Below are 144179 nucleotides of genomic sequence, written 5' to 3'. Positions count from 1 at the left end.
GTAAAGAATTTATTTGTAAATCAGGGTGGAAAATAAGTATTTGGTCACCTCAAACAAGGAAAATCTCTGGCTCTCACAGACCTGTAACGTCTTCTGTAAGAAGCTTTTCTGTCCCCCACTCGTTACCTGTATGAATGGCACCTGTTTGAACTCATCATCTGTATAAAAGACACCTGTCCACAGCCTCAAACAGTCAGACTCCAAACTCCGCCATGGCCAAGACCAAAGAGCTTTCGAAGGACACCAGGAAAAGTATTGTAGACCTGCACCAGACTGGGAAGAGTGAATCTACAATAGGCAAGCAGCTTGGTGTGAAAAAATCAACTGTGGGAGCAATCATCAGAAAATGGAAGACATACAAGACCACTGATAATCTCCCTCAATCTGGGGCTCCACGCAAGATCTCATCCCGTGGGGTCAAAATGATCATGAGAACGGTGAGCAAAGATCCCAGAACCACACGGGGGGACCTGGTGAATGACCTGCAGAGAGCTGGGACCAAAGTAACAAAGGTCACCATCAGTAACACACTACAACGGCAGGGAATCAAATCCCGCAGTGCCAGACGTGTTCCGTTGCTGAAGCCAGTGCATGTCCAGGCCCGTCTGAAGTTTGCCAGAGAGCACATGGATGATACAGCAGAGGATTGGGAGAATGTCATGTGGTCAGATGAAACCAAAGTAGAACTTTTTGGTATAAACTCAACTCATCGTGTTTGGAGGAAGAAGAATACTGAGTTGCATCCCAAGAACACCATACCTACTGTGAAGCATGGGGGTGGAAACATCATGCTATGGGGCTGTTTTTCTGCCAAGGGGACAGGACGACTGATCCGTGTTAAGGACAGAATGAATGGGGCCATGTATCGTGAGATTTTGAGCCAAAACCTCCTTCCATCAGTGAGAACTTTGAAGATGAAACGAGGCTGGGTCTTCCAACATGACAATGATCCAAAACACACCGCCCAGGCAACAAAGGCGTGGCTCCGTAAGAAGCATTTGAAAGTCCTGGAGTGGCCTAGCCAGTCTCCAGACCTCAACCCCATAGAAAATCTGTGGCGGGAGTTGAAAGTCTGTGTTGCTCGGCGACAGCCCCAAAACATCACTGCTCTCGAGAAGATCTGCATGGAGGAATGGGCCAAAATACCAGCTACTGTGTGTGCAAACCTGGTAAAGACCTATAGTAAACGTTTGACCTCTGTTATTGCCAACAAAGGTTATGTTACAAAGTATTGAGTTGTATTTTTGTTATTGACCAAATACTTATTTTCCACCCTGATTTACGAATAAATTCTTTACAAATCCTACCATGTGGATTCATGGATTTTTTTTTCCACATTCTGTCTCTCACAGTTGAAGTGTACCTCTGGTGCAAATTACTGACCTCTGTCATCATTTTAGGTGGGGGAACTTGCACAATCGGTGGCTGACTAAATACTTTTTTGCCCCACTGTATGTCATTAAACACTTTGGTCAGAGCGGTTTCAGTGCTGTGGTTCTGTCTAAAACCTGACTGGAAGGCATCATAGCAGTTATTCTGTGTTAAGAAGTAATTGAGCTGTTGAGAAACTGCTTTTTCAATGATTGTTAGGTTTTGTATTTTTGATTGTCATTTATGCTTAGAAATATTTAACCATATATGCTTAGAGGTATATAATCAATTGTGTAGTGATAGTCTGCAAACTTTGTGTGTATTAGAGAGCACTCTGGGAGCACGAGAGAGGTCGTACCTTGTTTTATTGTTTTATGGTAGGATTAACGTAGCTACGTCTGTTCTAGTCTAAGTGCTTTAACTGCTGGACTTCCTCACCGTGTTATCTAGGGTGAACCATCTAGGGTGAGGGGGAGGCTACCCTCTTCCTGACCAAGGATGTTTGCGTTTGTGCTTTTATGTTATATGACCCTTTGATCAGCAGCACACACACACACACACACACACACACACACACACACACACACACGGTACTCTTTGTTTGCATGTGGACGTCATATGTTAATGAACCTATGCATATTCATGTAACCTCAATAAAAGAACAGTGTTACGGGAGAACGAACGAGAGCAACTGGGGTCAAGCGAAGGAACGGCGTCTGTCCGGTTCTCTCCCGTGCACGAGAAACATGAAGAACTTTGCCTACTTCGTGTCTTGCTTGCTGTGTAATTATATTGTCTTCAACGTTCCAGCGAATAGGTTCAAGCTACAAACCTATCAATGATCTTACTTAAAAATGGGAGATTTGAGATCGGCCTTAGTTGTTCATTTGTGTCTTGTCAAGATTGTCCTTTTTCAGTATAGGTTTTATTACAGCAGTTTTTAGTGGTAAATACACCTGATAATAAAGAAAAGTTGACGATCTGTAACAGGTCTGACTCTAAAGTCTTTGAGACCTTTTTGAAAAAACTTGTTGCCAGGACATCTAAACAGCAAGAGGAGGAGTTCAGTTGACCTAAGATGTCCTCCAGGTCTTTGCTGTTACTAGGGTCAAACTGTTTCATGGTGTTTAAACAGTTTTTCGGTGGACACAGTACATAGTCTGGATCTGCTGTTGATGTACCAATTGCTTGTCTAATCTTTTGGATTTTTTCTGTGAAGAATTTGGCAAAGTCATTGCAGGCCATGGTTGAATGAAGTTCAGCTGCCACTGGCACAGGAGGGTCTTCAGTTATACACCGTTTTGTGATCACTGCTGTTGATATATTTGTGTGGGCTGAGATTTTACTTTCAAAGAAAACACAGTAATGATCAGACAGGCCCACATCAGACACAGTAATGTTTGAAATGCTCAGGTCCTTGGAGATCAGTAGGTCAAGAGTGTGTCCTCTATTATGTGTGGCCTCTGTTACATGCTGAGTCAGCCCAAAGTTGCCCAGAGTGTTACTCAGGTCTTTAGTCCCTTTGTCCTGAGGGTTGTCCACATGGATGTTAAAATCCCCAACAATAATTACACAGTCGAAATCAACACAGATCACAGACAGCAGTTCACTGAGGTCATTAAAAAAGTCTGTGCAGTATTTGGGAGGCCTGTAAACATTAAGAAACACAACTTTGGATGGGGCCTTCAGCTGTAAAGCCACATATTCAAAAGACTGAAGAAGCTTCTTGGATTAGAGGTGCAACTCCAGATGCTTTTCTTTTCAAGCTCTTAGAATTTAGTCATATAGTTTTTAATGTAAACATTTGACAATATATTTTAGTACACCTGGCAAAGAGGAAAAAAATGAGTGAAGAAGAGTAATTTAAAAAAATTTAAGTAATCAAGACAAAGGCACTTGCAGAGACACTAAAAGAAATCATTCTCATTCCATTTTCAGAAAACTATGATTGTTTTCTCATTTTTTCTTTTGTTGTACTTTGTCTTTTTCATAGAAACAAAAACAATCTATGTTGTTTACAGAAGGCTAGGGTAATTTCTACTGCCACTATGATTTGACATAAGAGGAAATAATTCTCTGAATTTCGATGCTGTAAAAATCTAAACAAATCCAGTCCTGCTTGCCTTGTTTCTCCTGGCAGAACACCAGTGCTACGTATTTTACGTTTGCCTACTGTGCTGGAGTTGTCACCGCTGCCGGGGTGAGCCATGTGGAAATTATTAAAGGACTCAAGATGCAAGCACTACTGATGTGAGGGAGCTTTATTTAAAGAGTGAACATACAACAAAGGTGAGAGTGGCAAAAACAGAACTGAAAACCTAAACTGGGAAAACAAAACAAAAACAAACCTGAAATCTTGAGATATGAAACATCGCTAAAGGGAGATGTAGAAAGATGCAGGGAAACCACACAGACAAACCAGCAACACACACCAGAAAACACAGGGGTTAAATACACACAGTGCAATCAGGGAATGGGAGACAGGAGGGAGACACAACTGGGGGAAATCAGAGCTGACGAGAGTGAGGGAAGTAAAACAGAATGCAATAACCTGAGACACTGACCTTTAAAATACACCTCTGTGCATTTCGAACACGTGTCACAACAATTAAGAGCAGCGGTCCGCGACCTTTTTTGCGCCACGGACCGGATTATGCCCGACAATATTTTCATGGACCGGCCTTTAAGGTGTCGCGGATAAATACAACAAAATAAAACTTGTACCGGTACCGAAAAAAAGAAAATTTATTCATAACACAAAAGACCAAGGAAAACCGAGTAAACGATAAAAACGATAACAAAATAACGCTCAAAACCGATAAAAACCCTGAAAAATATACATTTCACACCTGAGCCTCAACTCTCGCAGCCCGGTACCAAACGACTCACGGACCGGTACCGGTCCGAGGCCCGGGGGTTGGGGACCGCTGATTAAGAGGACCCGAGGGAAGCTCGGAAAGCTAGCAGAAGTTATTTGGAGAGGAGAGTGACTGCCGTTGGTTGAAAAGAGAGGTAAAAAAAACTTCAGTGGTGTGGAAACATTATGGGTTCGCGGAGTCAGACATGGATCAAGTAGACATAGTGTGTAAACTTTGCTACAGTGTCGTAGCTGCACCACAGAGCAACACTGCAAAGTTTACTAAACATAGATGTTTACATTTTTCATTTATTTTTATATTGCAAACATTTGCACTGTTATCAGTATTTGCACACTATTTTATATTATTTTTTGACAATCTTTAAAGTCATTATTCAATACATTGTTATTGTTAAATAAATATCGTGAAATAATCGAGATCTCAATTTCAGTGAAAATAATCATGATTATCATTTTTGCCATAATCGAGCAGCCCTAAGTAACACTACTACAAATTGCTATTCTAGAGAGATTGAAAAGTAAAGACTACTATTACTACAAATATTGCCATGACCTGGATGACTTAGAACCTACACAGACATACAAATTACTATGTCTGCGTAGGTTAAAATGCAGATAGACATTCAATAAATAAAATGAGGAACATCAAATAAACAAAAAATAAAACAGGCCTTTTTCTTTATGTATTTAAAAAGTAAGCAAATTCTTCCTCTTTACAAAAATGCTTCCTAGAAAGTAGGTAATGATTATTACCTAGTTCAAGTTATACTTTTCCAGCCCAAGTTTAATGATGTCTTTAGAATTAGCATGAATTAACCTTTACTTAGAGTCAACTGGAATAAGTGATTGATAGAGGGAATTTCACTTCAGTGATCAAACAAGGTGGAGGAAAGGAGTTATATTTACCTGCTGGATAGTTATAAGTGTAAGAAAATAACATTTAATTCATAGGCTATGGAGCAGTTATGTTACACTAATCAAATTATTATGGTGACGTATTCACAGGGTGATCTAACAGTGCATTATAATTTGGATGTAAAGTTCACTTCATTAATAGATAGCATTCTGCCAGGAGGAGCCCAAAGTAGCATCTCAAAAAAATGAGCAGATGAGATGAATTAGATGAGGGCGCGAGTAGATTAGAAGAAACTTTATTAATCCCTCAGGTGGTTTCCTCTGAGAAATTCAGTAATGACCTATTTACAAAAATAAGAGTGTAAGCTCAGGTTATAGATGTGTGCATCTCTCAGAAACAGTGAAACAATTTAGATAAACAAAAGGAGAGTGAAGAAGAATTGATCTATTTTGATAGAGCTAAGGATAATAACAATGGATTGGATTTATATAGCGCTTTTCAAGGCACCCAAAGCGCTTTACAATGCCACTATTTATTCACACACTGGTGGAGGTAAGCTACAGTTGTAGCCACAGCTGTCCTGGGGCAGACTGACAGAAGGACAGAAGCGAGGCTGCCATATCGTGCCATCGGCCCTTCTGGCCAACACCAGTAGGCAGTAGGGTAAAGTGTCTTGCCCAAGGACACAACGACCAGGACAGAGAGCCCGGGGATCGAACCGGTGACCTTCTGGTTACAGATACGCTTCCCAAACCCCTGAGCCACGGTCGCCCCAAAAGGTCTCCCCGTCTAATAGAAATTGTTGGTCACTGTGTGTGAAATCCTGAGGACTGTGACTCAGATAGAGCACAGGAGAGCTGCATTATTACAGATAATTCCACCTGAAATCAGTACCTGCATGGTACTGATATACCTAGACAATACATACACACAGAGGATAACCGGCAACTTGTGGGAGGACAGCTGAAACTAATCACAGACTAACAAGACAGGGGAAGCAGAACTGAACCCAAAACACATGAGACAAAAAACTATCAATATATGACAGGAAATGACTGACACTGAAACCACACACACACACACACACACGTTACACACTGAAGGACGACAGGGTTCATTCAGGTGCACATGAAGGTTTATTGCGCTGAAACACAGCAAAACAATTCAGTGTTACTGGCGGCTTCCATTGTAATAACTGGCCTGTGTGACTTTTGTAGCATTACGTGTAATGGCCCTGTATTAATCAGAAAATGACCAGTAAACAATAGACAACATAACATGTACTGGCTGGTCTATTTCCTATAACTTTAACTGAAACCAGCTAACAGTTTCCTTTCACAGTACTGATGGAACAACACGGTTACAGAGATTAATGCAGGAGGCTAACATGACTTAGCTAGCGCACAAACGTTACTAGCATTACCCACAGATAACGTGAAAAAACTCCCTTATTCGCTCACATTAAACACCATATAAACAAGAATTACACTCCAAACATGTTAATTAAGCATCAACTTTACATAAATGTATGTAATGCTCGTATATTGCTCTCACCTGAAACACAGCAAAACAATTCAGTGTTACTGGTGGCTTCCATTGTAATAACTGGCCTGCGTTACTTTTGTGTAGGATTATTTTGCCAGTTACCCGTTTGGCTGAGCCGCCACTGCCACCTACTGGCGAAACTAAATATCGCCCTAACATAACATCAGGTGGGAGCAAATGAGCTTTTCACTCTGTGTTATGATGCAAACTATTGTCACTATGGGCACGAACACATAAGAAACACATCTGAGACTTGTTCTTAATGCTCAAAATACTCCCCCCCCCCCCCCCCCCCCCCCCCCCCCCCCCCCCACACACACACACACACACACACACAAGCTTGACACAGGCAGAAGACCAGGAAAGTGAACTTAGCCTGATAGCCAGAAGGCTAAATAACAATACAGAACCAAAATATAAAATGATTAAAACATACAGCCTACAAAAAGGGCAGCAATGTGAAAGAAGGTCCTGACTTTAATTCCATCACCTGGCTGGGGCCTTTCTGTGTTCAGTGCTCAACTGACTTTGATCAGTGGCTGTTGATCAATGGTCATGACAATTTGCATAATAATGATCAAAAACCTCACAGCCCATTGTTCTCAGTAGTGCTAGTTTTGGTCATTTTGCCGGCGTACTATTTATAAAGCTGGGGAAACCTACTGTCAGCTGAGACTTAAGAAGTCACTTGGATGGGAAACGTTTTTCCCACTAAAAACGCTACGTCCAGATGAACAAAATCAATTTTCTGGGGATCCCAATCTTATATATTTTTCTTTAAATACAAGACAAAGTGATGCATTTCCTTGAAAACTGTTTTCAAAAACATGAACCACACAGGCTAAAGCTACCCAGTCATATGCAAGTGTTAAGGCCAATGTGCTACCCACCTGCCACTGGGACAAAACTTTCAATACAAGATCAGTAAATTTAGGTCTGGGTAATGTGCAATATCACAAACTATGGTACCTTTTGGAACACCTTTTGGATACAGCTAAGACTCAAGTAGCTTAGATTCATAGAGTACAGAGGAAGTCTGATGAAAATAGTGCTACGGGTTCAAATATTGAGGGTGAGCACAAAAAACAACAATTGGTCCAGGAGAGTCGGTCAAACAATGATTTTAATGAACACACACGTGGGGAGATGAACACTGCACACAGACAGCATCGATCTCCGCCCAATAATACACAAGCAGTGTTTTTTATAACATCAGGGTATTATTTATGACGCCCCCTCATGTGTCAAAGCAGATACAATACATGCATAAGTTTCAAAACCACAAATGTTCTGTTGATGACTTTTGACACATTTAATAGGGCATCTTCTTCGTCTCGAGGCCAGGTGCTTCCTATTAATCTTCTAACTCTCGCTTATCTCCTGGAACAAACTGTCCCTTATGTAAACATAATCTTACAGTTACACGGTTTTGCAAACTATTATTTGAACTCTTACCTAAACATGAGTCTAACTACTGTTTGTTTGTGTGTGTGTGTGTGTGTGTGTGTGTGTGTGTGTGTGTGTGTGTGTGTGTGTGTGTGTGTGTGTGTGTGTGTGTGTGTGTGTGTCTCGACCTCAAAATGCACTTGGCCTCACCTCGCCCGTTGACGCTTCTGACCTTTTCCCAGACAGAAGCTCTCTGTGATAGGTGTAATCATCTTAACTAAGAACATGTGTAATCTATTGAATAAATGCTTTGATGAAATGATAATTAATGTGATGGTAATGATAATGGTTATGGATAGTAGCAGTAAAATATTTCCCTGATCTCCACAATAGCTATTGAATAACAAGAATAACCATAATCTCAAATAAAAACATCCTGCATGAAAATCAACCCTCTTTGTTGTCCCTTTATAGATGCACAAAATACACACAACAAGAGCCAACATAAAAAAAACAAAAAAACATGACGTGCATAGGGCAGGGGTGTGTGTGCCTGTGACACACACGCAGACCCGATACAAAGAATATCTTATGTTTGATTTTCAACATGCTATTATTAAGATATAAATGGGTTTTCCCACAATAAGAGAGGGTGCGGCAAAGTCATCAAAAAGCAGAACTGTGCTGTTTGGGAAACAGTCCTGTGTTTCCTATTGTTTAACCTATTACACTAAATACTGTCAAAAATGTTAAGCTTTTATTAGAGTCACAGTTTCATCTGTACTTGGTGATGTGTCAAAGTAACACATTATTAGCAGACTGAACAAATTGCAAAATATACTTTTCAATTTATGAAAAATAAAACAAATGTTTGAGCTAAAATATACTTAACTAGAGCAATCAAGTAAAAGCGCAGTTCCTTCACTGTACAAATGTTAATGTGATACTCAAGGTAAGACTGCTGCCACACCTGCTCCTGCAGCAGTTTAAAGCATCTGTCGATTAACTTCCCTGAACACACCGGTTACCTGGTTTATCAACATTGCAGATTAGCAGGAACAACAAAAGTACAAGTGAGCCAAACTTTTGCAATAAAAAAGTGTGGGTATATCAGTCCTTCATTTTTTTAAGGCGGCCAGCCTTTAAATATAAGGTTTGGCTGTTTGTATCTCAGTCACAGATTTGCATTGATTATGGCTTTAACTACATGTAGACAGAAAAGCTTCAATGGTTAGTGCTTCTTATAGCCAAAACTTTGTTTGCTGTGCTAAGCCTTTAGAAAAGAGCAATGGGGAATAAATGCATCATTTAAAAGATAGATGCAGCAATATCTCCCTAAACTGACAGTGTTTCCAAACTCTAGCTTAAATTGTCAAAAGGTTTTGAGGGGTAATTCATGTAGTGTGAGGTAGGAAATATCTCACCATGACTATTCATTCCATGCTCTCTGCCAGCTTTTATCAACAGGTATTCATGGACTCATCTTAATTTAGCGAATAAAGAAAAGCTAAAGATGTATGTTTAGCAAAAATAGAAAAGGGTCAGTGACGCATCATAGTTTTTCATTTATAATTTGTATAAAAAGCGGTTGCATACCCTTTTTTGTTTAAATGTGCAATTGAACAAGGGTGTGGTAACGTGCACTAGCAGAATGATTTGACAAAAGAGGAGATGAGCGTCTGATGTTCATGCTGTAAAAATATAAACACACCCAATCCTAAGCTCACCTGTTCAGTATATAAAGTGTAGGAGTGCTCCTGAGATTTAGTATCACAGTCCAGGGAAACTAATCTGCAAAACTGAAATGTTCATCACAATGAAGTTGACTACTCTGATTCTCCTCTGGGCACACTCCAGCACAGGTAACTGGACTTTTCTTATTATTTAGGATCTATCAGTAGGAAAATCGATTAATGCATGTGATGACCCCCCCCCCCCCCCCCCCAAAAAAAAAACAAAAAACAAAAAACAAAAAACAACAACAACAACAAAAAAACAATAAAACTACAAAAAGATACACACACGCAAAAAAAACCAGGAGCCTCACAGAAAGAAATGCCATGATTTTCGGAAATCGTATTTCCTTCTTTTAGTTTGCAACTTCTGTTGCTGATTCTGTTTGCAAAACTGATGTGAAAATCGTTTAGTTTGGCCAAATTATTTCACTGAGCGGATTAGGTCTACTTCATGTTAGAAATGAGGAAGAGCAATTAACAAATCTACAGAAAGTGAATTTGAAATGAGCATGCTAATGGATATTAAGATTCATCATTCAATAGAAACTCATATTCACTGTGTGGTGTCATGTGAATGTTGTAACCTGTTATCTTGTAAATTGTTTGGGTGTGCTTTGAAAAAACAGACTTAACCCAGAGATAGCTTGGTGTTAAAGTTTAACCTTAATGTTCCATAAGAGCTGATCTAATCTTGTGGTCAGATTCTTTTCTCGCACTAGGTGGTGTTACACCACTATCCATTTTTTTATTTATACAGAGATACAGAGATTAACAGCATTTCATCAATCGTTGTAACAGTGTAAAAAAATAGAAGAGATGAAGACTTTAATAATGCCAGTATACTGGGGTATTCAAAAACCTGTAATGTTTCATTTTAACTTCAGTCCTTTCAATGTTTCTCTCCTGATTGCAGCTGGAGCCCTTCAGTGTCAAACATGCACAGATCAGACGTGTTCAAGCACAGTACCGATTACATGTTCTTCAGGGAAGATGTGTGTTACAGCTACTATTTTAGGTAATCTTCTCTTCATATTATGTGATACACTTCAGTAAATTGCAAATACTGTGAGGTTATATGTACTTTTCATCAACATTAATGAACCACACTGTGAATTTGCAGCTACCTCATCTGGAAATACAACAACAGAAATCTACAAGGCATGTGCATCTTCCTCCCTGTGTCCAGCTACGGGCTCTCAGACATTTTCAGTCAACCTGGGTGTTCAAAGTGCTCTTGCATCTGCCACGTGCTGCAACACAGATAACTGCAACTCACAAACTCTGGCTGGTAAGCACAAATCAATGTGTTTTATTAAAGACACAATAACAGAAAGAGATAAGAAACAATATTCTGATATCTGCTGAAATGTTCTCTGTTGTGAATTGAAATTATGTTCTTTTCTGTTTCAGCTCCTACTCCTCAGTCAAGTAACGGCCAGCTATGTAACATTTGTTCCAACCCTTTGTGCAACACTCCAATACAATGTCAAGGAGTGGAGGACCAATGCTTTCAATCAACGAGTGAGTCTTCATCATTTTATTTCAAAAAAGATAATCTTAAAATTTTTTTTTCTGCCTAAAATAACTTCAGCGAACATTCTTTTTATAAAAGGAATGTTGGTTGAATTTATTTTAACAGCCAATGGAAGAAATACTGATAAAAAGCATTTTATCAGATAAAAAGCATTTTATCAGTATTTCTAAAAAAGATTATTTTGAAGTTTAAATCTTTAAAGATGACTATCAACATTTGATCTTTAATCACTTTATTAAATTTTACAGATTTAACTGCAACACAGATATATTAGTTAGCAAATAACCCCCAAACTGTTTTAAAAAATATTGTAATATTTCTAGTATGGAAGTATGGATTAATCTGACAGTTATTGTCATGACTAATTATTTGTTTAACACAGCAGCTGAAGAACTAAATAAATGTCCATCAAAACAAGAGCCAAGGAAAGAAAATACACACGAAAATATCAAGAGTAGCACTTTGATTTCTTGTTGATGGAAAAATCAGTTAACTGCTCTTATCAATTATACGTTCTTTTACCATTTGACATGTCTTATCACTTGCCAAGTGGCATTTAACTACAAATAAAACTGAAACGGTATATCAGCAAACAGGTTTTTAAGATGTTTTGAGTAATGCTTTAAAAATAAAGCTATATCATGACATCATAACATAAAAATATCTGTAATTTTTCAAACTGTTTCACCTGCAGTGAACGACGGCACCAAGACTTTTCCAGCTTATGGCTGTGCATCTACAAACTTGTGTGCAGCTGCTTCAGGCCTACATTTTCTACCTTTCATGCAGAATGTTGGTACCATAACAAGTGGAGCAACCTGTACTTCACCCACAACAACTGCAGCACCGACCACAGCAAGAACTGAGGCACCAACAACAACATCTGCTCCAAGCATGACAACAACGTCTCCAACCACAATAACAGCTGCTCCAACCACAATTACAACTGCTCAAATAACAAAAAAAAAACTAATCCAACCACGACCGCAGCGGCATCAACCACAATCACAGCAGCACCAACCACAACAACTGTGTACCCAACAAAAACAACAACAGGTGATGCAACTACGACATTTAAGGCACCCAGTACAACCGCAGTGGCATCAACCACAACAACAATTGTGCCAACCACTATAACAACTACTCAAACAACAACAACAGCTGTTTCAACCACAACCGCAGTGACACCAACAACAACTGCAACAGCACAAACCACAACAACTGTGTCACCAACAACAACAACAAGTGCTGCAACCACGACCGCAGTGGCACCAACAACAACCACAGCAGCACTAACCACTACAACATTTACTCCGACAACGAACACAGCTGCACTACTTACAACTATTACACCACCAAGCACAACTGCAACAGCACAAACCACAACGGCATCTAAGTCACCAGCAACAATGTTGGTCGCATCAACCACATCAAACGTTGCTCCAACCACAATAACAACTGCTCAAACAACAACAGCTGCTCCTACCACAACTGCAGTGGCACAAACCACAACAATTGTGTCACCAACAACAACAACAGGTCCTGCAACTACAACATCTAAGGCACCAAGTACAACTGCCGGGACATCAACCACAACGACAGGTGCTCCAACCACTATAACTACTGCTCAAACAACAACAACAGCTGCTTCAACCACAACCATAACAACACCAACTACAACTGTTGTAGCACAAACCACAACAAGTGTGTCAACAGCGACGACAACAGTTCCTGCAACTACAACATCTAAGGCCCCAACTACAACCACAGCTGCATCAACCACAACAACACCTGCTCCAACTACAACCCCAGCACACACCACAACAACTGTGTCACCAACAACAACAACAGCTGATGCAACCACATCCACAGCGGCACCAACCACGACAGCAGCAGCTCCAACCACAACAACACTTACTCCGACAATGACAACAGCTGCACCACTTACAACTATTACAACACCAAGCACAACTGCAACAGCACAAACAACAACAACTGTGTCACCAACAACAACAAGTGCTGCAAGTACGACATCTAAGACACCAGCAACAACGTTGGTCGCATCAACCACATCAAACGTTGCTCCAACCACAATAACAACTGCTCAAACAACAACAGCTGCTCCTACCACAACTGCAGTGGCACAAACCACAACAACTGTGTCATCAACAACAACAGGTCCTGCAACTACAACATCTAAGGCACCAAGTACAACTGCCGTGACATCAACCACAACGACAGGTGCTCCAACCACTATAACAACTGCTCAAACAACGACAAAGGCTGTTTCAACCACAACCGCAGTGGCACCAACCACAACTGCAGAAGCACAAACCACAACAACTGTGTCACTAACAACGACAACAGGTGCTGCAACTACAACATCTAAGGCACAAACTACAACCACAGTGGCATCGATCACAACAGCAGCTGCTCCAGCTACAATTGCAACAGCACAAACCACAACAACTGTGTCACCAACAACAACAACAGGTCCTGCAACCACGTCCTCAGCGGCACCAAACACAACAAAAGTTAGTCCGACAATGACAACAGCTGCACCACTTACAACTATTACAACACCAAGCACAACTACAACAGCACAAACCACAAAAACTGTGTCACCAACAACAACAGGTGCTGCAACTACGACATCTAAGGCACCAACTACAACTGCCGTAACATCAGCCACAATGACAGGTGCTCCAACCACTATAACAACTGCTCAAACAACAACAACAGCTGTTTCAACCACAACCGTAGTGGCACCAACCACAACTGCAGCAGCACAAACCACAACAACTGTGTCACCAACAACGACAACAAGTGCTGCAAGTACGACATCTAAGACACCAGCAACAATGTTGGTCGCATCAACCACATCAAACGTTGCTCCAACCACAATAACAACTGCTCAAACAACAACAGCTACTCCTACCACAACTGCAGTTGCACAAGCCACAACAACTGTGTCACCAACAACAACAGGTCCTGCAACTACAACATCTAAGGCACCAAGTACAACTGCCGTGACATCAACCACAACGACAGGTGCTCCAACCACTCAAACTACTGCTCAAACAACAACAACAGCTGTTCCAACCACAACCAAAACGACACAAACTACAACTGTTGTAGCACAAACCACAACAAGTGTGTCAACAGGGACGACAACAGTTGCTGCAACTACAACATCTAAGACACCAACTACAACCACAGCTGCATCAACCACAACAATAGTTGCTTCAACTACAACCCCAGCACACACCACAACAACTGTGTCACCACCAACAATGACAGGTGCTGCAACCATGACCACAGCAGCACAAACCACGACTGCAGCAGCACCAACCACTACAACAGTTACTCCAACAGCGACAACAGCTGCACCACTTACAACTATTACACCACCAAGTACAACTGCAACAGCACAAAACACAACAACTGTGACACCAACAACAACAGGTGCTGCAGCTACGACATCTAAGGCACCAACTACAACCGCAGTGGCATCAACCACAACAACAGCTGCGCCAACCACTGTAACAACTGCTCAAACAACAACAAAGGCTGTTGCAACCACAAACGCAGTGGAACCAACCACAACTGTAGACGTACAAACCACAACAACTGTCTCACCAACAACGACAACAGGTGCTGCAACTATGACATCTAAGGCACCAACCACAACAACTGTGTCACCAACAACAAAAACAGGTTCTGCAACCACGACCACAGTGGCACCAACAACAACCACAGCAGCACTAACCACTACAACAGTTACTCCGACAACGACAACAGCTGCACTACTTACAACTATTACACCACCAAGCACAACTGCAACAGCACAAACCACAACAACTGTGTCATCAACAACGACAACAGGTGCTGCAACTATGCCATCTAAGGCACCAACTACAACCGTGATGGCATCAATCACAACAGCAGCTGCTCCAACCACAACAACAACTGCTCCAACAACAACAGGTACTGCAACCACGACCGCAGCGGCACCAACCACGACCGCAGCAGCACCAACCACAACTGCAACAGGACAAACCACAACAACTGTGTCACCAGCAACAACGACAACAGGTGCTGCAAGTACGACATCTAAGGTACCAGCAACAACGTTGGTCGCATCAACCACATCAAACGTTGCTCCAACCACAATAACAACTGCTCAAACAACAACAGCTGCTCCTACCAAAACTGCAGTGGCACAAACCACAACAATTGTGTCACCATCAACAACAACAGGTCCTGCAACTAAAACATCTAAGGCACCAAGTACAACTGCCGGGACATCAACCACAATGATAGGTGCTCCAACCACTATAACTACTGCTCAAACAACAACAACAGCTGCTTCAACCACAACCATAACAACACCAACTACAACTGTTGTAGCACAAACCACAACAAGTGTGTCAACAGCGACGACAACAGTTCCTGCAACTACAACATCTAAGGCCCCAACTACAAACACAGCTGCATCAACCACAACAACACCTGCTCCAACTACAACCCCAGCACACACCACAACAACTGTGTCACCAACAACAACAACAGCTGATGCAACCACATCCACAGCGGCACCAACCACGACAGCAGCAGCTCCAACCACAACAACACTTACTCCGACAATGACAACAGCTGCACCACTTACAACTATTACAACACCAAGCACAACTGCAACAGCACAAACAACAACAACTGTGTCACCAACAACAACAGGTGCTGCAAGTACGACATCTAAGACACCAGCAACAACGTTGGTCGCATCAACCACATCAAACGTTGCTCCAACCACAATAACAACTGCTCAAACAACAACAGCTGCTCCTACCACAACTGCAGTGGCACAAACCACAACAACTGTGTCATCAACAACAACAGGTCCTGCAACTACAACATCTAAGGCACCAAGTACAACTGCCGTGACATCAACCACAACGACAGGTGCTCCAACCACTATAACAACTGCTCAAACAACGACAAAGGCTGTTTCAACCACAACCGCAGTGGCACCAACCACAACTGCAGCAGCACAAACCACAACAACTGTGTCACTAACAACGACAACAGGTGCTGCAACTACAACATCTAAGGCACAAACTACAACCACAGTGGCATCGATCACAACAGCAGCTGCTCCAGCTACAATTGCAACAGCACAAACCACAACAACTGTGTCACCAACAACAACAACAGGTCCTGCAACCACGTCCTCAGCGGCACCAAACACAACAAAAGTTAGTCCGACAATGACAACAGCTGCACCACTTACAACTATTACAACACCAAGCACAACTACAACAGCACAAACCACAAAAACTGTGTCACCAACAACAACAGGTGCTGCAACTACGACATCTAAGGCACCAACTACAACTGCCGTAACATCAGCCACAACGACAGGTGCTCCAACCACTATAACAACTGCTCAAACAACAACAACAGCTGTTTCAACCACAACCGTAGTAGCACCAACCACAACTGCAGCAGCACAAACCACAACAACTGTGTCACCAACAACGACAACAGGTGCTGCAAGTACGACATCTAAGACACCAGCAACAACGTTGGTCGCATCAACCACATCAAACGTTGCTCCAACCACAATAACAACTGCTCAAACAACAACAGCTACTCCTACCACAACTGCAGTTGCACAAGCCACAACAACTGTGTCACCAACAACAACAGGTCCTGAAACTACAACATCTAAGGCACCAAGTACAACTGCCGTAACATCAGCCACAACGACAGGTGCTCCAACCACTCAAACTACTGCTCAAACAACAACAACAGCTGCTCCAACCACAACCAAAACGACACAAACTACAACTGTTGTAGCACAAACCACAACAAGTGTGTCAACAGGGACGACAACAGTTGCTGCAACTACAACATCTAAGACACCAACTACAACCACAGCTGCATCAACCACAACAATAGTTGCTTCAACTACAACCCCAGCACACACCACAACAACTGTGTCACCACCAACAATAACAGGTGCTGCAACCATGACCACAGCAGCACCAACCACTACAACAGTTACTCCAACAGCGACAACAGCTGCACCACTTACAACTATTAAACCACCAAGTACAACTGCAACAGCACAAAACACAACAACTGTGACACCAACAACAACAGGTGCTGCAGCTACGACATCTAAGGCACCAACTACAACCGCAGTGGCATCAACCACAACAACAGCTGCGCCAACCACTGTAACAACTGCTCAAACAACAACAAAGGCTGTTGCAACCACAAACGCAGTGGAACCAACCACAACTGTAGCAGTACAAACCACAACAACTGTCTCACCAACAACGACAACAGGTGCTGCAACTATGACATCTAAGGCACCAACCACAACAACTGTGTCACCAACAACAAAAACAGGTGCTGCAACCACGACCACAGTGGCACCAACAACAACCACAGCAGCACTAACCACTACAACAGTTACTCCGACAACGACAACAGCTGCACTACTTACAACTATTACACCACCAAGCACAACTGCAACAGCACAAACCACAACAACTGTGTCATCAACAACGACAACAGGTGCTGCAACTATGACATCTAAGGCACCAACTACAACCGTGATGGCATCAATCACAACAGCAGCTGCTCCAACCACAACAACAACTGCTCCAACAACAACAGGTACTGCAACCACGACCGCAGCGGCACCAACCACGACCGCAGCAGCACCAACCACAACTGCAACAGGACAAACCACAACAACTGTGTCACCAGCAACAACGACAACAGGTGCTGCAAGTACGACATCTAAGGTACCAGCAACAACGTTGGTCGCATCAACCACATCAAACGTTGCTCCAACCACAATAACAACTGCTCAAACAACAACAGCTGCTCCTACCACAACTGCAGTGGCACAAACCACAACAACTGTGTCACCAACAACAACAGGTCCTGCAACTACAACATTTAAGGCACCAAGTACAACTGCCGTAACATCAGCCACAACAACAGGTGCTCCAACCACTATAACAACTGCTCAAACAACAACAACAGCTGCTGCTACCACAACCAAAACAACACCAACTACAACTGTTGTAGCACAAACCACAACAAGTGTGTCAACAGCGACGACAACAGTTGCTGCAACTACAACATCTAAGGCACCAACTACAACCACAGCTGCATCAACCACAACCATAGCTGCTTCAACTACAACGACAGCACACACCACAACAACTGTGTCACCTCCAACAACAACAGGTGCTGCAACCACGACTGCAGCGGCACCTACTACAACCGCAGCAGCACCAACCACAACAACAGTTACTCAAACAATGACAACACCTGCACTACTTACATCACCAAGCACAACTGCAACAGCACAAACCACAACTGTGTCACCAATAGCAACAACAGGTGTTACAACTCTGACATCTAAAGCACCAACTACAACGGCGGTGGCATCAACCACAACAACAGCTGCGCCAACCACTATAACAACTGCTCAACCAACAACAAAGGCTGTTTCAACCACAACCGCAGTGGAACCAGCCACAACTGCAGCAGCACAAACCACAACAACTGTGTCACCAACAACGAAAACAAGTGCTGCAACCACGACCACAGTGGCACCAACAACAACCACAGCAGCACTGACCATTACAACAGTTACTCCGACAACGACAACAGCTGCACTACTTAAAACTATTACACCACCAAGCACAACTGCAACAACACAAACCACAACAACTGTGTCCCCAACAACAAATACAGGTGCTGCAACTATGACATCTAAGGCACCAACTACAACCGCGGTGGCATCAATCACAACAGCAGCTGCTCCAACAACAACAGGTACTGCAACCACGACCACAGCAGCACCAACCACGACCGCAGCAGCACCAACCACGACCGCAGCACCACCAACCACAACCGCAGCACCACCAACCACAACAACTGTGTCACCAACCACAACAACAGGTGCTGCAAGTACGATATCTAAGACACCAGCAACAACGTTGGTCGCATCAACCACATCAAACGTTGCTCCAACCACAATAACAACTGCTCAAACAACAACAGCTGCTCCTACTACAACTGCAGTGGCACAAACCACAACAACTGTGTCACTAACAACAACAGGTCCTGCAACTACAACATCTAAGGCACCAAGTACAACTGCCGTAACATCAACCACAACAACAGGTGCTCCAACCACTATAATAACTGCTCAAACAACAACAACAGTTGCTTCAACCACAACCAAAACGACACCAACTACAACTGTTGTAGCACAAACCACAACAAGTGTGTCAACAGCGACGACAACAGTTGCTGTAACTACAACATCTAAGGCACCAACTATAACCACAGCTGCATCAACCACAACAATAGCTGCTTCAACTACAACCCCAGCACACACCACAACAACTGTGTCACCACCAACAATAACAGGTGCTGCAACCATGACCACAGCGGCACAAACCACGACTGCAGCAGCACCAACCACTACAACAGTTACTCCGACAGCGACAACAGCTGCACTACTTACAACTATTACACCACCAAGTACAACTGCAACAGCACAAAAGACAACAACTGTCTCACCAACAACGACAACAGGTGCTGCAACAACAACAGGTACTGCAACCACGACCGCAGCAGCACCAACCACAACTGCAACAGGACAAACCACAACAACTGTGTCATCAGCAACAACGACAACAGGTGCTGCAAGTACGACATCTAAGGTACCAACTACAACCGCAGTGGCATCAACCACAACAACAGCTGCACCAACGACTATAACAACTGCTCAAACAACAACAAAGGCTGTTTCAACCACAACCGCAGTGGCACCAACCACAACTGCAACAGTACAAACCACAACAACTGTCTCACCAACAACGACAACAGGTGCTGCAACTATGACATCTAAGGCACCAACTACAACTGCTACAGCACCAACCACAACAACTGTGTCACCAACAACGAAAACAGGTGCTGCAACCACGACCACAGTGGCACCAACAACAACCACAGCAGCACTAACCACTAAAACAGTTACTCCGACAACGACAACAGCTGCACTACTTACAATTATTACACCATCAAGCACAACTGCAACAGCACAAACCACAACAACTGTGTCATCAACAACGACAACAGGTGCTGCAACTATGACATCTAAGGCACCAACGACAACCGCGATGGCATCAATCACAACAGCAGCTGCTCCAACAACAACAACAACTGCTCCAACAACAACAGGTACTGCAACCACGACCGCAGCAGCACCAACCACAACTGCAACAGGACAAACCACAACAACTGTGTCATCAGCAACAACGACAACAGGTGCTGCAAGTACGACATCTAAGGTACCAGCAACAACGTTGGTCGCATCAACCACATCAAAAGTTGCTCCAACCACAATAACAACTGCTCAAACAACAACAACAGCTGCTCCTACCACAACCAAAACGACACCAACTACAACTGTTGTAGCACAAACCACAACAACTGTGTCAATAGCGACAACAACAGTTGCTGCAACTACAACATCTAAGGCACCAACTACAACCACAGCTGCATCAACCACAACACTATCTGCTCCGACTACAACGACAGCACACACCACAACAACTGTGTCACCACCGACAACAACAGGTCCTGCAACCACGACCACAGTGGCACCAACCAAAACAACAGTTACTCCAACAATGACAACAGCTGCACCACTTACAACTATTACATCACCAAGCACAACTACAACAGCACAAACCACAACAAATGTGTCACCAACAACAACAACAGGTCCTGAAACTACGACATCTAAAGCACCAGCTACAACGGCGGTGGCATCAACTACAACGGCGGTGGCATCAATCACAACAGCAGCTGCTCCAACCACAACAACAACTGCTCCAACAACAACAGGTACTGCAACCACGACTGCAGCAGCACCAACCACGACCGCAGCAGCACCAAGCACAACAAAAGTTAGTCCGACGATGACAACAGCTGCACTACTTACAACTATTACACCACCAACCACAACTGCAACAGCACAAACCACAACAACTGTGCCATCAACAACGACAACAGGTGCTGCAACTACAACATCTAAAGCACCAACTACAACGGCGGTGGCATCAACCACAACAACAGCTGCGCCAACCACTATAACAACTGCTCAAACAACAACAAAGACTGTTTCAACCACAACCGCAGTGGAACCAGCCACAACTGCAACAGCACAAACCACAACAAATGTGTCACCAACAACGAAAACAGGTGCTGCAACCACGACCGCAGTGGCACCAACAACAACCACAGCAGCACTGACCACTACAACAGTTACTCCGACAACGACAACAGCTGCACTACTTACAACTATTACACTACCACGCACAATTGCAACAGCACAAACCACAACAACTGTGTCCCCAACAACGACAACAGGTGCTGCAACAACAACAGGTACTGCAACCACGACCGCAGCAGCACCAACCACAACTGCAACAGGACAAACCACAACAACTGTGTCATCAGCAACAACGACAACAGGTGCTGCAAGTACGACATCTAAGGTACCAACTACAACCGCAGTGGCATCAACCACAACAACAGCTGCACCAACGACTATAACAACTGCTCAAACAACAACAAAGGCTGTTTCAACCACAACCGCAGTGGCACCAACCACAACTGCAACAGTACAAACCACAACAACTGTCTCACCAACAACGACAACAGGTGCTGCAACTATGACATCTAAGGCACCAACTACAACTGCTAAAGCACCAACCACAACAACTGTGTCACCAACAACGAAAACAGGTGCTGCAACCACGACCACAGTGGCACCAACAACAACCACAGCAGCACTAACCACTAAAACAGTTACTCCGACAACGACAACAGCTGCACTACTTACAATTATTACACCATCAAGCACAACTGCAACAGCACAAACCACAACAACTGTGTCATCAACAACGACAACAGGTGCTGCAACTATGACATCTAAGGCACCAACGACAACCGCGATGGCATCAATCACAACAGCAGCTGCTCCAACAACAACAGGTACTGCTCCAACAACAACAGGTACTGCAACCACGACCGCAGCAGCACCAACCACAACTGCAACAGGACAAACCACAACAACTGTGTCATCAGCAACAACGACAACAGGTGCTGCAAGTACGACATCTAAGGTACCAGCAACAACGTTGGTCGCATCAACCACATCAAAAGTTGCTCCAACCACAATAACAACTGCTCAAACAACAACAACAGCTGCTCCTACCACAACCAAAACGACACCAACTACAACTGTTGTAGCACAAACCACAACAACTGTGTCAATAGCGACAACAACAGTTGCTGCAACTACAACATCTAAGGCACCAACTACAACCACAGCTGCATCAACCACAACACTATCTGCTCCGACTACAACGACAGCACACACCACAACAACTGTGTCACCACCGACAACAACAGGTCCTGCAACCACGACCACAGTGGCACCAACCAAAACAACAGTTACTCCAACAATGACAACAGCTGCACCACTTACAACTATTACATCACCAAGCACAACTACAACAGCACAAACCACAACAAATGTGTCACCAACAACAACAACAGGTCCTGAAACTACGACATCTAAAGCACCAGCTACAACGGCGGTGGCATCAACTACAACGGCGGTGGCATCAATCACAACAGCAGCTGCTCCAACCACAACAACAACTGCTCCAACAACAACAGGTACTGCAACCACGACTGCAGCAGCACCAACCACGACCGCAGCAGCACCAAGCACAACAAAAGTTAGTCCGACGATGACAACAGCTGCACTACTTACAACTATTACACCACCAACCACAACTGCAACAGCACAAACCACAACAACTGTGCCATCAACAACGACAACAGGTGCTGCAACTACAACATCTAAAGCACCAACTACAACGGCGGTGGCATCAACCACAACAACAGCTGCGCCAACCACTATAACAACTGCTCAAACAACAACAAAGACTGTTTCAACCACAACCGCAGTGGAACCAGCCACAACTGCAACAGCACAAACCACAACAAATGTGTCACCAACAACGAAAACAGGTGCTGCAACCACGACCGCAGTGGCACCAACAACAACCACAGCAGCACTGACCACTACAACAGTTACTCCGACAACGACAACAGCTGCACTACTTACAACTATTACAACACCAAGCACAATTGCAACAGCACAAACCACAACAACTGTGTCCCCAACAACAAATACAGGTGCTGCAACTATGACATCTAAGGCACCAACTACAACCGTGGTGGCATCAATCACAACAGCAGCTGCTCCAACAACAACAGGTACTGCAACCACGACCGCAGCAGCACCAACCACGACCGCAGCACCACCAACCACGACCGCAGCACCACCAACCACAACAACTGTGTTACCAACCACAACAACAGGTGCTGCAAGTACGACATCTAAGACACCAGCAACAACGTTGGTCGCATCAACCACATCAAACGTTGCTCCAACCACAATAACAACTGCTCAAACAACAACAGCTGCTCCTACCACAACTGCAGTGGCACAAACCACAACAACTGTGTCACCAACAACAACAGGTCCTGCAACTACAACATTTAAGGCACCAAGTACAACTGCCGTAACATCAACCACAACAACAGGTGCTCCAACCACTATAACAACTGCTCAAACAACAACAACAGCTGCTCCTACCACAACCAAAACAACACCAACTACAAATGTTGTAGCACAAACCACAACAAGTGTGTCAACAGCTACAACAACAGTTGCTGCAACTACAACATCTAAGGCACCAACTACAACCACAGCTGCATCAACCACAACAATAGCTGCTTCAACTACAACGACAGCACACACCACAACAACTGTGTCACCTTCATCCTTTCTAAGGATTTTACCAAAAGGTTGATTCTGTTCATCTTGTTGAAATCTCCCAATTCTTTGAATCTTTGGGCTGAAGGAAGGACAATACTCGGTGTATAAATGCTCAATCAACAATCATTTATTTCCATACAATTCAACAATAAGAGCATTACAACGTCCGGACGGGAGAGATGCTACCAGAGGGTCAGGCACATGTCTCAAAATGGTGACGGGTTGCTCAGCTTTTTATAGTCTCTAGTGGCCCCCAGCTAGTCGTAAAAGCCAAAACATCACATTTTTTCTCTGTTACAGCGCCTAAGTTATGACCTCGGCAGTTGTTTCTCTGCTTTCTGTAAGGTGGGGGTGTGGAATGTGGTCTATCTATCTCCCCTGTCTTTAGACACAGAGTCTCCTGCTTACAACCTTCTCTTCATGATTCAACAATTAAGCATGTCAAGAAAACAGTGTAACACATTCCCAGCAGATCAAGGATACAGAGTGATGCACATTTATCTAATGAACTAATATGTGAATATGTTCTGTTAACTCAAAAGTATAATGAGAACTAAACTACATACAGCTCACACACTCTATATTAAAGGGTATAATGTGATCTACAGCAGTATTCTAATTCAACTACTTTGATTACATATATAAGGTAACATATAATAACAGAATAATCTAATAATTCCCCCTTTTGATCTCTGAAAGAGATCACTTACAACATGCACTCCAGGGTCGCAAGGTCCAGGTTTTCTTGATCCTGAGGCCCTCTGTCCCCCTTTAACGGGTGGACCATATGTGGGATGACCTCTGTGTTCACGCAGTTCAGATGCAAGCAAAGTTAGATTTACAACCATAACAGCAGTTACAGATGACACTCCCATCACTCCCCAATTCTCCCACAGCTTTATTTTGGTGCTCCAGTTTTCCACTCCCATTTTAATGCCACCTTATACCTTTCAAATGTACTTAGACTAGAACCTCTGTCTAAGGAGCTTTTAACCTTTATTTTTATTGCTGCAGCTACCAGTGTCTTCCAGTTGGGTGATTCTCAGCTTCTTTCTTCGACCTCCGGGGTTAGACCACCCTTTAGTCATTGCACAGTTCTGGGGATTATTCTGCCCCGATTTCAAACAAGGATCTGTGTGTTTTGGGTTCACCGGCGTGTCCCCCTTTTTGCCAAGAGCCTCTTGAACCTCGTTGGTCTGGTGTTCCTGGTTTTCGCCAACCCCTTCATGGTTATTGCTGTGTTTGTGGGATCCATCTTCTCCAGGAGCCCAAACGTCATGACACTTGACCCCAGTTGCTGTCTCGGCAGTCCCTACATCTGTCTCTGCTGTGAAGGGTCCTCACATCTCCGTGTCCCCGTCTGGTGTCTGTTCCTTTCTCTGCAAGAGACAGAAAACCAAAACACCTCTCTCCCTAGCCTTGATAATCTAATATTGTTATCCATTGTTGTTCTAATGATTCAAATTTGGTTTAAAATATTATGTTCAGAACCTATTCTAATCATAATCTATGTGTGTGTAAAAGAAATCAAAAATTAATGAACCATTTCTAAGTCTACCACATTATAAGCTTAAGTTTTACCATAGCTAAATTATTAAACACACAAATAAAGTCATAAAATGTTCATAACACCATTGTTTGATGTTCGGACTCAACTCCCCCTTTTTGACACACTCCCATGTGTCAATTCATTGGAGCTAGACACTTAAAAGAGAAGGTTAGTGACATCATATCTGGTAACTGGTCCATCCAGAGCTGTAACATTTTGAAATGTACATACAACAAGCCAAACCACACCTTGGTCACACCAACCCTTTTCTGCCCCGAAGATGTCCAATGCCATCCTAGTCTGGACTGTCAAAAGTGGCTTTAACGCTGACTATCCTGACAATCCATTTTATAACGTTTCCTGGTCAGATTTGCCAATCTCTGCACCAGGGTTTTAAACTTTTCGCCATTTCCATTAGTTGTTATTTTTATTTAGTTTCGACTCCAGATTTTCAATTTTTACCAGTTGTAATTAGTTTTTACCAATTCTTTGCTAGTTTAGTCTAGTTTTTATTTTCTGAAAATCCTTAGTTTCAATTTAGTTTTATTTGTGTTTTGCAAAAATTAAGTGTAACAAAATCCCAGTTCCATCATATCAGTCATGCTCTTCTGGTTATCCTTGGGTGTTGAGACTAATAACTGTTACAGTTTTTTACAGTCGCTAACAAGCGCCTACCCATACTTCAGATACCTTTTCTAAACTCTTAACACAGACCCACACCTACAAAACACAATTGGCCAAATGGATAATATCCTTCCCAAAAATACACTTTGTTAAATATATACTAACTCCTCATTTCAAAATTAGAACACATCTTTCTCTGCACACACTAACTGTACAAAAACACTATAAATCTGACTCAAAATGAAATTAGTCTGTCAAAGAATAACACTTGTTTTCACTTCACAAGGTACATGCAGTCAATCAAAGTACACCAGGTTTCAAAATACTGGCTATCATTGACATTACAAAAACTGCATAGACATTTATGTTTCAGTTTCACAGGTATTTGCATGCGAAACATGCAATCCACCATATTGACACCAGAAATGTCTTGGTTGGTAACTGTATGTCCACATGTACAGTAATGTTCACATTCAAAAGCATTCCAGTAATAAGCAAACAAGTTTTTGTTTCTTTACTGTTTACCACAGGAGGTACAGTAGAAACACGGTATGATAGGACAGAGAAAGTTTTACAGTATTGCTTACAGTGAACAAAACATCCATGAAACACACAAGAGCATTCTGAACAAAAAAACAACAGCAAAAAGCCAAGATAAAAAGGGGGGGAGGGGGAGGGGGGCTATAAAAAGGCAAAAGATTTGCATCTAATCTCTGCGATCTTCAGGGTTAGGCCACATGTTTTCATCAACATCACATCTGATGTTATCCAAGTCGATGCACCTGGGATAAAACCGCCTGGTATGTCGGATCCACCGACATATCATTGCAGAAGCAGAGGTTTTTATACTGTATCTAAGGTTTGGGATATTGTTTTTGCTATTGTGGGATGTTGTGTGTTAACATTCGTAGATACTACAAAAACAGTTCATGATTTTGCTGGGAGGTATAGCTTGTCTGTTAAGAAAATGTAAGCATTGTGGAAATGTGTTCACTGACTGCATATTGGGTGAACACGACATGAAATGTGTGACTGGTATGGCCACAACAGACCGATGCTGTGCTAATTGTGTTTAGAGTTTTGCAAATGTGACAACTGTTTGGACAAACGCTTGTTAGCGACTGTAAAAAACTGTAACTCTTGCCGCACCGTGTGGTCCTAATTTTGGTTGAAGTGAATTGATAACCTTTTGAAGGCGATTGTTTCACACCTTTATTTAGATGTCCCAGTCCTGTTGTCTCGGGATACATCACGCTGCCTTATCTGGGGTTAGCTGTTTTCTGGGGATGCGGGTTGAGTGGGTGAGCTCTTCAAGGAGGGGGAGTGTGCTCCCCCTGATGAGGTCTTCTAGGTAAGCTAGGTTAACCTTCTTGTGTGGGCTTTTCAAGTGCACTTTAAGGTTAGTGGGACTTTTAGTTTTATAAATGTCCCTCATGACCCCCTAATGACCCAGTATTTCATTTTTGCACACTGTAGTACACATTTTAGTTTTTGCTTGTAGCTCGCATACTCTACTTGCCACTCCTCTAATTCCTGATGTTTCTTAGAGAGGGCAACAGTACCTTTAAAATTATATCACATGTGTGGGGGTGTGGCCTTGCCAATTGTTTTGCCCACCTTTTCAAAATGGCTGGCGTGCCCACAAGCACATTTCATGGAAAAAGAAAGGTAATCTTGATATTTACATTTAAAATGTTTTGTTAAACTCAGATTTTTATTTTATTCTTTTTGCAAGTACCCCTCCTCGGTGGCGAGAAACTGTTGGTGTGGTCAAGTGGGTGCTCTAGAAACAAACGCTCAGGACAGAACAGTTATCAGTCATGTACTTCCTACAAATTTTGCATATGTTTTATTCCATATTGATCCTCTGAGTGTAATGGTACATTTTAATTTGAATTTATCCAAACTAAACACAATATTTTCTTTATTTACTTTGCTCTTGTTCTTTTGCAGTACCACATCCTATCAAATGTCCCTGTCGATTATATTCTACATTTAATAACTTACTATTTCAAGTGAGAACCTAAATCATGTGGACCAATGTTTATTATTGCATATCTCTATTCTGAATGTGGCCAGTCATTCATAGGTATTGTTCAATTTTGGCGATTTTCCTCTATAAAATTTAATTGACTTTTTACAGTGGCCTGCTGTGGTTAATAGTAACATATTCCAGTCATGAGTGGTATCAAAAGTCTTCTCCACTGTAGCATTTGGCATTCCCAATAATATAACATGATACCTTAATCAAAACACAGTTAATATAGCACAGTTTTCTTGATGCAAACATCAGTAACTCAAAATCAGCAACCACAGTGTTAAGTCTGCAGTTCAAACTTATGTGAAGCTAGAGTCTCCTCCTCCAGTCTCTCTTATCCTCCTGCTCCTGAAAAAACAAAACAAAACAAAGCGAAGCATCCACCCTTCTCTTGTTGGCTGGGTGAATTGTTTATGAATTGTTTATTGGCATTTACTAATCCTAAAGTGGGTGCAGTCATTGTCTCAGTATCAAGTCAGTCAAAACTTTTAGTCGTCAGTCCATCACAGTCCATTCGCATGCATACCTCCATACACATTCATACCAGATGTTGCTGATAATGGAGTCTCCCGCGCAACCTATTCGAGCCTCCATCACCAGCAAGATGACGTCATCATTTTAAAGGAAAACAATTCCTTGTTGTTTTTTGGGCCGGATTGACTCGGTGCAATCCTTTTAGATCAGTGTTCCCTATAAGTGAATTTCTCCCAAGCCAATTACAATCATGGAGAAGCACACTTTGCAACTGTTTACAGTAATAATATTTTATAGCGCTTTAAATTTCAATCTTTCAGGCCTTGTTTAAAGAGCTGATTGTTAAATCATGAACTCACAAAATATCAACATATCACCACCGGTGGATCACACCTCTCAGATGTTTTTTCTCCAGTGCACTGTAACAAAAACGAAAACAGACATAACCAACAAAATACTACTAAAATAACACAAACTAGGGCCCGTTGCAGACATGTCCAAGCATAAAACTATCCCTCTCTCGCTTACGAGAAAGAACACAAGCCAAAGCTCACTGATAAAATCAAGCTAGCGCTAAACAAAACCAAACAATCAACCAGAAATTCACAGGAACATTTTGCTTCCTGCCGGGACAATATTGTGTGGGAATGAGAACCTCAGGTGCTGTAACACCTTTTGTTCCTCCTTGAATTAAAACTCAATCACAGAAAATGCCGTACTCCGACCTAAAACTTACACTATTAATTCATCATTTTCACTCTGTGCCACTGTTCCTCATCAGGGCTGTGTGAAGCACAGCAAAGAATTCAGTCAAGGCCTTGAGCCATAAACAGACATCACGCACAGACATTGTTTTCATAACCAAACTTTTTTAGACCTTATTCCTAAAATCTACATAAATGCCCTCTGGGTGACATATAACACATTCTAAGTAATCAATGGAAATCAATGGCTCCTCATAAAAATTATGCATTGGGATGTTTGTGTGCAGCATTTTGCATATCAGCATAAGCAAAGCATTCTTCATTGCATCAGCGTGTATGTGTGTGTGCGTGTGGATCACTCTTCATTGCACAAGCGTGTGCATGTGTATGTGTGCATCACTTCTCAGTGAATCAGCATTCCAATGTGTGTGTGTGTGTGTATGTGTGTGTGTCATTTCTCACTCAACGAGTGCACGTGTTTATGTGTGTATTTCACTTCATTCTGAATCTGTGTGTTTGGAGACGTGTGTGTGTGTGTGTGTGTGTGTGTGTGTGTGTGTGTGTGTGTGTGTGTGTGTGTGTGTGTGTGTGTGTGTGTGTGTGTTTGTTCATCACTTTCCTGTTCTGGTGTTCTGGGTAAACCACTGCCCCCCTCCTTTTCAGTTTGTTTGCGACCATTGCTGCTGCTGCTGCTGCTCAAAATTCAGTCCGTCCTGGTTCTGACCCCAATTAGGGCAGTCCTTTCTCCAGTGTCGATGTTCACCGCAGGTGAAACCTGCATCTTCTTCTGTGTTTTTGTCCATTCTGAGGTGCCTTCTGTCCTCAGTTACTCCTCTTGTCTCGGTCACGCCCTTTTTCGCCACCCGATCATCCGTGTTGGTCCATCACTGTCCTGCACAGTGTGAATGCAAAGTTATCAAGGTCAGCATTCTTTCGCTCGGCCTTACTTTTCATTCGGGCTTGGCGGGCGTCTCTTTACAGCTCTGTCAGCTGACGCAGTCTGGGAATTTTCCCCCGTGTAGTGAAACAGGCCTTAGGTTTAGTGCTCTCCGTCTCGGCTGCATGAGATCACATTCCTGCAGGTCTGTTGACATTCTCAGGTCGTTGTTGTGGGTCCAGCTGTTGCAGCATTTGGTCAGTGTCACGTATGGGGGAGAGCAGGAGTCCAGTCAGCCTCGGCTTTCAGGGCCGGCAAAGCAGCCTGTAATTAAATATGTATAGAAAAAACAAAAACAAAACAAAACAAAAACAAACAAAAAACAAAAACAAACGAACAGGAAAATGTTGTTGTGTTGGCTGTGTTATTCAGAGGGGAGACAATGGGGCCAGGCCCTGTGTCAGCCTTCTCTCCCCCTTTTTTTTGTTTTTTGTCTCCCGATATAATCAACTCCTAACCCACCAAGTTGACAGGACAACACCGGTATATGTTAAAATTCTTAAGATCATGTTTAAAAGCCCAAAAAAGGAACTTTCTTTCATTCAGTAATCACTTTTATTAATCAATCAACAGAAAACATGTCACAATTTGAATCTTTTAACCACTAAATTTGTTGTGTCTTGCCTGGTTGGTTAGACCAGTGTTCCTTTTTTTTTTTTTTTTTTTTTTTAGTTAAATTGTTGTCCTGCAACCCAGAGGGTTTCTTTGTCAGTAATGTATAGACTTCATCATTTAAGTATGTTAATTTTTCTTTAACCTTGCTGGAAAATCTTCACGTGTTCATGAGTGTAAGCTGTTTCTTCATTGCGTGTATGTGCATTTGTATAAAAGCAGGTTAATTTTATCTTTTCTCAAACTAGGCGTTACCTTAAAAGGAGCCTTTCTCTCAGATTTCTCTGCTTGTGTGTGTTTTTGTTTCACCTTTTTGTTGTGATGCTCCGGACGCCTTCCCAACCTCCACAAGTCCGTTGGCCCCAATTTTATGTGTTAAAACTTCTCTTAATTTCTCCTCTAATTCTCTCCTCGCTGCTGTCTTTTTCACAGCTGCTGATTCGTGCTGGGTGTGGTTCCCATTACCTATAATTTTGCTTCGGCCGCTGTGCTTGTGGGGGCAGTTGGTCCAGGTCCGCAGCTTCCTGTATTAACACACTAAGAGATTTATTTTAATTTCATTTTCATCACTTTTAAACCGATAAGCAGGCAACACGCCTACCTTGACAGCGTAAACTGTACGCCAGTCTCCCAACACATTCCTCTCTGTACTCCTCCATAATTCTCCACTGCACACCTCTTACTATCTCTCCTTTTTATTTTTATTACACCACAGAGTAATACACCCAATTATGCCCGTCTATCTCTATGTGGCTCCAAATTCCCTCTTTATTTTAATTTCACACTTGTCAGGGGACAGGCACACAACAATTTCAACCACTGAAACGAGGAATTCAACCTTTTTATATTTCTTTACTAATCTAGACTCAATGTTTGTTCGCAAAATGTGTCTTGTTCTAGTCCGGAATAAATGTGAACCCGTGATTACACGGCCGTTCCAGTGTTATTTCCGTAGCTATGCGGGGGCCCTCACCTCCCCAAGTCACCACCTCGGCACCCAGACGACGCCGGTCCTGGCCACGCGTCCACGGACAGGAGGGTCGCCACTCCTAGGGCAAATGTTCCACAGGTACACTAGGCATCAACCTTTGATCCTAAAATGTGTATTTGCTCTAATGTCCTCCTAATCAAACACATCAACCGTCACTGTCACTGTGTTCACGCTTCACACTCCACACAAAAAACACACTCAGAGCGCGCCTCACTCACACTCTCACTCAGTGCGCGCTTTACCCACAAGACAGCACCCAGAGCGCGCCTCGCAGCTTCACACACACTCTCTCACCCAGAGCGCGCTTTCACACTCACCCACAACACTTTTCCTCAGCGGGAATTTTACACAGAAACCTCTGAGCTCAACTATTAGATCTTCTTAAAGCACACTGCACCATAGACCAAAATACCCCTTTCTCTGCGCCTATGACCGCCACCACGGGGCAAAGTCGCATCATAAAAGTGATGCTTGCATCCCCGAAGTTATACCTGACATCATAAACCAGGTGTTGCTATGTACTAAATTTTTACTTTGTATTATGACCGCAGCCCTTTATACTCGACTGACGCCACAAACCACCGTCAAAACCTCTATCAAATGTACTAAAACTAGCACCAACCACTACTGCACTTCACGGCCGCACCACCGGAACACGCCGTATCATAAACCAAACCTACGGACGTGTTTCGCTCTCGCGTTGCCAGCGTTCAACTGCACCGTGAAGCCAGCATCTGCTTTTCCTTAAATCAACTTCTATTTCATAGCCGGCAAAAGCCAGGACGTCACTGACACCATAAACAAAATAAACAAACCTCGACTTCAATGTACTGGACTAATGGCCGCGTCTTCAGAATAAATTCTAATGTATTATTGCTACAGAAGCCAGTATTAGACAAAATTAAATGTGGAAGGTAAAGTGGCTGCAACTAGTCCAACGTAGTATAGTATGTTATTAGTATCTCGGTAGAAGCAGATTACTGCAACTAGTCCAACGTAGTATGTTATTAGTATCTCGGTAGAAGCAGTTTACTGCAACTAGTCCAACGTAGTATGTTATTAGTATCTCGGTAGAAGCAGTTTATTTAACACACTGGAATTCAGCCTCAACTTATGTTGTTAGTATCTTGCGCCAAAAACCAGACACCGACAAATTTACTGTGAAAATACATGTGACTCAGCGAACAGATTAATTTGGAAAGCCCAATATGCACATTTGGTATTTATAATACAACAGGCTGTGCTTACCTTTTTATTTTTGGACCGGTCCTCTGTTCACTTTGCCCCACGATCTCACCAAAGGCCAAATCTACACCTCCTCAGCACACCAAAGATCCGGGTCACGGCACCAAGTTGTTGAAATCTCCCAATTCTTTGAATCTTTGGGCTGAAGGAAGGACAATACTCGGTGTATAAATACTCAATCAACAATCATTTATTTCCATACAATTCAACAATAAGAGCATTACAACGTCCGGACGGGAGAGATGCTACCAGAGGGTCAGGCACATGTCTCAAAATGGTGACGGGTTGCTCAGCTTTTTATAGTCTCTAGTGGCCCCCAGCTAGTCGTAAAAGCCAAAACATCACATTTTTTCTCTGTTACAGCGCCTAAGTTATGACCTCGGCAGTTGTTTCTCTGCTTTCTGTAAGGTGGGGGTGTGGAATGTGGTCTATCTATCTCCCCTGTCTTTAGACACAGAGTCTCCTGCTTACAACCTTCTCTTCATGATTCAACAATTAAGCATGTCAAGAAAACAGTGTAACACATTCCCAGCAGATCAAGGATACAGAGTGATGCACATTTATCTAATGAACTAATATGTGAATATGTTCTGTTAACTCAAAAGTATAATGAGAACTAAACTACATACAGCTCACACACTCTATATTAAAGGGTATAATGTGATCTACAGCAGTATTCTAATTCAACTACTTTGATTACATATATAAGGTAACATATAATAACAGAATAATCTAATAATCTGAAGTTAGCGTTTTCAATGGGATAAACATTTCATCACTCATCCAAGTGACTTCTTCAGTCTAACCTGACTGCAGCTTTCCCCAATCTTATAAACAATACATTTGCACAATAACTGAAACCAGCCCACTGAATAAACAATGGGCTGTGAGGTCTTGATGCATGCTCAATCATCCAGGTAAGTAAATCACAAAAAGTTGATTCTGCTCATCTGGATGTAGTGTTTTCAGTGGGAGAAACATTTTGTCACTCATTGGGGGTGATCGTGGCTCAAGAGTTGGGCGTTCGTCTTGTAATCGGAAGGTTGCCGGTTCGAGCCCCGGCTCCGGCAGTCTCGGTCGTTGTGTCCTTGGGCAAGACACTTCACCCATAGCCTACTGGTGGTGGTCAGAGGGTGGCGCCAGTGTCCGGCAGCCTCACCTCTGTCAATGCGCCCCAGAGTGGCTGTGGCTGCAATGTAGCTTGCCATCACCAGTGTGTGAATGTGTGTGTGAATGGGTGGATGATTGTGTATAGTGTAAAGCACTTTGGGGTCCTTAGGACCAAGTAAAGCGCTATACAAATACAGACCATTTACCATCCAAGTGACTTCTTCAGGCTACGTCCACACTAATGCGTTTTCGTTTGAAAATGCATTGTTTTCGCTCCTTTTTGGCCTCCCGTCCACACTGAGACGACGTTTTCGCTCATGGAAAATGCAGCATTTTGAAAACGCATACATTTGAAAACGGTGCTTTCGCGTCGCAGTGACAGTGAAAACTGAGTCTTTCTAAAACAATGACGCATGTTAGTCATATGATGCAGACATGTGACCAATTAACTAAGATACCAGAGGGCATTATACAGCAGTTTTTTGTTTGCTCTCAATTTTGACAGCCCTATTAAAGATTAATATCAGTCTGTACATGCTCCAGATAGCTTTTCTTCAAATTCTTTAACTCTCACTCGCTTTTTCAACTTTGTACTTTTGTGTTACTCGCAGCAACAACTCCACCTCATTGTTAGTCCATTTAAAAAACTCGGTGCTTTCCTCAACATTTTTCAGCGACATTTCAAAGAGCCGGAAAGTAAATAAGAAGCAGTCAGAAATGAGGCAGGTCGAATCTTCTTGCATTTCACGCATGCGCAATACTGGAACGTAAGCATTTTCGGCTGTTTCAATGTGGACGCGCAACTCTGTGAAAATGACTTAAAACACTAGTGATAGGTTTGTAGCTTAAACCTATTCGCTGAAACGTTGAAGACGATTTAATTACACAGCAAAGCAAGACACAAGTAGGCAAACTTCTTGGTGTTACTCATGCATGAGGGAGGCCTGCCTGGAGCCAAGTGTCGTTCCACCCACTTGACCTCCGTCAGACTCTCGTCCGCTCCCCAGTAACATTGCTCTTTTATTGAGGTTACATGAATATACATAGGTTCATTAACAAATGATGTCTACATACGCACAAAGACTACCTTGCCTGTGCATTGTGTGTGTGTGTGTGTGTGTGTGTGTGTGTGGGGGGGGGGGGGGGGGGGGGTCAGAGTGTGACCCCATGAAGACTCCCCAAAGCTGGTGCCAGGAGTCAGTCCATCTAAACAAAAGGCTCTTACACTCAAACAGATATACGTGTGTTTGCTATACCATATATCAACAAGAGAAGATACGACCTCTCCTAGGAGGTGTGTGATCTATGCCAGAACAGTCTATAGAGCAGTGAAAGCACCCCCCTCTTCATGCTACACAGAGTTGTTACAGACCTCCTAGGATGAGACATTCTTTCAATCTACAACTGATTATCTACTTCTAAGCATATGTGAGTAAATATTTCTAAGCATAAATGACAATGAACAATACAAATCTAACAGCTAGTGTGGACGCGGAGCGTTTTCCAATGAAAACGCCGTTTTCAAATCTATCCGGGCTAGTGTGGATGTACCCTCAGTCTCAGATGACTGCCGGTTTCCCCAACCTTAGTTCATTTGCATACTGACTGAAACTAGGAAACTAGGACCACTGAATGAACAACGGGCTGGGAGGTCAGTTCCTTGATCATTAGTATGCAAATTATCATGACTATTGATCAACATCCACTGATCAGAGCTCATTGATCAGCAACCACTGATCAATGGCCATGAGTACCATTCACATAGAGTTGGGGAATGGCTGCAATCACAGCAATATAAGATGGTGACCATCGTCCCTGTACCCAAATCCTCCACCATCTCCTCATTGAACGACTGGCGACCTGTAGCCCTGACCCCCATCGTAAGCAAATGCTTCGAGAAGCTGGTCAGGGACTTCATCTGCTCTGCACTACCCGACTCACTGGACCCTCTACAGTTTGCATACCGCCACAACAGGTCCACTGATGATGCCATAGCCCTGACACTACACACTGCCCTGTCACACCTGGAGAAGAGAGACACGTATGTGAGGATGCTGTTTGTAGATTACAGCTCAGCATTCAATACCATCGTTCCCTCGAAGCTGGACAGGAAACTGCAGGATCTAGGACTGAGCAGCTCCCTCTGCAGCTGGATCCTTAGCTTCCTGTCTGACAGACGCCAGGTGGTCAGACTGGGCAGCATCACCTCATCCCCCATCACACTGAACACTGGTGCTCCACAGGGGTGTGTACTGAGCCCTCTCCTGTACTCACTCTACACCTACGACTGCACAGCCACTAACAGCTCCAACATCATTGTGAAGTTTGCGGACGACACTACAGTGGTGGGTCTTATCACCAACGGTGATGAGACGGCTTACAGGGAGGAGGTCAGCGCCCTGACCCACTGGTGTCAAGACAACCATCTCACCCTCAACGTCGCAAAGACAAAGGAGTTGATAGTGGACTTCCGGAGGTGCAGAGAAGTACACACCCCCATCACCATCAACGGCGCTGCTGTGGAGAGAGTGAGCAGCTTCCGGTTCCTTGGCGTACACCTGGCTGAGGATCTTACGTGGTCAGTACACACAAACAAAACAGTGAAGAAGGCGCAGCAGCGCCTCTTCTTTCTCAGGAGACTGAAAAGATTCGGCATGAGCCCCCGCATCCTCAGGACCTTCTATCGCTGTGCCATTGAGAGCATCCTCACTGGATGCATCACCACCTGGTATGGCAACAGCACCGCCTACAACTGCAAAGCTCTCCAGCGAGTAGTGCGGTGCTCTGAACGGATAATTGGAGGTGAGCTTCCCTCCCTCCAAGACATCTACAGGAAGCGGTGCCTGAGGAAAGCGGGGAGGATCATCAAGGACTCCAGTCACCCCAGCCATAAACTGTTCAGACTGCTTCCATCAGGAAGGAGGTTCTGCAGCATCCGGTCCCGTACCAGCAGACTGAGAGACAGCTTTTTCCATCAGGCCATCAGACTGCTGAACACGTCATAGACACCTCAGCTTCACTACTGGAACTTCAACATTATGCACTCCACACTGTATATAAATGCCACTTGTTTTGCACATATTCAACTCTGTATATTTTATATATTTTATTATTATTATTTTATTTTATTTTTTTACTATTTAATTTGTAAAAATGTGTATACACACACACACACACACACACACACACACACACGTAGGAAAATATTTAGTATACACATCCAGAAATGCATACACTATTATATATTGTACATATATTTATTAGTTTCAGGTTGGCCATTCTTGTATTTTGCTCGTTTGTGTTGTTGTGTTTGCACATCTCTGTTGCTTGTGGGGCTCGCACACAAGAATTTCACTCGCATGTGCTGTGCCAGTGTGCCTGCACATGTGATGTGACAATAAAAAGTGATTTGATTTGATTTGGTGAAAGATGTATCCTTAGGCCCCTTCCTCGATTCAAAGATGGTCTTTCCCGTTTCACGAAAATGGCCTCCTTGTCTCCCCGCTCAGACCAGCCGTCAGAACAGTTGAAACATATTTTTTCTAAACACAGCATCTCTGTGGCTTTTAAACCCCAAAACACACTGCGCCGAAAATTGGTCCACCCCAAGGATCGGGTCCCCCAACATAAACAGAGTACTATAGCGTACGCTGTTAAGTGTCAGGAGGATTGCCAGGATTTATACATCGGGAAAACCAAACAACCTCTGGTGAAGGGGATGGCACAACATTGAAGAGCTACCTCGTGAGCTCAGGACTCGGAAGTCTATTCACACCTACAGGCCAGTGGACACTCTTTCAATGATGAGGATGTACACATCCTGGACAGAGAAGCATGCTGGTTTGAGCGGGCAGTCAAGGAGGCCAGACCATCTGGTGCAACACTCCATCACTCTCCTTCTTGGTTCTGTGTGCTTTCACTGTTAAACAAATCCCCCAAAGAAACACCAGCAAAGAGATGTGTGTGCTACTCAAACTGTGGAGACACATTAAAGTTTTAGCAATTTTCCAGTTGTTAAGGCAATGATGGACAGTTATTTCTCTTTACTTAGCTTACTGGTTCTTGCCATAATATGAATTCTAACAGTTGTCAAATAGGGCTGTCAGCTGTGTACCAACCTGACTTTTGCACAACCCAACTGATGGTCCCAACCCCATTAGTGCCTCTGTCAGTGCGCCCCAGGGCAGCTGTGGCTACAATGTAGCTTGCCATCGCCAGTGTGTGAATGTGTGTGTGAATGGGTGAATGACTGAATGTAGTGTGAAGCGCTTTGGGGTCCTTACGGACTAGAAAAGCGCTATACAAATGCAGGCCATTTACCATTTACCATTAAGAAGGCAAGAAATTCAACAAATGGACCCTGACAAGGAACACCTGTGAAGTGAAAACCATTTCAGGTGACTATGCCATGATGCTCACTGAGAAAAGGCCAAAGGTTTACAGTGCTGTCAATCAAACAAAGGGTGGCTACTTTGAGGAATCTAAAATATAAGACATATTTAGAGTTATTTATCCATTTCTTCTTTGCTACACAATTGCATCTATCTTGAGTCAAATATTTGATGTCTTCAGTATTTATCTACAATGTAGAAAGTAGCAAAAATACAGGAAAAGCATTACGTTTGAATGCAATAATAAATCTGGTACTTACACACTTCAACAAAATGAAAAAAGGAACAACCATAGTAATAAAGGACTCATCAGGGAAGCGTTTCCATAAACGGTATAAATAATGTTTTCAGAAAGTTTTATGTGAGCTGATACAAATCTGACCATGTCCCAAATACAGAAGATATTCACAAATTCATCAGTAGTATAGATCCACCTCATTTACTGCAAGAACAAACTAGGATGTTTGATAAGCCGATATCTCCAGAAGATCTATTTTGCGCTCTTTATCAAATCTCAAATAACAGAGCACCTGGGCCAGATGGCCTCCCTGCTGAGTTCTACAAACATTTATAAACAACTATTTCCCCCTTATTTATAAGAAAGGTCGAAGAATTTATGACTAGCTCCAGATTTCCTCCTCTTGTGAATACTCCAATGATCACCCTACTATTAAAACAAAATACAGATCCCACTAACAGCTAATTACAGACTGCTTTCTCTCATAAATACAGACAATAAAATTATAAGCAACATGCTGCATCCCACCTATGTCAGCAGTCATCCACCCTGACCAGGTTTTCTTAAAGGCAGACATACAGCTATCAACATTCGTGAATTATTCAACTTAATGAAGCTTTCGCAATGTCAAAAAAGTAAAACTATAATCATATCACTTAATGCAGAAAAAGCAAGGTATTTTTGTTTGCACTACTCATGTATCTTTCACAAAATATATGAATACATTTGCTATATTTTGTAACTTTCCACCTAATTTTATTATTATATCTAAATATATATTCTCATAACACTAACTGTTATTTTTAATCATAAACTAGCAAAAACGTTTAGTTAATACAAGTATTACAAATACTATCTTCTTATGGCAATAATAGTGTAGGACCAATGACCTACTAAGAACAAGCAATGTAGGTATATGATTTTTGTAAGCGACCTGCTGGATGTTTTTTTGCTTGGAAAAGTCCGCTCTCCATCCGCTCTCCTTGCATAAGCGATGAATAGAGAACTGTAAGTGCCTACATCAATAAGGCATGTACAAATATTTTATAAAAAATCTAAATCGTATATATTTGTACATTTGGCAGGTCAACTGAGCCTTAAATGGATGTAAGATTAGAATGGTGTGGTACAATAACATTTTACAGCAGCACATGTTCTCTATTTGCTTGCAAGTAAACCTAAATTAATATTAACACAAGGGATCTTATTTCAATTTATATTAATTACTCTAATTAACCATTATGATTGTTATTATTATTAAATAATTAATAAAACTCAGAAAGTTGAGTGACTTTGTCTTCAAAAAGAAAAAAAAAGCCCATTTCATTTTTATTTATTGAATTATTTATTGTCATTCATCCATGTCAGTCATGTGAGGTAAGCACTGATGATGAGTACACCAATAAGTTTGTCTTTTATTTGTTGTGCTGAAAGAGCCTGTTTTTTAAATGTAAGGAGGAAAAAGTCAAGTTAGTGTTAAAATGTTGAAAAAAGTACCTGTGCAATCTTTGGAATACAGATAGTGGTTGAAATGACTAAATTATATTTGGTGTATCTAACTTTTTTCCAAATTCGCTCATATAAAATAAGAAAGAACCTTACACTATACAAATTTAGCACAATTTACAGACAATTATATTGTGTATTTCTACTGTGCTGAGAGATTTCCTTCAAATAAAAAGTATAAAGGGCAGTAAAAAGTTATTCATGTAAAACCTGAAAGATCAACACCGGAATGTACCTGAAAATAAATGTCCGTTTTCTTTCTTCAGTTTCATGACATACAATACATTGTGTATTTTGGTTTAATAGCATGTGTGTTTGTATTATTGCTGTAGATTTTATATGTTTTATATATTTTAAAGTTTTAAAGTTGATCTACAGCATTACATCTTATTTTATAATGATGTTATGTGTTAGTATCACACTATTTGTGATTAAACACATGGTGTGAACTAACGCTATGGTTACGTTATATATTGAGCATATGCCCCAATAATACAAAGAAGAAGAAACTGATATATCTATTAAGAATTATGTCACTTTTCCTGGGTCTGTTGACCCAGCGTTTTAAGTCTTAGTTTATTTGGATGTAAATGTTTATGTTTAAGTTCATTAGGTTAGCTAAGTTCATTAGGTTAGCTAAGTTCATTTGTTTATTAGATTCCACTTGTGTTTTCTACCCCTGTATTCAGTGGCGGTCTTAGCCTGTTTGGCGCCCTGGGCGAACACTCCATCTGGCATACCACACATGTCCAAAGGTCATGAGAGAGGTTGTACCTTGTCTTACTGATATATGGTATGGTAAACGCATCTGTATCTGTTTAAGTATAAGAGCCCTTTGCTTAGGTGGACCGCTGGACTCCTAGCACTAGCTTTGGGGAGTCGTTCACAGGGTCACATCTTGACCCACATTCACACACACACACACACATACATACACACACAGAGACTGATACTCTTTGTTCACATGTATGCCTGTGTAAGATGTCATATGTTAATGAACCTATGCATATTCATGTAACCACAATAAAAGGCAGTGCTACAGGGGAGCTGACCGAGAGTGACTGGGGTTCGAGTGGCAGGAACAGCGCTTGTCTCAGTCGTCTCCCTCATGCACGAGATCACACAGAGAGTTCTCCCTGCTTTTGCTAGCTGCAGTAAATTGCCTCGGCTGTTCCAGCAATAGCTTTGTGCCAACATAAACCTAACAGCCATCTCCCTGTACAACTCCTCCATCTAACACACTGTAAACACTACAATAGTTACACCCTTTTTACACACGTTCTTTTCTACTCTGTAATATTCTTGTCAATTTTCTTGATATTTATTTATAATCCCCTCTGTTAATCCTTGATATTTATAATTGAGTGATCTGGATATATTAGTGCTATTTCTTAAATGTGTAAAATCTGTAACATGATGTATTGTTTGGAGTTTAGTCTGTTACTGTTACTATTTTTACCATTTCTTCTTGGAGCAACTGTGACCCACATAATGTCCTGAGGGATTAATAAAGTATTCTGATTATGATTGTGATTGTTTCAGAATACATGACATGCCATTATCCAATGACACATCTGCTTACCTGTATCTTTTGCTCGTTTCTCCTCCTCTTCTTTTCTCTTTTTTCTAAACTGAGCACCTGGCTTTAAACTTTTCTTGTCCATCTTCCATTTTATTTTAATGTTGCACTCCAGTATGAACACCTATGCGCCAAACCACAACATAACCTAAAAAACCTACACCTTAGCTCACAGATTCACTTTGTGTAGGGTTTATTTCTGGGATTTCGGACAACCCAGAATTAAAATCATGAATACATAATGGGCTTGGATTTACAACATTATAAATGAAATGTGCTCTCTTTGGAAGCAGCAGGGCCCCCTCCCCTTTCGACAGGTTGTGTGTGAGACTTTAAATCATCAAACTGTAAATTTTAAATTGTTATTGATCCCTTTACCCCGAGTCCGAAAGTGTATATTTATTTTCTTACTCTTCTTATATTTATTGTTTGTTTACTTGCACTGCTGTAACTGGAGCCTCGTCGTCTCGTCTCTCTGGACTGTATGTAGCGGAGATGACAATAAAGTTTTTTTTTTGTTTTGTTTTGTTTTTTTTTTTGTTTTTTTTTTTGTTTTTTTGCCTGTCCCATTTGGTTCTTTAGCCATCAGAATTGTTGTCTGAAGACCAACAAGGATACCCAATGGATTTACTTTGCCAAATGGATCTTCGTGGCATTGCCGTATTGGTCCATTTGGTCGATCTTTGTTTTTATTATTTATTATATTTTATTTTCAGATGTTACAGATGGGACAGACATGAGTGAGGGATAGGAAAGGGAGAAAGAAAGAGGAAGGAAAGGAAAAACAGAAGGGGAGAGGGACAGTGAGAAAGGGGGGGAGAAAAAAAATAAGAATCTCCTGGATCACCTGTTGAGAGAAGAATAGAAAACAAGCAAAAAAACAAAAAAAAAACAAAGCAACATACTAAACACAACACCATCGCATTAATCTAGCTAAGTGTAAACAGCAGTAAATACTAAATATTCAATGTTGTTGTGCAGTACGCAGGACAGATGTGCTTCGAAGTAGTAGCCAAGAAAGGTGTAATTTAAGTCTACGAGCAGTGAACACCCGTGTGCATACCTGTGTGGATCAGCGTGCTTGTATTCCAAAGGTTTCTCCATGTAACGATCTGCTAGGGAGTGTGGGGGGGGCACAGCCCCGTCCTCCAGGGTATGAAGCAGGTATGGAGGAGATCAAAACTCCAGACATCCAGAGGCCCCCAGAACACAAGAGACCATAGAAGACCAACAGAGGGGCAGCCGCGCCACTGTCCCAGCAAGAGCTGAGGAGAGTCCCAGATGAGGGCTCACTCAGCTGCCGCGAAGCAGAAGCCAGAGGGAGTTGCAGTGACGCGCCCGTGAGCTCCGCCGGCAGCCAGCTGTGCCTGAGTGACCGAGCCCCAGGCCGAGAGGCCGGGGGCACCCCACCTCCGAAGTGGCCCGAGCGAGCCCCAGGTTCCAGGCCCCGATAAGCGGCCGCCAAGGAGTGAGCCGGTGTGTACCTGGACGCCCACCCCCAGACACAAAGAACCACCAACGCACCGACACCTGAGGGAGTCCGCCACCGGCAGGGGAAGTGGTGGAGAGGTGGAGATAGGCCTCCAAACCTTGGAGGGCCTGAGGTGTCCCCAGAGAGGTGGTGTCTGATACCCAACCTGACATATAGACACAGACATACAGGCACACACAGACACAAACATCCATTCCCACCCTCATGCTCTCATATGCACTTACTCCACACTCAACCAACGTGGAGACAGACATAAAGAGACGCTGTACACACGATCACACTCCCCAAGCGTACTCTACAAACCGGGTCTAGGTACCCTTGCCCCTGGAGGGGGGAACTGCACCCAGACCCAGGTGGTGTTACCCTTTTCCCTGCGGTGGGGAGAGGCAGACCGCCCCGACTCCGTAGCAGCAGGGAGGCCCCACACTCCAGACCGCAGTCGGACGGCCAACTCCTCCTAGCCCTCCCGCTCCAGCAGGCCGCAGAGAATGGGGGTGGGAGAAGACTCCAAACCTCCCTCCACCCGCTCATTGTAGTGTTGATGCATGTGTGTTCTAAGGTGCAATTAAAACCCAGGAGGGCATGGAGCTACCTGCCAAGAAGCAGCAGGTAAGCGCATAGTCCCTCCTGATAGCCCTCAATGTCTAAGTGTATTTAAAATTGAGAGGTGGGCAACGACGCCAGGGGTGAGGTGTACACCCTGATGGTAATATGGACTCCGTGATTGTGCCCACCCCCAAGATCCTATATGTATGTGTAATGAGAGTGTGAATAATGTGAATGTCTAAGTTGTGGGATAAAATTGAGGCAGAGGCAGCCGGAAGGGGACAGAGGGGGGGGGGTAGCCTCCTCTGCACCCTGGTGACATACCCCTACTCCAAGGTCCTGCATGTGTGGGTGGTTGTGGTGGAGCGGGAAGAGGGAGGCAGCTGGAGATGGGGAGGGAAGGAAGGGAGGGGCAGGTAACCCCTCCCTGGGGCCAGCTCCCCCGCTGACCCCAGTAGGCACTCCCACACTCCGCGACCCGCCAGGGAAAGAGGGCCCAGGCCCATCCAGACCGGGGCCCAGTGCAGCAGCGCCTCCCGGCCCCACAGAGCCCGGGACAGTTCACCCAACCCCACCACAGAGAAAACTGCACCCACCCCACCATCCACTCATCTTCCAGACTACATAAGACAGTAAACGCCCAGGCTGAGATCTTCCTCCACCTCTCCTGTGTCTCCCCCTCCTGCAGAGAGAGTCCCTGAAGAGAGGAAAGCTCCTGCAGATGTGACCATCTCCCCCACCAGTTGAAGAGCCCCCCAGGCGGCTCGACGCACCGGCGGCACCCTGCTCCAGGGCTGGGCCCCCATGCACCCACCCGCCCACAACCCCGGCAACACACCAACCAGGATCCAAGCCCCCGAGGCCCGGCCCGGGCCCCAGCCCGGAGACGGAGCGCCCCCACAACCTCGCCCATCCCGGACCCACCCAGGGGCAGCCAGGCTACCAGGTCAGTAACCCACGTCCGTCAGCACAGACCCTCCCCTAGCCCCGCTGCACGCAGCCGCGAGGAAACAGTCACCTGAGAGCCAACAGAGCCCCCAACCGGACATGATCGCTACCCCGGGTTGAGCCCCCCAAGGAAGATGCCTCCGGGGAACCCCCCGACGCCCTAAGCCTGTCCCTACCCCCACACCAATCACAACAGTGAAGGCGGGACCAAACTATGACCCCCCACCCCCACTAGGTGATGGAGCTGATAAAAGGAGCCCAGAGCAATTGATCTGATGTGGTGGCAGAGGCTGTATCAAGACTAATGTAATCTAATAGATAATTTCTATATTGGTTAGAATTAAGATTATTTTTTATTTTTCCAGTTCATGAGGACTGTTTTCTTGGCTATGCATAGGGCAGTGAAAACCATATGGGCTATGTTCTTTTCTGAAGTGACATTATCTAAGCTGCCCAACAAACACACTAAGGGGGAAGTTGGAATGTTACATTTCAGACACTTTGATAAGTCTTCACATATCTCGCGCCAAAACTTTTGCACTGGTGGACAGAACCAAAGAGCGTGGATGTAATTGTCTGGTGTATTGCCTTGACAGTGTGAGCAGTTGTTGGAAGATGTAAAGCCCATCTTGAACATCCGATGACCTGTATAGTGCACTCTATGTAGTATTTTGTATTGTATTAATTGCAGACTGGGATTTTTAATTAATTTAAAGGTTTTTAAGCAAATCTGAGACCAGAAGTTTTGGTCTAAGCTGACTGATAAATCTGCTTCCCACTTTGCAATAGGAAGGGATATTGATTCATCTAATTTAGAAAGTGTTCTGTATATTTTAGATAATAATTTGGGGGATTTAAGAGTAAGAAAATGTGCCGCACTTAGTGGTGTTTGTAATTCAACTTGACTGAGGTTAAATTTCTTTTTTACTATGGATTTAATTTGTTGATATTCTAAAAATCTTGTCTTGTTAATCCCATATTGTGCAACTAGTCTGTCAAATGGAATAAATTCTGTTCCCTCTAATATATGTTCTAAGTATTTAATTCCTTTACAACTCCATTCTGGGAAATTAATCATATTATTGTTTTGTAATATGTCAGGGTTATTCCAGATAGGTGTACGTTTGCATGGGATTAATGAAGACTCCGTTATTTTTAGAAACTCCCACCATGCTGTCAGAGAAAAGCTGATGTTGATACTTTTAAAGCATTCATGTCTTTTGATGTTTGAGCTAATAAATGGTAGGTCTGAAATCTCTAGATCCTTGCATAGTGCCTGTTCAACATCTAGCCAGGGCTCAACTAAGAAGGTATGTTTTAACCATTCTGAGATGAACTGAAGCCTGTTGGCTAAGAAGTATTGGTAAAAATTAGGCAGATCTAATCCTCCTCTATCCTTGGTTCTTTGTAGCGTTTTTAAGCTGATACGCGGGGGTTTATCTTTCCAAAGGAATTTGGAAATATATGAATCCAGAGATCTGAACCAATCTTGTGATGGTTTGTTAGGGATCATCAAAAATAAGTAATTTATTTTTGGCAAGATCATCATTTTTATAGTGGCGACCCTTCCCATGAGTGATATGGGTAAAGATTTCCATCTAGTCAGATCGCCTTCTACTTTCTTTAGAAGTGGGATGTGGTTTAATTTAGTTAAGTCTGAAAGCTTAGGAGAGACATTAATACCTAAATATTTAATATTTCCGGATTGCAGTGGGGCAGAGGAAGAATTATGGAAGGAGCAGTTAATGGGGAGAACTGTAGATTTTGGCCAGTTAATTGAATAATCTGAAACTCTTGAAAACCAGTTTATTAAAGTAATTACCTCTGAGAGGTTGGTTTGTGTGTTTTGTAGAAAAAGCAACACATCATCCGCATAGAGACTGATTTTATGTTCTATGTTCTTACATTTTATGCCCTTAATTGTTGTAGCCTGTCTAAATGCTGCTGCTAGAGGTTCGATAAAAATTGCAAAAAGTGAAGGGGAGAGTGGGCATCCCTGTCTGGTGCCCCTCAGGAGACAGAAGCTGGAGGATGTCTGGTCATTTGTTCTGATACGAGCTGTTGGGGAATTGTATAATATTCTTATCCAGTTTATGAAAGAGTTTCCAAAACCAAATTTGTGCAAAGTTGCGAATAAAAATTTCCAGTTAACTCTGTCAAATGCTTTTTCTGCATCTAGAGATAATATTATGGTTTCGATGTTTTTATCGTATGAGTAGTCTATTAAATTAAGTAATCTACGAGTGTTTGTTGAGGAGTGCCGACCTTTTATGAAACCAGTTTGGTCAGGATGAATTAAGAGGGGGGTCATTTTCTCTAATCTCTTTGAGAGAGCTTTGCAGATTATTTTAAGGTCTACATTTAAAAGAGAAATTGGACGATAGCTTGAGGGAAATAAAGGGTCTTTGCCTGGTTTTAGCAGGAGACTAATGTTGGCAGAATTCATATTTGGTGGTAGTCTGCCATTTTCCTCGATTTCCTGCAACATGCCGTGGAATACTGGTGCCAAAATTGTCCAGAATTCTTTGTAGAATTCTGCAGGGAAGCCGTCTGGACCTGGAGCCTTATTATTGGGCATACTTATCAGGGCTTCCTGGAGTTCACTTGGCGTCAGTGGCGAATCCAGTTCCATTGCTTGACTGTCTAGTAATTTTGGAAGAGTTACGTTGTCAAGAAACAGATCAATTTCATTTTTAGATGGGTTTATTTGTGGTGAGTATAAAGTTTCATAGAAATCCCTAAAAATGTTGTTTATTCTTCCAGGATCATATATTGTGTTCCCCGATAAATCTTTAGCAGCACATATAGTGGTTTTTTCTTTATTTATTTTTAGCTGGTTAGCTAGAAATCGACCTGATTTGTTACTGTGTTCAAAATTCTGCAAGCGTAGTCTTTGTATAAGGAATTGTGTTTTTTTTATTAATAATTTCATTTAATTCTAGTTTTGTTTTGCATATTTTGTTCAATGTTTCCTGATCTTGGTTGCACGCGTAGGCTTCTTCTAGTGATTTGATGGTTTTTTCTAATTCCTGAATATTTTTGTTTTCTTCTTTCTTTTTGTGTGATGAGAAAGAAATTATTTTACCTCTCATCACAGCTTTACCTGCTTCCCATAGAACAGAAGCAGATATTCCGGGAGTGTCATTAAAGTCTAAATATGAAGTCCATTCCTTTTTAAAATATTTAATAAAGTCTTCATCTTTAAGTAGTGATATATTAAATCTCCAGTTTTTTCTTGGCGTAGTGTTATTCTTGTGTATTAGTGTTAAGGATACGGGAGCATGATCGCTGACAGCTATAGGATGAATCTCAGTGTCTGAAATGTCACACAGCAGTGAGCTGCTGACCAAAAAATAATCCAAACGAGAGTAAGAGTGATGAACATGCGAGAAAAAAGTATATTCCTTACTGGTGGGGTGAAGAGAGCGCCATGCATCGCAAAGACCAAAGTCGCTCATATACTGATTGATTATATTTGTGGACTGCCAATTGCGCTGAGTTCCTGTTGTGTTGAGCCTATCCATGTCTTCATTTAGTCCAAGGTTGAGGTCACCGCCAAGAATGAGTGTGCAATCAAGGTGTTCAGAGAGTGCACTAAAAAAATCCGTGGAAGAATGAGGGTTCATCAACATTTGGACCATATATACTTACAATACATAGTTTTTTGTTCAATATTGATAGTTTAATAATTAGAAATCTACCCTCTGGATCTATAACTGTATCGAGTACTGTAAAATTAACATTTTTATGTATTAAAATTGCTACTCCCCGTTGTCTAGAATTATAACAGGCTGCAAACACGTTAGGAAACTCAGGTGTTTTAAGTTCGTTTAAACCTGTGACAGGTCTGTGAGTTTCTTGTAATAAAACAACATCTGCCTGTAGTTTTTTAAGCTGGTTAAATATCTTTAACCTCTTTCCTCTGGAGCCAGCTCCATTTACATTCCATGTGACAAACCTCAGCATGCCCATAATTGTGTGTGTATGTCTAATGATGTACGCTGGGTGTTTCGTTTAGACAGATGGAGAGGATGTGGAAACATCACTTGTTTGTAAATAGAAAGAGAAAAAGAAGTGTGGTGAGAGGCTCCATAAGTCTGACTATGTGTGTGAATATTCACTAATATGAACAAGCGTGGCTTGCTTATGTGTCCTGCAAGTCTGTGCGTGCTGTGAGGCTGTTGTGAATGTGCCGCCGTTGAGCTGATGTGTTTGCGTGATCGTGGTGTGAAAATATGGAGAAATAGAGGGTGTTGTTTGTAGGTGAGTGGGGAAGTGGGTGATCACAGCAGTGAAAGACAGGAGAAAGAAAGAAACCACATGAACTGTGAGCAACATCAAAAAAAAAGAAACAAAACGGAAACATTCCAATTAAAGCAATGACGGAGGGTGACGGTGTTATATCTGCTATGACATCATACTGATATTACTAGGTTAAACTCATGTTAAAGGAGAGAGTGTGAATGAATAAGAAAAGAGTGTAGCGGGTTCTTATCTGGAGTGCAGTCAATATAACCACGGTGTGGTGCCGGGGTCGCGGTAGAGCTGTCCGTCCACGTAGAGCCGGTCCACGGCGATGACAGCACGGGAGCCTTTCTGGATAAAGCTACGTCGAACTGGGAACAGGACCTTGCGTCGTTCCAGGATCTCTTTGGGGAACTGGTCGTTCACGCTGAAGTCCGTTCCTTTCAGCTCTCTGCCGCGACTCTTCACCTGTTCCTTTTGTTTGAATTGACCGAATTTGGCCACAATAGGCCGTGGTCTCCCGGTCCGCGACCGCACGCCCCCCAAGCGATGCACTCTATCGAAATCGATGTTCTTTACGATGTCCTCCGGCAGCTTCAGGTGGATTTTAATGAAGCTTTTCACCGTTGCCTCCGCGTCCTCTCCGGCAGATTCTGGAATACCAGAAAACACAAGATTATCTCTCATGCTACGGGCTTGTAGATCGATAACGGACTCTTTTATTTTTTTATTTTCAATGTTTAGCTGGGTCACGTTATCGGTGAGAGATTTAAACGACTCCCGTAGCGTGGCATTTTCAGCGGCAAGCGATTCCACCTGCTGCTGGCTGAATTCCAGGGATTCTCTCAGAGATTTAAATTCCCGGTGTAAAATCTCCACCAGGGCCAGCCTCGCATCGAAACTGGACAATCGCTTGTCGATTGACTCCAGGATGTCTGCGATGTCATTGCCGGCAGGCGATGTTGTACCGGGGGAGTCTGCCGGGCGATATCTCTTCGATGACGGCGTCTCAATTTTGGTCGGGGAGGATGTACTGTGGGCCTTCTTCATTACTAAATCTTGAAAACAGCGGTCGATGTAATCTTGGAGAGCGTCTAAACTCTCCCCGTTGTCATCCAGGGTGTTAAAGGTGATAGGACAGATGATGTTAGTTATATGACAATTGATTAGTATATTTGGTAATACTGAAGCTTGAAAAACCTTTGTTAAACTCTATGCTACCATTTGCTTTTTTTTCTCCGCCAAAATCTCCGGCGTCTGACGTCACCTACAACATGGGTCGCTTACCTTGTCCGTCACTTCCGTCACTTACCTGCGTCCCCTATTCATTCATTTTAGACTTTTGATCCCTTTACCCCGAGTCCGAAAGTGTATATTTATTTTCTTACTCTTCTTATATTTATTGTTTGTTTACTTGCACTGCTGTAACTGGAGCCTCGTCGTCTCGTCTCTCTGGACTGTATGTAGCGGAGATGACAATAAAGTTTACTTTGACTTCAGCAGCGAGCAGGCGTACCGAGGGCTCTCGTGCTCACTTTTCACATATAGAATTTAGAAAAAACATCGGTGCAAATTCTAAGTCTGTATCATAATGTCTGCTGTTTTCGTGTTCGTTGCTTTGCTTTTATTTTGTTTTATTTTGCAAGTTGGTTATTAGATGCCGCTCCTGCCAGCCGAGAATACCCCGCCGCCCTGCCCTCTCCTCCCTGTGCCGCAAACAGCAGGCGCACCTCGCAAATGGAGAGTGCCTTTACTCCCATCAAATGGGTGATAGAAAGCCAATCGGTGCCTATGCCATTCCCAAAATGCGCTGGCATGACATCGGGGCAGCATCAGTACAACCAATTTATGTTTTTGCAGATGCCCGTGATGCCGCTCCCCACCACGATGCCGATTATTATTTATCTAAACACAACAAGTTGCAGATTTTCAACACGTTCTTACGGTGGCCCCTAGAGACAAAGCACTTACAAACTCCAAAACACTTGCAAAATCCAAAACACTTGCAAAATCCAAAACACATGCAAACTCCAAAACACTTGCAAAATCCAAAACACATGCAAACTCCAAAACACTTGCAAACCCCAAAACACATGCAAATTCCAAAACACAACGGAAGTGCTCCAGGACGCTAGGGGCAGCGTTGAGCTTTTGTTACCTAGTAACTACACAAGCCAGGAAGTACCAATGACCGGATTTGGAGTGTATCCCAATTCAGGGTCTGCAGCCTTAAAGGCCGCATTTCAAGGCCGATTACGTCACAGCGAGACAACGAAGGCTGTCCCAATTCAAAGGCTGCTCGAAATGCGGCCCTCAAATGCGTCCTTAATTTCCCTGAATTTTAAGGATGGGTCGGTGTAGCCTTCATGGCCCAACATATCCCAGATTCCATAGCGCGGCGGTGGTGTGGATAATTTTGCCGAAAAAACGGCAGAAGAGTAAACTTTCAGAAGTAAGTACTGAATATTATGTCACTTATTTATGCGCAAATGTTTTTATAATGAAGAACATTAAAACATTACTGTTGGCCACATGTCGGCAAAGTTATGTGACATTAGCGACGTTTGTACTAACTTGGTTTTAAAGCCTTTACTTCAAAGTAGCTATGTTATATTGCTGCCTCTGTTCGGTGGTGTCGAGCCAAACGGACTTTAACGTGTGTTTGAACGAGCTGACGGTTCACTCGTTAAGCTGAAAGAAAGATGCTTTAATCACAGGAGTCACACATGTGTCCACTGAACCATCTGGGAACTCTTCTTGTTTTGTAATAACACAATCCTCCTTCTTTTGTGCTGTTTTGTAGCAGTGTATACACCTGAGACTGTCACCTGTCTGTCTGTCCTGCACTCTCTCTCTTTTTCTTTCTCTCTGATTGTGTAATAAAAGTATGAACATTCATTTAGAAGTTACACTTGTGTTTGAATCTTGCAGCTTATCACACATTTGATTTCCATGTGTGACAACTGCAAGTGGCCAGAGTGAGGACAGACTGAGGGACCCACTGCTGCACGTCATCTGTGAGGCTTTGCACCCCTGATGATCCACCAGGACAAACTCAGCAGTGTGTGAGGAAGAGGAGGAGGAAGAGCCAGCAGCAGCTGACAGATGGAGAGAATAGACTGTTCCCTGTTTGTGAAGGACTGCTAGGAAAGTTTAACATAACTGTCTGTGCTGAATCAGTCTTATTAGGTAATGTTCAAATAATTGTATCATTCCAGTGTTTTCAGTGTGGGAGAAAGTACTCAGGGCCTTCAAGTTACACACTATGAAAGGCAGCAACAAGTTTAATATTCAGAAACCTAAAGTATGTATCAGCAGCAGAATGGAGCTAAAAATAAATGTTTGTTCCAGTTCTATGAAGCTTTGAGTATTTTGGATTAGTAGTACTGCTATGTTTGTTGCATCATATTGCTGTAATTGTTTATATCCTTTATATATTCTGAGGTAAGTTGATCTATAGTGTTACATCATATTCTGTAAGGATGTTATGTGTATGTATACTTTCTGCCCAGTTTGACCCATTTAGCAGAAGTCAGCCTGTTTAAGGCTCTGATATCTATTCTGTATGACTTAAAGCAGTTATGACATGGTCTGATTTTCTCACCCAATAAAGGAATATTTCATATATCAGTCTACTCTTCATTTTATCAGAAACAGTTATCACAGCTTGTACATTTTCTTTTTATAAATATATGTAAGCAATGAGCCAAATTTAGTAATGCCAACACACTGAAGGAACAACATTTGTCTCTTATATATGATACACCTATATATGCACTGTCAAAGATACTTGTCTTTGAGTGAAGATTTAAGGTGAATAAGACATATAAATAACTGCAACTTGAATCTGTACTGAGGCTCAGTATTTGACACAGAGTTCATGTTCACTGCTGTAATAGCTAATAATGATTAATATAATAACTATAATATTGGCCATATTATATTTACATTACCAAAGTGATATGACTTTAGTCTCATGAACAACATCAGCTAATTGTTATTTACTAACTAATCTTAAATGACTGTTCAGTACAGAAATGAAGCCCAAAAATCATGTTTTACTGTCCTGTGGTCTCAGCCTCAGATACTTATCAAATCACACAAAGCTCTTGTAGAAACAAACAAACAAATGAACAAAATATGTTCTCCTTCATTTCTGTCAAACAAAGTTGTATGACAAGTTTCCAGCGGTTCGTATTATGGTTGCTAGGCAACCTGGGAAGCGCGACGGAGACTAGACCGTCCCATACAGACAAACTTGCCGTTTATTTTGCAAATCGAGCTCAACACTGCCCCTAGTGTCCTGGAGCACTTCCGTTGTGTTTTGAATTTTGCAAGTGTTTTGGACTTTGTACGTGTTTTGGATTTTGTACGTGTTTTGGAGTTTGTACGTGTTTTGGATTTTGTACGTGTTTTGGAGTTTGCAAGTGTTTTGGAGTTTGTACGTGCTTTGTCTCTAGGGGCCACCGTACGTTCTCACTCCCTAAGCGTAATATTTTACGCTAGGTGATTTTACACCACACGTTTTGTTTTTGTTTTGTTAAAAGCACTGACTTACCTTAATACAGATGAGTAATATAGACAGCATTGTATATGACCAATATATAAACTACATCATACATCAGATTTTTACATGTTGATTATATGAATATGTTATTTATTGCAATATTGTGAGTGACCACTAAGAGAGACTATTAACAAGGCTATAAAGTTCTACCATTTAAAGCTCAGTGACACAAAAAAAACTGAGCTACACAATGGAATACAAAGGTGTTTGAATATGAGATATGCACCAGTTTTCCTAATAATCTGGGACACTGTGATCTGTGGTATCTATGTCCGCGGGTTGGGAATGCATCCTTTAGGCTGGGGTTGAGTATTCTGTGGAACAAGTTTGCTCTGACACACCTCACTGTACTCCCTGAGATGAGCACTCTGATCATCTACTTTGTTAAAACAATGTTATGACGTCCGGTTAATAGTAATAGTGTAATTAAGTACATTTAGCCAAGTAACTGCACTTTGGTAGTAGTTTCAAACAGGCCTATATGGTATGGCATGTCATTCCATCCATCCATTGTCAATTATCTGTGTCCATATTGCAGGGGCACAAGCCTAAACCATGATGCCAGACCTCCTTCCCCATGACAGAGCGTTCTCACTCCCGAGGCGTAACATGTGGACGTTTTGTCACGTCCCGCGGCGTTCCTGAGGAACGCGAAAGGAGACCTTCGGCGTTCTTATGGTACGCGGCGGGTTATGGCTGGAATCCAGTGCAATGACGCTCCCGCGGTAGTAGACGTTCCAGACCTGTATTCCAGCCCTAAACCTAACCTTATCCCTAGCCCTGACCATAACCTTATTCCTGACCTTAACCAGGACTTTAATGATGTTAAATAGCGTGTTTCTAAGCGATTTGAAGAAAAAGAGCGAACATGTGTAGGTTCAGTCCAGACGGTTCTCATATTTCCTCTTTTTCCGAGGTCGTCATTTAGGAACGTGGTGGGTAGCCGAAAACGTAATATGGTGACGATTTGTCACCTAGCGTAAAATGTTACGCTTTGGGAGTGAGAACGGGTTGCCCATGACCTCCCTCCCCAAAGACACCTCCAGGTCTTCGCTGTGACTACCAAGATATTGTTAAATAAGTTGAGGAATATACAGTGGGGAAATAATTATTTTGGTTTGCTCACTTCCAAAGAAATGAAATGAACAGTCTCTCATTTTTATATATGTTTCATTTTAAAGGAGAGAGAATATGAACCAAAAATCCAGACGAAACACATTACATAAAAGTTATAAACTGATCTGTATGTCACTGAGTGGACCGTAGATGGATTGTGGAACAACTACAGTGATGTGGACACTGAATCTTCTGATTTATTTCTCAATCTACTTCTCTGTGTGTCCCGAGGTACTTGAACTCCTCCACCTGGGAATCATGTGCTCTGAAAAAAAGCATAAATGGGATTTTGAACTAATTACTTTCTTAATTAATTACATGTGGAAGAGTGATAATAATAATAATAATAATAATAATAATACATTTTATTTGAGGGTGCCTTTCAAAAACCTAAGGTCACCTTAGAAAAGAACAAAATTAATAAAAGAAGCAATAGTCATAAAATACATGAAATAAGTTAAAATTGCAAAAACAGAACTTGACAACAGATAAAATCAGCACTAAAGCGAATAAGCCAGTTTGAACAGATGTATTTTGAGCTGTGACTTAAATGCGGGAAGAGCGACTATATTTCTTATGGTTGGAGGAAGAGAGTTCCACAGCCGAGGAGCAGAGCAACTGAAGGCTCTGTTCCCCATAGTTGTAAGGCGTACGGACGGAACAGTAAGATGAATAGCAGATGAGGATCTGAGAGGGTGGGTAATAGTGGTGATATGGAGCAGGTCACACAAAAAGGAAGGAGCAGATTTATGGATACACTTGTACGTGAGAAGTAAGATTTTAAAGGTTATCCTGGCTTCTACAGGCAACCAGTGAAGCTGCTGAAGAACTGGGGTAATATGAGCTCTTGACAGAGTACGAGTTATAACCCGCGCTGCGAAATTTTGAAGAAGTTGGAGTTTATGAAGGGACCTTTTAGAGAGACCAAATAAGAGGGAATTGCAGTAATCAATACGGGACGTAATAAGGCTATGGACAAGGATGGCAGCAGCATGGGGAGTAAGGAAGGGACGGAGTCGGTTAATATTATATAAGTGGAAGTATGCAGACCGGGTTATATAATTAATGTGAGACTGGAATGAAAGAGTATTATCAAGTATGACACCCAAACTCTTAACCTGAGGGGAGGGATGGGTGGGAGAACTTTCAATGTTAATGGAAAAACTGTGGGATTTGGATAAGATAGAGGCTGTACCAACAAGTAAAACTTCTGTTTTATTACTGTTAAGTTTAAAGAAATTGGAGGAGAACCAGGATCTAATCTCGATAAGACAGTTTGAGAGGGAGGTAGGTGGGAGGGATGAATTGGGTTTAGAAGAAATGTAGAGCTGGGTGTCATCAGCATAACAGTGAAAATGTGTATTATATTTTCAAAATATATGACCAATAGTTAGCATGTAAATAATGAATAAAAGAGGCCCTAATACTGAACCCTGGGGCACACCAGCAGAAACAGGATGGAGACTTGAAGAGTGGGATTTAAATTGGATAAACTGAATGCGGTCTGAGAGATAGGAGGTGAACCAGGCAAGGGGGGTGTGACTAATGCCAATGGACGCTAACTGGTTTAGGAGGATATTGTGAGAAATGGTATCAAACGCTGCACTAAGATCAAGAAGGATGAGGATGGATAGGAGACCAGAATCAGCTGCCATCAGAAGGTCATTGGTAATCCTTAACAGAGCAGTTTCTGTGCTATGATTGGGGTGGAAACCAGACTTTAATTGTTCATAGAGATTATGGTTATTGAGGTGTAAGTGAAGCTGGGAGGGGAGAACTTTTTCAAGAATTTTTGAAATAAAGGGGAGATTTGATATAGGGTGAAGATTATCAAAGTTATTGGGGTCTGCACCAGGCTTTTTGGGAGTTGGAATAACAGAAGCCTTTTTCAGAGATGAAGGAACGATTCCAGTGTTGAGGGAGGAATGGATAATACTGGTTATGAGAGGCGCTAACAAGGGAATACAGGTTTTAACTAACACAGTGGGAAGAGGGTCAAGGTGACAAGTGGATGATTTAGATTTTATAATAAGACTAGATACCTCAGTTATGGAGGGAAGAGTAAAGCTTGAAAATAACTGACAGGAAGACAGTGGGGGAAACAGGAAATTAAGAAGCTCCTGCAGAGTTAAGTTGACGGTGGATATCTGAGATTTTATGGGTGAAAAAAGATAAGAGAATTACAAAACTCAGCAGAATACATATGGAAGGGGAATATGACTGGAGGTTTTGTAATTTTACTGAACAATGAAAAGAGAGACCTGTAGTTATCTTCATTAGAACTGATTAAACCAGAGTAGTTTGAGTATTTGGCTGAAACAATGCAGCCCTTAGAGAACAAAACATGATCATTATACATTTCTTTATGTATAGTAAGTCCAGTTTTCATGAATAGACGTTCGAGTTGGCGTCCTTTAGCTTTAAGATGACGCAGGTTGGGGGTAAACCATGGTGCTGAACGGGAAAATGAGACAGTTCGATGTTTAAGGGGAGCAAATATGTTAAGAAGGTTATGGAGGTTGACATTATAATGAGAAACAAGTTCATGAGGGGTTGAGGAGCTGTGGATAGATGGAAGGTCATGGATGGCAGATGAAAAAACAGCTGGGTTAATATTACTAATTTTCCTAAAAGTGATATTACGAGGAGTACAGGTTTTGAAAGTGGTTATGTTTGCATTAAAAGAAATAAACATGTGATCAGACTGGGGAATCAATGTGTCTTTACAATGTGTAGGGGTAATACCACAACAACAGAGCAAATCCAAGATATGTCCTTTAGAATGAGTAGAAAACTTTATGTACTGTAGAAGCCCAAAACTTTCCTCCTTATTTGGCTTAGGTGGCCGATATACATATACTGGTGGGGATAGATCCAGGGAGCTGTAATGCAATGTTTTCAAATGAATGGGAGAGAGGGGCAGAGACAGGGAGAACTTTCCAGTGCTTCCGGTGAATTATCGCGAGACCCCCGCCCCTCCCCGAGTTGCGAGGTTGACAGGTATAAACAAACTCAGATGGAATGGAGTTATTGAGAGAAACAAAATCATTGGGCTGTTGCCACGTTTCAGTCAGGCAAAGAAAATCCAACTTACGATCGGAGATCCTGGATGAGATGTCCCTTACCAGTGAGGGAGCGGATGTTTAATAGACTGAAGTTGATACTAGAGTTACCTTTCCTGACAGGCTGTTGTGACTGATACACAGTCACAACAGCCTGGCATCTCCTCCTCATGCTGGTTACCAGCTTGGTCACACACTGGTGTGGGTTGGCATCCCATTTTTCAACCAGCATTTGTCACAAGTCATTGAAAGTGATTGTGCTGGTCACTGTGACACAAACAACACTCACGCTGATTCCACAAGTGCACAATGAGGTTTTAGTCAGAAATGCATGTGTGACATTCCATCCACTCCACTCCTAAATTATGGGTGTAATCTGTAGTATCTAGCTCCGTGGGTTGGGAATGTATCCTCTTAATTGTGGTTGGGTATTCTGTTTCCTCTGGCACTCCTCACTGTGTTGACTCAGATAAGCACTTGAAAAATCCGAAATAGTCTCATCATTTACTTTGTTAAAACAATGTATCCTGTTAAGAGTCATTACAGTTAACGTAGGTAAGTACATCAAGTCAAGCAAATGTACTTTAGTAGTAGTTTAACTAATTTACCATTTAACTAAAGTACATACAGTTTGAACACTCACCAATAGCCAAGAGCCTTCACAGTGACACTAAAAGCGAAGTGGAGATTGGTAACTACATTCTAATGGGGAAATATCAGATCAGGTCTGTAACATCAAAATCTATGCTTTAATCTTAAAGCTATTTCATTCTCACCACACAGGGATATCATTTAGCATATTTATTTCTAAACAAACAAACATACATTCAGCCTAATGGTATAGTATTAAAAAAATAAGATTATTCTTTACATGTTTATATAAAACAGGTAATACTTGTGCCGCTTCAGATACAAAAAATTGGCACCTATAAATTTAAACATCAAATACTTGCATATATTTCAGTTTTTCAAACAGGGGGAATTTCATCTCAGGTGCCCATAATACCTACACCAACAAGTAAAATGACTGAAATAGGGACATAATTAGGAAGAGAGAGATTCGAGAATTCAGGTTAAATGAATGGCTACTTTGACCTTGAGCCACTGCTAATAGCTAAAGTGTAGCTTTTAATCATTGTCACATGTTCCGGTGCATTTAAGAACTGGCTGAACATAACTGTACCAGCCTGATTAAAATCTGCTTCAAAGTGAGTATACCCCTAAAGTAAAATGTCCAAATTGTGCCCAGTTTGTCATTTCCCTTCCAGGAGTCATGTGACACGTTAGTTTTACAAGGTCTCAGGTACAGATAAAGAACAGGTGTGTTGAATTTGATGTTATTGCTCTCACACTCGCTCACTGGTCACTGGAAGTTTATCATGCCACATCATAGGAAAGTATTCTCTGAGGATCTGATAAAAAGAATCGTTATTGTACATAAAGATAGCCTAAGCTATAAGAAAATTGCCAACACCATGAAAATGAGCTGCAGCATGGTGGTCAAGACCATACAGCAGTTTAACAGCACAGGTTCCAGTCAGAACCTAACATAACTTCGCCATGGTTGACCAAAGAAGTTGAGTGCACGTGCTTCGCATCATAGAGGTTGTCTTTTGAAAATAGATGTATGATTGCTGCCAGCATTGCTGCAGAGGTTGGAGGTGTGAAGGGTCAGCCTGTCAGTGCTCAGACCATACGCTCCGCACAATGCATCAAACGGCTGTCGTCCCAGAAGGAAGCCTCTTCTAAAGATAATGCACAAGAAAGCCCGCAAACATTTTGCTAAAGACAAGCAGACTAAGGACATGTATTACCTGTGGTCTGATGAGACCAAGATAAACTTATTTGGTTCAGATGGTGTCAAGGGTGTGTGGTGGCATCCAGGTGAGGAGTACAAAGGCAAGTGTGTCTTGCCTACAGTCAAGCATGGTGGTGGAATGTCATTGTTTGGGGCTGCAGTAACTAGCATCTTATGCTTTACCCCTTATGGTTTCTAGCAAGGATGAGCAGTTGGGTGTTGGGGAAAGCCATGTTCATTAGCTAATCGGTACAAATAAATGATTTTTGACTACAGAACTCACTATGAGCTTGAATGCTGATTAAAGTCAGTTCTGTAGTTCAAACATTAGCTCTACTGCTAATGTCTGAACATTAGCAGTAGAGCTCCACGACTGGAGAACTGGACAGGTCTTTCAGGAACTGTATTAAACTGGTTCAAAACATACTTAGAAAACAGGAAATACTTTGTATCAATAGGTAACTTCACATCTGAGCAGACAAGTATCAGATGTGGAGTTCCCCAAGGTTCCATCTTGGGACCCTTTCTGTTTAACATTTACATGCTCCCATTGGCACAGATTATAAAGAACAACAAAATAAACTATCATAGCTATGCAGATGACACACAAATATATGTCACAATGTCACCAGGAGACCAAGGCCCTGTACAGGCTCTTGGTAAATGCATCGAGGAAATTAATGACTGGTTGTGCCACAATTTTCTCCAGCTAAACAAAAACAAAACTGAGGTAATAGTCTTTGGTGCCAAAGAAAAACGATTACAGGTCACCAGAGAACTTCAATCTATACACCTAAAAACCACAAACCAGGTGAGAAATTTGGGTGTAGTGATGGATGCAGACCTAAACTTAGAAAAACACATTAAGACAATAACAAAATCAGCTTACTATTACCTCAAGAATATTTCAAGGATAAAAGATCTGATGTCTCAACAGGACCTGGAAAAACTAGTCCATGCATTCATCTTTAGTAGGCTTGATTTCTGTAACAGCATCTTTACAGGTCTACCTAAAAAAATCAGTCAGACAACTACAGCTCATTCAGAACTCTGCTGCTCGAGTCCTCACTAAGACCAAAAAAGTGGACCACATCAGTCCAGCTCTGAGGTCTTTACACTGGCTGCCTGTCCATCAGAGGATAGACTTTAAAGTCCTGATGGTGGTCTATAAAGCTCTGAATGGTTTAGGACCAAAATACATCAGTGACCTCCTGACCCAGTATGAACCTTCCAGACCCCTCAGGTCATCTGGATCCGGTTTTTTATCAGTTCCCAGAGTCAGAACCAGACACGGGGAAGCTGCATTCAGCTTTTATGCTCCTTATATCTGGAACAAACTCCCAGAAAGCCTCAGATCAGCTGAAACACTCAGTTTATTTAAATCCAGGTTGAAGACTCACCTATTCTCAGCTGCATTTGAATAAAGCACCAAATCCACACTTTTAAGCTTAAATTTCAAAACTTACATTTAACTACTGATTTTATCTACTGTTCTGATTTTATCTGTTTTGATTTTATATACTGTTTTGTTTGTTTGTAAATTAGTTAGTTTGTTTGTTTGCTTGTTTTAATCAGTTTTAAATCATGCTTTTTATTTGTTTTTGTTTCTAATGTCTCTGTAAAGCACTTTGAATCACCTTGTTGTTGAATTGTGCTATACAAAAAAACTTGCCTTGCCTTGCCTTACTGCTCTAACTGCATTGAACTGAACTGAAGGATGTTTAGACCTGCAGCTGAAGATGAGGCACTGAAATGGTTTATTATGAGAAACACGGAAAGGTCACTAGGCTAATCGGTCACTAACTAACATTTCCTTATGTTAAACCCAAATAATTGTTTCAATTTAATAATTATATAGACTATCTCAGGGGTCCCCTATTAAAATAGCTGGAGGTCCACTACTTCCGCCATCCAATCAATCTGGGGTCCAAACATTTTAAATGAACCGACAAAAATATTTTTGTTCATTTTTGCTTAACATTTAATTAATAATATAGACATTTGTCTTGTAACTACTGATCAATTATTCATATGCCAATTAAATCATTTGCTGAACAGAAAAGAAGAGACCATGTACTATTTAACACTACTGGCTTGGACAACTGAAGGAACTCTAAATATAACCAGAGCAAAGCATGGGAAGAATGACAATAAGAACAATAAAATGTAAGTAGAGGAAAGAAATTACAATGAAATTGTGGAAAATTTAGTACAGATTCAAGAGAAATTAAATTTTCTGTTACAGTACACTTAAACTTAGGTGTCAGAAGGATGAAAATTTCCATAACACATTTGGGAGCTTTGAATCTTACTAAGACGATCAAGTAAAGAAGTACAGTTGTAGCTGATCAATTTGGATAAACTCCAACACCACAAACACTGAGAGAAGGTTGTGAGACTTAAATTAGCATAGGTATCATTAGAGGCCAAATACAATTTTTATTCCAGTGTGTGCTTTTTAATACTGCAAGGATTTTTAGACATGCGAGCCAAAAGTACTGACGCATTTTGGAGCCAGCTTCGTGTAGCTATTTAAGGAATGTTTGGAACCTTTCTTTGGCCTGAGGGTTGCTGCTTGATCACACCTTATATTGCCTCAATCCCCAGTGTATTTGATCTTCTATTTCCTGTAGCGCCACCTTTTTAAAAAATTATTTATAGCTACAAACAAGACCTACCACAAATCGTTTTACTTCCTTAACACAAATGAATAAGCCATGGCTTTAGTGTAATGTTACCAAAGCAGTGACTCATTTTCTGCTCAAACCTGCCACAGTTTCCCTGTGGTATTAACATTAAGTAGAGTCTTGAAGCGAAATGTGTTAAAGCTCTTCTTTCTTCTTCAAGATTATTTGCCGCACCATTTCAGCAATTTTAGGGCGAATTTCTTTGACAGAGACTTTTGGTCCCCATGCATCCACCACTTTGCCGTTAACGTCAATTAGATACTTCCAGAAATTCCAGTCAGGCTCCTTTCCAGATGCCTCTGTAAAAGATTAAATGACATAGATGTATGAATAACAGGTTCGTGTAAGCTTGTAACCTTTTAAAAAAAACATTATTTGTTTTAAGTTTTGCTTCAAAGGTTTCTATTTTTCCCCTCTCTTTTTTCTACACCGCACACGACTGCTCTCTCATAACCCCCCCCCCCCCCCCAAAGAGGCAGTTACTCACCAAGAAGGTACTTGTAGACATTGTTGGCTCCAGTGCCAACAACAGCAATTTTGCTGAACAGAGGAAAGGAGACTGCGTAGACTCTGCGCACAAAGCTGTCAATCTCCTTGTCACTGCCAGGCTCCTGCTGTCCAAATTGGTTACAGGGGAAGGCTAGCACATTGAAGTGATATGGACCAAAGTCCCGCTGGAGCTGCTGCAGTTGATTGTAGTGTTCCTCAGTGAAGCCACATTCACTAGCTACGTTTACCACCAGGGAAACCTAAAGCCACCAGAAAACACTGTAAAAACACCACAAAAGCTTTCCTAGCTTAATATGTGTCAGTATATATGTTTCTTTAAACATGCATAATTAAATGAACTACTTGCAGTTTTATTTGCATGTAGTTCACATAAAGTTGGCAACCACTGGATTGAATCACCCCACTGTACAGTATATGTTGGATCTATAAAGCTATATGTGTTAGTTAAAGGTTGCCATTGACCAATTTTACAAGGCTGCTGAGGATGACACATTCAGTGAAGAGGCCACCTGCTATAACTGAAACAGATATGGATATTTTTTCATTAATTTATGTTAAATAACGGTTACTTTCACTGAGACCATATCTGATGTAAAATTGTTTGTTTAGTTGTCTCTTTTTAGACTATTTTTGTCTTTATTGCACTGTGACAGTGAAGATGGACAGCAAAGTGGAGAAGGCACTAGGGCTGGGCGATATGACCCAAAATTCATATCTTGATATTTTTTAGCTGGATGGCGATATACAATATATATCTCGATATTTTTTTAAGCCATAAGGTAAGAACAAAAAGAGAGTTCTTAGTCAAAGCTGTGTCCCAGATGTCACACAGGCACTTTTATTAACATACAGTGTAGATGTACATGAAGAAATTACTCAAAAATAAATTATCAGCATTTATTATATAATAATGCTCCATAAATAAAAGAAAACAATGATGTTTTTGTGCATAACAAAAAGCTCACAATTGTGCAGTCAAAATGTAAACTAAAAGACGCTGAGCATAACAAAGACAGATTTCACAGCTGCTCTTTTCCCAAGTTGTACTGCGTGACTGACAGCCTGGAGTTTGAAATCTGCTTTGTAACCGTGTCTCTTAACAGGTGCCATTTATGGTGCTTATACACACACAATACGGTAATATTACGTTGAAGCACAGTACGTATCACTCCGCGAGGCTCCGGAATACGGTAGCCTACTGCTCCGACAATCCATCAAGCGGTGCAGCTCCGTAGCTTTCCAAAGTGGAACTAAAACATTTCTTGACAGATTGCTGAGCGCCGTGTACCACATAAAATCGGTTCGCGGTCAGTAGGCACAACCAGAATTCATACATACAGAAAATGAAAGGATTTTAGGCCATGCATGTCGTTAGCGCGGTTAGCTCACTAACACGTTGACGCCGTCCAGCCTCACACACGGGGCGATCCGCGGTAACTCGTTAACGGAGATTTGCCGTGTCCAGCTTGCCGTTGCCTGCAGGTGAAGCGATGGGGGAGGGGGGAGTTGTGTTCAGTGAAGGAGAGGCGAGGCCCAGTAACGTTGCAGAGAGACAAAAGTGGACGAAAGAAAGGCAAACTTGCGACTCCACGAGTATAATTATAACATAACATATACTATATCGATATAAACGATATTGTCACATCTTATATCTCGTACGAAAATATATCGATTTTTTTTTTTTTAAGTTTGATATATCGCCCAGTCCTAGAAGGCTCACAGGCCAGACAAAGACTCCCCAGCCACAGCCCTAAAACATGACTGATCTAGAGCAGCGGACCCCAACCCTTGGGCCACGGACCAGTACCGGACCATGAGTTGTTTGGTTCCGGACTTGAGGCTTGGGTGTGAATTTTTTTTATGGTTTTTTTTGGTCTTTATCATTGTTTTTTTATTGTTTTTATTGTTAACTCTGTTTCCCTGGGTGTTTTCCCGTGTGTTAAGAATTTTTTTTTTTTTTTTGGTACTGCTACTGGTTTTATTTTGTTGTATTTATCCACGACATCTTGCAGTCCGTGAAAATATTGTCGGACATAAACCATCGCGCAAAAAAGGTTGGGGACTGCTGCTCTAGAGGAGATCTGCACGGAGGAATAAGCCACAATAGCAGCAACAGTGTGTGAAAACCTTGAAGACTTGCAGAAAACATTTGGCCTCTGTCATTGCAAACAAAGGGTATGTAACAAAGTATTGAGATGAACTTTTATTATTGACCAAATACTTATTTTCCACCACAATCTGCAAAGAAATTCTTTAAAAATCAGACAATGTGATTTTCTGGATATTTTTTTCTCATTTTGTCTGTCATAGTTGAGGTATATCTATGATGAAAATTACAGGCCTCTGTCATCTTTTATATATATATACACACACACACACACACACACATATTGCCCCACTGTGTACAGACAGACAGACAGGCTCCTTCTTCAAAAAAAGCAAAAGTGAAGTCTGGCCGTCCCACTGATTGACTAATTATTTGAACCACAGATAACTGTGATTTAGGCCTTTACATGTTACAGACGCCATTCACAGATACAGAGACTAATAAGTATCCTAATACACATTAATACATGTCACAGCTTCATACTTTAACTCGCAGTTAAACTACAGAAGATCATCACTGCAGAAGTATGGCTTCCTGAGAAAGCAGTGTGTAATCTTATCATCTAGTGACATCTGGTGTCAAGATAATACAATTGCAAGTCTGACATATATGACATGGGATACTGAAAATATCCACATCTCTAATAAATTAAGCTCTTTATGTGTCTGGTACCATATCTCAAAGACAGTTAATATGATTAACTTCAAACTTAGTGGGTGTAATGCTGAGAAGGTAGCGTATGGGGTCATTGGATGACTCCCATTTTTTGAATTAAAGTTACTGGTAGGGCTGCTGTTTTGGCAGTCCTTGATGCCTTTTATACAGTGGCCCTGAGAGGTCAAGAAAACACCAGCAAATAGAAATGCACCCCAAAATCACACAAAGCACAACTCTAGTTAAAATAAAACAAAACAAACAAAAAACTCGAACAAAATACAAGAAACCACAGTTACACTACAGTATGATCAAGGACTATAATCAGCATGCTGGAATCTGCGACAGTGGAGTGGGAGTTCATCCACAGAATGTGGATCTCACTGAAGAAGCAGCTGGTGTTGATTTATTAGTCACAAAGTACAAAGTCACAAAGTGCCGATATCTTATTTTTATAACTTAATAATAATGTGTGACACACATGCATATAGAATGAGAAGAGGGTGTGAAAAGAGTGAGGTGAGGTGAGGTAGGATGGAGGAGGGGAGACGGAAAACACAATAACCCATTAAATGAGAGTGACTCTGTTCGACTGTTTTCAACTATGGGATGTGCACAAGGACATCAAGGGAAAATGGTTCAAACAAGTCCTTGACATTATACTGCTGCAGATGTTATGTAGAAGTGCTTACCCTAATTATTAGGGTTATTTTTCTAATATTGGATGGTCTTTGCCTTGTAATATAAAGTGTCTTGAGGTGGCTTTTGTTGTGATTTAACACTATAAATACAACTGAACTGAAACTGAATATAACATTTTGAAGTGAGATGCAGTGAATAACTATCATGCTGTGCTACTGTTGTCTTCAACTGGTTCAAAGATCACCCATTTTTTGGACTCACTGAAAAAGAATGCAGGTTTAAAAGCATTTCCCACTGGCTTCACTTTTTAGACTATAGCTTTGCTTGTCTTTGGTATCCAGTACGTATTACTGAACATCTTTGAATGTCAGTGTGTGAGCAAGTGTCTTATCTTAATGGTTGTTTGTCTAATCTACAAGGCAGCACAGCAGGTCCAGCAAAGTTCTCATGTGTAATGGAACACCAGTTTTCAGTCTTGCTTTTACATTTAATTATTCCTTGCTGACATGAAATGTAAATTGGAACTTTACGTACACTCAACCCATTTAGGCACTGTACTAGTTACAGTAACTCTTCCTTAAAAAGTGCACCGCTACAGCTCTGTGGTGTACAAACTGTGTTCATTCACCTGTAGTGTGTGAAAGATTTATAGTTTAATTTGTCTGTTTGTGTTTATGGTTAAAACAAAATCCAGAGAGTCTTTCACCTTATTACAAAAAGGATATCTTTTTGAAAGATACCGTCTATAATAATCATTTAAAGCTCCATGATTAAGAATTTGGAAGCAAATAAAGTCAAAGACAGCTAAGTCAAAAAAGATGCAGTTTGTCTTATTATTATCATTTTATATAAAGGTTGTCATATGTAATATACATCATTGTTGCATTATTACGTTTATTTATTTTTATTTAGGTGTATATCAACAGTTATTGTAATAACTGGGGTAAAAACCAAACTCATGTATGTTCCGTTACCTCTGATGACGGATAGAGTGAAGATAGAGTGAAGTCTTCAGACAGATTAGGGCTAACGCGGTCTGGTGATCCGTAACTTGTTTGAATGAAATCTCAGCACTTTCTGCAGCTTCAGGGGCTGCAGGCCTGCCACGTAGGCTATCCGGGCTACGTGACGGGACATCCCCACCAGCAGCCCACAATCAAACTGATTCTCATCACTGCTGTGTTAGTTACATCTACAAACAACATTTCATGGAGAGAAGTAAAAGAAACAAAGAAGCCAACATTCCCATGCAACATTCATTCAAGCAAAGGGCTGGCGTGCCGAGAAACTGCGCTCTAACATCTGTAGTTTAAGCTGCTGTGAGTCGTACTTACCGAACCCCGATATTTCTCCAGAGATACCAGCTTACCCCTGCTATTCACAACTTTAAAAGTATAAAAGTCTTTCTGTTTGCTTTCAGCGAGGCTGAAGAAAGTCAGTAACACTGTGAGCACTGCAGGAAACATCTTTGCAGTCAAACCACCAGCGGAACCAAGATAAACTCCTGCAGTCTTTCTCCGTCCGCCCCGCAGTCACCAGCAGTCTGCGCACCTCCTCTGCACTCAAGCTACACACAGCGATCAGCGTTTCCTGGGCAGGAAGCGCTTAACAAAAATAAAAGTCTTATTGGTCTTCGGTTGTATTCGGTATGAGCAGAAACTAGCAATTTAGCCTGTAAACTCGTGAGGAAAGTGTGTCTTGATGTCTCAGAATAACGGACCTGAGGCCCAGTTTAGGGTGCATTCCAGTTTTATTCAGGAAGGTTCCGTGAGAGCAGTGACCCAGAAGTATCTGTGTGGCGCCTTGGAGCAGTTCTAATTGTCCAAATACTACCAAATACTAAGGAAATAGTTGCTTTATCGCCACTTTTAGTATAAACTGGGATCATCCTTTATGAAAAGAGAGGAAAAAATGCCATTTCATAATTCATAGCAATGGACCATACATTCCTCCAACAAAGTTGACAAAGTGACACAGATCATTATCATTTATAGCTATATTTTACAATTCTGACTCGTGCCCAGTTGTTACCTTGCATGAAAAACACAGATTTTCATGAACTCTCGGTGTAGATCATGAACTGCGTGAACTGAGAAGTGTATTAAAAGCTCTGTAAGATTAAGGTTTGTCATATATATATATATATATATATATATATATATATATATATATATATATATATATATATATATATATATATATATATATATATATATATATATTTACATATATGTGTGTGTGTGTGTGTGTGTGTGTGTGTGTGTGTGTGTGTGTGTGTGTGTGTGTGATTTTGTGTTTTTCTTTGTGTCAGTTGGGATAATGAATGGAGGGAATTTTATTTTAGCCACAGACATCCTGAAGTAGGATGTCTATGGCTGTGATACAATGTAGCTATTTTATTTTAGAGGCTATGGGACAGGTTTATTAAGCAAAGCAAATGACTGTGATGCTGCAATCACAGTGTGATCTATTAACAGTGTTCTTTAATTTATATATAAAGACCAGCCAGTGCATTTCAGCAATTAGTAACCAGCATTATACCAAGAGCAGCGCAAATTATTGACTCAGAAACCTGCTAACCTGATGAGGGAGGATTAGGACAAGTATGACGTAGGCCTATCAACAAAAATAATATAGCATAAGTTCAGCATTTACTCTTTAGGTGTTTCTTGCTGAAAACAGAGCAAAAATTCAGATGATTGAGAGGAGGATGAATGAGAATTTATATGTTTCTGATTCAGGGATAACTATTCTAAGGGAAATTGCTGGGCACTGTGCTTTAGGTACTTAAGTGAAGGGCAGTTATCCAGAGGAAAACTGCATTATTATATACTATTCCACCATATGAGCATGTGTCTGTGTGTAACACACATTACTTACCATCACATCCCATGCCCTCCATGCCAGAATCAGCCCTACTGAGGAAGACCTTCCCAATGGCCTTCCATCCAAAAACTAATAGTAATCCATAGCCACTCATGCAATTAACTAATAGATATATATTTAATGAATCTTTTCATGATATACCGTCACACTGTAAGTAAAGAAAGAAGGAAAGTAAGAAACGTGCATTTTCTGTGAATTAACAAAACCTTTGTTTTATAATTACAGGACAGCTATGATCTATCATCATTTTCGGTATTATTTCACATACTTACTTCTTACAATTTAAACCCAAAGAGTCATGCTGATGGATTTTGTTCATTTACTACAGCAGCTTTTCTTTATTATTTAGAAAAACTGAGATATAATGAAACTCAAATTGCACTTCTTTTCCTTATAGATCTTGGATCCAGATCTGGGATCTCCTTCCAGGTCTGGACAAGGGCATCAGCTAGACCAGGTCCTGGACAGTCTGACGTGTAACCAGGTGGAGTGAGATGGACCTAAACACAATGTGCCAGAGTTGTTCTATCGGTGTTCTATTAGGTCAGGCAAGCTTTGGTGCCTGTAAATGGAATCAATTCCTTGATCCACCAGAAACTATTTGCATACTCTTGCCATGTGATGCCAAGCACCAAGAGAAACTAAGATTCAGTGTACCAATGTAGGGTTTGACACTGGGTTCAAGGATTTCATCCAGATACCAAATAGCAGTCATTTGGTATCTGGCATGTAGAGTTCTATGTGTCCCTCCATGGATATGTCACTGACCCACTACCAAACTGATCATGCTGAATGATGCTACAAGCAACATAACACTCTTCACAGCTTCTCCAGACACTAATATATATATATATATATATATATATATATATATATATATATATATATATATATATATATATATATATATATATATAGCGAGAGAGGGGGGGAGAGGGAGAGAGAGAAAGGGTGTTGTATACAAAACAAGGACCTTCCTAGTAGTACATGAACGCGGCACGAAACACGCCCCTCTTCATCATCACTGGCACTCCCACAATGCAGCGGGGTAATGTATTAACATGGCGTCAATGCTTGCTGTTTTGACCAGGGCCGTGGGATTTGAAAACATTATGTAGACCAGAACCATGGAGATAGCTAAACAATAATTTCGAATCAACTTAAGAGTTCGAAAGTAAGTCAGTGCGTGCTCTGTTGTGTTGCAATGGTTTAAGCGTCTCCTTTGTGTTTTTTATGACTTGCTGCTGTGTAGTAAGTGAGTACCAGTATTATTTATTTCCCGTAGCTAGCTCAGGCGGACGACCGGGCATCGCAGCTAACCTCAGTAACATTACGGAGAGGGCTAACAACGTACTCTGCAGAGCAAAGCAACCCCAGGAAGTAAGCGTGAAGCATTCCCATAACGTAAGACGGTACATTTAACCTTTAATGGTAAGCTTTTTAAGTTAATTCTATTTTAACGCATTTTTTTTCTCTGCCTGATGGCATCTTCCTCCCTTATTTGTTGCTCGGAAGTTTAGCTAACTGTGTGTGTTAGCTTTCGGTGTTGTGTTTAAGTTTGTTTTTCTCTAAACTGAAACACACGGAAGCCCCAGTGAGTAGTAATGTCTGCAACCCCTAACCTGTGGTTTACTGTAAAACGAAATTAATCTCCAACTGCGATAGTGGAGGTGGATTTCCAGGAACAGACCTGGGGGGAAAGCAATCAGGGTGGTAAACTGTCTATTTGGCATTTGTGTTTGATCTAAAAACGCTAGTTTGATTACGTTGGAACTACGATGCTAACTTTTGTTTGATTAATTTCGGCATTTTATAAACAAATTGGTCTGTTGCTTTATGACGAATGAAAATGATCATTAGCAGCAGTGTGGATCTCTGTGCTAAACGATTTTTGTTTTAACTGAGAATATTACAAACGAGCTTTATAAATTGTACTGTATGTGCACATCTGTCATAGTTTTTGTTTAGTGTGCTCACAAGATATTTTAGTTTGATTTCATAAAAACTTATTGATGTGCTCACTTGGTAACTTGGCTCTGGGATTTTCTGTGTTCAGCGTGGACAATGCATAATAAAAATGATCTGTTTGAACTCTAAAGACAAAGTTAAAGTTGCTCTGTAACGCCCCCCGCTCATCTTTATTACTTTTAAACAATGATAAATCCTTTAAACAAAAGAGTAAAAGGTAAAGATCTGACCCAAAATTAACTCAACACTTCCTTATTTATTTATAACTTGATTATTCACCTTTTTAATGAGTCAAAGTCAACTCTTTTAAAAAATAAAGGGAAAAAATCTGTTATTAAAAAAAAAAAGTTTTAAATAAACAATAAACTAACAATTATGAACTAAAGATTTTTCTCTAAGTTACTCATTCAAAGTTTACATATGCATTCGGCTGAATTGTTAAAACAATGCACAACACATTATTTCACTGCAGATACAATTTATTTTTTCTTCTTTTCCTAGACTTTGGGTGGCCTGCCTCCCTGGCCATCTTCAGTGTGGTGTTGACTCCACCAGGAATAAGAGCAGAAGAAACAAAGGGATGGATGAGTCCTTGACTCCAGTAAAGACAGTCAAACAGTCTCAGCTCAGAGGAGCTAAAGCTTTATCCACTGAGAAATCAAATAAAGAGACTCTTGTGCAGAGAGAGGGTCATAAGTCTGCAAGCCGCAGCAAAGAAAACAGCACGACTGCCAAGGATGAACATAATATAGGCAGCCAGGTTAGCCGTGGGCAAGGCAAGACTTCTACAGATACTCCCCAGGACAAGAGAAGAGGTCGGCCATCCAGATTGAGTAGGCTGACTGGAAGAACGGGTTCTGGGGAGAGAGGCAAAGGAAAAGGGGCAAGCTTACAGCAGCACCTGGTGCCACAGGCTTCTGAGTCCAGAACATCTCTTTCTGCAGACAGCAGCCCCTCAGCAAACAAAGAGAGCAGCTCTTCTGTAGTGCCTGTTACCCCTGACAAAGGGCTTACAGAGCAGGCTAGGAGCTCTACTAGAGCCCTGGCAAAAGAAAAATCCCAAGGTGGGTTGTAAAGCATTTTTCCTGAAATGAAGAAGTCTTCTTCATCAAATAGAGCTCCAGTAAAGTGCTTTGTGTTTGCTGTTTTTTTTAGTGTTGAAAGCCGCAACACTGATGAATCAGTCTGTGCAAGAGGGCCCAGAGGTGAGGCCCACTGTGGAGGAAGGACCTCTCACAGAGCAACAGCTGGGCCTCCGACAGGCAGAGGAGCGTCTCCGCAGAGACTACATCTACCGACTGCTGAAAGTGAGAAAACCACTCAGTATAACCTTTGTATACCAAATTTTAATAATATGTATGCAATAGGTCCAGAGTTGCTAAATTACTTGACAGTGCAATAATTTTTTTTAATTTGCATTTTTCCACATGTATAAAAATTTTAAAAAGCCACATCTTAATTAGAATGTGTTCATAACTTTATTTTTGAGATGCATCGATTTTTATGATACACTTATTTTCATAAACAGCAGCACAAATGAAAATATCCAAATGGAACGGCTCTTCTGTAAATAAAGGGTTAACTAAAGCTTGAGGACATTTTGGCAGTAAGGTCTTGCCTTTACATTGGAATAAATCAGCTTACAATTTAGCTATAAAGCAGATTGCTACTGTACTATAATAATTATCTAATTGTCTAGTTAAATTAAACATGGGAAAAAATAGTAGCACACAGGCAGATCATGTGTTAAATCTCATTTTCATTTTTGGTGCTAACCTAAATGTGATCATTCTAATTAAACATTGATGCACTGATCATTGATGGCTAATCATTTCTGTCTCATATAAATGGGGAAAAAAGACTAAAAGGCTCATTCTAATAGAAAAGTCTGAGTAAACTCAAGATTGAGCTCAGTTTAAACTGGACGCATTATCGTATTTTTCTACCATTTGGACCATGGTGAAGCCCCTCAGTTCATCTAATTGGCTGCTCCTCTTTAAAATACAAACCAAACCCAAACTGTTCACTGTCTCTAAGATCATACTTAGCAAAGACGGCCTGAAACACATTCTAGAGTAGTCGGAAGGTTTTGGCTGATGGGAATTTCCTGTACATAAGCTGAGCTTATTTTTATGAAGCCCTGATAATGTTTGATATGAACATTCAGTTTTTAAACAGGATGTATAACAGGATCTGTTCGTCCTAATTTTCGCTATTTCATTCTTCTGTTACCTTGAGTCATTTTCAGAATGTGTGTTTTTGGGTTTTTTTGTACTGGGCACTTTTTTATTTTTATTTTAAATCTCCACCCAGCATGGCAAGGTGAGATCCACTGTTTAATTATAAGCTGGAGGATCCAAATAACAAATCCCCCACATGTAGAGAACATAAATTGATTGCCTATGTCTTTGTTTTTACAGCAGTCCCCTGAGTACCCAAACTACCAGTACATATGCAAGCTGTGCTCTGTGCACATTGAGAACATTCAAGGAGCACACAAACACATCAAGGAAAAGAGACACAAAAAAAACATAATGGTAAGTACTTGTGATATGCTGGTGTTTATCTGAGTGGACTGATAGGAAGATTTTAAAATAGTTTACACATTCTGCTTGTGACATGTTAGGAGAAACAAGAGGAAAACGAGCTGCGTGCCCTGCCACCTCCTTCTGCTGCTCAGCTGTGGGCTGTCAATGCCGCTGTCCTAGAAACTGCCAGGCAGCAAGGGATATCAGATGAAGACTTTGAGATTCGAAAGACAGTGGTCAGCAGGATGGAGATCATTATACAGAAACACCTCACAGGTTGTATGATGTGATCGCATCCAGTCAATTCCTTGATTTTATCTTTATTGACAGTTGGCAGTCTTTCTGTGAGAGTTATTCTGCGTAGACTATAGATCTGCCTGACGTTGATTCTTTGGTTTCCAGCTTGTTCACTCCGTCTCTATGGTTCGTGTCTTACCCGTTTTGCCTTCAAGACAAGTGATATCAACATTGATGTCACCTACCCTCCCTCAGTAAGTCTGCTGCTAATAGTTTGCAATCCATTTACTCTTAACACAAAAGCACAATGACAGCAGTGACCTTTTCTTATGTCTGTTCAGATGACACAACCTGAAGTCTTAATTCAGGTGCTGGAAATCCTCAAAAACAGTCGTAAGTTTTCTCAGTTGCATTTTATATTAAGTTGATGTGCTGGTTATTAAGCTGTATATAACTCCAGATTAGCTGAATGCTGTTTCGGGTCTCTCTCCCCCCCCCCAATCTGCATTTTTTGTTTTCAATTTGGCTGAAACCCATCATTTAAAAAAACAAAACAAACAGTAATTGATTGTTTTCTCCCTAGCCGAGTTTTCTGAGGTGGAGTCAGACTTCCATGCCAAAGTACCTATCGTGTTCTGTCGGGATGTTAGCAGGTGAGCATTAGCAGGATCTCTTTTTGTCCCTCCATGTTGTATGTCTATGACACAGCATTATCTTCAGTGACAGAATAAGTTAAATGTAAGGCTAGGGAGTATAGGGCTGCTCGATTATGGCAAAAATGATAATCACGATTATTTTCACTGAAATTGAGATCTCGATTATTTGACAATATTTATTTAACCCTTTAAGACCTACTGTAGAACCAAGTCTGCCAGAGCTTATATTATTATTATTTTTTACATGTTGTAGTGCCATTTGTGGGAACATTTCAAGTTGCTATACATCAATACAACTGTTAATGCATACATATTATTAAAATATGGGCTATAAGTCCATAGTAACTACATTAATTGCAAAAAAAAGTTCAATAAACTACAAAAAAAATTGAAAATCGTTTTTGTTTTGTTTTTTTTCATATATTTCTACTTGGAGAAATTTAAGAGGTTTATCCCTCAAAAGTTTAAATACAAAAAAGTTGCAAAAAATAGTTTACAACAACAGGAAATTTATTTTGAGTGTCTTCATAGTTTTATTTTGGAGATACAGCAATTTTTATATACTGCAGGAAAAACAAAAAAACAATCCTATGATGCAAATTTGCAAAGAAAACAGCACGTGCATTAAAATAAACTATTTCCAGCAGTGCAATTCGAGTTCTAAGCATCCCAGCAACATTCAGAAAAGTCAAACATGACTTATAAAAACACCAGTATAGGCTTTTAAGGCCTACAAGTAAAAAAACTACATTTTCCGCAAAAATGACGCCACTTCCGGTTTTGGGCAGGAAATGGCGGACATGCGAACTACCTGTTTCAATGTGCGAAGTGTTACGAACAGCTGATCGGATCGGCAAAGCCTGTTGTGGAATATTATGTTTTTGTTCCTGCAAGCGCTTTTTATGCAATTTTTATACACACAGGCTTAAATACAGTCCCGATCAAAAGTTTAAGACTACCTCAAAAATGGCAAATCATATTTTGCATGGTTGGGTCTTAACAAGGTTCCAAGTAGAGCTCCAACATGCAACAAGAAGAAATGGGAGAGAGAGATAAAAAAAACAATTTTTAGAGCATGCAATTTATTGAAAACGCTTAAACTAAAAAAGGCAGTTTTACACCTGATCAAAAGTTTAGGACCACATGCCTTTAAATGGCCAAATCTGTGCAAAAATATGGAGTCATTGTCATTGTCTGTCAGGTAGTCACTGATGGCAAAGACAAAAAAAAAATGTTCCACTTTTCTAATGTGGTCGGGTTGTTGAACTGCATAAGCAGGGTCTTTCACAGCACGCCATCGCTGCTGACGTGGGGCTCAATAAAACAGTCATTTGGAATTTCTTAAATCAGCGGTCCCCAACCTTTTTTGCGCCACGGACCGGTTTATGCCCGACAATATTTTCATGGACCGACCTTTAAGGTGTCGCGAATAAATACAACAAAATAAAACTAGTACCGGTACCGAAAACAAGAAAATTTATTCATAACACACATGAAAAGACCAAGGAAAACAGAGTAAACGATAACAAAATAATGCTGAAAACCGATAAAAACCCTGAAAACTATACATTTCACACCTGAGCCTCAACTCTCGTGGCCCGGTACCAAACGACTCACGGACCGGTACCGGTCCGAGGCCCGGGGGTTGGGGACCGCTGTCTTAAATGATCCTGAGGATTATGGAACAAAAACATCAGGTGGAAGACCCCCCCCCCCCCCAAAAAAAAAAAAAAAAAAAAAAATTCACCAGCAGTGAGCCTGATGATCCTGTTGGCTGTCCTTGAAGAAACTGGACGATCCTCGATCAGCGTTACTGGGGCTGCAGTCGGCACCGGCGTTACTGGTGCTGACTGGAGCCCCATAACTATCAGACGGCATCTGAGACTGAAGGGCTTCAAAAACAAAAAATGTCTTCAGGGACCTCATCTCCTTGAACGCCACAGAACTGGCCATTTGGACTTTCCAAGAGAGCACCAAACATAGAATTTTTAAAGGTGGAAGAAAGTTTAAGTGTTTGATGCGAAAAAAAAAAAATTAACCTTCATGGTCTGATGGATCCCACTTGCAATGTTTTCTATGCACCACAGTGGAGGGGGGGCCATAATGGAATGGGATGCCTTTTCCTTCAGTGGAGCAATTGAGGGTTCTGGAGGTGCAGGAATGTCAAACGGCTGTTGGCTATGTCCAGATGTTTCAGAGAGCATCTTTCGTGACTGAGGGCCCTCCTCTGTGTGGTTACGACTGGGTTTTTCAACAGGACAATGCTACAGTACACAATGCCCGCAGGACAAGGGACTTCTTCCAGGAGAATCACAGGTTTTTTGGAGGTGTGGTCCTAAACTCGAACAGCTGTAAAACATCCTGTTTGAGTTCAAGCATTGTTTTAATCTCCCAAGACCCGAACTCTTTCATGGCTTGCATTTTTAATTTTTCTTTGATATTTGGGCTGATTGTTTTTACATTCATCCGGTCCCAAAGAATTACGAGATTGTTTTTTTGTTTACCTAGTTTTATGTTTCTGAGAAAAATGAGAGCCACATTCGTTTTAAATTTTGATAGAACAGTGGCAGTATAATGTCCTCGTAAGTGGATATCAGGCCCTTGTAGAAAAAAAATTAAGTATTTTGGTCTAGACAACCCAAAATGTGATGTCCACATATGTGGATGCCAGGTCCTAGGAGGCTTAAAAAACAAATGTTTTGCTCACTCCCATTTCTTCTTGTTGAATGTTAAGGGTCTACTTGGAACCTTGTTAAGATCAAACTATACAGTAAATTACTTTTTTTTTGCTTGCTATTTTTCAAGTGGTCTTAAACTTTGGATCAGCACTGTATACACATCCAGCCCAGTAACATTTAGATAAATGTCGCTTTAACAAGTTGCACCTTGACCAGATGGTTTTGGTAGCCATCAACAAGCATCTGAGATAATTTTGACTCTATATTTGACTGTTCTCCTTGGCAGAATTGGTACCTGGCTTTTAAGCACAGCTGTAGGTAAATAAAAGCAATCCCAAATCATAAGCAATGCTTCACCGTGCCTGTGATGCACTTTTGATAGAAGTTTTTCCATTCCTCCCACCCACACTTACCTTTCAGAATTGTGTTTGTTTTTTTTTTTTTTATCAGATTGGAACACATTTTCTCTCATGCCTTTTGGAGAGTTGATGCATTTCTTTGTAAGCTGTAACCAGTTTTTTGTTTGCTTTTATCCACTTTGATGTATATGATATATCTAATGCTTTGTAAGTGGTTTTTAAAAAACAAAAAACTGACTAATACCTTTCGACCGCTAGACTTTGATGCTTTTTAGGCTCTTAGCAAACCATGACTTCTGCCGTAGCAGAAAACAGTGAAGATCGGGACAGCAGCTGAACTCTATTTGGGGTTAATCAGAGTCTCTTAATTGATGGCAGGCATGTTCCCAGGAAGTCTGTTGTAACACCTTTTGATTTATCACAGTATTAGTTTAAGGATGTGGACACTTATGCAACTAGCTTAATTTTTTTGAATATATTTTTTCCTAACAACTTTGTTTTTCAGTTGAATTGTAAAGGCTTCTAGGTCACATTAAGAATGGGAAAAGTGTATACACTGTTTATGTCCACTGTATATATTACAAAAATAAATATGAAAATTCTAAAGTAAGTTGTGAATTATCAAAATGTATTAAGTGCCCAGCCTATATAAAGCCTGTGTGTGGGAAATCACTGAGGCCTGCAGTCTGGTATTGTTTTTTGTTTTTTAATGTGACCTCTTTTTCAGATCATGAGCCAGTGAGACATTATGACAGTTAGAATTTGGTCCAGCTAATTGTCATCTTCCCCCACCTCTGTTTCTTCACAGCGGTCTGATGTGTAAAGTGAGTGCAGGAAATGATGTTGCTTGTCTTACGACCAATCATCTGGCAGCCCTGTCTAAACTGGAGCCCAGACTGATTTCACTGGTGTTGGCCTTCCGCTACTGGGCAAGGGTAAGCCTGTTTCGGACACTCAGAATGCATACACCTAATACATGTGTCCTTTGTTTAGTTCTCAGCATGTTGCAAAAGTATCTTTGTGTCATGATACTTGATAATTAATGTGTTTATGAAATGGCACAAAGGATATAGTGGATGTTTTGGATATGAAAACTGACGGACCAGAAATAATGATGATGTAATGGAAGTGGGTTTTTGTTTTTGTTTTTTTAAATCTCTTGTTAAAAGAGTTATTTTCAACCTCATTTGTGTGCAAATATAAAACTTATATGCCCAAATGGCAAACACAGATGATCTGTTGGTCTGTATGATGTATTGTTTGGACCAAATTTTGCTTTGATGTTTTGCTGAAAGCAAAAATAGATTTTTTTTTCTTTTATGTATTTATCCACACAGTTGTGTCACATTGACTGTCAGGCTGAAGGTGGCATCCCTTCATACTCCTTTGCCCTCATGGTGATCTTCTTCCTGCAGCAGAGAAAAGACCCTATCCTCCCTGTCTACCTGGGCCCCTGGGTAAGTTACTGAGAAAGGGCCACTCTGTATCTGTGCTCCTTGGCAAATAACCAACGTTAAACAAAATTATTTTTAAATCCCTTTCTTTATATTTTAGAACCTGGAATAGAGTTGGGAGATATAGTCTCAAAATTGTATCTGAGATTTCTGAGAGTATTTCCATAAAGTTTGCGACAATGAGATTTTTGAGAGTATAGGGAAAAAAAATACAGAACAATGATTGGAGCATAAAGCTTCTGAGCAGCAGCAGTTATAAGTACAAGTGAATGAAGGGCATTTACCACCTTCATCTTCAGAGAGTTACTGTCGTTAGTGACACTTTACCTATTTCAAAGTGTGAACTGTATTGACGCAGCAGCATCAGCATTATAGTGCAGTAGTAGTGATGCAATATTATACCAAGTGACACAGCATACCTCAAATATGAACACAAAGGTAACCACCGTGGCGTTTTTCAATTCAGTTCAATTCAATTTTATTTATATAGCGCCAAATCACAACAACAGTTGCCTCAAGGCGCTTTACATTGTAAGGTAGACCAAACGATAATACATCAGAGAAAAACCCAACAATCAAATGACCCCCCTATGAGCAAGCACTTTGGCGACAGTGGGAAGGAAAAACTCCCTTTTAACAGGAAGAAACCTCCGGCAGAACCAGTCTCAGGGAGGGGCGGCCATCTGCTGCGACCGGTTGGGGTGAGAGAAGGAAGACAGGAAAGAAGACATGCTGTGGAAGAGAGACAGAGGTTAATAACAGATATGATTCAATGCAGAGAGGTCTATTGACACATAGTGAGTGAAAAAGGTGACTGAAAAGGAGAAACTCAATGCATCATGGGAATCTCTCAGCAGCCTATGCCTGTTGCAGCAGAACTAAGGGAGGATTCAGGGTCACCTTATCCAGCCCAAACTATATGCTTTAGCAAAAAGGAAAGTTTTAAGCCTAATCTTAAAAGTAGAGATAGTGTCTGTCTCCCGAATCCAAACTGGAAGCTGGTTCCACAGAAGAGGGGCCTGAAAACTGAAGGCTCTCCCTCCAGCCTAGAAGTAATAGATTTTCAGTGGAAATCTTAAGTAAACATATAACTGCTTAACCTTTTAGTTAAGAACAGTTAAGAATAACTAAAGTAACTTAACTGTGTAATGCTTCAGAAGCCTGTACAGCAGTGTAATATATTAAAACTAGTGGTGCAACGGATCACGGTTGATCCGTAATCCGAACCGATCCCACTCCACGGTTCGGCACGCACGTGATCCGAAGATTCGAAAAAGAAGGAAAAAAGGTATGTGTATGGTGCGCGTGGTCAGTCTGTCAAGCGATATTTATGGTCAGCGCTAGCGGTCCAAGTGGAGGAGCAGAGGAGTTTGCGGTATTTAAGCAGCCCTTTGCTGCCCAATCCGACCGGGCTAAAGCTATTACAAAAGCTACTGGAGTGTTTAGCTGCAGACGGGAGGCCGTATTCCCTTGTGCAAAACAAGGGGTTTAAACTATGATGAACGTGCTTGAGCCACACTATGATATCCCGTTGCGCGTCCACTTCAGTGACAGGATCGTACCCAGGCATGTATGAGCAGGAAAAGTTTAACGTTATGGCTGAACTGTCCCAGGCATCTTTTGTTGCCCAACTACAAACGGGTGGACCTCCAGGTCAACGGAAAGCTACGTGACCGTTCATTATATCACAGCGGAGTGGTAGATATAAAGCCCTGTACTGCCCTATTTTGCACCTTAATTTGTTTTTATATAATTGCGTGGAATAAGTCTTGAGTTGAATGTTTTTAATAGGCAAAAAATACTTAAAAAGTTAATAGGTAATGTTAAATTTTTTCTTTTTTTCTTTTTTGCTGATCTGAAAATTGATCCGATCCGTGACTTAAAACCGTGATCCGAACCGAACCGTGAGATTTTTGATCCGTTGCACCACTAATTAAAACTGAAAAATGTTCAGTCTTGGGTTCAGTTTTTTAACCCGCTGTGGTAAGCGGTAAACCCACCATGTAACCACATCAACAATTTCCATCCACTGTTTGCACTCTGCAAGTGCAACTTGCAAGTAAGGTTACAAATTAGAGAACACAAATGCATAGTGTTACTAGAGCAACAACAAATTTTGACATCATATGACACTTTCACATCATGTCAAAGTAGGGCTGCTCAATTAATCGAATTTTAATCACGATTACGATCTGGGCTTTCAACGATCATTAAAAATGAATGAGCCGATTATTAGCCCCTCCCTCATTTATCTGCGACACCTTAAAGGCCGGTCCGTGAAAATATTGTCGGGCATAAACCGGTTCGTGGCGCAAAAAAGGTTGGAGACCGCTGATTAAGAGGACCCGAGGGAAGCTCGGAAAGTTATTTGGAGAGGAGAGTGACTGCCGTTGGTTGAAAAGAGAGGTAAAAAAAAAACTTCAGTGGTGTTGCACACTATTTTATATTATTTTTTAAAGTCATTATTCAATACATTGTTATTGTTAACCCTTTAAATCTGGTCAGAGCAGCACGCTCCGTTTTGCGTAACTATTTTTAAATCCCTGTAGAACCTGAACCGTGTAAGCTAGCGCAATAATTGGTTTTGCATATGAAACCAGAGGAGTTGTACTTACATCTTATGCCATCAGCTTGTCCTCGGTCACGGTTTCCTTCCACATAAAGCTTTGCAAAAATTGCATAAAAAGCGCTTGCAGGAACAAAAACATAATATTCCAGAAACACGCTTTGCCGATCCGATCAGCTGTTCGTAACACTTCCCACTTTGAAAAAGACGTCAGCGCGAACTATCACATGTCCGCCATTTCCTGGCCGAAACCGGAAGTGATGTCATTTTCGCGGAAAATGTAGTTTTTTACTTGTAGGCCTTAAAAACCTATACTGGAGTTTTTATAAGTAATGTTTGACTTTTCTGAATAGTTTCTGGGATGCTTAGAACTCGAATTGCACTGCTGGAAATAGTTTATTTTGATGCACGTGCTGTTTTCTTTGCAAATTTGCATCATAGGATTGTTTTTTCGTTTTTCCTGCAGTATATATAAAAATTGGTGTATCTCCAAAATAAAACTATGAAGACACTTAAAATAAATTTCCTGTTGTTGTAAACTATTTTTTGCAACTTTTTTGTATTTAAAGTTTTGAGGGATAAGCCTCTTAAATTTCTCCAAGTAGAAATATATGTAAAAAAACAAAACAAAAACGATTTTCAATTTTTTTGTAGTTTATTGCACTTTTTTGCAATTAATGTAGTTACTATGGACTTAATGCATACATATTATTAAAATATGGGCTATAACAGTTGTATAGCAACTTGAAATGCTCCCACAAATGGCACTACAACATGTAAAAAAAATAATATAAGCTCTGGCGGACTTGGTTCTATAGTAGGTCTTAAAGGGTTAAATAAATATCGTCAAATAATCGAGATCTCAATTTCAGTGAAAATAATCGTGATTATCATTTTTGCCATAATCGAGCAGCCCTATGTCAAAGGTTTTACCAGTGGTAGCAGGGCCCAGACAGTGTAATGTTGACAGTGTCTGAGCATCTAATGGACAAAATGACCCACATTTTCTGTCTGTGTGTCTTCAGGATAGTTTGGTTAAAAAAACAATCCCACATGGCTCGAGTCTCTATTTGGAAACTAGGTGTAAATACAAGACGTTGATGGAAAATTGTATCATTCTTGTCACGAATGGACACATTGATGCAAAAGTACAACACTAAAAATATCCCGTGTTGTTGCTTAGATTATCTCATCAGACTTTTTGAGCACTATGCTGTATGCTCTGCCTGTGTAATAACGAAAACTCTTCTGATGCTGTAAATCATTAGTTTTCTTTAAAGATGCCTACCTATATTATATCTATGCATTTATCAGAAGGTAATGATAAACTCACTGTTTATGAAATGTTTAGCAGATCTTTTTTCCTGTTAGTTTTTAAAAAGATAAATTAAACAAATAAAATAGGTTTTATGAGACTTGTTGCAGTTTTCCACATGGTTACAAATGTAGATGACACAGGGTGAAGAACAGAAATGATTTCATTACAAACTTGATCTAATGTTGCTCACTGAGATTCATTGCTTTTAAATAGTGTAAGGTCTAAAAACATCCCCTGCAGAACAGGATATGAGGTGTCAATTCTAGTGGCAGTAGCTTCTCTATGTGAGTGACGGAGCTACTTGTTGTGCTGGTTGAACAAGTAATGCCACTCTAATGATGCACACCTGCTACAATGACATTGAGTAACATACAGAGGTTTTATAGCTTTTTCACACTTAAGTTGTAATCTGTCAAATTTTAATTTGATCCGGCATCCAATCACCTGAATCACCCGAGAAGCTTCTTCAGTTCTAAAAGTAAAGAAGCTTCTCGAATGAGAGGTGAAACCTCTTCAAGGAAACTTGAAGTCCAGACATTTTACTTTTCAAGCTCCTTAGACAGGAAGAAGAGTAGTTCTTATATACCCGTCAAACCAAACTGTTTGTGGATCGTTTTGTGTAAACGGAAAAACATTTCTTGGAAAGGATGTTGGTTATGAATATTTTAAAAGTATTTTTGATGCTTTAAGCACATCATCTCTATAGCTCATGTTTCCAAAACTGGGCAGCTAACAATCTAGAGTGAGAAGTGGCATGGCAGGCTAGAAAAATATACATTTACATATACATTTAATCTGCAGTTAGGTGATCTTTTAAGGCTGCAAAGCTGCCATATTTCTGCTTTGCAGCCTTAAAAGATCTTAAAAGAAAGTGTTTTTTGGGGATTTAAACATACAGTACTGTGCAAAGGTTTTAGGCCACCTTTTATTTCTTTATATTTTGCTAGGAAATTGTAAAAAGATATAGTGATTTATTAAAATGTGCAAATATACAACATTAAAAAAAACCCTATAGTTCCTCTGTCTGAATTAGGTGATGAGTTTGGGGAAAAACTACAGGTTTACAATGGTTTGGTTGGTTTTCACATAGAGAAAAATTCAAGTGAACTCCGAGCCAATCAAAATGTGTCAGTCTGCTTATTAGGCAGATGTATCTGGGGTGGGAGCAATAAAAGTAATACAGGAAGAAAGTGCTGTGTGAGAAAAGTGAGAATTTACATTCATTTCACAGCTAGTTGCAAGACCTTACAGAGCTTTTACATTTATAGTAGAGATGGCACGATACCACTTTTTTATGTCCGATACCGATACCGATATCATAAATTTGGATATCTGCCGATACCGATATGAATCCGATATAGTGTTTTTTAATCAACAAAACTGTTTTTTAAATATCTTGCTGCATTTTGTAGAAGTTCATACTCAAGTTTAAAACAACAACTACACTAAAGCTATTCTGTGATACCTGTATGCAAAAAAAAATATTTCATAGTTCAGCAATACTGATCAATCTAATAAACTTGAACCACCACCCTCCCTATTCTGGTATTTTAAAGAGTACTTAGCATAAATATTAAGCAACCTAACTAATAGCGTTCCAACTCCCAGCAACAACAAAAATAAATAAATAAAAAATAGGGAACCACCCTTCACGCGCCACCTCATGATGCTTAATCGACATAATCAACCTTAATTTGATGCAGTGTGAAAAAAATGCAGAGAAATCAATTATTTTTCAAGAAATATTAAATAGATTCAACATCTTTCTTCAACAAAATTGCAGACTGCACAGATGGTACCTTCCCAAAGGAAAAAGTACTATAGCTTACTAGGGTATGTGTGTGTATATATATATATATATATATATATATATATATATATATATATATATATATATATATTAGGGGTGCAACGATACACAAAATTCACGGTTCGGTTCGGTTCGATACTTTGGTGTCACGGTTCGATATTTTTTCGATACAAAAAAAATGTTCATGCCTTTTTAATTTGTCATTTATTAAAATTATAAATATATATTTTAACTCAAAAGTACAGTTTTTAAATTTAACCCTAACCCTTGTGCGTGTTTTTTATTTTGACAGCGAATGCGCACCTGCGGACCACTTATGTGCAGCCCTGGTTATTTAGCTCGTCATATTGCAGCCACAGAAATTATTTTGTCCATGAAACCATAAAGCTGCACTTTCTTTTTGCCTTATAGTCTGATTTGTCATAACTTCTCCTGCTGCTTTTACACACGCACTCACATAAGCTCAGCGATTCTCTGCGCGATCAACCTCTCACATGTTTAAGCTTGCTGCAGGAGATTTCACTTGTCATGTTTGCATAGTAAGCTAACGATTAATAAGACGATGTCAGAGGAATTGGTGCACAAATTATCATCACTCACAGATCAGTGCTGTCGCTCTCTATACACAGTTCGCATGATTGCAAAGTGAAAGCAAAAAAACAAGCGCAAATTCAAACGCGACTTCAATATGTCACATATTGACAGTGGCTCACCGATGCCAATGACATAATTACCCAGCTACATTTCTGAAAGAATGCAAAAGCATTGACATATATTTTTCCTACAATAGCCCGACGGGCAGGGCAGAGATAGATTTTGGTAGCCCGACTGAAAAAATCGCTAGCTCCGGGACGTCGGGCTAGCGATATTGCAAGCCCTGTATCTGATTGAGGAATCACTCATCTTTGGAAAAGAGAGTTTATTACAGAGAAATGGCTCTTTCCAAAATAAAAGCTATACTATCCGCTTCTTCTGGGCTATATTCTCAGCAGCATAAGGAGAATCATGTGCTAACAGCTGTCTAAATGACTCGGCTAAAGTTAGTAGCATGCTTGTTGTTTTTGTCTTTGCACTAGGATGATGTCGGCGTAAATGTGCAGTCATATTCGTTGTGTTCCCACTAGTGCTTTCAGGTTAATCTCGTTGAAATGACCTTAACGCCACAACACGGCAAATCTCCGTTAACGAGCTACCGCCGATCGCCCCGTGCATGGGGCTAGACGGCCAACACGTTAACGAGCTAACTGCGCTAACACACTAGTTCACACCAATGTAATTGAGCATTGCATGGCACATCCAACATACTGTTTTACTTTAGTCCATGACTCGCTTACCTTCAGGGTCATACGTCACATGAAAACCAAAATAATTCCAAACGCCAGATCTGAATGAGAGTGGGGGAGGTCCATGTTGCTGAGAGCTTAACTTCTGTCTCGCTAGCTTGCCCTGTGCTCTTCCTCCTGACTATGCTGTCTGTGTGGAGCGCTCAGTGGATCTGCGCTCGACAGTGCAGCCTAGGCGGAGTAGTCGAACACAGATTCACTGAGCGCTCAACACAGACAGCATCGTCAGAAGGAAAATTGATAAAATAAATTACAAATGTTGTATTGTTCGATACATATGCGTACCGAACCGAAAGCACTGTATCGAACGGTTCAATATCGATACGAATATCGTTGCACCCCTAATATATATATATATATATATATATATATATATATATATATATATATATATATATATATATATATATATATATATATATATATATATATTAGGGGTGCAACGATACACAAAATTCACGGTTCGGTTCGGTTCGATACTTTGGTGTCACGGTTCGATATTTTTTCGATACAAAAAAATGTTCATGCCTTTTTTAATTTGTAATTTATTAAGATTATAAATATTTATTTTAACTCAAAAATACAGTTTTTAAATGAAATGTTGCTGAAACAACAAAATAATAAAAGAATAAAAGAGTTTGGAAACGAGTTTATTTCAGAGAAATGTCCTTTTCCAAAATAAAAGCTATGCTATACCCTTCTTCTGGGGTAAATTCTCAGAAGCATATTGAACATATCAGGTCCCCATAAAATGAACCACTCTCTGATGGACCTCACCTCACACACATCTTCTGGAGTGCTAGCACTTAGCTGCATATACAACAAAAACAACTTAAATAAAAATGTATTGCATAGAAAGGCCTTCCTAAATATATTTTTAAACATTTGAAATGTTCTAAAAACAAGGTATCAACCACATACAGTTCTGCATTGTTTGGGAATCCCTGACGGTATTTTCTATTCTTGGCAGAATATAAAACAAACACACCCAATCCCTGACATGAAAAAATTTTTTTAGAACCATGTTCTATAGTGTACAGAAAACACATGAAAACTTAAATCTGGTAAAGCTATACTTCACATATTTCTGTTGTGCAGACTTGGCACCATGTAAAACAAACAAACAAAAAAAACACCATGTAAAGAATAAAAAATAAATACAAATAAAAGCTATTCTATACCCTTCTTCTGGGGTATATTCTCAGCAGCATATATAACAAATCAGGTACCCATAAAATGAATCACTCTTTAATGGACCTCCCCTAACACTCATCTTCTGGAGTGCTAGCACTTAGCTGCTTATACAGCATAAACAACTTAAATAAACGGTCCTGTTAAATACAAACCAAAACATAGTTTACTCAATTTCCATGTTCTTCTTCAGAAAAATTAGGATGTCCACATGTTCTGCTGACAGTACAGATCTGCTTGCTGTGACAATGTCACCTGCTGTGGAAAACACCCTCTCACTTGGGACAGAGGTTCCAGGTACAACCAAGTAACACTGTGCCAACTTGGAAAGATGAGGGTACAAGCTGTGATGTTCCTTCCACCATCTCGGTGGGTTATCATCTGTGGGAATGCAGTCTGCTAACCTGTACAAGTTAATTTCCTCCTCTGCCACTTCGGCTGCAGACCTGGTCCTTGGCTCCTGTGACATGAACAGTTCTCCAAACAACTCCTTCATGGCTGACTTTTTCTCTGGTGGAGATGCTGATGGTGAATCTGAAGAGTTTGCTGCTTGAGTCTCTGCGGAGGTCGCAGTTTCTGTGGTGCCTGCAGCTTGGTCCTGAGGAAATATAAACAACCAAACTGTTAATTGTATTTGTTTAAATAATATTTATAAATCAAGCAGTAGCTAAATAAAATTTCAAAAATAAAAAAAAGAATACCTACTTGTTCAATGCTCAAGACAAGTTCTGTGGTGAGTGCTCCATAGACTCTCAGCTGAGTGACATCATCAAAGTGTCGCAGGGACTTGAATCGAGGATCTAAAGCTGTGCACTTGTGTAGGTAATTCTGAAGGGCAGGATCAGCGTATCTCTTCTCCAGGTCCTCTCTGATGTTTTTTTTTTTACATCTCTCACTGCTGGGCTGTCATCACCAGACTGCGCCATAGAGTTAAGGATGTTCATTTTAAGTGGTAGGATCATGGATGCTGTTGGAGATGACGCTTCACACATCATGACTGTCACAGTTTTTAGGGTTTTCATGACTGTAACAAGATTTTCAGCCAGTGCATGTTCTTCCTGAGTTAGATTCTGAATGTTCTTCATACTCTTCTTCACAGTATTGTCGGCCATAGCAGCATACACTGCAGCTTGCTGTTCAAGGTATCTTTCCATCATATCATGAGAGTTCCACCTAGTTGGAACATCTTGAATCAGTTTTTTTTTCACTAAGCTGCAGCAGTTGCTGTTTTTTCATAAACACATTGCATCCTGTTGTGCTTCTGTGAAAGAAGGAGACAATTCTTCTCATCTTTGCTAGGAGATGGGAAACCTTCTGCACTGCCATTCCTTTCTGAGCAGTTATATTAATTGTATGTGCAAAACATCCGATTTGTGGCCCCAGCCCAGCAGCTGTGACAGCATTAACTATGTTCTTCGCATTGTCAGTAGTTACAGATATTGTCACATTTGGTCGCACTAACTTCCAGTCTTCCACAGCTTCAGAGAGACCTTTGGCTAAGTCGTCAGTGGCGTGACTTTCGACCAGGCGTGTCTGCAAAACACAGTTTTTCATCTGCCATTCCGGATCAATGTAATGCGCGGTGACAGTGAGGTAGCTCTGTGTAGCTCTTGACGTCCAGCCGTCTGAGGTCAGAGCAACAGCGGGTGCTGCTGACACTGCCGTCTCTAATTTAGCTTTTGTCTCCTTGTACAAAGCAGGAACTGCGATATCGGTGAAATGGGTTCGTGAAGGAATACTGTAACGGGGCTCAAGTACTCTCAGCATTTCCCGAAACCCGGTGTTTTCTACAACAGAAAAGGGTCGCATGTCGACAGCAATAAAAGTTGCCCTGTCGATTTCTTTTGCCCTCTTAGAATCATGCGCTAACGGCTGTCTAAATGACTCCGACAAAGTTTGTAGCATGTGTGTTTGTTGTTGTTTTTGGCTGCCTTCACTCGTCTTTGCACTAGGGTGATGTCGGCGTAAATGTGCATTCATATTTGTTGTGTTCCCACCGATGTAATTAATCATGGCATGGCACATCCGACATACTGTTGTAGTTTTGTCCACAACGCGCTTACCATCAGGGTGATACTTCACACGAAAGCCAAAAAAGTTCCAAACGCCAGATTTCAATGACTGTGGAGGAGGTTCGACTTCAGGAGGCACTGAGGCAGTTGCCATGTTGCAATGAGCTTAGCTTCTGTCTCGCTAGCTTGATTGAATGCATGTGGTTGGAGCTCAGTGGATCTGTGCTCGACAGTGCAGCCTAGGCGGAGTAGTCGAACGCAGATTCACTGAGCGCTCAACACAGACAGCATCGTCAAAAGAAAAGTTGATAAAATAAATTAAAAAATATATATTGTTCGATACATATGCGTACCGAACCGAAAGCACTGTATCGAACGGTTCAATTTCGATACGAATATCGTTGCACCCCTAATATATATATATATATATATATATATATATATATATATATATATATATATATATATATATATATATATATATATATATATATATATATATATATATGTATATATATATGTATATATATATATATATATATATATATATTAGACTTAATAGTTACTATATACAGTAATGGACTTCTACTCATTTTGCATCAAATTAAAACTTTGGGTGTCAGATAATTATTTATTAAAAGCTAGACATTTGAGAATGAGACAAATGAGAATAAGAAAGAAAAGTATGTCTTTGTGCCCCCTTTTCCCTGTTAATGCCCTATCGGCCCCCCTGGCTAAACTTTGCTAGATCCGCCCCTGCACAGTTACCAGCGTCAGCTACTAGAAAAAGATCCTCGAGTAGAAAGTAATATTAAATAAATTCTAACAACAGCTGATCAAGCTTAAACGTGCTGCTGTTGTTCAGCCGCTGGTTTCCTCTTTCTGGTGCAAAGTGGGCCAAAAGCAAACTAGAGACATGGACTCGCTACAGAAAAGCCGATCAGCTGATCATTAAGCAGTTTCATGATTGAAGTAGCAGCAAGAAGAGGCAGTCGCTCCATATATCACTTGTTAAGCTTAACGCAGGAATGCTTTACAAACATTCAGAGATGGACTTACACACTTGCTTTACTTCTCTCGGGATAACTTTGTCGGAGATGAAATGCCGGGTTGCTAGTGAAGCTCCAAATGCTATCCAGACCACCGACAGGTCCTGCATGCCACAGCCGCTCTATCACGTGATGCATACTGCTCCGACGTGCTAACGTTCTGAGGTGAGTTATGGCGTGTTGCAAGTTTTGTGAGGTGCTTTCGTGATATTTAATGGATCGGATTACATTTTTTATTTTTCTCCGATATCCGATCCAGTAATTTAGGTCCGTATCGGACCGATACGTAATATCGGATCGGTCCATCTCTAATTTATAGTGCAGAGCATTTTCCCACATTGAGAATAAACAGCATATTTTGCTACAGGACACTTTCTTAGCTCGGGCTGGGGTCACTTTCACGCCACAAACAAACCACTCAAGTTCATTTGGAACTGTAGTGAGATCACCCCCTCCAAAGTGTCTCTGTGCGGTTGCTTTGGTCGACACCCAAGTGTGATTACTGTGTTTACACCTAAACAAATACACCACACCAAGGGGAAAATGAACAGGGTTTGATTTAGGCTACGTCCACACTAATGCGTTTTCGTTTGGCCTCCTGTCCACACTGAGACGGCGTTTTCCTCAAGGAAAAACGCAGCGTTTTGAAAACGCTCTCGAAAACACATACATTTCAAAACGGAGCTGTCCCGCCGCAGTGTGGAGACTCGAAAACGCAGACTTTCTAAAACGATGACACATTTTAGTCATGTGATGCAGTCATGTGACCAATTAAACAAAGATAGCGGAGGGCATTATACAGCAGTTGTTTTCATTGCTCTCAATTTTGACAGTCCTAAAAATGATTAATATCAGCTTGTACATGCTCCAGATAGCTTTTCTTCAAATTCTTTAATTCTCACTTGCTTTGGCGCATGCGCATTATTGGAATATAAGCGTTTTGGGCCGTTTCAATTAGGGCTGCACGATAAATCGAAAATTTATTGTCATCGCGATATCAGCCTGCGCGATGGGCCCATCGCAAAAGACGGCGTAAACTGCGATAATTGGGTACCTTAAAATGTTTACACACGTGCTGTAAAGAATTTACCAATCAAAGAAATCCATTTACACATTTGACCAGTCGAATAGAGCCCTTCACGGCATTAACCAATCAAATGGATTAGAGGCCCGCCTCCTACGCAGGTCGGGCGCGAACAACGCTGCAGCAACGAGTCAGAGTTGTAATGGCTGAGAGCGAGACGCGTGACGAGAATGCTACTGAACTCGTGGCTAAAAAAAAAAATAGTACCTCACTTATTTGGAGGTACTTTGGATTTGATAAAGACGACGTTCTCCAAACACAGGTACTCTGCAAAACTTGCCGAACACTCGTGGCAACCACCAGAGGAAACACGACTAATCTCCACCATCATCTTCAATACAACCACAGAGAACTGTTTGAAGAGTTCCAGAAAGATAGGGCTAGCCAAACAAAGGTTGCTAATGTTAAGACAAAGAGCGCAGCAGTCCAACAGCCGTCTCTGTATCAGAGTTTTTCAAGTGGAATTCCTTATGAGAAAACGTCGAAGCGGTACAAAGAAATAACAGAGGCCATTACACATTTTTTGGCTAAAGACATGATGCCTATAAATACAGTTAGCAGAGAGGGCTTCACCAGTCTGATACATAAAGTGGACCAGAGATACCGCATCCCCTCACGAAACTACTTTTCACATGTCGCCATTCCACAAATGTATGAAACATGCCGCAAGACCGTCATGTTTGAACTGAGCCAAGCTGAAAACTACGCAGGCACTACAGACCTATGGTCAAGTCGTACAACGGAACCATATATGAGTTTCACAGTGCACTTCCTCACCGAAGACTTTGAACTGAAAACACGGTGTCTAGAGACTGTGTATTTTCCAGACTCCCACACTAGTGAAAATATAGCCCATGTATTACGTGAGGTGTTAGCCAGCTGGGATCTTAAAGAAGATCGACAAGTGTGCATCACCACAGACAACGGTGCCAATGTTGTGAGAGCCACGGAGCTAAACAACTGGGTCAGACTTCAGTGTTTTGGACACAGGCTGCACCTTGCAATCGGTAAGTTTTATTCAAGGCAGATCTTTTTAGCAATGAAAATGTGCTATACATTATTATCAAATTGATATTGATAAGGATAATGTTACCTTTTTAGACAACTTTAGTTATAAATTTCAATTAGTTTTTTTTTTTTAAAAAAAAGGTTTTAAACATGACAGTTTTTTTGTTTCCTCTTATTTCTCCAGAAAATTCTATCAAAGATGATGCCCGCATTGCCCGAGCCATTGGACTTTGCAAAAAGTTAGTTGGACATTTTTGCCACAGCTGGAAAGCAAAGATGGCTCTGAAAAAAGCACAGCAGAAGCTCAACCTCCCAGAGCACACACTGATCACAGAATGCCCAACCAGGTGGGGTTCCAGGCAGAAGATGATTGAGAGAGTCCTGGAGCAGCAGCGGGCCATTTCTGATGTCATCTCAGCAGACAAGAAATCAAGACACTTGATTCCTACTTGGCAGGATCTTGAGGTACTGGAGTCTGTCAACCAGGCATTACACCCCCTGCAAGACTTTACAGATGCCCTGTCTGGTGAGAGCTACGTTAGTGTTTCATATGTAAAACCAGTCCTTCATCTGATGAAGACGTCGGTGCTTGCAGAGAAGGAAGAAGACAGTGATTTGACAAAATCAATTAAGAAGAAAATCCTCGAGTACCTGATTACTAAATATGAAAATCCAGCTACCCAGGAACTTATGGACATGGCGTGCTTCATGGATCCCAGATTTAAAGTCAGCTACACCAGCACTGATCGAGTCTCAGACATCAAGACCAGAGTGATGTCAGAAATGGAAGCAGTGGCACAGAAGGTATTCATGCATGCTTATATATAAAACCTTTCAATTCATATTTAGTCCAAAATGTTTACTTTTCTTATAATCTGCTTTCTGTTCCAGGAGAGAAGCTCCGCTGAACCAGAGGCCCAGACAGATGATCCACCCAGTCGTCCCCTGAAGAAGGCAAAAAAGTCCCTGGGCAGTTTCTTCAAGGCAGCTCCAATCCCTACCTCCTCTTTTATGCATCTCTCACAAGCTGTTGAAGCTGAGCTTAGCTACTTGCTATCCACGGCCATAGACAGTGAGGAAGACCCCTTGGCATGGTGGAAACTCCACAAAATGACATTCCCACAGCTAAGCAAGCTTGCAAGGAAGTATCTCTGCATACCTGCAAGTAGCTCACCTTCAGAGAGACTTTTTAGTACATCAGGAAACATAGTAACATGTCAGCGCACATGTTTAAAACCTTGGAGAGTAAACATGTTGGTTTTCCTTAACAAGAACTTGCCATAAAAAACATTCACTCAGGAAGGATGAATGCAAGATAGAGAAACCTTTTTTTTTTTTCAAAAAATTACAAAAACACACTACCTACATTGTTCTTAATTGTTGATAATATTAGTCTTGGCCAGTACGACCACAAAGGTAGACAATTGTTCTTTGGTGTGTTCCCACAGCAGACAAGTTCTTACCTATAGTTTAATCTAGTAAAGTTTCCACTCCAGTTTTGACTTGCATCATAACTACTTGGTGAGTGGTAAAATGATGAACAACTGCATAGAGATAATTTGCAGTATAATTTAAGTTATGTTTATTTAAAACTAATTATAGAGACCGGGAAGGATGTCTTTCAGAATTCAAGCCTCAGAAATTTTTTTATGGGGGCAATGTTTCAATGTTTGACTGCACTTTGTTGTTACACTGCTAATACAGCAGCTTTCATTAAATAAAACTGTGCAGTAAAACGGAAATTATGTATTTGTTTTTTGTTTTTTTTTTGCTATTTATTTTATCGCAAGTCATATCGTTATCGCAGTATTGATCACAGTTATCGCACATCGCAGGTTTTCCTAATATCGTGCAGCCCTAGTTTCAATGTGGACGCACAACTCTGTGAAAATGATGGAAAACGCTAGTGTGGACGCGAAGCGTTTTCAGGCGAAAACGCAGTTTTCAAATCTATCTGGGCTAGTGTGGATGTAGCCTTAAACTGACCAAACCGGTGTGAAAACATTCTAAGAGAAGCTTGCTTTGTTTTGCTACCTGTTATGATCCCACAGCACCTCAATAATGTTGGGATCTGGCTCTGTGGGGACATTCCATGACTGGCAGTGTTCCATTATGTGTTTTTCTATCTGTATGAATTGACTGCATTGGTTTTTTGTGTCATTATCATGCTGAAAATGAAATTGTTGCCAAACTCTTCCAGATGGTACTGAAATCTGACAGTATTTTTAGTGTTCATAATTCCATTAGTTTTGACAAAATTCAAACACCACTAGCTGGAATGCAGCCACAAATCATGACGGGGCCTCCGCTGTGTTTTACTGTAGACACTCCCGTGTTGACAATGATTTGAATCACAAATTTAAAAATCAGATTCATCACTCCATAAGACCACTGATTTTCAGTCAGGCTTCTGCCTTTTGACCTTCTTTGCGATGTATCAAAAGTACGACAGTAGTAAATATTAGTAAAAATATAGCTGTGATATCAGATTCTACAGGCTAAAATGGCTATTAAAAACAAGCTAGTGATCTCTTTGCTAACTGTTTTACTTTGCTTCTACTCTCTGTTATGTTTGGCTTTGCTTTTCTCCTGCAGATTGAAGGCTTTGATGTCAAACATGTGGATGAATATCATTTGACTGGAATTACAATGGACATGTATGTCCAGTGGGAGCATAGACCTCCGACCTCTACCGAAGGACGGGGAGAGAACAGAAACGAGGCCAGGGGAGAAGGCAGAGCCAAACCTCAACACCGCAATGATGCCCCTAACTCAGAGGGTTTGGTAAGATTTGTTTTACCTAACTCAGTGACAGTGTTGATACTCTCGCTTTTGCCCCTGGGCTTTGCACTAACCATAGCTGCTTTCACCTAAAGATCCGCCTAACCTTCAACGTGGGTAAAGATGTTGCGCTGGGCCAGTTATGGTTGGAGCTTTTACGTTTCTACACACTGGAATTTGCACTTGAAGAATATATCATCAGCATCCGCTTAAAGGACCTCCTCTCTAGGGAAGTGAAGAACTGGCCTCGTCGCAGGCTTGCTATCGAAGGTAAGAGATAGTTCTATTGCAAAACTCACTTTCCAAGCATAGAGAAATGGAGAAATTCATTCATTCTTATATTCCTAGATCCGTTTGCCTTGAAGAGGAACGTTGCTCGAAGCTTGAACAGCCAGATGGTCTTTGAGTACATCCAAGAGCGTTTCAGAACAGCTTACAAGTACTTTGCTTGCCCTCAGAAAAAGGGCACCGGAGGACACCAAACAAAGAAGAAAGCAAGGGCACAGGGTGTAAAATTGGAAGAAGCTGGGAAGAAAGAGCCTTCATCTACAAACAAGGATGAGAATAACATCAAAGCAGAAAAAAGCCAGAGTGTTCAAAGAGGGCACCAGGGATCAAAGGAGGACGAAGAGCCTGACAGTGATGATGAAGATGGTTCAGATCCATCCAAAGAAAGAAATGAGAGCACTTTAGACACCCGCCTCATGGACATGCTTCTCAGTGAGGGAAACACACTTTCCTCCTCCCCCAATGGCCTGCTGGACAGTGACAGGGAAGAAGAAGAGGAAGAGGAGGATAACGGAGTTTCAGAGGATGACGGGCCTGTTGCACCAGATGATCTGCACTATGTGTTTGACAAGATGATTTTCACTTGTGGAAAGGTAAATAGTAATTAATGTCATCCATCCATTGGATAAATATTTGTAAATGCCTTAGCAAGGCACAACATTTTGTATGTAATGTAGTTTGAGATAAGGCTTCTGACCTGTTTATAATAGAGATCCATTAAACTTGTTGCTGTAGTATAGAAGAAGCATCATCTTAGATGCTCATGCTACATAACTGTGTGGTTTGCGTGTTCTCCCTGTAGCTTTGTGGGTTATTTTCCACTTACTCCGGCTTCCTCAAACACATGCATGCTAAGTTAATTAGTGATTGTGAATGAGAGTGTGAGCGGTTGTCTGTCTCAGTGTTAGCCTTGTGGTAGACTTGTCCCCACCTCTTTCCCTTTGACAGCTGGGAAAGCTTCAGAATAGGATAAGAAAGTGAATGAATGGATCGGTGGATGGATGAGTTGGTGGGTCAGTAGTTTTAAATTGGTTTATTTATTTGAAAATCATGTGAATGTAATAACTTGAGAACAAGGCAATGTAGGATTTTGAAGTTGATAACGTAGGTGTGTCTACTTAGAGGCTGAGGGGTAGCACTGGCAGTTTCAAGTATTTTTAAGATTGCGACAATATGACTTGCTTCAGTATTTAGACACATTAAAGCAAACATAAGGAAATATTTTCAAGCTTTGCAATATGTGACATTCGGAACTCTTACATAACATTAAAGCTGTTCCTGGACATCGTTAATTTTCCTGTTCCAGCCTCCAACTGTCGTATGCAGCATTTGCAAACGAGATGGTCACCTGAAGGACGAGTGCCCTGAAGACTTTAAGAAAATCGAGCTGAAGCCTCTGCCCCCTATGAATGACCGCTTCAGAGAGATCCTCGATGGCCTCTGCAAACTATGTTACTGTATGTAGCGAACATTGCACTTCTAACTTGTTTCACTTTAGCATTTTCCTGCAAGGAATCATTTTGCTTGTATAGCCATTATCTTTGAGTACCGTATTTTCACGACCATAAGACGCACTGTACTAAAAGGCGCAGTCTCAGTTATGTGTGCCATTACTGTATTTAACACACACATAAGGCGCACTGGATTATAGGGCGCATACAAGTACCGTATGCGTATTTAAAAATAAAGCGGGAGCAAACCTGAGTTCGGTACCTTACTCACATTTCTATTACCGGTAATCGTCATCATCAACAACACACAAGCATCCAAGTGTGCATATTTAAAAATAAAGCAGGAGCAAAACTGAGTTTGGTACTCACATTTTTATTACCAGTAATCGTCATCATCAACAACACACAAGCATACAAGTGTGCGTATTTAAAAATAAAGCAGGAGCAAAACAAAGTTTGGTACTCACTTTTCCTTATAATCCGCTGGAAGTTTCTGCGCTACCGTAGTCCTGGTCCGGATGGAAAAATGGCACCGTTTCATAAAACGAAAGCACCAAGACGGACCTCCTTGGAAATGTTCAATGTTCATCTCTTCAGCTAGTGAAACTGCTTTTAGCCGAATGGTGACCGTCGAAACGCTTCTCCCACTCGTTCTTTGCTCGATGATCCACCGCTCAAGTCTTTCCTCCAACTCGGGCCACCTCGCCTTATGTCCGCGGAAACTCAGCTGCGTTTTCTTGACCTGCCGGAGCTTGTTTTCTGCCTTCCTCCATTTGCGAACCATCGATTCGTTAATCTTAAATTCTCTCGCGGCTGCTCGATTTCCATGTTCCTCCGCATAGCTGATGGCCTTCAGTTTAAACTGTGCTTCATAAGCGTGTCTCTTTGCCATTTTCAGGGTTGTTAAAACAACGATGTTCCACATAATGCACATACCTGTCCTTTTATACAGGTATGTGCGATTGTCCGGTATATACGATCAACGCCCACACTTCACCCTTTAGCGTTCTCATGGTGTTCTCTACTACGTCCTCCTTACAACACACAGGGCGCACTGCGCTATAGGGCGCGCCGTACTTTTTGAAGAAAATCTAAGACTTTTAAGTGCGCCTTATGGTTGTGAAAATACGGTAAAATAAAAACCCATCTTCTCTTCAGCATATGGTGGGCAGCTGGCAAATACCTTATGATTATATTTGATCAAAATGTAAAGACTCTACAAAGCTTGAGGAAACATATCAAAAATTCCTTTAATACACGAGAAAACAAATGGCATCAAAAGCAGATAATTCTCATATTGTGCAGTCTGAAACCAGAATTTCAGCAGTTGTTAAAAAAGAAAAAACTTCAATAATTAAGGCATCGTTGTTTCTTTCTTTGTGTGTGTGTGTGTGTGTGTGTGTGTGTGTGTGTGTGTGTGTGTGTGTGTGTGTGTGTGTGTGTGTGTCATCTGCTGTGGTAGATGAATTGTCACCTACACATGCTGAACAGCAGAGGAGGGAGCAGATCCTTGCTAGCCTGGAGAGGTTTATAAGGAAGGAATACAATGGTGAGCCTGAAACAATCTACTGCAAACAAAAGTCTCAAACATTTCTCTCCATTTCCTTGGTAACTTTGCTGTGTAGTGTTACTGTGTGTTTTGCACAATTTAAGTTAAAAGCTGTCGAGCAGTTGACAAGACACAATATACTGAGGAATACATTCAATGTGAAGCGACTGTTGAGTTCCATGAACTTAATGAGTATTAGCAGATTTTGTAGAATTGATAGAAATGAGTTTAGAGAGCTCCTCCTTGAATCGCTACCTTATTGTGGTGGATGGGTTTGTGTGTCCCAGGGATCCCAGGGGCTATGTTGTCTGGGGGCTTTTGCCCCCTGGTAGGGTCTCCCATGGCAAATTGGTCCTGGGTGAGGGACCAGACAAAGAGCGATTCAGAAGAGAACATCGAGGGAACAGTTTATCCTGCCCGGGATAGGATTACCGGGGCCCCGCCCTGGAGCCAGGCCCAGGGAGGGTGCCCGAGGGCGAGCGTCTGGTGGCCGGGCCTTAGTCCATGGGGCCCGGCCGGGCACAGTCCGAAGAGGAGGCATGGGCCCATCCTCCCGCAGGCCCACCACCCGCAGGAGGCGCCATAGGGGTCGGGTGCATTGTGTGCCGGGTGGCGGCCAGGAGCGGAGGCCCTGGCGGACTGACCCCCGGCTGCCAAGACTGGCAATAGGGACATGGAATGTCACCTCTCTGGTGGGGAAGGAGCCTGAGTTAGTGCGTGAGGTTGAGAGGTACCGGCTAGATATAGTCGGGCTCACCTCTACGCATGGCTTGGGCTCTGGAACCAGTCTCCTGGAGAGGGGCTGGACTCTGTCTCAGTCTGGAGTTGCCCCTGGTGAGAGGCGGCGGGCTGGGGTGGGTATTCTAATATCTCCTCGGCTTGCTGCGGGTACGTTGGGGTTTTTCCCGGTGGACGAGAGGGTTTGTTCCCTGCGCCTTAGGGTCGGGGAACGGGTCCTGACTGTCATCTGCGCTTATGCGCCGAGTGGCAGTTCGGAGTACCCAGCCTTCTTAGAGTCCCTGGGGGGGGGGGGGGGTGCTCCACCTGGAGACTCTGTTATCCTGCTGGGAGACTTCAATACTCACGTGGGTAATGACAGCGAGACCTGGAGGGGCGTGATTGGGAGGAACGGCCTCCCTGATCTGAACCCGAGCGGTGCTTTGTTCAAATTCAAATTCAAATTTTATTTGTCACGTACACAGTCATACACAGTACGATATGTAGTGAAATGCTTGGACAACTGCTCGTGACCTAAAGAAAACAAAAAAGGAAAAGGCTATGAATAAGATAGGAAATAAATATGAAAAATTAAAAAGGGTAAATTTAACTAGGAAGGAATAAAATATAAATTAAGGTTAAAAATGAAATAACTGTACAACACAAATTAGAATGAAGGGTAAATTTAACTGGGAGAATAAGATAAAATATATAAATTAAAGTTGAAAATAAAATAACTGTACAACAAAATACACAATATAGAACTATATAAGAATGTATGAAGAAATCTAAATATAAATAAATATATACACAATAACAGCAGCTGTACAAGTATTAACCGGAAATGAAGAATATAGTGACCAGTGTTGTGCAAAAACAAAGTCCAGAAAGTCCAGTGTGTGTGTAAGAACCATATGTGTGGGTCAGTACTGTGTGGTGGTGTGATTGAGAGACCGTATCGCCTGCGGGAAGAAGCTCCTCCTCAGTCTCTCTGTGTTGGTCTTCAGGGAGCGGAATCGCTTTCCTGACCTCAACAGAGAGAACAGTCTGTTGTTGGGATGGCTGAGGTCCTTCACCATCTTCCTGGCCTTGGTCCAGCACCGCCTGCTGTAGATTGAGTGCAGGTCAGGGAGCTCGGAGCGGATGGTGCGCTCAGCTGACCGCACAACCCTCTCTAGAGCTCGTCTGTCCTGCATGGTGCTGTTCCCGAACCAGGTTAAGATGTTTCCCGCCAGGATGCTCTCTATGGTGCACGAGTAAAAGTTCCTGAGCACCTTGGGGGGCAGTTGGAAGTCTCTCAAGCGTCTGAGGTGGTAGAGACGCTGTCGGGCCTTTTTCACCACGGTGTTGATGTGACAGGACCATGACAGGTCCTGCGTGATGTGAACTCCGAGGTATTTGAAGCTGTCCACTCTCTCCACTGGGCACTCGTTGATGACGGGGGTCTGGTAGTTCCTCTCCTGCTTAGTGCTGAAGTCCACTATCAGCTCCTTTGTCTTACTGACGTTTAGAAGGAGGTTGTTCCTCTGGCACCAGTTCTCCAGATTCCTAATCTCCTTCAGGTAGGCCGTCTCGTTGTTATCAGAGATCAGGCCCACCACGACGGTGTCGTCAGCAAACTTGATGATGGTGGTGGAGCTGGTAGTGGCCACACAGTCATATGTGTACAAAGAGTACAGCAGGGGCTCAGAACACACCCCTGGGGGGCTCCAGTGCTGAGAGTGGTGGAGGCTGAGACATGTCCGCCCATCCTTACTGCCTGTGGTCTGCCAGTTAGGAAGTTGGAGATCCACTGACACATAGATGAGCTGAGTCCCAGATGCTCCAGCTTGGTGGTGAGTGTGGAGGGAATTATGGTGTTAAATGCAGAGCTGTAGTCTATGAAGAGCATTTTAACATAATTCCCCCTTCTAGTGTCCAAGTGAGTGAGTGATGTGTGGAGGAGATGAGAGATGGCATCGTCTGTGGAACGATTTGGACGGTAAGCGAACTGTAGTGGGTCCATCGTGTCTGGTAGTGAAGAAATGATGAAGTCTCTGACCAGGCGTTCAAAGCACTTCATCACTACTGAGGTGAGGGCTACAGGGCGATAGTCATTGAGAGAAGCAGGGTGGGGTTTCTTCGGGACAGGAACAATGATGGACTCTTTGAAGCATGTGGGGATCACCGACTAAGATAAAGAGATGTTGAATATCTCAGTGAACACAGGAGCTTTGTTATTGGACTTCTGTGCTAATCACAGTTTGACCATAACGAACACCCTGTTCGAACATAAGAGTGTCCATAAGTGCACGTGGCACCAGGACGCTCTAGGCCGTAGATCGATGATCGATTCTGTAATCTTATCACCAGACCTGCGACCATATGTTCTGGACACTCTGGTAAAGAGAGGGGCTGAGCTGTCAACTGATCACCACCTGGTGGTGAGTTGGATCAGGTGGCGGGGGAGGACGCTGGACAGACCTGGTGCACCTAAACGCGTAGTGAGGGTGTGCTGGGAACGTCTAGCAGAGGCCCCAGTCCGCGAGATCTTCAACGCACACCTCCGGCAGAGCTTCAACAGCATTCCGAGGGAGACTGGGGGACATTGAGTCCGAATGGACCATGTTCAGCGTCTCCATTGCCAAAGCTGTTGCATTGAGCTGCGGCCACAAGGTGGTTGGTGCCTGCCGTGGTGGTAATCCCCGAACCAAATGGTGGACACCAGAGGTGAAGGGAGCCACCAGGCTGAAGAAGGAGTCCTATGGGGCTTGGTTAGCCTGTGGGACTCCGGAGGCAGCCGACAGGTATCGACAGGCCAAGCGGAATGCGGCTCGGGCAGTGGCTGAAGCAAAAACTCAGGTGTGGGAGGAGTTCGGAGAGGCCATGGAAAAAGACTTTTGGACTGCCTCGAAGAGATTCTGGCAAATTGTCAGGCGTCTCAGGAGGGGAAAGCGGTGCTCTACCTGCACTGTGTATAGTGCTGGTGGAGCACTGCTGACGTCGACTGAGAAAATTGTCAGGTGGTGGAAGGAATACTTCGAGGACCTCCTTAATCCCACTGACACGTCTTCCGAGGAGGAAGCAGAGTCTGGGGTTGAGGGGAATGACCCGCCAATTTCCGGGGGCGAGGTCACTGAGGCAGTTAAACAACTCCTTGGTGGCAGAGCCCCTGGTGTTGATGAGGTCCGCCCCGGGTTCCTGAAGGCTCTGGACGTTGTAGGGCTGTCCTGGTTGACACGCCTCTGCAATGTTGCGTGGAGATCAGGGGCAGTACCTGTGGACTGGCAGACCGGGGTGGTGGTCCCCATCTTTAAGAAGGGGGACCGGAGGGTGTGTTCCAACTACAGGGGGATCACACTCCTCAGCCTCCCTGGGAAAGTCTATGCCAGGGTGCTGGAAAGGAGAGTTCGTCCGCTAGTTGAACCTCGGATACAGGAGGAACAATGCGGTTTTCGTCCTGGTCGCAGAACACTGGACCAGCTCTTTATCCTCTCAAGGATACTTGAGGGTGCATGGGAGTTTGCCCAACCAGTCTACATGTGTTTTGTGGACTTGGAGAAGGCATTCGACCGTGTCCCTCGGGGTGTCCTGTGGGAGGTGTTGCGGGAGTATGGGGTGTCTGGCCCATTGCTACGGGCCATTCGATCCCTATACAACCGTTGCAAGAGCTTGGTTCGCATTGCCAGCAATAAGTCGGACTCGTTCCCGGTGGGTGATGGGCTCCGCCAGGGCTGCCCTTTGTCTCCGGTTCTGTTCATAATTTTTATGGACAGGATTTCTAGGCGCAGCCAAGTGGCAGAGGGGTTTCGCTTTGGTGGCCTCAGAATCTCATCTCTGATTTTTGCGGATGATGTGGTTCTGTTGGCTTCATCGGGTGAGGGCCTCCAGCTCGCACTGAAACGGTTCGCAGCCAAGTGTGAAGCAGCGGGAATGAGGATCAGCACCTCCAAATCTGAGGCCATGGTTCTCAGCCGGAAAAGGGTGGAGTGCCCACTCCGGGTCGGGGATGAGTTCCTGCCCCAAGTGGAGGAGTTCAAGTATCTCGGGGTCTTGTTCGCGAGTGATGGGAGAAGGGAGCCGGAGATCGACAGACTGATTGGGGCTGCAGCTGCAGTAATGCAGGCGCTGCACCGGTCCGTCGTGGTGAAGAGGGAGCTGAGTGTAAAAGCGAAGCTCTCAATTTACCGGTCGATCTACGTCCCTACCCTCACCTATGGCCACGAGCTGTGGGTAGTGACCGAAAGAACGAGATCGCGGATACAAGCGGTAGAAATGAGCTTCCTCCGAAGGGTGGCTGGCCTCTCCCTTAGAGATAGGGTGAGAAGTTCGGCCATCCGGGAGGGGCTCAGAGTAGAGCAGCTGCTGCTCCACATCGAAAGGAGCCAGCTGAGGTGGTTCGGGCATCTGACAAGGATGCCCCCTGGGCGCCTCCTGGGTGAGGTGTTCCAGGCATGTCCCACCGGGAGGAGGCCCCGGGGCAGACCCAGGACACGCTGGAGAGATTATATCTCTCGGCTGGCCTGGGAACGCCTTGGTATTCCCCCGGATAAGCTGGAGGAGGTGGCTGGGGAGAGGGAGGTCTGGGCCTCTTTGCTTAGGCTGCTGCCCCCGCGACCCGGCCCCGGATAAAGCGGATGAAGATGGATGGATGGATGGATGGAGTTTAGAGAGTACAACATCACTGTGAGAACACTTTAAAAGACTGATGTGCCTTGTTTTGGTTTTCTTTTTAAAACGTCCATGTTTCCACAGAAAAAGCCCAGCTTTGCTTGTTTGGATCTTCCAAAAATGGCTTTGGATTCCGTGACAGTGACCTTGACATCTGCATGACTCTGGAGGGCCACGAAACTGCAGAGGTTAGCAGACAAAACATCCAGATGCACTCACTTGAATAAACACATGATCATTATTTCATATGATCAGTGTTTAATTTATTTTTTTGGATCTGTCTGAACAGAAGCTGAACTGCAAAGAAATCATTGAAGGCCTTGCAAAAGTGCTCAAGAAGCATACAGGTCAGTTAAAGTGTTCCTATTATTTCCCCCTGAATAATTTGGTAGGAGACTCCTGTCTGTGTGGAAAAACTGACTTTAATCTCATAATTTCCATCATCTCAGGTTTGAGGAACATCTTACCTATCACCACAGCTAAAGTGCCTATAGTGAAGTTTGAACACAAACAGAGTGGTTTGGAGGGGGATATCAGCCTTTATAACACACTGGTGAGTGGAAGATGCCCTCATTATGACTGTTGTCATGTAATGTTATAAGAGATGTTTTATATTGTCAAATATGTTGCATTATAAATGAATTTGGAGGATTCTTCTTTCTAGGCTCAACACAACACCAGGATGCTAGCTACATATGCGGCTCTGGATCCACGTGTGCAGTTTCTGGGATACACAATGAAGGTCTTTGCAAAGGTATGTGAAAATTGACAATCTGGGTTTGTAACCAGAGTACTCAGGCTGAGTATTCAGTAATCTACGATCCTTCTTGGGTGTTTTCAAAGAAGCACAAATTCAGTATTTGCAAGTGATCTCCCACCCCATACCAGTGGGAGTAACAGAACCAACACAGCAAGTAAATGAAAGCTGTATAAAGACTCAACAGCATTGAGGCCAGTGCATAAACAAAACCAAAAATAAGGAAGATTAAAGTGCAGTTATATAAAAGATGGTATGTATACAATGATGCTCAGTATACAAATAAACGTATATCCACCTGCATGTTTTCAAACATACATGAGCTTATTCTTCTGATGTCTGCACTTGAATTTGGGAACGGGTTTTACAACAAATGTTAGCAGGGTTTTCTTCCCAAAAAAAATTGGAAATCTCACTGCAAGCATAACACATGTATGTTAGTGTGTTTTTATTTACCTTTATTTAACGTTGAAATCAAATCTCTTTTACAAGGAAGAAAATGCAACAGAAAATACAAGATCTATAACATGATTTAGTGTGCCCTCTTACAAAAAGCCTTCACCACGAGTGTCGTCTCTTCCTGTAACTAACCCACTTTTTGTCCTCACAGCGCTGTGACATCGGTGACGCTTCCAGAGGGAGCCTCTCTTCTTATGCTTACATCCTGATGGTGCTTTACTTTCTGCAGCAGAGGCAGCCACCTGTCATTCCTGTCCTGCAGGAGGTATTTACCACTGATTAACTCAGTCAAGTGCTGTGCCTGAAACTTGAAGAGGCTTTTTTAAAAATTATTTTTGCATTGAATTTCATGAAGTAAATAGCTCTAAATGATACGTGATGTCTTTTTAGATCTTTGATGGGAATACTGTTCCTCAGCGGTTGGTAGATGGCTGGAACGCTTTCTTTTTTGATGACCTTGAGGATCTGGTGAGTTGGAAAAACAAAAGAGTTTTGCAGCTTAGCAACCACGTTAAAATGTCTTATGGCAATTATGTAGGAAAATTATTTAAAAGCATTACCTAAGTTAACTTTAGTCTCAGCGTTCCCTGGGGTGTAAAAAAACCACGTATCTCGAATAATCAGTCAAATCTAATTAAACAACACACACACACACACAAAAAAGCAGCAAGTACAGTTTGTCTTGTAATGACTCTGGAATTAGTTTCCTCTGTTCTCACAGCGTCGTCATCACTTAGAGAATCAGCAGAACACAGAGTCTGTGGGAGAGCTGTGGCTGGGACTTCTACGCTTTTACACTGAAGAGTTTGACTTCAAAGAGCACGTGATCAGCATTCGCCAAAGGAAACGCCTCACCACGTTTGAAAAACAGTGGACCAGCAAATGCATCGCTATTGAAGGTGCTAACATGGCTCTGCATCTCTGTAAACTTGATTTGCTTCCAGATTCACAGTTGTTTTCATCCCACTGATATGCTCTTCTTCTTAGATCCCTTTGATTTGAATCATAACCTCGGTGCTGGAGTTTCTCGTAAAAGTAAGTGCCTGCCATACCTGATACAAAAAATATCTTATTGATGCATTCTGTAGACTTTGAAAACTTGTCTTTGGTTATGATAAAGTTTCCTAAAACCTCTGTCAAGTTATGGTGTAATTTTGGTGGTTGAACAATCTTAGACAATTCTTGGGTTTTATTTCCTTTTTTCATGTCAGTTTAGCCTCCTACTGGGTTCAAACAACTCTGAAAAAATTGAGTAGCCAGTCTTACCTTGTGCTATAAAGGCTCACCCTCTACATCATTCTCATCCTCTTATTATCTTTTATGTGGATCTTAGCAGCATTTTTTTTCATTTAGTCTCCCCTTCTGCAGTTGTTGCCTGTAAAAGCAGGCAACAGTCAGCAACAGTCTTTGGACACCAATGCTCTAATATGTACACCGTGCACACATTGCTTGCAGCTTTTCATTTCCATTGTAGATTAGCCCAGAGGATGAGGCTGGTTGAATATTTGTACACCTGTACCCACACTTACAGTTGTTCACCTGTTGAAGTCATTGTACTTTGATGCTTGAAAATGAACAGAAGAAGGACAAATTGTGATGGTTTAGAGACTAGATCAAAACAGCAGGTCCTGTCAGGTTATGATAGTAATGTAAATACACACAAAATCACAGTGTAGCAGCATGTGTGGTTGCAGGACGATCTGATATCCTCGTGTTGGTGTTTTTCCCTCATCATCATAAATAATGTTGTTCCAGGTTCAACATTGCAAGTGACCAATCACCTTCTCGTGACGTCATCCGCCACCTCGAAAAAAACAAACGCCTTCAAAAAAATCTACTTCACTTGCGAGAAGAGAAACCGCCTCTGTAAGGACAATATGTATAATGCTTACTGTTTATTAAACAAAAGTATCCGGAAATTCAAAGAATTCAAGTTCCTGGATCGGCGGACCGAAGCGGTTTCTCTTCTCGCAAGTGAAATAGATTTTTTTTAAGGCGGCATTTTTCAAAGGCACAAAAGGGGGATGTCACAACAATGTGATTGGTCACTTGCAATGTTGAACCTGGAACAACATTTATTATGATGATGTGGGAACAACACCGACACGTGGATATCAGATCATCCGTGGTTGCACATCAGCAGATCAGGCAGAATGCTATTCTGATTCCCGTCCATTGTTGAAAACAAATTTAATGGGCACCAAAACCATAGACTATATGTGAAACATAAGTTTTGTCATTGTGATGTCAGCCATTGCTTTCCAGTCCTGAAGTCTCAACATTAGTGCTTATATAAAGTTGTTACTTGTGAATCCACTGTGCGTTTAGTGAAAATGAGCCGTAGCAAATAGTGCCACCTACAGTGTCAGGACACTTGTCAAAGTGGCCACACTCCAGCCAAACGAATATTAAAAATAAACAAATAACCCACCGTACAGTTGTTATGAAGGGGAAATATGTAGACAAATGTCAGGATTCTATGTAAATCGATTCAGAACTGCTCTGGGCCTGGGTACGTCTGCAGAAGCTTGCTTTGAAACTGTGAAAATGCCCTGTTACTTATGCTGCCTCTCATTCCTCCACCAGTGACAAACTTCATCATGAAGGCATTTATAAATGGGAGAAAGCTGTTTGGAACTCCCTTTTATCCCGTCCCGGGCACTGAAGTGGTAGGTCATTCATGTAACACAGTTGAATGTTCAGACTTTGACTGCTGTGTGCTGTGTATCCCAGCCTAATGGTGTTTTGTGTTTTGAATGTCTTCTGTTCTGTTGCAGGAATACTTTTTTGACTCTAAGGTGCTGACAGATGGTGAATTGGCTCCTAATGACCGGTGCTGCAGGATCTGCGGAAAGATTGGACACTACATGAAGGACTGTCCAAAGAGACGCAGGTGGTCCCCTCTTAAGTCACAGAGATTTATCTCTCAGTTGGCTAGATTTCCGAGAAAAAAATCAATATGCTCAAATACGAAGAACTTCTCTCAGTTGTTTTATCTCACATCTTAAAAAATACAACTAAAGCTGTGGAGGGAACTGTCCAAAAGAATGTGATCTTGACAGCCACCCATCCACTGAGACCATTTCTCATGAGAGTTCCATGAACAATAGAATAATCAAGAGAATGGCCAGTTGTATCTCTCAGGAAAATTCCAGTTTTTTTTTTTTTTGTTTTTTTTGGTAAGCAACTTCTTTTGTTCTCTACTTGTCCAGTTTCCTCAGGTTTTTTCTAATGGGTACATTGCACACCCCAGCATATGCCAAGTTTTTGGCTAACAGCATGCTGGGATTCACCTTGTTGGTGCAAACATTGTATTTGTGGTTGTCAAACTGTGTTAACTTTGGTATATTTTTGTAGGTTAAAGTAAACAAATGGGAACTAATGCTGTGTTTTGGGACAGGCCAGTATTACCAAAGTACCCAAAGGTACAATTTAAAATTGGTTCTTGTCTGTCATCTGTTATGTGTAGACATCACACTGGTTCATCCGTTGCTTTAAGCTTCTTCTTAACTGTTGACCGAGAAAGGGGCTTAACATACTAAAAAACATTTCTCTGAAAATGGTCAGGTACAAGGACAAGACCAAAGATGAGTCTCAAAGCAGCCATTGTCCTAAAACCTTTGAAAGACCTTCAGGAAGCGTGGAGACCATTGTTCAGGATACCTTACAAGAAAGGCAGGCTCACTGACAACAAAATGTAAAGAAGAGAGCGGTGGCTCAAGGCTTTTGCACAGCACTGTACAGTACAGAATATAATATCATAACTTTGGGGCCTAACATTTTTCTATTCAATCAACCAGCCATGGATGTTAAAGTACGAAGTCAGTGCACTGGACGTAAATTAATTTCAACTATCAAACTTCAGATATATATTTTCAGTCAAAGTTGTTTTTATTTGACTTGTACTAAATCTGGCATGTTTTCCATACCTTCTTGTGGTGACATGATTTTTTTTTTTTTTTTTTGAAATTTTTTTGTCAGAATAAAAAAAAAGGAAAATGAGAAAGATGAGGACATCAAAGAGGAGGAACGAGAGCCAAAGGATCGGCGTTGCTTCCAGTGTGGGGACATGGGGCATGTACGGCGAGACTGCCCTGAATATCGTCACCTCAAACAAAGAGCTGCCGGAGCACCAGGTCAGCACAAAAAAAAGCTTCTTTTTTTCCCTTTGAAGTTGTGTATGAAAATGAATATTTGTCAGGATGGTGTTTCCGTTTTGCATAACTATTTTTAAGTCCCGGTAGAATTGCTACCACATAAGCTAGCGCAATAATTTTTTTTGCATAGGAAACCGGAGGAGTACGTACTTCTTACGCATTCAGCTTGTCCTAAGTCACGGTTTCCTTCCACATATAGCTTTGCAAAAATAGCATAAAAAGCACTTGCAGCAACAAAAGCATAGTATTCCAGAAACATGCTTTGCCGATCAGCTGTTTATAGCACTTTCTACGTTGGAAAAGACATCAGCGCGAACTATTGCATGTCTGCCATTGCCTGCCAAAATCGGAAGTGATGTCATATTTTGTGGGAAACATAGTTTTTACCTTCAGGGCCTTTAAAAGCCTATAATGGTGTTTTTAAAAGTCATGTTTGACTTTATTCTTTTCTGTATAGTTTCTGAGATGCTTAGAACTCAAATTGCACTGTTGGAAAAAGTTTAGTTTTTTTTTTTTTTTTTAATTTACATAATAATATTTATTTTCGTTTTTCATGCTGTATATAAAAATTGGTGTATGGCAAAAATAACACTATGAAGACACTCAAAGTAAATTTTCTTTGGTTGGAAACTATTTTGTGCAACTTTTTTGTATTTACAGTTTTGAGGTATATACCTCTGAAATTTCTGTAACTAGAAATATGTGTTAAAAAAAAAAACAAAAAAAAAACGATTTTCCATTTTTTTTTTGTAGTTTATTGCACAGTTTTGCAATTTATGCAGTTACTATGGACTTAATGCATACATTTATAAAATTTTGGGATATAACAGTTCTATTGATGTAGAGCTGGGCGATAGAACGATAACGATATGTATCGCGATATAACTTTTACTCGATAGAGAAATTAAACTATCGCGATAGACTTCGCCGCTCTTGTCCTCTTAAAAAAAAAAAAAAAAAAAGGTCAGCCAATCCAAATTAAGTAGCGCAGAGCCGAACCAATTACAGCCGCAGCGTCACGTCGCGTGACTTGTTACGTACAGCACAAGTGCCAAGCCGCACGTGTGTTTGTTTGGGAAGCAGCCAGCGGGTAATGGAGCCAGCGCTTAATGGAGGAAATGAGTGTGCCGACTAGAAAAATCAACCGAGCGTGACCGAAGAGAAAACAGATGATGGTTCCAATGCCAGAGAGATTGTCGAACGGAAGAGCCATAGAAGTTCCGTAGTGTGAAAGTATTTCGGCTATTTCAAGTCTGACAAAAAACAGAGTAGCGTGCACTGTAAATTGTGCCGAAAGCAAGTCTGGAAATACAATAAACTGGAGCATGCGTCACACTGTGCGCCACGTTATTGTTTCGGTGAAATGAATTTCTACAATACTGTTACTGTTAATTCTACTCTGCAGTGTTTACATGCTTACATATACACACAGTTACTGTCCCTCCACACATACGACTCGGTTCTGCTTCTATGCCCCAGCTTTGTTTACTTTTTCCCACCGAGGCTTCTAGACTTCTGATTGGCCAACATTTCTGCACGGTTAGGAATCTAGCGCCACCTGCTGCTTTGGCATGTTCATAGCAGCGTTTTCCTTCATTTCTGCCTTTATGTGTGGACGGGATTATTTTTTAAAACGAAAACGGAAAATCTCCGTTTTCAAAAATACCCGTGTACGTGTGGACGTAGCCTCAGTCTCTGACTGGAAGCGCTAATTCGTCATTCGGCTTTTGTCAGACTAAAGTAACTGTTAAAACTGTTTGAAAAGCTAAGCTATACAACAAGGAGAGATTGAGAATTTCCTTTTAGTTCTCAGTTTATTTGATATTGACAAAAGTTAGTCAGTTTTGTCTGTTCTTCTGTAAAACAAACTAAGATTTATTTTTAGAATTAATATTTTGTTTCTAAGTGGAATTGACAATTTAGTCTGTTTCGTTTGTTCTATTTTGAAACTTAAACGCTTTAGCGGCTTCCTTTTGTGTAGTTTGTAATATTTGCCTTTATTTATCTGAAAAAGTCTCATGTTCCTTTAGTACATCTACCCTGTTGAACTTATTATGGGAAATAAATATTTAAATAAAAACAAGCTGCTGATTATTTCACATTTTACTTGTGAGCAACGGCACATTTAAATCTTACAAATATAGTTATTTGGCTTATATCGTGATAGATATCCTTATCGCCTGAAATGAAAAAAACATATCGTGATATGAAAAAATCTCATATCGCCCAGCTCTATATTGATGTATAGCAACTTGAAATACTCCCCAAAATAGGACTACAGCATGTAAAAATATAACGATAAGCTCGGGCGGACTTGGTTCTATGGTAGGTCTTAAAGGGTTACCGGTAATATTGAAACAAACATATAAAGAAGGTAAATTATTCCCTCTAAACAAAATGTATAATTTCTAAACGTGCTAATCAGTGTTTGCGTGATTGCTCTGCCCATCAAAAAGTCATCTGCGTGAATATCATTGTTATTGGAGTGGCAGTTGTCAGTTGGGAGATTTTTACATATCGCCCAACCTTATTATGAGTCTCTTTAAAATCTTAAATATCAATGTATGTAAATGCCCTAACAATTATTGATTTTGAGTTATAATTATCAGATGTGGGACACATCAGATATTCTCTGCAGTGGGAACTCAAAAGATAGCTTATATGGCTTTTTATTCTTTTACAGCTTCTCACATGGTGCGAACTATAGTGAGCTCTCAGTCCATCCCTATTCCCCAGACAGCTGCAGACTGTCCTGGAAGGACCAGACAGGCCTCAGAATGTGTAAGTACAACAGTTAACCTTCCACACACACTACGCTTTCAAAATAATCACTGACACTGGCTAGCACAGATATGACAGAAGTTCATAAGTGATGCATATTCAACACTGAGATGTGATTTTCTTTTCTTTTCTTTTTTTTTTTTTTTTTGGTACCAATTCCAGTTCTGAGAACTATAAATGGCAGCATGTAACAACATGTGATCCGCTTTTCTTCAGTGTAGTTTTAGTTTTCATAATGAAGGAAGTTATTAAACTTTGCAATGTCTCTCAAACTACTGTAGGTCATAGGATCTTCTCTCACTTAAACAACTGAAAATTAAGTGCATGCTTCTGGAAAGAGATGCAAATAATTAACAGAAAATAAGTTTACTGGGCATATTTAGTTCAGTTTCATTTATACAGCGCCAAATCACAATAACAGTTGAATCAAGGCAGTTTATATTGTAGGTAAAGAACCTACAATAATCCCAATGATTACATTTTGCCATAAAAATAAAAAAGATTGTAGTTAGTGTGATTTATGAATGAATTTAAGAAAACATGGTCTAAAGAGTCGTCACTTTTATATGTGAATCCAAAAATAACGAACAAATAAAATTAGAACTTATTTGCACATCACTTGTTCAGATTGCTGATTTTTAACTTCTTCCTTTTTTCTTCCTTTCTTCCTAATAGTCTGATAGTCGTCAGACTCCACCCTACTCACCACAGCCCACTGCTGTTCCCCCAAGTTCCACCCACTCCAGTTCTACTCAGCCCTCCCACACTAAGACCAATTCTGCTGGTCCCCACAAGCAGTCTGCACATCCCCAGGTCCCGCTCTCTCTCCTTAGCTTTCCTACCTCCCACCCAGGCCAGTATCACCCAAGTGCACTCACTGCACTGGGACTTCTTCCCACCCACCAGCACCAGTCACACCAGTCCCAGGGACAGTCTACTCACCCAGTCCACCTTCCCTCCACCTCCTGGCCTATCCATGGACCAGTCCTCACCTCGTCCTCTCCCACTGCCCCCTCTCCGCCTGGCATGAAATTCGCCCTGCGTTCAGCGTCTGGGAACGGGAGTCCCACAGGTTCAGGTGGAAACCCCAGCACCATGAATCTGAATGACCCCAGCATAATCTTCGCCCAGCCGGCGGGGAGACAGCTGGGCATCAGCGGGCCAGGACGGGAAGGACACTGGCACAACCACTTGGCACAACCTGGGTCACTCATGGGCAATGGCACTGTAGTCAAGTCAGGTATTCACTGGGTGATTTGGGGTCACCATCTGTCTGTGTGGGATTCTGTCTCTATCTTTAGCTTTAAATAAAAGCATCAAACCATTTCTTATTTTATTACACAATCACCTGACTCTAGTGCTCAGGTATAGCTGCTTTAGAGTCTGCACTTTCTTTACAGAGAAAATCAAGGAATTCTTTCATTCAGAAGTAAATCTGGAGTTTTTGTTCCAGGATGATGTTTCGGATTTAGGTTGTGTATGTCTTAGGAAACTGCAGATCTCAATCACAGCTAGGAGAGGCTAAAGAAAATGGTGCAAATGTAGAGGAAATGTTACCAAACCCTCATGAGTTTGCAGTTGTCAAAAAGATTGTGCATGAGACCGAGGATTGTTTCTTGACCCTAACAATTTAAAAATGTTAGTGAAAAGAACGAGGTACACAGGAGCGACAGTCTACCCGAGCTCTGAGGCTTGTCAGTGTCAGTTTCATACACTTAGCTGTTTTAGTTTGTATTTAGTTGGGGTTTTTTTTGGTTTGTTTGGTTTTTTTTTTAATTTTCTATGATATTATTATAGTCATAAGCATTTCACAAGTTTTAATGATTTAATTTGTAAATAAATCAAATTTATGCAAGTAGTCAGCATTTTCAGTGTTGACCCTTCTGCAGTTCCCTGTGGCATGCTGATTTCAGCTTGTTAGTCTAATCCTGATTACTACCTTATGGGTGCTGCACCCACAAAACACCATTTGATTTGCAAAATCTGCACTAGGATTAAAATTCTTACCGGTACCAATTGTCTCTTTTTGACAGTTACAGAAAGATTTTTTTTCCCCTTTGTCTACAGAGTCTGGCCACCCGGCTTCATTTGTAGCTGTGAGCCAAGGCTCTCGGTTATGGGAGCACAATAAAACCCCTCAGTACACTCTGTCTCCATCCTGGCCCTACAGAATGCCCCAGAACTTCATCCAGCAGGGCAACGGAGGCTACCACCATGGTAAACCCTTTGTGGCCCAAGGTTAGATATGATGAACAGCAATGCTTTTTTATTACTTTTGGAAAAGAGACATTATTTTTCTAAGGGATTTCTTTTCTCTTTGTTTAGGTTCTATGATGCATCCGAATCCCAACTTCCCACTGGTCCCTCATGTCCGGCATCCAGTGAATCTGAATTTCATCCAACAGAAGAAGTAAACTGGCATCTTTTTTTAATCAGGCTTATGGTCAGTAAAACAACGCATAAAGCATCATTTGATCACAAGACGATTTTTAAAATGAATTTTATCATTTTTGTACAGTTTTTAAGTTTTACTTTTTGTGTCATTACATTGATTTGTGATACAAATGTCAAATATTTTAATACCCCCGTTTTTGAGGGGGTCCAAAAAAGTGTTTTTATTTTATGTGTAAAGTAAGGAGGACAAATGTAAACCTTTATTTTTATTAGCTTTATTCATACTTTGCTTGCCACAAGATGAAGGCTTTGAATAGATGTTTGTTTTAAAAACAATCTAACATGTCACCCTAAGTATGTAGTGCCAAAAGCATTGATAGCAAGAAAAAAGGGGAAAAGTCTTAAATAATAATGGAAAAAAAAGCTATAAAAAAATAAACAAAAAAGCAAACCGCTTCACTGTGTCCTGTGTGTTTATGTCTCTTACCAACACTCCAGCATAATATGTATGATCTAGTTTGCATTTGTGCTTTGGTCATTAGAACTCAGACTACAAGCAATGATGTTTGAGCAGGTTGTGACTGCATTGAGTCCATGTGGAGAACAGATGGAAGGAAATTGAATATTTCAATTTCCTTCCATCTAGGTACACTGGCTCCACTGAAAGCCCCCCAAAACGTTTGCACCCAGATGCTTAGTGGACTAGTGCACATTGTAACATTAAGATTGAGACTTCTTTTATCTTTCTAATCAGCTGCGCTGATGTTTCTTGAGATACTATAGAGAGTGGAAGCAGTAATGTGTACAACGTATATTAAAGATGCCAGTTGAAGAGATTTCTGTAGTCGAGTACAGATGTGCATTCTTTCTAATGGCAAGAAGAAAGCAATGGTGCTGTTTTCACAAATGGGAACATGGTCCTCAGTGTTTTAGAACAATTTCACAACAGCACTTTACAGCTGTTACAGTTGATTCAGTGAGCAGACCCTGCCTCTAAAGGCATGCACAACCAACCACAGCAGCACTGTGATCTAATCTAGCATTAATGTGATAAGTCCCATTTGATTTGAGATCGAACGCTGCTCTGAATCACTTTTGAAACATTAGCATTCCGAGTAGCGATTTCTTCTCTCCTTTTTGTGGTCACAGCCCTGATGCACTTCTCTGTTCTGTGTCGATATAATCTAATAGGGAGGGAGCCAAATCCTTGTAAGTTATAATACAACATGGAAAAAATAAACAAAGAAAAAGGCAAAAATTATAATTGCAATGTGTCGATCCACAGTATTCGGCTGTGGTTAATGCTCTGGTGTTTCTTTATTGTAATTTAAAATGGTTTGGATGAATTGGAGACAGATGCATAACACAGCAGGGATACATTGGGAATAAGAAGACAGTGGAAGTAAGACTCATCACAAGAAATAATAATAATGGATTGGATTTATATAGCGCTTTTCAAGGCACCCAAAGTGCTTTACAATGCCACTATTCATTCACTCTCGCATTCACACACTGGTGAAGGCAAGCTACGGTTGTAGCCACAGCTGCCCTGGGGCAGACTGACAGAAGCGAGGCTGCCATATCGCGCCATCGGCCCCTCTGGCCAACACCAGTAGGCGGTAGGGTAAAGTGTCTTGCCCAAGGACACAATGACCAGGACAGAGAGCCTGGAGATCGAACCAGCAACCTTCCGGTTACAGATGCGCTTCCCAACCCCCTGAGCCACGGTCGCCCCAGACAAGAGGCCACCAAACTAAAACCCAGACTAAGCATGAGAGCTATTTAAATTGATTTTACACACAGTGCCTCTAGGTGAATACAGCGCAGGGTCAGTGCTAAGTAAAGTGCTAACAGCATGTGCCCACCAGCTCACCCTAATCTTTACCAGAATATTCAACCTCTCACTGGATGAAGCAGCCATCCCATCCTGTCTAAAATCAGCCACAATCATCCCAGTGCCAAAGAAGTCTCCCATCACCAGCCTGAACTATTATCGCCCTGTGGCCCTCACGCCGGTAATCATGAAATGCTTTGAAAGACTAGTCCTTCAGCACACCAAGGATTACCTCCCCCCAGAATTCAACCCCCACCAGTTTGCATACCACACAAACGGGTCCACAGAAGACTCCATCGCCCTCCACTCTGTGCTGAGTGACCTAGAACAGCGGCAGAGCTATGTCCGAATGCTCTTCGTGGACTACAGCTCAGCCTTTAGTACAATCATCCCAGACATCCTCTGCTGACCTTCCAGCACTCGCCCATTGAGAGCCTGCTAACTTACTGCATCACGGTATGGTACGGAAGCTGCACTAAGGCGGATAGAGCCCTCCCCCTGCATGTTTGCACTGAGTAGGAGATGCTCTGTATCTCACTGTACAACTGTATAGTGACAATAAAGGTATTCTATTCTATTCTAAAACTTGGGTTAATTACTATAAACAGAGGAACCCAAACTGATGAAAAATGCCAAATATTTTTTTTTCAAATTACTATTATTAGTGGACAGAATGTTAAAAGAAGTTACTTTTAGTCGCTCTAAGCTGGGCATTGTGTTCTTTGGCTATTCAAAGCCATGGAACTTTAGACTTTCCAAGCAAATAATGATGGCCATACTGATGTTCTATTCAGTACATGTTACTTTATGTTCATTTTCAATTTTATGATGTTTCCATTTTTACATAATTCATCCCACATAGCAAAATTGGTATGGCCCGGATCTGTCCCACACAATGTGCTTACACATGGCCCACATACCGCAAAGAATGACGTACCTTTGGTGGCCCAGATCTGGTTTACCAGAGGTAAACCCACACATGGGCCAGCACATGGCCAGTTGCAGACACACTGCTGGCCCTGTGCTGGTCCAGAACAGTTTCAGCTCTGGCCCCAGATGTCAGCCTAATGTGTACCTTAATCAAGCCAAGTAATAACAACATGTGCCGGAACATAGTAGTGCAAAAGTAACATGACGTAACTCTGTTCAGACAGTGAATAGACTGATTCTTAAATAGTGCTTTTCTACTCTCCCATTGTAAACGACCACGGCAGATCCTGGTGCACGTTCATGCTTTGCAGCATACTTTATTAACACTTTCACGGTTGCTGTACATCTGCACCCAGAGCTGCAGCTCTCCCACTGCCAGCTCAACATAATAACCACAACAACAACGCCAACCACAGGAACCAGTACAATATTTAATTCGACGGGGCGTGATTGCGGATGCCGTGCAGGTGTGTCCTCCTCCTCTGCACGGCACCGCAGGCCACGCCCCGCCACACCCATATTACTCAAAGTGCTCCATACAACACGTCACATTCACCCAATCACACACTTTCTCTAAACTGAGTGTTTGCTAACTACATTCACACTCTTGACACGCAGACTGGAGGAGCCAGGGATAAAACCACTAACCTTCTGATCAGTAGGTGACCTGCTCTACCTCCTGAGCTACAACCATCCAGTGGTAAATATGAGTAAACCCTCACTAGGTTTTGGATAAAATGTACACTCACAAACTTGTCAAACCTGCATTTGAAACGTTGGCCACCATAGCAGTATAGTATTGCAAAATGGCATTTGTATCTTCTAACTAAAATAGGAAAATAGGAACATAAATATTGCCATCATTGCCAGACCTGGCCCACATCTGGTTGACATACACCCTGCCATGATACCAGTCAGTTAGAAGTGCCAGCTTGATGCCGGAACCGGGCCAGACCTGTTTTCTATGAGCCTGGGCCATATACACCAAACCACAATCAGGCCAGATGTGGCATGCTATTACATAAACAGTATATTAATTAATTTAATATTAATTTCACAGTACTCGATATAGTTATAGATCCAGAGGGCAGATTCTTAATCATTAAACTATCTATACTTGATAAAAAGCTATGTATTGTAAGTGTATATGGTCCAAATGTTGATGATCCCTCATTCTTTCACGGTTTTTTCAGTGCACTCTCTGAACACTTAGATGGCACACTTGTTCTTGGAGGCGACCTCAACCTTGGACTAAATGAAGAAATGGATAGGCTCAATACAGCAGGAACTCAGCATAATTGGCAGTCCACAAATATAATCAAACAGACTTTGGCCTTTGCGATGCATGGCGCTCCCTTCACCCCAACAGTAAGGAATATACTTTTTTCTCACATGTTCATCACTCCTACTCTCGTCTGGATTATTTTTTGGTCAGCAGCTCATTGCTGAGTGACATTTCAGACACTGAGATTCACCCTGTAGCTGTCAGCGATCATGCTCCTGTATCTTTAACACTAATGCACAAGAATAACACTACGCCAAGTAATAACTGGAGATTTAATACATCACTGCTTAAAGATGAAGACTTTATTAAATATTTAAAAAAAGAATGGACTCTATATTTAGACTATAATGACACTCCCGGAATATCTGCCTCTGTTCTATGGGAAGCAGGGAAAGCTGTGATGAGAGGTAAAATAATTTCTTTCTCATCACATAAAAAGAAAGAAGAAAACAAAAATATTTAGGAATTAGAAAAAAAACATCAAATCACTAGAAGAAGCTTATGTGTCACACCAAGATCAGGAAACATTGAACAAAATACGCGAAACAAAACTAGAATTAAATGAGATAATTGATAAAAAAACAAAATTCTTAGTACAAAGACTACGCTTACAAAATTATGAACATGGTAATAAATCTGGTCAATTTCTAGCAAACCAGTAAAAATAAATAAAGAAAAAACAACTATATGTGCTGTTCAAGATTCATCTGGGAACACAATATATGACCCGAAACAAATAAACAACATTTTCAGGGATTTCTATAAAACGTTGTATGCACCACAAATAAACCCATCTAAAAAAGAAATTGATCAGTTTTTGGACAACATAACTCTTCCAAAATTATTGGACACTCAAGCAATGGCACTGGATTCACCACTGACACCAGGTGAACTCCAGGAAGCCCTGATAAGTATGCCCAATAATAAGGCTCCAGGTCCAGACGGCTTTCCTGCAGAATTCTACAAAGAATTCTGGACGATTCTAGCACTATTTTTTTACAGAACGTTGTTGGAAATCAAAGAAAGGGGCAGACTTCCATCAAATATGAATTCTGCAAACATTAATCTCCTGCTAAAACCAGGCAAAGACCCTGTATATCCCTCAAGCTATCGTCCAATATCCCTTATAAATGTAGACCTTAAAATAATCTGCAAAGAGATTAGAGAAAATAACCCCCCTCTTAATTCGTCCTGACCAAACTGGTTTCATAAAAGGTAGGCACTCATCAACAAATACACGTAGATTACTTAATTTGATAGACTACTCATGCAGTTAAAAACATCGAAACTACAATATTTTCCAAATTCCTTTGGAAAGATAAACCCCCACGTATAAGCTTAAAAACACTACAAAAGACCAAGGATAGAGGAGGATTAGAACTACCTAAGTTTCAGCACTACTTCTTAGCCAACAGGCTTCAATTTATCTCAGGATGGCTAAAACATACCCTCTTAGACGAACCTTGGCTAAATGTAGAACAAGCACTTTGCAATAATCTAGAGATTTCAGATCTACCATTTATCAGCTCAAACATCCAACAACATGAATGCTTCAAAAGCATCAACATCAGCTTCTCTCTGACAGCATGGTGGGAGTTTCTAAAATTGACGGAGTCTTCATTAATCCCATGCAAACGTACGCCTATCTGGAACAACCCTGACATATTACAAAACAATAATATGATAAACTTTCCATATTGGAGTGGTAAAGGAATCAAATACTTAGAACATATATTAGAAGGAACAAAATTTATTCCATTAGACAGACTAGTTCCACAATATGGGGATCAACAAGAAAAGATTTTTAGAATATCAACAAATTAAATCCATAGTAAAAAAGAAATTTAAACCGGGTCAAGTCGAACTACAAACACCACCAAGTGTGGTACAATTTCTTACTCTTAAAACCCCCAAATTACTTTCCAAAATATACAGCAGCGGTGCTGCTGAACTGGGCCCCGGTCCGGATGGGCCTGGGCCCCCTTTCCCTGGCGGGTTGCAGAGTGTAGGGGTGCCTACTGGGGTCAGCGGTGGAGCTGGCCCCAGGGAGGGGTCACTTGCCCCTCCCTTCCTTCCCTCCCCATCTCCAGCTGCCTCCCTCTTCCCGCTCCACCACAATCACCCACACATGCAGGGCCTTGGGGTAAAGGTGTGTCACCAGGGTGCAGGGGAGGCATCCTCCCCTCTCTCCCCTTCTGGCTGCCTGTGCGTCAATTTTATCCCACAACTTAGACATTCACATTACTCACACTCTCATAACACATACATATAGGATCTTGGGGGTGGGCACGATACACAGACTCCAAATTACCATCAGGGTGTACAACCTCACCCCTGGCGTCGTTGCCCACCTCTCAATTTTAAATACACGTAGACATTGAGGGCTAGCAGGAGGGGCTATGCGCTTACCTGCTGCTCTCTGGCAGGTAGCTCCATGCCCTCCTGGGTTTTAAATGCACCTTAGAACACACATGCATCAACACTACATATGGGCTAGGAGGAGGAGTTGGCTGTCCGATTGGGGTCTGGAGTGTGGGGCCTCCCTGCTGCTGCTGAGTCGGGGTGGTCTGCTTCTCTCCACACCAGGGGAAAGGGTAACACCACCTGGGTCTGGGTGCAGTTTGAAAAAAGTAATCAGTAACTAATTACTGATTACTTCCCCCAAAAAGTAATCCCATTACTTTACTGATTACTTATTTTCAAAAGTAATTAATTACTTAGTTACTTTTTAAAAACACGATTTACAACCTGAATAGGTAATAAAGCAATAGATCTTTCAGCCCAATTCTACTTTTTCTGCATAATCCATCATACAAAATGTAATCAAATGGAAAAGTCTCTTTTTTTTAAACTTGTTTTATCAGTTTTAATCTTTTAACTTTATGCATCAAGCAAAAATTAAATTATATGCTCCATTCTCTGACAGGAAGAAATTAGTTTAACATTTAAATCTATTTTCTGCAAATTCCAGCACATAAAATAAAATATTTTTTGTGTTTACACTCAGTCTTTCAAATAGATGCAAGTAAAACACAGCAGAAAATAAATAAAGTCACAGACTAGCGGTCCTTTTGCTCTATTTTCACCTGTATAGCAGGAGTGGCGTAGGCGGAGGTGTGCGTGGTGCAGGTGTGCCGCAGTCAATGGAAGAATCCGCGAGTTTCTCTGTGAATTTCCCATTACGTCGTAGCGCACTCGGTGCTTGCTCGGAAGTTTAGGGGTTTTTTTCGCTGTAAAAAGAAGTTTTCTTCCCACGCACAACGGACACTAATGTTTTTGTCACTTTTTATGGAATCAAACTCAAAGTAAGATCAGTACTTCCACGCTTTAAACGCTGCACGCTCATACTCTCTCCCGCACTCGATATATGATCCACTGTTGATCTGCACACAGCTGTTGTCACGAACGTCGCACTCGCTTACATCATTGTCATGAGACATTCTCGCAAAAAAATCACGGTTTTAGTAACGCAGTAATGCAGCGTTCCTACGGGAAAGTAACGGTAATCTAATTACCGTTTTCGCGATAGTAATCCCTTACTTTACTCGTTACTTTTAAAAAGTAATCAGATTACAGTAATGCGTTACTCTCTGATTGTAACTGACTGTAAAAAGTCAGCACAACAAAAATAAACTCCACCTAAACTTGGTTTATATCTGACCCAGATAGACTGCAGGTCATAACTTCTTACCTGAATTTCAGTACACCTGACCTGCGGCCACCTCAGGTCTCTCCTCCTGCCTCACCTTTCCCTCATCCACCTGCTGGCCTCTGTGGAAGCTCCATAGCCACCACCAAACAACTGAATTATTTTTACAGATCGACCAGCATCTGGCCAATCCACCACCTTTCATTGTTTATACCGTTACAAAAAAAAAAAAAAAAAAAACAGCCCATAAAAACGAAAAATCACCATCGGCCCACCGGGCATTTGCCCTGTATATCCCTCAAGCTATCGTCCAATATCCCTTATAAATGTAGACCTTAAAATAATCTGCAAAGAGATTAGAGAAAATAACCCCCCTCTTAATTCGTCCTGACCAAACTGGTTTCATAAAAGGTAGGCACTCATCAACAAATACACGTAGATTACTTAATTTGATAGACTACTCATGCAGTTAAAAACATCGAAACTACAATATTTTCCAAATTCCTTTGGAAAGATAAACCCCCACGTATAAGCTTAAAAACACTACAAAAGACCAAGGATAGAGGAGGATTAGAACTACCTAAGTTTCAGCACTACTTCTTAGCCAACAGGCTTCAATTTATCTCAGGATGGCTAAAACATACCCTCTTAGACGAACCTTGGCTAAATGTAGAACAAGCACTTTGCAATAATCTAGAGATTTCAGATCTACCATTTATCAGCTCAAACATCCAACAACATGAATGCTTCAAAAGCATCAACATCAGCTTCTCTCTGACAGCATGGTGGGAGTTTCTAAAATTGACGGAGTCTTCATTAATCCCATGCAAACGTACGCCTATCTGGAACAACCCTGACATATTACAAAACAATAATATGATAAACTTTCCATATTGGAGTGGTAAAGGAATCAAATACTTAGAACATATATTAGAAGGAACAAAATTTATTCCATTAGACAGACTAGTTCCACAATATGGGGATCAACAAGAAAAGATTTTTAGAATATCAACAAATTAAATCCATAGTAAAAAAGAAATTTAAACCGGGTCAAGTCGAACTACAAACACCACCAAGTGTGGTACAATTTCTTACTCTTAAAACCCCCAAATTACTTTCCAAAATATACAGCAGCGGTGCTGCTGAACTGGGCCCCGGTCCGGATGGGCCTGGGCCCCCTTTCCCTGGCGGGTTGCAGAGTGTAGGGGTGCCTACTGGGGTCAGCGGTGGAGCTGGCCCCAGGGAGGGGTCACTTGCCCCTCCCTTCCTTCCCTCCCCATCTCCAGCTGCCTCCCTCTTCCCGCTCCACCACAATCACCCACACATGCAGGGCCTTGGGGTAAAGGTGTGTCACCAGGGTGCAGGGGAGGCATCCTCCCCTCTGTCCCCTTCTGGCTGCCTGTGCGTCAATTTTATCCCACAACTTAGACATTCACATTACTCACACTCTCATAACACATACATATAGGATCTTGGGGGTGGGCACGATACACAGACTCCAAATTACCATCAGGGTGTACAACCTCACCCCTGGCGTCGTTGCCCACCTCTCAATTTTAAATACACGTAGACATTGAGGGCTAGCAGGAGGGGCTATGCGCTTACCTGCTGCTCTCTGGCAGGTAGCTCCATGCCCTCCTGGGTTTTAAATGCACCTTAGAACACACATGCATCAACACTACATATGGGCTAGGAGGAGGAGTTGGCTGTCCGATTGGGGTCTGGAGTGTGGGGCCTCCCTGCTGCTGCTGAGTCGGGGTGGTCTGCTTCTCTCCACACCAGGGGAAAGGGTAACACCACCTGGGTCTGGGTGCAGTTTGAAAAAAGTAATCAGTAACTAATTCTGATTACTTCCCCCAAAAAGTAATCCCGTTACTTTACTGATTACTTATTTTCAAAAGTAATTAATTACTTAGTTACTTTTTAAAAACACGATTTACAACCTGAATAGGTAATAAAGCAATAGATCTTTCAGCCCAATTCTACTTTTTCTGCATAATCCATCATACAAAATGTAATCAAATGGAAAAGTCTCTTTTTTTTAAACTTGTTTTATCAGTTTTAATCTTTTAACTTTATGCATCAAGCAAAAATTAAATTATATGCTCCATTCTCTGACAGGAAGAAATTAGTTTAACATTTAAATCTATTTTCTGCAAATTCCAGCACATAAAATAAAATATTTTTTGTGTTTACACTCAGTCTTTCAAATAGATGCAAGTAAAACACAGCAGAAAATAAATAAAGTCACAGACTAGCGGTCCTTTTGCTCTATTTTCACCTGTATAGCAGGAGTGGCGTAGGCGGAGGTGTGCGTGGTGCAGGTGTGCCGCAGTCAATGGAAGAATCCGCGAGTTTCTCTGTGAATTTCCCATTACGTCGTAGCGCACTCGGTGCTTGCTCGGAAGTTTAGGGGTTTTTTTCGCTGTAAAAAGAAGTTTTCTTCCCACGCACAACGGACACTAATGTTTTTGTCACTTTTTATGGAATCAAACTCAAAGTAAGATCAGTACTTCCACGCTTTAAACGCTGCACGCTCATACTCTCTCCCGCACTCGATATATGATCCACTGTTGATCTGCACACAGCTGTTGTCACGAACGTCGCACTCGCTTACATCATTGTCATGAGACATTCTCGCAAAAAAATCACGGTTTTAGTAACGCAGTAATGCAGCGTTCCTACGGGAAAGTAACGGTAATCTAATTACCGTTTTCGCGATAGTAATCCCTTACTTTACTCGTTACTTTTAAAAAGTAATCAGATTACAGTAATGCGTTACTCTCTGATTGTAACTGACTGTAAAAAGTCAGCACAACAAAAATAAACTCCACCTAAACTTGGTTTATATCTGACCCAGATAGACTGCAGGTCATAACTTCTTACCTGAATTTCAGTACACCTGACCTGCGGCCACCTCAGGTCTCTCCTCCTGCCTCACCTTTCCCTCATCCACCTGCTGGCCTCTGTGGAAGCTCCATAGCCACCACCAAACAACTGAATTATTTTTACAGATCGACCAGCATCTGGCCAATCCACCACCTTTCATTGTTTATACCGTTACAAAAAAAAAAAAAAAAACAGCCCATAAAAACGAAAAATCACCATCGGCCCACCGGGCATTTGCCCTGTATATCCCTCAAGCAATATCCCTTATAAATGTAGACCTTAAAATAATCTGCAAAGAGATTAGAGAAAATAACCCCCCTCTTAATTCGTCCTGACCAAACTGGTTTCATAAAAGGTAGGCACTCATCAACAAATACACGTAGATTACTTAATTTGATAGACTACTCATACAGTTAAAAACATCGAAACTACAATATTTTCCAAATTCCTTTGGAAAGATAAACCCCCACGTATAAGCTTAAAAACACTACAAAAGACCAAGGATAGAGGAGGATTAGAACTACCTAAGTTTCAGCACTACTTCTTAGCCAACAGGCTTCAATTTATCTCAGGATGGCTAAAACATACCCTCTTAGACGAACCTTGGCTAAATGTAGAACAAGCACTTTGCAATAATCTAGAGATTTCAGATCTACCATTTATCAGCTCAAATATCCAACGACATGAATGCTTCAAAAGCATCAACATCAGCTTCTCTCTGACAGCATGGTGGGAGTTTCTAAAATTGACGGAGTCTTCATTAATCCCATGCAAACGTACACCTATCTGGAACAACCCTGACATATTACAAAACAATAATATGATAAACTTTCCATATTGGAGTGGTAAAGGAATCAAATACTTAGAACATATATTAGAAGGAACAAAATTTATTCCATTAGCCAGTCCAGCTATGCTTTCAGACAAGAAAAATCTAGTCATCTAGCAACAGTCCAGTTTGGCAGTATGAATCCATTGTGTGGAGCACAGACAATGCAGCAATGAAATAGCACTTTTGGAATTTGACTTTATCCACATCCACCAGAGGACAATAAAACATTTAAATTCTGTGTTTTACAGACGAACCTGCTCTGTTATATCCACTTCAACTGTCCTGGATGCAGTGAGCAATCACCAGAGGGCGCCATCACACACAGCCTGTTGGAAACATGGCGACGGTCACTGTTAGTGAAGCCAAGCCTCAGTGTATCCACTGTGTCTGCTTTTGGAGCATACACATTACTAAAATACCAGCATGGTTGAACGAGTCTATGTATGTATGTATATATATATATATATATATATATATATATATATATATATATATATATATATATATATATGTATATATATATATGTATATATATATATGTATATATATATATGTATATATATATATGTATATGTATATATATATATATATATATATATATATATGTATATGTATATATATATATATATATATATATATATATATATATATATATATATATATGTATATGTATATATATATATATATATATATATACACACACACACATATGTTATTGATTTTAACTGTCTTGTTAGGCTGGCCAAACTTTAAGATATAAGTGAGTGCTTTGAAACAGGATATTTGTTTTAAAAATCTCTGCAAGTGAAATGCTCCTATTCTCTTGGCAGATTTTGTCTAATTTGATGAATAGTTTCAGCAGAATTGTACTTCTGCTGAAAGCTTACCATAAGAGAGCAGATGTCTTAAAAACTAGTGAAGCTTTTGACAGATAAAATCAAGCTGACCCAGTCCTGAAAAAAGAGGAGAGCACTGTTATAAGAGACTCATGTTGTCCTTGAGTTTCTCAAAAAAAGGATACTACTTTATGCATTTATTCTACTACATTTCATGGAAAAATTTTTTATTTGCACTCCACCATCTACTCGGCATGTTAGATGTTGACTATACCTTCTGAAATATCATAGTAAACAAAAAAAATTTCATAATCCCCATTTGCCTAACAAAATCATTTCAGACAGTTTATTAACTGTACTTAAACTCAAATGATGCCCATGTGATCTTTTCTTTCTGTGGCACACCAAATGAAACCTTAAATAAAGTGTGCCTACATCTGCACAGAGCAGATTTTGTGCTCTTCTTTGAATTGGATTAACACAGGTCGAGTTTCAGAGTTTCACTGATTTTAAAAAGTCCATCTTTTACTTTGTCCATTTCTTTGAGAATAGTACCACCTTCATCCCTCAGTTCTTCCTCAGTTTTATGTACTGTTTTATTTTGTTATTTTCTATTGATAATTCTGAAAATAGGTCAGTCAAAGAGCACAAATGTAGATAATATGATTCAACATATGCTAAATTACAAAGCACGTATAACATAACTGCAGCAGGTACTGCAAGAGAGGATCATTTCCCGTGTTATATAAGTTCACTGACATTTAGGGAGTAACTTTATCCAGTGAGCCGGTGGCTAAGGAGAAGCTCGACCTGATTACATGACATACACACACTATGCACATTTTTTTCCAAACTGCACCGGAGCCTTGGAGGTAAGTTCAACCGGTAGTTCATCTCACCCCAAGTTAAAAATTTGGCATTTGAATTTCTGTTGCATCCATTTACTGCACATAAAAGACACACCCCTTCTAGTGATCAGCTAGTCATCATTTCTGACAAGATCCTCCAAGTGTTCTTGAACACAGCATAAGGTTCACTTTGGAAACTGTGGCCACTATAAGTGGGTTAGGTGTGAAAGTGTGTTGCTCACTAAAAATACACTCACTCTGGCACAAAATAAACAAACAAAAACAAAATATGACAAAGAAGACCACAAACTGAAATTAATTTAACATTTAGTTTAATAATTTATTTAAATCTCTTTGAAATAGGTGAAGCTTATAAGCTGGCCTGTGCAATTGTTACTTCCAGGCTAGACTATTCTAATTCAATGGTATCAGGCCCGAAAAGTTGCTAATTAATCCAAAGTTCTGCAACATGAGTAGTATCAGAGACTAGAAAAAGATTTGTCCTATATTAGCTTTTCCCTGTTGAATCCAAAATTGAATCTAAAACTCCTCTCCTCACATCTAAGGTGTTAAATAATCAGTCCCCGTCAAAGAGACTACAGTAGTATCAAATTATTCCAGCAGAGCATTTTGTTTTAGACTGCAGGTTTACTTGTTTGCAGTGTTTCTAAAAGTAGAATGGGAAGGACAGCCTTTGGCTATCAGGCTCCTCTCCTATGGAACCAGTTCCCAGTTTTAATTCAGAAAAAAGACACTCTCCATTTTTGAAATTAGCCTTCAAGGTTTCCTTTTGAAAAAGTTATAACCAGGATTCAATTCAATTCAATTCAATTCAATAAAACTTTAGTGATATATATATATGTGTGTGTGTGTGTGTGTGTGTGTGTGTGTGTGTGTGTGTGTGTATATATATATATATATATATATATATATATATATATATATATACAGTATATACAGTATATATAGTATATATATACAGTTATTTTGTCCTTGGCTGCTTTTGTCTTTTCTTTCCTGAGACCAAAAGAAAGTTTTGATTATGTTAGAACTGGGAATTTTTTTTATTTTTTTAAAAATTCAAAATGCCCTGAAATCAAAAACTTACAGTTTTTTGTTTTTGCCACTACATTTTCTCAGATGGAAATTTTAAAGAAAATTGTGTGGGACTTAAGTGGTTAATACAAAACTCCCAACTATTCTTTTTATATACTTCTTCAGTTAACAAGGGAATCATCTGACTGAAGTTAATTTTATTTTTACAAAATCTCTAATTAAAACAATTTTTCTAATTAAATTTCCAGAAGTGATAAAGAAACAGCTTTGATAAAAGGCCTAAGCAGAGATACAGTGCCTAATTACATTAATTACTCCAATACCTGGAGGAGTCAATAAGTCCTGCAACCCTCTAATCTTTTCGTAGAATAAGGAGGAGGTGGACCACTGTACAGACTGAGTCTAAGCCAGGCACACTGCCAGGTACAGCCACAGGAGATCAGTGTCTCTCTGTTTGATTTGCAGGAATTAATTTATTAAACGGTCTTAATAAGTGTGAAAATGGCTGCTTATTCTGACATTGTCAGTTTCTACATATCACAGACCCTTTTAAACGTCCTGCTACAGCTGAAGTGTGAAAGTCAAACACAATGTCCGGATCTGTATGATCGAGCAAGCAGCAACAAAGCAGCTGTAAAAGGTTTGCTGCCATGAGTAGAGAGGCATCCTCACCAATCTGAGAGCTATGAAATTGTGTCTTCTCATTCTGAGCCTTTGTGCTGCTTACAAATGTTAACAGCACACCTTTAGAAAAAAAAGTAAGAGCACAGCCTGTTAGAAGCAACCAGGAGTTGTGTTACAATCTTTTAAAACACTGGTGTTAATACCCCCCCCCCCCCCAAAAAAAAAAATACAACAACAAAAAACAAAACCCGACAACATATAAATATTTGACTAAAATGCAAAGACAACATCTGATCTATTGATCTAAAAGTGATGAGCACATCAATAAAAGCAGAGGCGACACAAGCTAAGAAGCTTTGGGAATATTTTGGGCATAGATGCTAAAATTAACAAATAAAAAAATTGACTCTGCAAGCAGCAGCTGACTCACAACAGCCATGCATATGCCATGCAGGCTGCATTTAATTTAATTGCTTGATTTGCTGTTTGGTTTAAATTTTGGTTTGAGTACACTGTTTCTACTGAATAAACTAATTTTTGACAGATAAAGTTTTAAATGCCATAATGACTGTTGGCTTTACTTTAATTTGAGCAGTCACAGCAGCATGCAGCTCTGCATATTTGATTTTCTACATTTTCATGCTACTTGCCTTTCCTGACGCAACCCCCAAGCAATTTGTGGCTCCTCCAAGCGTCAAACCAGGCATCTTTGTTTGTTAGGCAAACATGTAAGGGATCATAAGATCCTTAACTAAGTTCAAGATAAACAGAAACTTTCTGCAGACGTTCAGAAAATAATGTTTTATGTGCATGGTCAGTTTACAGCTTAATTTAAGTTGAGCTGGACAATGTGGAAGACAGGTATGTGTTCTGTTCAATAACCCTGCAGTGTCTCGCTGATCTGACCGTTGGCCTCATTTGGATACTTGGCTGAGATGACCCTTTTGCACACATGCCTTAATTGATTAGCAGCCTTATTAAAGAGCAGCAATGGGACTGACAGTAGAGAAGAAGGTGACAGAATGACTATGTCCTCTTCTCCACCAAATAATTCTGAGGTTCTAAATCAGGTTTGCCTCAGACTGATAATGGATGTCCAGGCTAACTGAAAATGCACCCAAAAGCTAGCTCAATTCCTGAGCTGAGATAAAGCAGACAAATCCACAAAGAGGAAAGTACAAGAAATAAATAAAGCAGAGCAAGTCCTGAAGGGTTTATCTGAAGTTTATAAGTGTTTCTAGATGTCTTGTGAATAACTGTGCCTCTGTGTTTTTCTTAGAGTAGTTTTATGTGATCCGTGTTGGTGAGAAAAGGACAAGAGTTTAGGTAAATTGAAGAATGATCAATTGATTATTTAATGGGTTATCTCTGTCTCGTTAACCTTTGCCTGCGTGCTAATGATGTGTTGGATTAAACAATGGGGTCTGAACATGGCAGGCACTACATCTCCTGACCGGCTGCGTGGAGAGACACATTGATCAAATCGTCACGTACAGGATCCCCAGCACTCCTGCTGTGCTCTGAGTCATCCATCACCAGTGCCTACTTTAGTTCTGATGGCAGTGTCATTTAACATTTTTATAAATGCCTTCTGCTTGGGATACCTGCTCAGGAAATATGTTACATTATGATGTCCTTCACAAGTCACCAAAGGACAAATAAACATGGGAACATGTAGCAATGTTTGAAAATGTGTGAGACTATGTTACAAGAAACAGATTAGTTGAATAGATAAGACAATGTAATGTGTTATAGTAGGTTCTTTTAGTAACGCTTAGCAAATAGGTAGTCAGCTTACATGTTTTTATAAGGTGATTAACATAAGACTATATGTTAATAAAATTGTTTAACTACCTTATTAAAACCCAACTAGTCTTCTTTTGTTGTTCTTTTGATTTAGGTATTCTTATATATTTACTTTCATATAACTATAGACTTTAAGGCACCTTGAGGCAACTGTTGATGTGATGTGACACTATGTAAATAAAAGTAAATTGAATTCAATTAGTTTAATAAATCACAAGTCATTAGCCCCTACGGTGGCCCCTAGAGACAAAGCACTTACAAACTCCAAAACACATGCAAACTCCAAAACACTTGCAAAATCCAAAACACTTGCAAAATCCAAAACACATGCAAGTTCCAAAACACGTGCAAACTCCAAAACACGTGCAAACTCCAAAACACGTACAAACTCCAAAACACGTGCAAACTCCAAAACACGTACAAACTCCAAAACACGTGCAAACTCCAAAACATGTACAAACTCCAAAACACGTGCAAACTCCAAAACACGTGCAAACTCCAAAACATGTACAAACTCCAAAACACGTGCAAACTCCAAAACATGTACAAACTCCAAAACACGTGCAAACTCCAAAACACGTACAAACTCCAAAACACGTACAAACTCCAAAACACGTACAAACTCCAAAACACTTGCAAACTCCAAAACACGTACAAACTCCAAAACACGTACAAACTCCAAAACACTTGCAAACCCCAAAACACATGCAAATTCCAAAACACATGCAAATTCCAAAACACAACGGAAGTGCTCCAGGACACTAGGGGCAGTGTTGAGCTCGATTTGCAAAAAAACCGGCAAGTTTGTCTGTATGCGACGGTCTAGTCTCCGTCGCGCTTCCCAGGTTGCCTAGCAACCACTGGAAACGTGTCATACAACTTTGTTTGACAGAAATGAAGGAGAACATATTTTGTTTATTTGTTTGTTTGTTGCTACAAGAGCTTTGTGTGATTTGATAAGTATCTGAGGCTGAGACCACAGGACAGTAAAACATGATTTTTGGGCTTCATTTCTGTACTGGGCCCTATTTCAGGAAGCCGGTTTAGTGCAAACTCTGAGTAAGTATACCCTGAGTTAACAAAAACTCTGGGTTTTCGGTTTCACAAAGCGAGTTTAGATTAATTCCGAGTGAGTTACTATGACGACACACTCCTAAGCTAACCTGCCCCCTAGCAGGTTTACTTCAACTAACCCTGACTTTCTCCGCCTCTTTGTCGGAAACCTGACTGTAGGAAGTGTCAGACATGGCGTGCTCCTTCCTTGAAGAGCCAGTAGATGTTGAAGCCCAAATTCTCCGCAGAGCTCTCCGCCGGGAGAGAGTGATTAGAGCGCGTTTTATCATTTCCTGATGATTTTCTGTGTGAACGTTACCGTTTTTCAGCACAATCTATAATTCATTTGAATAACATCCTCAGGCGTAATATTGCTCATGTGACACATCGCGGACATTCTCTCAGTTCTGTACATATTATTTGTATTGCACTTCGGTTTTTTGCAAACGGGAGCTTTCTGTATAATATTGGTGACGCTGAGCACGTTTCCAAGGCTACCGTCTGTCGGGCAGTCAGGAATGTTACAGTTGCACTGAAACGTCTCCTGTACTCGTCTGTGGTGTTCCCCGGTCATAGACCCACAAAATTTATCAAAGAGGGATGCCACAAAATTGCAGGTATCAGGATGAACGAAACTTAATTCATGATGTGGTGATACTTGAACTACTACTTAAATTTTACATTTATTCTCACGGTTCCCAGGCGTGATTGGCTGTATACAGTGGGGCAAAAAGGTATTTAGTCAGCCACCGATTGTGCAAGTTCCCCCACTTAAAATGATGACAGAGGTCAGTAATTTGCACCAGAGGTACACTTCAACTGTGAGAGACAGAATGTGAAAAAAAAATCCATGAATTCACATGGTAGGATTTGTAAAGAATTTATTCGTAAATTAGGGTGGAAAATAAGTATTTGGTCACCTCAAACAAGGAAAATCTCTGGCTCTCACAGACCTGTAATGTCTTCTGTAAGAAGCTTTTCTGTCCCCCACTCGTTACCTGTATGAATGGCACCTGTTTGAACTCATCATCTGTATAAAAGACACCTGTCCACAGCCTCAAACAGTCAGACTCCAAACTCCGCCATGGCCAAGACCAAAGAGCTTTCGAAGGACACCAGGAAAAGTATTGTAGACCTGCACCAGACTGGGAAGAGTGAATCTACAATAGGCAAGCAGCTTGGTGTGAAAAAATCAACTGTGGGAGCAATCATCAGAAAATGGAAGACATACAAGAGCACTGATAATCTCCCTCGATCTGGGGCTCCACGCAAGATCTCATCCCGTGGGGTCAAAATGATCATGAGAACGGTGAGCAAAGATCCCAGAACCACACGGGGGGACCTGGTGAATGACCTGCAGAGAGCTGGGACCAAAGTAACAAAGGTCACCATCAGTAACACACTACAACGGCAGGGAATCAAATCCCGCAGTGCCAGACGTGTTCCGCTGCTGAAGCCAGTGCATGTCCAGGCCCGTCTGAAGTTTGCCAGAGAGCACATGGATGATACAGCAGAGGATTGGGAGAATGTCATGTGGTCAGATGAAACCAAAGTAGAACTTTTTGGTATAAACTCAACTCGTCGTGTTTGGAGGAAGAAGAATACTGAGTTGCATCCCAAGAACACCATACCTACTGTGAAGCATGGGGGTGGAAACATCATGCTATGGGGCTGTTTTTCTGCCAAGGGGACAGGACGACTGATCCGTGTTAAGGACAGAATGAATGGGGCCATGTATCGTGAGATTTTGAGCCAAAACCTCCTTCCATCAGTGAGAACTTTGAAGATGAAACGAGGCTGGGTCTTCCAACATGACAATGATCCAAAACACACCGCCCGGGCAACAAAGGAGTGGCTCCGTAAGAAGCATTTGAAAGTCCTGGAGTGGCCTAGCCAGTCTCCAGACCTCAACCCCATAGAAAATCTGTGGCGGGAGTTGAAAGTCCGTGTTGCTCGGCGACAGCCCCAAAACATCACTGTTCTCGAGAAGATCTGCATGGAGGAATGGGCCAAAATACCAGCTACTGTGTGTGCAAACCTGGTAAAGACCTATAGTAAACGTTTGACCTCTGTTATTGCCAACAAAGGTTATGTTACAAAGTATTGAGTTGTATTTTTATTATTGACCAAATACTTATTTTCCACCCTGATTTACGAATAAATTCTTTACAAATCCTACCATGTGGATTCATGGATTTTTTTTTCACATTCTGTCTCTCACAGTTGAAGTGTACCTCTGGTGCAAATTACTGACCTCTGTCATCATTTTAAGTGGGGCAACTTGCACAATCGGTGGCTGACTAAATACTTTTTTGCCCCACTGTAGATGGCACTCACATTCCAATCATTGCTCCTTCAGTAAATGAAGGAGACTGTGCACTGTGAAGATCATATGTGATGCTGTCAACATTATCACAAATGTGGAAGCCAACTGCTCAGCCTCTGTGAGTGGTGGTGGTGGAGGACCCCCACCTGTTTTTCGGGCCTCCGCTTTTTTTTCTGTTGGCTATAACGGGTCACATTTGAGCATACAGAGCAAATATGTACTTGTAATGTGCTCAGATAATTTCAATAAGTGCTTACAGAAAGAAAATTAATGTAGCCTCTAACTGCAATTGATTTACATAGGACAAACAGACCAAGCACTATGGCTCACAATACAATTACACCTTACCTGTTTGGACTATATTTTTATATTTCATTTTTACTTGCTGCCAGGAACGTTTGGGACCTGTTGGGTTGCACCTGTGCTCACATCACGTCACAAAATAAAATGTATAAAATAAAAAATAAAATGAAATATAATAAAATAACGTGTTAAATGGGTGGAAATCCCTAGATCAATGTTTAAATTAACACTCACGCATTGACTCTGTCGGCTATGTTTTGCCATGCATGCTCCCTTTCTTTTGCAGCTGAGGCTGTGTTACTTTTTTTCGGCAAAATTTGCATGTTATCGGCATATGCTGCCATCAGAATTTCGGCCTCAAGCGCTGTAAAATACATTGACCGCGCCTTCTTTCCCTCCATCTCCATGGTGACTCGCTTAATCTGTGCTCCACTAATCAGGGCTTTATGTATCCTCGTGCGCGCGCTTAACTTGGGGTTAAAGCAACTCCGCGTTGACTGAACTTATTGTTATCAGCCTTTCTGAAACCGAATATTCCGAGTTGGACAGTTCGGGGTTACTCAACCCTGAGTATCGTTTTTCACTCTGAGTTTTCTAAACCGGCTTCCTGAAATAGGGCCCTGAACAGTCATTTAAGATTAGTTAGTAAATAACAATTAGCTAATGTTGTTCATGAGACTAAAGTCATATCACTTTGGTAATGTAAATATAATATGGCCAATATTATAGTTATTATATTAATCATTATTAGCTATTACAGCAGTGAACATGAACTCTGTGTCAAATACTGAGCTTCAGTACAGATTCAAGTTGCAGTTATTTATATGTCTTATCACCTTAAATCTTCACTCAAACACAAGTATCGTTGACAGTGCATATATAGGTGTATCATATATAAGAGACAAATGTTGTTCCTTCAGTATGTTGGCATTACTAAATTTGGCTCATTGCTTACATATATTTATAAAAAGAAAATGTACAAACTGTTTCTGATAAAATGAAGAGTAGACTGATATACTGAATATTCCTTTATTGGGTGAGAAAATCAGACCATGTCATAACTGCTTTAAGTCATACGGAATAGATATCAGGGCCTTAAACAGGCTGACTTCTGCTAAATGGGTCAAACTGGGCAGAAAGTATACAAACACATAACATCCTTAAAGAATATGATGTAACACTATAGATCAACTTACCTCAGAAAATATAAAGCATATAAACAATTACAGCAATACAGGGAGTGCAGAATTATTAGGCAAGTTGTATTTTTGAGGAATAATTTTATTATTGAACAACAGCCATGTTCTCAATGAACCCAAAATACTCATTAATATCAAAGCTGAATGTTTTTGGAAGTAGTTTTTAGTTTGTTTTTAGTTTTAGCTATTTTAGGGGGATATCTGTGTGTGCAGGTGACTATTACTGTGCATAATTATTAGGCAACTTAACAAAAAACAAATATATACCCATTTCAATTATTTATTTTTACCAGTGAAACCAATATAACCTCTCCACATTCACAAATATACATTTCTGACATTCAAAAACAAAACAAAAACAAATCAGCGACCAATATAGCCACCTTTCTTTGCAAGGACACTCAAAAGCCTGCCATCCATGGATTCTGTCAGTGTTTTGATCTGTTCACCATCAACATTGCGTGCAGCAGCAACCACAGCCTCCCAGACACTGTTCAGAGAGGTGTACTGTTTTCCCTCCTTGTAAATCTCACATTTGATGATGGACCACAGGTTCTCAATGGGGTTCAGATCAGGTGAACGAGGTGGCCATGTCATTAGTTTTTCTTCTTTTATACCCTTTCTTGCCAGCCATGCTGTGGAGTACTTGGACGCGTGTGATGGAGCATTGTCCTGCATGAAAATCATGTTTTTCTTGAAGGATGCAGACTTCTTCCTGTACCACTGCTTGAAGAAGGTGTCTTCCAGAAACTGGCAGTAGGACTGGGAGTTGAGCTTGACTCCATCCTCAACCCGAAAAAGCCCCACAAGCTCATCTTTGATGATACCAGCCCAAACCAGTGCTCCACCTCCACCTTGCTGGCGTCTGAGTCGGACTGGAGCTCTCTGCCCTTTACCAATCCAGCCACGGGCCCATCCATCTGGCCCATCAAGACTCACTCTCATTTCATCAGTCCATAAAACCTTAGAAAAATCAGTCTTGAGATATTTCTTGGCCCAGTCTTGACGTTTCAGCTTGTGTGTCTTGTTCAGTGGTGGTCGCCTTTCAGCCTTTCTTACCTTGGCCATGTCTCTGAGTATTGCACACCTTGTGCTTTTGGGCACTCCAGTGATGTTGCAGCTCTGAAATATGGCCAAACTGGGTGAATGAGGCATGTTGTATAGAGCGCTTTGAGTACTCTGGGAAAGTAGAAAAGTGCTATATAAGAATCAGTCCATTTACCATTTGATAAGCTGCAGGATTCAAACACAAGTGTAACTTCTAAATGAATGTTCATACTTTTATTACACAATCAGACAGAAAGAAAAAGAGAGAGAGTGCAGGACAGACAGACAGGTGACAGTCTCAGGTGTATACACTGCTACAAAACAGCACAAAAGAAGGAGGATTGTGTTATTACGAAACAAGAAGAGTTCCCAGATGGTACAGTGGACACATGTGTGACTCCTGTGATTAAAGCATCTTTCTTTCAGCTTAACGAGTGAACCGTCAGCTCGTTCAAACACACGTTAAAGTCCGTTTGGCTCGACACCACCGAACAGAGGCAGCAATCTAACATAGCTAACATTAACAGTGCAGTGAATCCTGCTTGTGCCGTGATATTCAGGACTGCAAACCGAGCAGCATCACTGACTTTCAGCTTGTTGTGTTTGTGGATATATGACTGACATTAATTATACATAAAATCATCACATTCTCTGTAAGATTAAGGTCAACTATTGAACGGCGTATCCCATATGGAAAAGAAATAGTAAAACCTTATATGTGATTACTCATGAAAGTGGCCACTTTCTCATTACTTTCATACATTGTTTTAGTAAGTATCCAAAACATACAAGTTTCATTATATAATTTTTCAAGGGATCTTATATCTGTTTTCACTCTTATATGCTTTTCATACAAGTTTCACACAAGACAGATACAAACTTTATAAGATTTATATATATCTTTTCCATATGGGATATTTTGAAGTAAAGGCTTTAAAACCAAGTTAGTACAAACATCGCTAATGTCACATAAGTTTCCCAACATGTGGTCAACAGTAATGTTTTAATGTTCTTCATTATAAAAACATTTGCACATAAATAAGTGACATAATATTCAGTACTTACTTCTGAAAGTTTACTCTTCTGCCGTTTTTTCGGCAAAGTTATCCACACCACCGCCGCACTATAAAATCTGGGATATGTTGGGCCATGAAGGCTACACCAACCTATCCTTAAAATTCAGGGAAATTAAGGACGCATTTGAGGGCCGCATTTCGAGCAGCCTTTGAATTGGAACAGCCTTCGTCATGTCGCTATCACATAATCGGCCTTAAAATGCGGCCTTTAAGGCTGCAGACCCTGAATTGGGATACAGCCCAAATCCGGTCATTGGTACTTCCTGGCTTGTGTAGTTACTAGGTAACAAAAGCTCAACACTGCCCCTAGCGTCCTGGAGCACTTCCGTTGTGTTTTGGAGTTTGCAAGTGTTTTGTCTCTAGGGGCCACCGTAATTAGCCAATGAAGATGGGGTTACACAGTCAGACTTTTCACATCTGTTTTTTTGCAACCAAGACGGCAACACTTATCTCAAAGCCTCTCACTAGCCATGTATGGCTGTGCTGAACAAGGGTTTTTCTTTTTTTAGGGCAAAATATTGCACTGTTTTTTGTTTTTTTTATAATAAACTACAATTTCAAGCATGGTTTTTAGATACGTTTACAGACATTGAAGATAAGATAAACACTGGAAATATTGGATTAATGAATCATTGATTGGCTGTTTTTTGTGTGCTGTCAAGATTGTCACTGAGCATCTTTGGTAGGCTTTTGCTGTCTGTGCCATTCTTGGCTTATTTCAAGCCTACAGTTAGTCTTGTTAAATAGGATATAAAGGACACTGAAAAAGAAAGAGAACAAGATAATGGAAAGATGAAAACCCTGTAAATTATCCATATTCACAAGTCACTATTATATAGTGAGTACAGCTGCTATAGTTACATGCAGAGGCAAACTTCAAACCATATCTTATTTTATGAACGTTTATCAAACAACAACTACACAAAATATTGTACATACCAAAAGTGGAAAATATTTGGAGAATGTTATTTTTGAATAAAAAAAGCCACTGATGATGACTGTATTATTAAAACCTTTGTGTTCTCCATTTGCAATCTCAGTTATGATGTAGACAAATGCCTGATACAGAACAAACAGAGCTGTACTGCTCAATGTGATCAGATGATGAATATCTAGTATAAGATTGTATGATTTGGTTAAATTTAAGCTAAAAGTTTAATCACTTTTTTAAATGTCTGAAACTGTAGATCCTTAGCTATAGATCCTGGCCTCCTTGCCTCCTTGCCTAGCTTTTAACATGACCTGGTTTTTGCCTTAAAAGGCTGCACATGATGATGCAACCTGCCACTGGCAGGGCAAGACAATTTGGTAGATAATATTGTGCATGGTAATACAGCAGTGAGTAAATCAGGCAAAAATAGCAAAATATCACATCTTTAATCTTTATTTCCTCACAGGTGTAATTTAATTCACACAAATCTTGTATAGTTTTACCAACTCAAGGTTGGTGGTTTAATCCCAAACTGCTCTGACTTACCGGAGACTGGCATGTCAAAGGATGTAAAGTGTCCTTCGGGCAAGATACTAAACCCCAAGTTCTTCCCATCAGAAGGTGAATATGAGATAGAAAGCGTTTAGCTGTAGAAAAATGATGCTTGTCTAAACTAAAGAGTGGATAAGTGCTATATAAGAACCAGACCATTTACCATTTACACCAACATAAAGGGATTTTGTCTTTTATTTTCTTTTAATATTGTAGAGTGACTGAGCAAAAAATAAACCTTCACAGACATCAGTATGATGCATGGCCATTGTTTTATTGGACCTATGTAGTTACAGCTGGTGTCTTTTAAAAAAAATCTAAACCTGTAAATATGACCCGGTATTGCAATACTAATGTGTAGTTCATATACATAGTACATCTGCATACTAATGTCCATTAATATATTACAAGTAGGAAAGTCACCAAGTTACATCAATATAGTAACCTTCCTCAGATGAATATAGTCCAGATTGCACAATGAAATATTAAAGTAAACAACATCCTAGTTCACAGCACACTGACATAAATCTGGTTTGAATTACTGGAGCTGACAATCATGTAGCCGAGAGCCCACCTGGGGCTTCTTCAGCCGCCTCTTATCTGTCTTCTAGAAGATACACAGGAGACACACATATATAATAAATATGTGTGCGTGTCTACGGACGGGCAACCTTCCAATTACAAGACGAAATGCCAACTCTTGATCCACAATCGTCCCAGAAGACTAAGTAATTTCCTATGGGATTAATAAAGTATAAATTATTATAGTAATTAGAAAGAAGAACTGTTGTGGAAAAGACACAGTCGAGATAGTTACAAAAGGCTAGACCCCCTATGCTAAGCAAGCCTACCGCAGACATGAGCGAGACAGATAAATATGAAGGCATGCCGGCTCGGACGTCGCCCGGATCAACAAGGTCCGCGTCAGGTGTTGAGGAACCAGGGCACCCTGACGAAAAGTGGGCTACTGGAACAAGAAGGCATCGGTGGGCAAGAGACGAAAACAGGGCGTTGTTGGAATGCTACTATGCAAGTAACCCCGGCGGAAGGGGCTACATGAATAGGATGAGGGACCTATGGATTCTTCGATACCCAACATCCACAATGACGGCGAAACAACTAGTAGCTCAGTGTTCCAACATTCGAAAGAAGGGACTGCTCTCACAGCTAGAGATTGACGAGGTACAACACAAATGCTACGGCAAGGAGGAGTCAGGACGCCAGGTCAGGGGGGAGATATCATCACCCCCACCCGAGATTGGGTACATAGCCCCAAGTGCGATAGGAGAAGGATCGTTGAGTGCGAGAGGAACTGACCTGAAAAATAGGATCATGGCCAAGCTTGAAACCTGGATCCCACGTAGCCGGTTACCAAGATTACGTGAAGTTCCCTCAGAAGGTCTGCTAGATAATGTTAATGCAGCACTACGGGCAATACCTACAACCACGATTACCGACACTAACAAGCTGATCTACAATACGGCAACAGTGATCAGTGAGATGCTTGGCTACAAGTTGAACAGCGACAAGGGGCAGTACCCTCCATGGAGAAGGAGGCTAGAGGGCAAGATCAAAGTAGCACGGAGGGAGGTTAGCCAACTAACGGAGTTGCAGAAAGGTGCGACAAATAAGGTGCCTAAGAAATACAGCAAGCTGTCCATACCTGAGGCCTTGGAAACTGCCAAGCAAAGACTCACAGCCTTGGCCAGCCGCTTGAGGAGGTACACCAGAGAGATAGAAGGCAGGAGAATAAACCAGCTGTTCTCCACAGAACCAGCAAAGGTGTACTCTCAGTGGCAAGGGAACAATAAGAGAACAGCACCACCAAGGCTGGAGACGGAGCAATACTGGAAGAGCATATGGGAGAAGGATGCAACCCATAACGGCAATGCTCAGTGGCTAGAGGATCTGAGGGCTGACCACAGCGACCTCCCTGAACAGGGTCCAGTAACCATCACAGTGGCAGATATCCAAGAAAGGGTCTCCAGTATGAAGAGTTGGACAGCACCAGGGCCCGACATGGTTCACGCCTACTGGCTGAAGAAGCTGACTGCACTCCACGAGCGTCTGGCAGCACAAATGAACCAGCTGCTAGTTAACGAGAGACACCCGGAATGGCTAACTGAAGGCCGGACGGTCCTGATCCCCAAGGACCCCAAGAAGGGACCGGTCCCCTCCAACTACCGACCAATAACCTGCCTCAGTACTACATGGAAGCTCCTGTCAGGCATCATATCGGCTAAGATGAACAGGCACATGGGTCAATACATGAGCGGGACACAGAAAGGAATTGGCAAGAATACCAGAGGCGCAAAACACCAGCTACTGGTAGACAGAACAATCAGCCGAGACTGCAAGACCAGACTGACCAACCTGTGCACTGCCTGGATTGATTACAAGAAGGCCTATGACTCAATGCCCCACAGCTGGATACTGGAATGCCTAGAATTGTACAAGATCAATGGGACCCTAAGAGCCTTCATCAGGAACTCAATGGGGATGTGGCGTACAACACTAGAGGCCAACTCCAAGCCCATAGCACAAGTCACCATCAAGTGCGGGATCTACCAAGGAGATGCTCTGTCCCCACTGCTGTTCTGCATAGGCCTGAACCCCCTCAGTGAGATCATTAACAAGACTGGCTACGGATACCGACTACAGAATGGAGCAGTTGTCAGCCACCTCCTGTACATGGATGACATCAAGCTGTATGCCAAGAGTGAACGAGACATCGATTCACTGATCCACACTACCAGGCTATACAGCAATGACATTGGAATGTCGTTCGGACTGGAGAAGTGTAGTCGGATGGTAACAAAGAGAGGGAAGGTAGTCAGAACTGAGGGGATTGAACTACCAGAAGGCAACATTGCAGACATAGAGGACAGTTACAAGTACTTGGGGATCCCACAGGCGAATGGGAACCATGAAGAGGCCGCTAGAAAAGCTGCAACCACCAAGTACCTGCAGAGGGTCAGGCAAGTCCTGAGGAGTCAGCTGAATGGTAAGAACAAGATCCGGGCCATCAACACGTACGCCCTGCCCGTGATCAGGTACCCTGCTGGGGTAATAGGCTGGCCAAAGGAGGAGATAGAAGCCACTGACATAAAGACAAGAAAGCTTTACAAAAGAATAAGAACAGAGAAGACCTTAAATTGTCTTAGAAATGAACTTTTAAAGCAAGATTGGAATATTGTATATGAACAAACAGAAGTTAATAAAGCTTACGAAGGATTTTTAAGAACATTTAACACATTACTTGATAAAAACTGCCCAGTAATTGAAATCAATAGGAAACACAACTATGCAGGAAGACCATGGATGACAAAAGGACTACAAAATGCCAGCAAAAAAAAGAATACCTTATATCGAGAATTCATAAAAAAGAGAACAATAGAAACTGAAATGAAGTATAAAACTTACAAAAATAAATTAACTAATATAATGAGATCCTGTAAAAGAGAGTATTACATTAAAAGGTTAGAACACAATAAAGATAACACAAGAGATATATGGAATGTATTAAACAGAATAATCAAAAATGAAACAAGGAATAATGATTACCCTGGATACTTTATAGAAGGGACAAGAAGTATTAATAACATGGAGGAGATAGTAAATGGCTTTAATGAATTCTTCGTAAACATAGGGCCAAAACTGGCAGAAGAAATAAAGGTTGATGGAATAGAAAGGGACACTGGTGAAAATATTGAAAGGAATAGTAGCTCAATGTTTTTAAGAGCAGTGGAAGAGAAAGAGATTTATGACATGGTTAGAGGACTTAAGAACAAAACCAGTACAGACTGGAATGATATTGATATGGTAACGGTAAAGACAGTTATTGATGGTATCGTAAAACCATTAAAATATATATTCAACTTGTCGTTTCAAAAAGGAGTTTTTCCACAAAAAATGAAAGTTGCTAAAGTTATTCCCATTTACAAAACCGGTGAAAGACATCATTTTACAAACTATAGACCAGTGTCAATACTCTCCCAGTTCTCTAAGATACTGGAAAAACTCTTCATAAAAAGATTTGACAGTTTTGTGGAAAAATATGAATTAATGACAGATAGTCAGTATGGGTTCAGAAACAACAGATCAACAGCTTTGGCACTGATAGATCTAATGGAAAAGATAACGGAATGTATGGATAATAAGAGGTATGCGCTCGGAGTTTTCTTAGATCTAAAGAAGGCGTTTGATACTGTTAATCATGAAATTCTATTAAAAAAACTGGAAAAGTACGGGTTTAGGGGAGTGGTTTTGGAATGGTTAAAAAGCTATGTAGGGAATAGGCAACAATATGTACAAATAAATGAATATAAATCTA

At 41.3% G+C, this 144179-nt stretch overlaps 5 protein-coding genes across 7 annotated transcripts; 4 read left to right on the top strand and 1 right to left on the bottom strand.

The window, feature by feature from the left end:
- The first annotated feature begins 10022 nt into the window (after nt 1-10022).
- Nucleotides 10023-12174, top strand: LOC308399373 (uncharacterized protein). Its single transcript, XM_080886606.1, has 3 exons — nt 10023-10787; nt 10893-11060; nt 11183-12174. Exons 1-3 carry the CDS (start codon nt 10589-10591, stop codon nt 11350-11352), a joined length of 537 nt encoding a protein of 178 aa, XP_080742732.1. The 5' UTR covers nt 10023-10588; the 3' UTR covers nt 11353-12174.
- A 7278-nt stretch (nt 12175-19452) lies between these two features.
- LOC308399353 (uncharacterized protein) lies at nt 19453-31432 on the top strand. The gene has a single exon (XM_080886575.1). It carries the CDS (start codon nt 19781-19783, stop codon nt 24299-24301), a length of 4521 nt encoding a protein of 1506 aa, XP_080742701.1. The 5' UTR covers nt 19453-19780; the 3' UTR covers nt 24302-31432.
- Nucleotides 31433-60399: 28967 nt separating this feature from the next.
- On the bottom strand, nt 60400-68197 carry gpx7 (glutathione peroxidase 7). The gene is made up of 3 exons (XM_080886604.1): nt 67974-68197; nt 63214-63475; nt 60400-63025 (listed from the first exon to the last, which is right to left on the bottom strand). The coding sequence occupies exons 1-3, from the start codon at nt 68103-68105 to the stop codon at nt 62862-62864; spliced, it is 558 nt and encodes a 185-aa protein (XP_080742730.1). The 5' UTR covers nt 68106-68197; the 3' UTR covers nt 60400-62861.
- A 2367-nt stretch (nt 68198-70564) lies between these two features.
- tut4 (terminal uridylyl transferase 4) lies at nt 70565-115225 on the top strand. Of its 3 annotated transcripts, XM_080887376.1 has the most exons (31): nt 70565-70699; nt 70811-70956; nt 71995-72557; nt 72649-72800; nt 73914-74030; nt 74120-74297; nt 74424-74512; nt 74600-74651; nt 74842-74911; nt 78760-78886; nt 79289-79408; nt 95382-95570; nt 95663-95837; nt 95916-96448; nt 97162-97312; nt 98769-98855; nt 104307-104410; nt 104512-104569; nt 104672-104775; nt 104887-104976; nt 105590-105703; nt 105829-105906; nt 106160-106337; nt 106426-106473; nt 108025-108107; nt 108216-108331; nt 109420-109574; nt 112279-112376; nt 113052-113616; nt 114444-114614; nt 114702-115225. In XM_080887376.1, the coding sequence occupies exons 3-31, from the start codon at nt 72074-72076 to the stop codon at nt 114788-114790; spliced, it is 4575 nt and encodes a 1524-aa protein (XP_080743502.1). In that variant the 5' UTR covers nt 70565-70699; nt 70811-70956; nt 71995-72073; the 3' UTR covers nt 114791-115225. The 3 variants fall into 3 exon arrangements, with proteins under 3 accessions (XP_080743502.1, XP_080743503.1, XP_080743504.1); XM_080887377.1 differs by having other exon boundaries at nt 70571-70956; XM_080887378.1 differs by lacking the exon at nt 70811-70956 and having other exon boundaries at nt 70614-70699.
- LOC308399778 (E3 SUMO-protein ligase ZBED1-like) lies at nt 91648-95003 on the top strand (the record flags this gene model as incomplete). Its single annotated transcript, XM_080887213.1, has 4 exons — nt 91648-92785; nt 92971-93590; nt 93678-93858; nt 94987-95003. The coding sequence occupies exons 1-4, from the start codon at nt 91921-91923 to the stop codon at nt 95001-95003; spliced, it is 1683 nt and encodes a 560-aa protein (XP_080743339.1). The 5' UTR covers nt 91648-91920.
- Nucleotides 115226-144179: the final 28954 nt, after the last annotated feature.

The sequence above is a fragment of the Rhamphochromis sp. 'chilingali' genome, assembly GCF_963969265.1.
Source record: "Rhamphochromis sp. 'chilingali' genome assembly, chromosome: 7".
Taxonomy (NCBI): Eukaryota; Metazoa; Chordata; class Actinopteri; order Cichliformes; family Cichlidae; genus Rhamphochromis; species Rhamphochromis sp. 'chilingali'.
This window is presented reverse-complemented; position numbering and strand designations above follow the sequence as displayed.

What these genes read in the sequence shown, in the direction of transcription:
- LOC308399373 (XM_080886606.1), top strand. Translation starts at nt 10,589, where the DNA reads ATGAAGACTTTAATAATGCCAGTATACTGGGGTATTCAAAAACCTGTA. An exon ending in TGTTACAGCTACTATTTTAG is followed by an intron (nt 10,788 to 10,892) that starts GTAATCTTCTCT and finishes GTGAATTTGCAG; the next exon opens with CTACCTCATCTGGAAATACA. An exon ending in CAACTCACAAACTCTGGCTG is followed by an intron (nt 11,061 to 11,182) that starts GTAAGCACAAAT and finishes TTTCTGTTTCAG; the next exon opens with CTCCTACTCCTCAGTCAAGT.
- LOC308399353 (XM_080886575.1), top strand. Translation starts at nt 19,781, where the DNA reads ATGACCACAGCGGCACAAACCACGACTGCAGCAGCACCAACCACTACA.
- gpx7 (XM_080886604.1), bottom strand. Translation starts at nt 68,105, where the DNA reads ATGTTTCCTGCAGTGCTCACAGTGTTACTGACTTTCTTCAGCCTCGCT. An exon ending in TGGAGAAATATCGGGGTTCG is followed by an intron (nt 63,476 to 67,973) that starts GTAAGTACGACT and finishes TGGTGGCTTTAG; the next exon opens with GTTTCCCTGGTGGTAAACGT. An exon ending in TGTCTACAAGTACCTTCTTG is followed by an intron (nt 63,026 to 63,213) that starts GTGAGTAACTGC and finishes AATCTTTTACAG; the next exon opens with AGGCATCTGGAAAGGAGCCT.
- tut4 (XM_080887376.1), top strand. Translation starts at nt 72,074, where the DNA reads ATGGATGAGTCCTTGACTCCAGTAAAGACAGTCAAACAGTCTCAGCTC. An exon ending in GGCAAAAGAAAAATCCCAAG is followed by an intron (nt 72,558 to 72,648) that starts GTGGGTTGTAAA and finishes TGTTTTTTTTAG; the next exon opens with TGTTGAAAGCCGCAACACTG. An exon ending in TCATTCCTGTCCTGCAGGAG is followed by an intron (nt 105,704 to 105,828) that starts GTATTTACCACT and finishes ATGTCTTTTTAG; the next exon opens with ATCTTTGATGGGAATACTGT.